This window comes from Oncorhynchus mykiss, chromosome 11 (assembly GCF_057628025.1).
Source record: "Oncorhynchus mykiss isolate SJ-2025 chromosome 11, ASM5762802v1, whole genome shotgun sequence".
Classification (NCBI taxonomy): domain Eukaryota; kingdom Metazoa; phylum Chordata; class Actinopteri; order Salmoniformes; family Salmonidae; genus Oncorhynchus; species Oncorhynchus mykiss.
The window spans coordinates 36,521,066-36,654,861 of NC_143032.1; the positions used below are offsets into that span (position 1 = coordinate 36,521,066).

The 133,796-nt window shown below is 42.3% G+C and overlaps 1 protein-coding gene across 1 annotated transcript; it reads left to right on the plus strand.

The window, feature by feature from the left end:
• Window positions 1-8,087: 8,087 nt before the first annotated feature.
• On the plus strand, window positions 8,088-121,047 carry LOC110535637 (POU domain, class 6, transcription factor 2-like). The gene is given in 11 exon segments (XM_036935370.2): window positions 8,088-8,341; window positions 9,154-9,341; window positions 30,434-30,448; window positions 30,451-30,530; window positions 34,343-34,553; window positions 61,182-61,525; window positions 78,758-78,904; window positions 87,342-87,551; window positions 90,989-91,142; window positions 114,202-114,370; window positions 119,774-121,047. Coding segments are annotated over 10 exon segments (2,025 nt in total). The 5' UTR covers window positions 8,088-8,341; window positions 9,154-9,169; the 3' UTR covers window positions 120,297-121,047.
• The last annotated feature ends 12,749 nt before the right edge of the window (window positions 121,048-133,796 follow it).

A 133,796-nucleotide genomic window follows, 5' to 3' on the forward strand; every position in this document is an offset into this window, starting at 1 on the left:
CCATGTTCTGTTATAATCTCCACCCCGCACAGCCAGAAGAGGACTGGCCACCCCACATTGCCTGGTTCCTCTCTAGGTTTCTTCCTAGGTTTTGGCCTTTCTAAGGAGTTTTTCCTAGCCACCGTGCTTCTACACCTGCATTGCTTGCTGTTTGGGGTTTTAGGCTGGGTTTCTGTACAGCACTGAGATATCAGCTGATGTACGAAGGGCTATATACTGTAAATACATTTGATTTGATTTGATGTACTTTGGTGCGAAAAGTGCAAATCAATCCCAGAACAACAACAAAGGACCTTGTGACGATGCTGGAGGAAACCGGTACAAAAGTATCTATATCCACAGTACAACTAGTCCTATATCGACATAACCTGAAAGGCCGCTCAGCAAGGAAGAAGTCACTGCTCCAAAACTGCCATACAAAAGGCAGACTACGGTTTGCAACTGCACATGGGGACAAAGATCATACTTTTTGGAGAAATGTCCTCTGGTCTAATGAAACAAAAATATAACTGTTTGGCCATAATGACCATCGTTATGTTTGGAGGAAAAAGGGGGAGGCTTGCAAGCAGAAAAACACCATCCCAACCTTGAAGCACGGGGGTGGCAGCATCCTGTTGTGGGGGTGCTTTGCTGCAGGAGGGACTGGTGCACTTCCCAAAATATATGGCATTATGAGGAAAGGAAAATTATGTTGATGTACTGAAGCAACATCTCAAGATATCAGTCAAGAAGTTAAAGCTTGGTCACAAATGGGTCTTTCAAATGGACAATGACCCCAAGCATACTTCCAAATTTGTGGCAAAATGGCTTAAGGATAACAAAGTCAAGGTATTGGAGTGGCCATCAAAAAGCCCTGACCTCAATCCTATAGAATATTTGTGGGCAGAACTGAAAAAGTGTGTGTGAGCAAGGAGGCCTACAAACCTGACTCAGTTACACCAGCTCTGTCAGGAGGAATGGGCCAAAATTCACCCATTTTATTGTGGGAAGCTTGTGGAAGGGTACCCAAAACTTTTGACACAAGTTAAACAAGTTAAAGGCAATGCTACCAAATACTAATTGAGTGTATGTACACTTCTGACCCACTGGGAATGTGATGAAAGAAATAAAAGCTGAAATAAATCATTCTCTCTACTATCATTCTGACATTTCACATTCTTAAAATAAAGTGGTGATCCTAACTGACCTAAGACATGGAATTTTTACTAGGATTAAATGTCAGGAATAGTGAAAAACTGAGTTTAAATGTATTTGGCCAAGGTGTATGTAAACTTCCGACTTCAACTGTACTACAGCGAATGAAATCCCTGCAACACTTAATAAATATCTGCAGTTAGTTTCAGAATGGGTGGCAAGGAAGAAGTTAGTTTTAAAATATTTCGAAAACTAAAAGCGACAAATCATTCACTAAGCCCTGGGGCGGCAGGGTAGCCGAGTGGTTAGAGCGTTGGCCTAGCAACCAAATGGTTGTTCAAATCCCTGAGCTGACAAGGTACAGATCTGTCGTTCTGCCCCTGAACAAGGCAGCTAACTCACTGTTCCTTGGCCGTCATTGAAAATAAGAATTTGGTCTTAACTGACTTGCCTAGTTAAATAAAGGTTTAAAAAACAACTAAATTGTGTAATAAATCATGTGGAAATTGAGCAAGTTGAGGTCACTAAGCTGTTTGAAGTAACCCTGAATTGTAAAGTGTCACTGTCAAAACATGTTGATACAACAGTAGCTAAAATGGGGAGAAATCTGTCCATAATAAAGCGTAGATCTGCCTTTTTAACAAAACTATCAACAATGCAGGTCCTACAGGCCCTAGTTTTGTTGCACCTGGAATACTGTTCAGGCATGTGGTCAGGTGCCACAAAGAGGGACCTTGGAAAATTACAATGGGCTCAGAACAGGGCAGCATGGCTCGCCCTTACATGTACGCTGAAAGCTAATGTTAATAATATGCATGTAAATCTCTCATGGTTCAAAGTGGATGAGCAATTGACTTCATCCACTACTTGTTTTTGTAAGAAATATTGACATGCTGAATGCACCAAGGCGTCTGTATAAACTCCTAGCACACAGTTCGGACACCCATGCAAACCCCACAAGACAAGTCAAGAACAGATTATGGGAGGTGCACAGTACTACATATAGCCATGGCTACATGGAACTTTATTCCACATCAGGTAAGTGATGCAAGCAGTAGAATCAGATAGAAATACACCTTATGGAACAGCGGGGACTGTGAAGACACGCGCACACACACACAAACACATGCATACACACATGATAAGACACACACACTACACACACGTACACACATTACATTGTAGACATATAATAGTAGAGTAGTGGCCTGAGGGACCACACTTAATGTGTTGTGAAAAGTGTTATAAAATGTAATGTCACGTAATATTTAAAATGGTATATAACTGCCTTAATGTTGCTGGACCCCAGGAAGAGAAGCTGCTGCCTTGGCAGGAACTTATGGAGATCCTTAATAAAAACAAATACGCACACACATGCACAAACACACACACACACCCACACCCACACCCACACCCACACACACACACACACACACACACACACACACACACACACACAGGCACACATATATCAGAACCATGGACAGCCATATCATATTTAGTATACGTTGATGGACTAAATTATTTTGGTGTCTTTTAATTGTCACTGTATTAGACTAAGCAGAGGTGATTTGTTGATGTTGGAATGGTGCTGGAATAGTGGAGGCAGCTCCTGTTTTCTTTGTGACTTGCTGTAACTCTCTGTGGCTCTAAAACAATAGTTGTTTAGTGGTCCGAAAAGGTTGGAAACATTAACTTGCTTGACCATGCTGCAGGTCATGTAACTGTCTGTTATTGTACGTGCAATATGCTTTGTGAACTGCAATAGATAGAGGTTCAGTAGCGGTGTGTGGGTAAAATCTGTGTGTGCGTGTGTGTGTGTGTGTGTGTGTGTGTGTGTGTGTGTGTGTGTGTGTGTGTGCGCGCATGTGTGTGTGTGTGTGTGTGTGTGTGCGTGCACGTTCATGCAAGTAGAAAAACATATTGACATATAGGACCTGCCTTGTTGATAGTGTTGCACCCTACTTGTAGAGAAACGCCGATGCCATCCTTCTCTATTTCATGTTGACGATAAGGTCTATCAATCTGTCATACAGCACATGCTTTTATTTTTTGTTGTCCTAGGCTACCTGGCTAAAATGCTTGCTCGCTAGCCTAACTTCCATTAACGGGCAACGTTAGCTAGTTAACATTAGCCTTCTACATCTAGCTACATAGTGAATGTCCATCTTTTCAGGCCAGCGGCACAACAATGTATGAATTAATGGTTGGATCAGAATAGCCGTCATAATCATTGGCCAGTACAGTATGGAGAATTAAGTAAAACCACAAGTCCAAATCCCTATCTCCATCCATGGCTTTATCAAGGCAGGCCAAATGCTTGCTGGCTTCCCTTGCTTTCAATACTACGGACGGCAACAATATCATACTCTTTTGGACCGGACAGCATCAGACAGATGTGCTCCACGTAGAGAGACAGAGGGGCGCTCTTTCACTTGCTTGGATGCTTTTTCCTGTGAGAAATATTCAGGCTCTGAAGGAACATTATGAAACACAGAGAGGCTAAATATCTATTTGTATTGGTACATTTTTGGGGGAAGCCTGGCTTCCCTTGGCATCAATGAATACACGCCACTGCAGAGCTTGCTGTCCGGTTTTGTCATAACACAAAAGTGTGGTTGAATTTATTCTGCCACTGTGTCTTGTTATTGTCTCGGCCTTTAGGCCTAAATATCACGGTCTCGAGGCATATGAACTAGCAGGTTATAGAGCAAACAACACAGTTATCACAACACATAGGTTGTAATATGGCTTTTTGCGGGTGGGGGGGATTGGCTTCCCCAGTGATTTCACTCAACCACTGCTACTGCTGGAGACTAGTCTCTTTCTAGGTGCCTTTGGCAAAAATGTAATCATGTGCATCAGACAAAACACAAGCGTGGTAACCAGCGGAGAGAAACGTATGTTCTCATTCTCCTGCCCATCAAACTAGCATGATATTTATAAGGCTCTACTCCGCTGTGATCGTGGTGTGGCTTGGGTCCAGATGGGTGCTAAAGGCATGATTTGTCTCTGCTTTATTGAGATTGAGTTCTACACCCACCTCCTCCTCTTCTCCATCCTCAGTAGAATCCTAATGCAGTGACACCAGCGGGGATACTTTTTTCTTTACAATCTACTTAGCAATGATTTATCGATCACTGCCTCTTCCCTCATAGAGAATTAGCAATCCTTTTTGGGAAATCAGATTTTCACACCTTTCATGAGAATGTGGATATGGTGCGGGGGGGGGGGGGGGGGGGGGGGGGGGGGGCCTTGGGGAAGTTGACTTTGAGGAGAAGTCCCATGGTGCTGTGTGGTTCTGTGGGCGTGTCAGTCGTGATATTGGCGAAAGCACAGGTTGCTGAGGGGAGGACGGCTCCTAATAATGTCTGGAACGGCGCAAACGGAATGGCATTAAACACATGGAAGCCATTGACGTATTAGATACCATTCCACTGATTCTGCTCCAGCCATTACCACGAGCCCGTCCTCCCCAGTTAATGTGCCACCAACCTCCTGTGGCTGAATTATGCACTGCACAACTTAAAAAATAAAAAATAATTATAACTGCAGAGTAGATTTAGTTAAATGCTGACTACAGGCAGTTAGAGCGTTGGACTAGTAACCGGAAGGTTGCGAGTTCAAACCCCCGAGCTGACAAGGTACAAATCTGTCGTTCTGCCCCTGAACAGGCAGTTAACCCACTGTTCCCAGGCCGTCATTGAAAATAAGAATTTGTTCTTAACTGACTTGCCTGGTTAAATAAAGGTAAAATACATTTTTTTTTTTAATTAACATGAAGATGAAAGCCCCTTCTTAGAGTTAAATTGCTGTTCCAACCAAGCTAATTTTGAGCAGATCTATGAATGGATCTACAGTGGATCTATATGGATCTACAGTCGTTCAGTAGAATGCTGTGTTAGATGCATCACAAAACGACCTTTGTCATATGTCGCACCGTCTCCCTAAGGTAAAAGCTTGTTACATATTCCACAGGGAAAGCTTCCCGAGGCCGTTGTAGAGTCAGATTAGCACAGCGAAGGCTTTGATGCTCCAGAATGAGAGCCCTGTGGATTGATGTACAGAAAACACACTCCTGACCAATCAGGGCCTTTTATTTGTTGTGGACCTGCTGATTTACAAGCTTCAAAGAGTCTTTCCCGTTGGACGGTTTAAACTGTTATTCTGGGAAAAGTTGGTTTAGTCCATCCAGAGAATCTATGCCTTACATTGTATTCCAAATTAGCCATCAGTTTACTATATGATACTGGTGTCTTGAAGAAGACATTTGAATGAATCGCACTGGGGTCTAGTGTATATAAAGGATAAGAAAGTATCAGAGCATGTTTATTCAACGGCCTACATTAGGCTGCTGACAGAAAGAAAAAGCCATATTTACACTACATCTGTAAGTATTGTAGACGTTTCATATTTGATTTGAGTACATTTTAGATTTCACTTGACCTTTTTTCTTATATATATATATAAAGTGCGAAAAATAAATATATATATATATATATATATATATATATATATTTATATATATTTATATATATTTATTTTTCGCACTTTTGTCTTAACAGGAGAATAGCTGGACTCTAATGTACAGGCTTCCCAGTCCACAACAGACATGCCATACTGAGGGAACAGTATGTTTCCCTACCTTAAGGGGGAGACAAATCATCATCTCTCGTAGCGCACACATACAGCATACCATAGAGGTCCTGGAACATTATAGCAGCTAATTCTAGGGGTGTTGGATGCATTATTTTTTTCACCTCTTACTTAACCTTTTATAGACATTTGGTTCTCCGAAAGTCAGATAACTTCTCCTTGTCTTACTTCTGGGACCCTGTGCTTTTTTGTGTGATTTTAAGACAATGCTTCTTTAGGTGAAAAGAAGGACTTATTTACCCTCCATCTGGCACCCAAACACACTATAAACCATCAAAAATTCTAATAACTCTGCTTTCTCCTCAGGGGCATCAACTGTGATCTAAATTTAAGCAACACACATTCTGCCACAAAGAATGAACTGTTCTTAATTTATGACAAGTAACTGTGTTTATGTCAATGATGCCTTAATAAAATAAGACAGTAGTTGTCATACTCAATCAGCTTATGGATTTGCTGTCAAATACCTTAGAAAACAAATGACCACTAAAATTGAACCATTTACCATTCTAACCATCCTTTTACATTTAGAAAATTACGATGATTTATTTCAACTGTGGAATGTTTTATACATTTTGATGATTACGTTATATAATTCAATTATATTATACTTTTAAAATAATGATTGCCATAGTATTATATATTATAAGATATATGCTGTAGGTTTGACACAGAATAAGCTACAATTACAATAATTATTACCACTGTTTTTATTATTGTTATTACCCTTATTATTATTATTGAAATTACTTAATTATAATTATCTTTCAGTGCCCTGAATGTCAGTTGAGTGGAGCATGTTTGTCCAAGGCAGAAGCCCCTTGCCCAGGGGACTCATAGGACAACGCCATTAAGGCCATTAGCTATTAGCATGGATATCTGATGAGCGCTGAGGGCTTTGTGCTGACCACCTCCTCCATGGAAACTGGGGGTATTAAGAGAGGAGTGGGAGGGAGGGAGTGAGGGGTGAGAGCCGAGTGCTTTTCCCTGTTCCTGCACTGCGGCCAGGGGGAGTAGAGCAACCCCACTTCCCCTCTCTACTCACCCCACTCCACCCCCGAGCCCTCACACCGCACACACCCACTCTCACTGTTGAAATAAACATTTACACTTTGGCTGAAGAGCTGCACCGAGAGCTCCTTTTTAATAATGTAATTAACAGCCTTGGATGAAGGCGGAGGAGACAGGCGGAGGAGACCTGTCCGCCATTGGAGATGAAGATTAGAGCTGTGATCTCATTCCCACCACTTGTTTAGAGTCTGTCAGGAAGAGGAATGTCAACATTAGGTATGATGAAATAAGGAGAAAATACCAAAAAAAAAAAGGAAAGAGATGGAAGGATGAGAGAGAGAGGACCCTGCCCTACTCTAAAGTGTCAGTTGCTTCATGTTCAAATTGTTTTGTTTTTTTATCATAGTTGGTGGGGAAAAGATTCCCCATTTGCCTTTATTTTCCCCACATTCTAACCAAAGGCTTTGCCTTCATTGTTCTCTGTTTTACTATATGTCTTGCAAACAACTATATTTTAAAACGACGAGAGAAATTTGAGCACTGCCCGGGCTTTCCGCTGCTGTTCCTCTGAGCTTTCAAACAGCCGACAGACTGTGAAGAATAAATAATAAAAAACTATTGATTATTTTGATGACTGCAAGATTCAATTAGGTATTAATTTTGCCCTCCAGTGGACCTATCAAGTGACTCAAAAGAGAAGAGGTGGGAGGTGGCGGTGGGCCCAAATGGATGCAAAGAGCGAGTAAGGCCAGGCTCAGACAGAGGGGAAAATGTGTTTACCTCACCGGGCAGAGAGGTGCATTGATGCGCAGAGTCCCATATTTAAGTGCTCCACAAATGAAGCCCTGATGACAAGAGACATTGTTACCAGGGATATGAGTATTGACCAGCCGACTCGCCTTTCGATGACATCTTAAACTATTTCTATTGATTAACATTTTCATAGATTATCATGTGTCATATCAAAGCCCCTCGATTCCCCTGATGAGCGCATTAAAAAGGACCCTCTGGACAGGAACACATCGACCACCATGGCAGGAGTGAAGGTAGTGGGGTACTGGCGCATGGGCAAGGTTGGCCCCCCCCTCTCCCTCTTTCCCTCACGCCATACATGCTGGTCACCTGTCCCCATCGCCAACCCATTTAGACTGAATGTTCTCAACCATAATTAAGGCAGAGTGAGAGGGACAGAGAGTTGTACCCCTCTCTGTTCCTGCTGTTCATTGTGGAGGGAGGGTGGTGTAACAGTCTGAGGAGACACGAGGGAGAGGAGACACAGGAGAGGCAGAGAGGGAGGAGAGAGAGTGGAGGTGACATCTGCTTGTCTTGGGAGGCAACCTTAGGCTTGATCCTGCAGTGGTTATTCAGATGCACCAAGATCAAGGAAAATGGTTTCTGGTTTGGTAGCAAGCATCGTGCACTAGCTGGTCTCTGCTCTGTGGCCGCGAGCATGGTTTAATTGGTTTCTGTCAGGTTTTTTGGGCATTCAGAAGACAATTTTTACAATATTTTCTTGGGCATTCACTGGAGCTTCATTTAGGTATGTATGCTTTTTGTTGGTTTATTTATGATATTTTTCATTTGGTGCACTTTTACATAGTTGCACATCAGTAACTAGCAACATTACTTCATGACATTGCATTATACATTACTTTGTTAGTAATGAACTGACAGTCATTTTAATTCCCTCCAGCTTACGGTGGTTTTTGTTTTTGTGAGACATTAGAATTACATTTTTGGGAGGACCAATGATATGCCTTGATCTATTCCTGCTCTTGATTGGAAGAGGACTTCATCGTTTGCTGGTGTTGCCTCTGAATTATGATGCCAACGTGGACTTCTTGCTCTTAATTCAAATATCATGCAGGCTTTACTTTTGAGAAATGAACGAACTGTCTACGTAGATTTGTAACAGTAGATAGAGTGTGTCAGTATTTCTTTAGCAATTGGATTTGTAGGTACAGTATGCGTGTACAGGATGTGTGTCACGCTGAAGTTGTGACACGTATGTTCTGTGGGTGTTAATGAGCCGTTAGAGGTGTGAAGAACCTTGAAGGCTGCAGGGTATAATGGCAAAGCCAAACGATCCGTAACCGCTCTTCACCAGGCAGGTTGCAGCCACCAATATCAGCGGGAGCAGCACCAGTCTCAGATAAAAGAGAGACCGCTGGAGAGAGAGGTAGGGGGAGGGAGGGAGAGAGTGGTTAGTGAGTGATAGAGGGGAGACACAGGGGTAGAGAGAAGGGGAGTGAAGGGGAGTAGACAGAGAACAAGCCGGTGTAGAGTAGTGTGTGAGAGGCGGCGAGGCAAATCTAACCACGTTCTGTTGTATTCCCCACCTGGGCTCTCCAGCTCCCTCCAGGATCCGATGATTACAGGGCAGTTGAGCAAGCCGCTGCTCTCCCTGCGCAGCGAGATGAGCGCGGCAGAACTCCGGGCAGAGGACAAGGCGGCCACCCCAGACAGCAAGCTCAATGACGAGCCCCTGCTCCTGTCCTCCGAGGCCACGGGCAGAGAGGACACTCCCAACAAGCTCTATGGTGAGTCCACTGACAGGACAGTTCTCCTTCTCTGCTCTCCTTTCTGAGACTGGTCGTGGTATGATTGACCAGGGAAATGCTCTGTCTCTGTGTGTTTTGGAAAGGGTGTCTGAGACCAGGTGCTACTGGAGCAGGTTCTAGAAGAGTGTAATAGACCAAACTAAGTTGAAGTGCAAGGATTCAGGGGTGGATGAGGTGGATGCAATAAGGCTGGTTACCTGATTTAGAGTATGCAGATGTTGAAGATAAGTTCTTTAGGTGAGCTTTCAGGTGACATGGTGTTTTACACGTTCATTATGTCGTGACTTTTTTCACTGGAAATATCAATGAAGTCATATCCTACAAACGGTTTGAGGTCTTGTTATGAGTCTTCTGTTAATTGATTCATTTATTTCCTTATAGGCTACATCTTGAGAAGTTTAGTTGTGGTAATTTTCAAATAGATTGCCGCGAGAGTCGCAGTTGAATACTCAAAATGTCACACTAGAATTGTTCATGTAATTACGTTTCATAGTGTGCCTTTAGGCCTACACATTTAGCAATTAGAGTTAGTATAGTTCACATTGATTAGATTGGTAGGAAAGTGACCCTTTCTTTCAGAAACATCTTGGAATATCTTGGAATGTGGCATTTTATCATTTGTAGCAGGTGTGAAAGTGAAATGTGTGAATGTTATGACAAAATATGCCAGATAAGAGAGAATTTGAGGAAACATTGTATCAGAAATGTGTGTGCGTTCTCACTTAAATATACCTATATATTGAACAGTGGTGAGGGTCTTTGGTTTTGGCTTTGGTTTGTGACATTTCCTTACGCTTTATATTATCTGCAATGGTGGGTCATCACAGTTTATAATTTTTTAAGCAACTAAACACATTTTTTTGTAGGTTAATTGCATATACCGGTATGAAGATGAATTGATATTTATAAAAATGATACATGGTAAACACATTTAAATTACTCATGACATTAGCAATTTATGAATATAAAGGAAAAATGGCCTATTGCTCTGATAGGGAATTACATATCCTTACCACAAGTAGACCAACATAAGAGATACTAATTTATTTTTATTTCTGTCATTAATTCCATGTCCAGGTTCAATTACAGTTGTGATCAAGTTAATCAATATGCTTTTGATGAACCTAATTTACTTATACAGACAGTCTAATTTAATCCTAGGTCATAAGGATGAAATGCTAGGTCTAATGAGATTAAAACAATTGTTTTGTAGAATGAAACTATAAAAGTCATTGCACCATGTCTAATATAGACTGCTGTAACATGTAGATTCAGTCTCAATGTAAATGTTAAACACTGCCTCATTTCAATTTGTTTGGATTTTGGACTGATCCTTTAGGATGGACGTATAAGCGTTACGTTTATAGTCAATGCTGTCGCAAAATAATCGGAACAAATTCAGTCACTCACTAATCCTTATTTACACCAAAGTACATTTTTTTTGTACCGTCAAAATAAGATTAATAAAAAAAACAATGTAGCGATTGGAACATTGTGATATGTAATATGCATCTAAGATATGAATTTATGAATCTATTAGTGCAAAATTTAGTTTCGGGCATTTCAATTAGATTTTTGTGTAATGAAATGCATTAATATAACAATTACTGTATGTCATGGATGGTCTAAAGTGTACTTTTTGTGTTATCCTGACTATAGTGCTTTGGATGTATAACTATCGCTGAGGACACCATATGTAATGCAGTTACAGCGTGTGCCCTTGGTGTGAGTAGATACTGGATGGGATATGATGTGGTCGATTTAAGACATTTTACACAGAGAACAGCTATTTCAGGGTACAGTCATTTTACACTTAGTACACATCTAAACATGCTTGTAAGGTTATGAGTCAGTACTCGGCATTGAGGATGTAATACGTCTATTTCTGAAGAGGCCCATGGACATCATTGTAAAAGATTATTTCGCACTCACTAAAATTCCATGAACCCCCTTCAAATTACAGTAAAGGTATGCTTGTCCGGAGAGGCTTTTCGAAAAGTAAGTGAATTGTGTCTTCTAGATATCATTGATACAAACTACTACAGTAAATCAAATCAAATTTGATTTGTCACGTACACATGGTTAGCAGATGTTAATGCAAGTGTAGCGAAATGCTTGTGCTTCTAGTTCCGACAATGCAATAATAACCAACGAGTAATCGAACCTAACAATTCCACAACTACTACCTTATACACACAAGTGTAAAGGGATAAAGAATATGTACATAAAGATATATGAATGAGAGATGGTACAGAATGGCATAGGCAAGTTGCAGTAGATGGTATCGAGGACAGTATATACAAATACATATGAGATGAGTAATGTAGGGTATATAAACATAAAGTGGCATAGTTTAAAGTTTCTAGTGATACATGTATTACATAAAGATGGCAAGATGCAGTAGATGATATAGAGTACAGTATATACATATACATATGAGATGAGTAATGTAGGGTATGTAAACAGTACTACTAATACTTGATTAAATTGGTAGTAAATATATATTTTCATATTAACATAATACATTATAAACAAAATAATGATAGTAATATAATACAATTAAAAACATATTTGTTCTGTAACTTAAACATCCCATGAAAAAGCAGTACCAAAAGAAACAATACCAAAACAGTACACAGTGACTCTGACGTGAAGAGTGCAGGATTGTGAGTGACAGCAGTCACCATATATATATGTAGGGCTCTATAAAATCTGTTGCATTTTTTTTCCTGATTCCGTTTTTTCCCAAATTCTGTTTCCTCAGTTTAGTTTTGCCAGGTTTCTGCTTTCCACTGTTTTTCTTTTTTTTCTCTCTCTAAAAAAACACAGATGTTCTAAATCCAGAACAATGCTTAAACCACATCAGGATCCAACTTTTGAGGTCTTGAAATTATTTTTGGGGGTGCAGTTACCCTTTAATTCCAGTGTGCACCTAGGAAGAGGCTAGCAACAGGATGTTGCTTAGCAGTGTTTTTGTAGCGCACACGTGATAGTAGAGTTTACATAACAAATACCCACTGGATTGATGCAAATAATCATTCTAGAATTCTGCCAGTTAAGCAAAGGCTACTTTGTAGGTATCATTTTTGGGAAAGCCTTTCCATCTACCAGAAGACTTTTCGTTAGCATCATCGCTACACAAAGTGGTAGATGCGCGCACCGCACATACACAGACGGGGAATTCTCATTGCCTCTTCAGAAAGCTGCAGGAAATACGAATCACTGATGCATTCTGTTCATGTCTTATAATAAACTTGAGCTAATTAATACATTTTCAATACATTTAGTAGATTCCCTATTAAGTTCAATAAATTGTTTTATATTGTTGAATTCTGTTGTAATGGCTGGATTCCACGATTCCTTCCACGTTCTCCACATCGCAGATTTTATAGGGCCCAACATATGGTATAGTTGTATTCACACCCATTTACTTTTTCCACGTTTTGTTGTTACAGGCTGAATTTAAAATGGATTAAATTGAGATTTGTGTCACTAGCCTACACACAATACCCCATAATGTCAAGACGCAATTATGTTTTCAGACATTTTTAGTAATTCATAAAAAAAATTTAATCTGAAATGTCTTGAGTCAATAAGTATTCAACCCCTTTGCCATGGCAAGCCTAAAAATATACTGATCAAAAATATAAACGCAACATGCAACATTTCAAAGATTAATAATTCATATAAGGAAAACAGTCAATTTAAATCAATTCATTGGGTCTTAATCTATGGATTTCACATGAGTGTGGATCAGAAAACCAGTCAGTATCTTGTGTGACCACTATTTGCCTCATGCAGCCCGACACATCTCATTCGCATAGAGATGATCAGGCTGTTGATTGTGGCCTGTGGAATGTTTTCCCACTTCTCTTCAATGGTTGTGCAAAGTTGCTGGATATTAGTGGGAACTGGAACACGTTGTCGTACACATCGATTCAGAGCATCCCAAACATGCTCAATTGGTGACATGTCTGGTGAGTATGTAGGCCATGGAAGAACTAGGACATTTCAGCTTTCAGGAATTGTATACAGAGCGACATGGGCTATGCATTATCATGCTGACACATGATGTGATGGCGGCGGATGAAGGACAATAACCTAAAAGATAAGGCCAAATATACACTGGAGTTGCTTACCAAGATGACAGTGAATGTTCCTGACTGGCCTAATTACAGTTTTGACTTACAGTGGGGCAAAAAAAGTATTTAGTCAGCCACCAATTGTGCAAGTTCTCCCACTTAAAAAGATGAGAGAGGCCTGTAATTTTCATCATAGGTACACTTCTACTATGACAGACAAAATTAGAAAAAAAATCCAGAAAATCACATTGTATGATTTTTAATGAATTTATTTGCAAATTATGGTGGAAAATAAGTATTTGGTCAATAACAAAAGTTTATCTCAATACTTTGTTATATACCCTTTGTTGGCAATGACAGAGGTCAAACATCTTCTGTAAGTCTTCCTCCAAGTCCATTCCTCCATGCAGATCTCCTCTAGAGCAGTGATATTTTGGGGTTGTTGCTGGGCAACACAGACTTTCAACTCCCTCCAAAGATTTTCTATGGGGTTGAGATCTGGAGACTGGCTAGGCCACTCCAGGACCTTGAAATGCTTCTTACGGAGCCACTCTTTCGTTGCCCGGGCGGTGTGTTTGGGATCATTGTCATGCTGAAAGACCCAGCCACGTTTCATCTTCAATGCCCTTGCTGATGGAAGGAGGTTTTCACTCAAAATCTCACGATACATGGCCCCATTCATTCTTTCCTTTACACGGATCAGTCGTCCTCGTCCTTTTGCAGAAAAACAGCCCCAAAGCATGATGTTTCCACCCCATGCCTCACAGTAGGTATGGTGTTCTTTGGATGCAACTCAGCATTCTTTGTCCTCCAAACACGACGAGTTTAGTTTTTACCAAAAAGGTCTATTTTGGTTTCATCTGACCATATGACATTCTCCCAATCTTCTTCTGGATCATCCAAATGCTCTCTAGCAAACTTCAGACGAGCCTGGACATGTACTGGCTTAAGCAGGGGGACACGTCTGGCACTGCAGGATTTGAGTCCCTGGCGGCGTAGTGTGTGGTACTGATGGTAGGCTTTGTTACTTTGGTCCCAGCTCTCTGCAGGTCATTCACTAGGTCCCCCCGTGTGGTTCTGGGATTTTTGCTCACCGTTCTTGTGATCATTTTGACTCCACGGGGTGAGATCTTGCGTGGAGCCCCAGATCGAGGGAGATTATCAGTGGTCTTGTATGTCTTCCATTTCCTAATAATTGCTCCCACAGTTGATTTCTTCAAACCAAGCTGCTTACCTATTGCAGATTCAGTCTTTCCAGTCTGGTGCAGGTCTACAATTTTGTTTCTGGTGTCCTTTGACAGATCTTTGGTCTTGGCCATAGTGGAGTTTTGAGTGTGACTGTTTGAGGTTGTGGACAGGTGTCTTTTATACTGATAACAAGTTCAAACGGGTGCCATTAATACAGGTAACGAGTGGAGGACAGAGGAGCCTCTTAAAGAAGAAGTTACAGGTCTGTGAGAGCCAGAAATCTTGCTTGTTTGTAGGTGACCAAATACTTATTTTACACCATAATTTGCAAAGAAATTCATAAAAAATCCTACAATGTGATTTTCTGGATTTTTTGTATCTATCTATGATGAAAATTACAGGCCTCTCTCATCTTTTTAAGTGGGAGAACTTGCACAATTGGTGGCTGACTAAATACTTTTTTGCCCCACTGTAAATCAGCTTGAAAATCTAGGGCAGGACTTGAAAATGGCTGTTTAGCAATGATCAGAGCTTGAATCATTTTAAAAAGAAAAATGTGCAAATATTGTACAATCCAGGCCTGCAAAGCTCTGACAGACTTGCACATAAACACAGCTGTAATTGCTGCCAAAGGCTATTCTAACATGAGTATTCAAGGGTGTGAAAACTTATGTAAATGAGATATTTCTGTATTTCACTTTCAATACATTTGCTAAAATTTCTACCAATGTTTTCACTTTGTCATTATCGGGTATTGTGTGTAGATGGGGGAGATTATTTTTTTTAAATACTCTTTTATTTCAGGCGGTAACACAATTCTGGGGGGAATAAGTTTATGTTACTTTCTGAAGGCACTGTATGTGTGTGGTTTTACTGTAGGTTTATAGGTGGCAACAGAGCATGCCTTGAGCTCAGATTGTACCAACAAAACTGAAAAATATATATTTCTTACAAATAGTATTATACTCACCACATATACACACAAAATAGGTTACAATACCATTTGGAATCTGTATTTGGCCTGCAAAAAACCATAACTCCTTTTCTAATTGAATGCTGTCAGCACAGCAATCCGGAATGTTTTTATGTCTCATTTCTTTCTTCTGTATGTCAAGTTCTAGTTAAAGCAATAAGACCCGGAGGGGTGTGGTATATGGCTAATATATTATGGTTAAGGGCTGTTCTCATGCACGATGCAACGCAGTGTGCCTGGATACAGCCATGGTATATTGCCAATATACCACAAACACCCATATTGAAACACCCATAACCCTTATTGCTTTCATAAACTGGTTACCAACATAATTAGAGCAGTAAAAATACATGTATTGTCATACCCATGGTATACGGCTTTAAGCCAATCAGCATTCAGGGCTTGAACCGTTTATAATAATTGCCATTATTGTTACTTAATTTATGTGTGCTAGGCCTACCTCGTGCCAAAAACACAAATATATCGTGTTGGCTTTCTATACTCACTATATAATCAGGGCTAATCTAATTTTGGATTCATTCTAATGATCAAGCACATTAAACCACTTACACGCACGCATCAATCAGTACAGATCCATTGCTGCTGGCATCCTTCAACACCATTGGTGCCCTCTTAGTCTACCTGTTATCACACAATAAGAGTTTAAAAAAACATGGTAGTGTTACATTGGTCATGGAAAGACGAGAGAAAGCATTGCTATTTGTTTTGTCATGAATAATACATCAAAAACAGCTATCCCATTATGATGAAGCATACAATAACAAGGTACTTTAGGGTGTGTGTGAGTGTACGTGTATTTGTCTGTCTGTGTATTTGTCTGTGCGTGTATTGGTCTGTGCGTGTATTTGTCTGTGAGTGTATTTGTCTGTGAGTGTATTTGTCTGTCAGTGTATTTGTCCGTGCGTGTATTTGTCTGTGAGTGTATTTGTCTGTGAGTGTATTTGTCTGTGAGTGTATTTGTCCGTGCGTGTTTTTGCCCGTGATTGTATTTGTCTGTCCGTGTATTTGACTGTCCGTGTATTTGTCTGTGAGTGTATTTGACTGTCCGTGTATTTGTCTGTGAGTGTATTTGACTGTCCGTGTATTTGTCTGTCCGTGTATTTGTCTGTCCGTGTATTTGTCTGTCCATGTATTTGACTGTCCGTGTATTTGTCTGTCCGTGTATTTGTCTGTCCGTGTATTTGACTGTGAGTGTATTTGACTGTCCGTGTATTTGTCTGTGAGTGTATTTGACTGTCCGTGTATTTGTCTGTGAGTGTATTTGACTGTCCGTGTATTTGTCTGTGAGTGTATTTGACTGTCCGTGTATTTGTCTGTGAGTGTATTTGTCTGTCCGTGTATTTGTCTGTGAGTGTATTTGACTGTCCGTGTATTTGTCTGTCCGTGTATTTGTCTGTCCGTGTATTTGTCTGTCCGTGTATTTGACTGTCCGTGTATTTGTCTGTCCGTGTATTTGTCTGTCCGTGTATTTGACTGTCCGCGTATTTGTCTGTCCGTGTATTTGACTGTCCGTGTATTTGTCTGTCCGTGTATTTGACTGTCCGTGTATTTGACTGTCCGTGTATTTGTCTGTCCGTGTATTTGTCTGTCCGTGTATTTGACTGTCCGTGTATTTGTCTGTCCGTGTATTTGACTGTCTGTGTATTTGTATGTCCGTGTATTTGACTGTCCGTGTATTTGTCTGTCCGTGTATTTGACTGTCCGTGTATTTGTCTGTCCGTGTATTTGACTGTCCGTGTATTTGTCTGTGAGTGTATTTGTCTGTCCGTGTATTTGTCTGTCCGTGTATTTGACTGTGAGTGTATTTGTCTGTCCGTGTATTTGTCTCTCCGTGTATTTGTCTGTCCGTGTATTTGACTGTCCGTGTATTTGTCTGTCCGTGTATTTGTCTGTGGGTGTATTTGTCTGTCCGTGTATTTGACTGTCCGTGTATTTGTCTGTCCGTGTATTTGACTGTCCGTGTATTTGTCTGTCCGTGTATTTGACTGTCCGTGTATTTGTCTGTCCGTGTATTTGACTGTCCGTGTATTTGTCTGTCCGTGTATTTGACTGTCCGTGTATTTGTCTGTCCGTGTATTTGACTGTCCGTGTATTTGTCTGTCCGTGTATTTGTCTGTCCGTGTATTTGACTGTCCGTGTATTTGTCTGTGAGTGTATTTGACTGTCCGTGTATTTGACTGTCCGTGTATTTGTCTGTCCGTGTATTTGTCTGTGAGTGTATTTGTCTGTCCGTGTATTTGACTGTGCGAGTATTTGTTTCTCTGTGTGGGTATTTGTTTCTCTGTGTGGGTATTTGTTTCTCTGTGTGGGTATTTGTTTCTCTGTGTGGGTATTTGTTTCTCTGTGTGGGTATTTGTTTCTCTGTGTGGGTATTTGTTTCTCTGTGTGGGTATTTGTTTCTCTGTGTGGGTATTTGTTTCTCTGCTTCGTGTATTTGTCTGTGTGCATGTTTTGGGATCAGACAAGGGGACGATAGTGTGCAGTCTGGCAGTGGTGTGTGTGCGTGTATCTGTCTGTTTTTGTGTGTCTGTACAGTTCGCATGCGTTTTGAGACTAGACAAGGAAGTGGCGTAAGGTGAAGATAGTGTGCTCTTTGACAGCGTTGTGCTCCATTGTTACTTACTGCTGAGAAATATGACGGCTCCAGCTGTCAGTCAAATTAATTTTTTAGGATATCCCAGGGCTAGGCTCTCTAAAACAAAGACTAGTGTACCAGGTAATTAATTCATCTCAACAGTGTTACAATTCTCTGCAATAAGCATCAAGCGGTCTTTCAGTTCACTTCCAGACTCATGGTTACATGTGAAGCCCGCTGGTCCATGTTTGCCTGTACCTCTCGCTCTGTCTCTCCCCCCCCATTTCTTTTGAACAGAATGCCGATTGGCGAACTGGCAGCCCGGCCCGAGGAACAATCCCCCCTCCTCCCAAATTACTCAATTAGCCCATGCCAGCTAACATTTTTTAGATCGCTAAGTTAGTTTAGCGGCCATTAAAACATGTAGTAATCATGGTCAAATTACCAACCTGGGGGCCCCCATTGATTTAGTTCGTCACTCTCACTCAGATATCATATTAAAAACTTCAAACATTTGATTCAAACAAAATTAGTAGAATTGCATGAAGTTAGTTAAACGATTACAAATTATCCTCTACTCTCCATAGAAAAATGTGTAGAATTGCAGGAAATGAACTGTAAATCTTTAAAATGTTTTCTCCGCTGTCAAGTGGGTGCCCCATAACAACATTTCGCTTAGGGCCCCCAAAAGGCTAGGGCCGGCTCTGACTGCATGTGAGGGTATGGAGGTGGGTACACAGACCCTGCAATAGCTCATGATGAGTTCTGATGTTCTGTGTCCCCCCCACCCCCATCAAAGTTACCCATCCCTGCAATACGCCTTTCTAAAACGGCAGTCTTTATTTTTACAATACCGTATTCCACATAACTCTGTTGTCATTTTATATTTCATATCAATTCACCAGCTGTCACCTTTATTGTGAATTCAGCGGTGTGCTTTGGTAGAGGTTGTCTTAAGATGTGGTTGACCCAAGCTGCCCTGGTGTTTCTTGTGAGGCCGATGGAGCGATGGCATGGCTCGGCCCGTAGGCTGTGCCGGGGGGGGGGGGAGCGGCTCTGGGCAGGCTGGCACGACCCACTTGCCCTGAGACTAGGCACAGCTTTGAGACAGTCAGGATATGTGGTGCAGTCAGGAGATGGAGAAGAGAAAAGAGAGAGAGAGAGAGAGAGAGCGAGAGAGAGAGAGAGAGAGAGAGAGAGAGAGAGAGAGAGAGAGAGAGAGAGAGAGAGAGAGAGAGAGAGAGAGAGAGAGATCAACTCCTCTGACAAAGCAGCACAGCTCCCCTACATGCAGGTCACAGGGCATAGTGGATGACAGGAGGATGGTTTCTCACAGGAAGGTAAAAGTCTAATGTTATGCCAAGGTTGTACATGCATCTATGTACACACACACACGTTTGTTTATGCATGTGTAGCCTATGTTACAGTATTATTCTTAGCCTTAGATGTGGGTGTAGGGCAATGTTCTCTTATCAGCCTCCTTGAGTCTCCGTTGCCGTAGACAACAGATGCATGTACAGTAGGCCTATTCTAGGGACGGTATGGATATGCGTCTCTTTCGGGTGGCTTACTTTTATAAAGATGCAGATTTGTCAATGAGATTGTATTTCTTAATCAGAAATACAATGAATAGTCTTCAAGTCACGGTACCCGTTGTTTAAAGTGGTCGATAATGTGTGTGAATCTCCAACGCTCCAGCGTTTCCCTCTCGAATGTGTTGAGAGTGTCATTTTTTTGTGTCCAAGTAGAGAACATTTTGGGATGTTTAGAGAAATCCTGACTCTTGATATTCTCAGTTACAATTTGACCCCAACTCACTATCCAAGAAAATGATGGTAATTTATTTCAAGCGATGATTGCCCATGTATCTCCACACCACCCTCGGGATGGAGTACGTATGTATTAAGTTCAGCACTTTTGAACAAACCCCTTTTCTGCATAACGGTAATTGAGCTAGTCATATGAGCCAGTTCAGATACTCTAGATTTGATTTGGTTTAAGAAGTCCCCTGGTATTAGACAAAAATACACCGTGTTATTTGCTGTTGACGGACTCAAGAACTCCCCACCCATTTCTCGAGGCGACTCTTCACAGTGTTCGCTGGCTTGCCCGTTTCAATTAATAGAACAGCAAAGGAAAGTTGATTCTTTACGTGTGTCATTTTCATCAGTATGTTGCTGGATGGTGACAATGTACTCAATGTACACATAACAGTGGTGTTTGTCAGAAAATGCACAATACAGGTTCACACCATCAATCTGAAAATATCCACGCGGTGGTCAACGAACACATGTCCTTGGCTGTATGGTTGAAAGTGTCTATATTCAGCTGGGATGCGAGGAGCTATAAAGAGTGAATGTTCAGAATTCACCAAGTATAATTTGTTAGGTGCTAACTTTGTTGAGGCAGCGGAGGAAAATAACCAAAAGAGTGTGAGAATGATATTCAGTGATTCTTTATTCAGTGACTATTCCTGTGTCAACAAAGTGAGAGAGTTAAGGTTCAGTTAGGTTATTTGTGAGGAACTGCTTTGTATAGAGTACAGTGATGCTTTTGGATTTAGTAGGATTTTTTTTACAGTTAAGTGGATACTTACTGAAGTTTGATTTCTGCAGGAAAAAAAGTGTTGATTGAAGTGAAGGTGTCAACTTTCTTAGGGTTCTCGAATTTGGTTGATTGCTGTGAGTAGGTTTGCGAAGGGAGTGTACGCTACTGGAAACTTTACCAGTAAACTACCAGAATTTTGGTATCTTTCAAGGATTTTATATAATCTATCACGAGTCATCTAGTGGCCCGTTTGGGTACTTCAGATTATCACAGGTGTCTATAATTATCTCTGGCCCTCTCTCTGGCCTTATCACATGTAACATGCCAATGTAAAACATTATTCTAAATATAAACCATCAACTTAGTCGATTCCATTGGTGTTCAATATGAGGGGTAAAGCATTTAATATACTTCATCTTTTTTTAGACTTTTTTACTATGTCAGTATGTATTTGTTGTCAATGTTTTGGGTCAAACTGTTGGGAATTGTGAAAAAAGTCAGTAGTTGGACGAGTTGCAGAGGTAATTGAAAATAATGCCAGTGTAGATATTTTTTCTCTCTTCATTAATTAGGCTATTTTCTCTTGTACCTTATGGTCAATCTATTAGAAACTCATGGACAATATGGACACAGATATAAAACATTTATACTATATATGAATAAAAAAATGTATATTCAAATATGAATTGCTAAAGTTACAATAGATTGCCATAGATTTTCTGTTAATTACCAAATTACTGAAGATTCCGGTAACTTTGGTAAATGACCAGTCGCTTTGCAAACCTAGTTGTGAGGGCCCAGGCGGTTGTATAAAAGGAAACACTGGTAGACAATGTCATTAGTAATGTTTGTTTGTAAAGAGTAATGAGTAATGTTTGTCTACCACACCCAGCCATGCTCGTTTCACTGGTGAAATGGTTTCTCTCCTTTTTAAAAGCTAATTCCTCATGGCTGTGCAAATAGTCTTCCACTCCAGCTATCAAAAGCCATGAGGCACCACAAACATCCTGAAAAGTGGATGTTAGGTGGGAAAGCTCGTCCCCGGCATGAGGACGAGATGGCTGGGCTGTGTACAGATTCTGTCTTCCGCTCTCAAGCAAATCTCCCCTTTCAAACATCAACAGACAAGATAATAAGACACTCAGAGCACAATTCGGTATTATATTCCGCAACCACAGGCTCCTCTTGTCAGTTTGCATTTACTCTCCCTAGGATGTGACGCTTCCATCATCATGCCGTCAAAAACAGCCTGGCTAGAACGACAAGGCCACTCATTTCATACACTTACTGTCTACATGAAATGGCCTGCACTTATACCGATTCTGCCAAAATGGAGGAACATTTTCAGAAAGGTCACCTACAGACTAAAAAGAGGAGAGAAAAAAATAATCTTCTATCGATTTATGCGATTGGGGGTCATTCCGAAGAAAAAGCCTAGAAAGACTCACATGTCTTTATTTGTTGTGTTTTGTAAGATCAGTTAGTCATTCATTTCGATAAGTTAAGATATTTATGACTAAATGTGGGCTTTTTTTTTTTTTACAATCCGGTAGCTACTGTACAGTACCTCGCTAAAATCACTTAAGTGAATTGGATTACTGTGATAGTTGTCCTTAATACCAGTATAAAAATATGGTTATCACTCGGAAGAAACTGTTCGGCATGTATTTCATTTCATACCAACATTCTCTACAACTATCTCCTACTTCTTCCCTTCTTCCTTATCCCCTTGTTCCCTTCAACCCCCCCCCCCCCCCCCCCCCTCTGCATACACAGACACACACGGCTGGAGGCATCCCTCCCTACTCACCGTTTTCTTTCTGTAAATCAGCTTAGTGAGCAGGGTGAGTGAGTGGAGCTGTTTGGCTGCTTGCTAATGCAAAGAGGCCTGTAATGTTCTGATGCGCAGGGGTTAAGTAATAAAGTGGTAGAGGCAAGTGTGCAAATGGGACCGGCTCTGTAACAGTAAATAAGACTTAAGGATAAAGAAGGCCGAGAGCGGGGGAGGACTAGGAGTCTTTCTCCCCAGGAGGTGGATCTCATTATGAGGATTTCAGGTGTCCGTGCCGCAAACTTGAAAAGCGGCTTAATGCGTGCCCTATAGAGCAGGTGTAATACATTCGCTAATGCGCCCAGAGCGACCGTGTGCTATCCTTGCCATCGTCACCATCACAGCTCAGATAGCATTGAGGAACAAGGAGGTGCTGTTTCTGAGATGGACAGGCAGAGGTCATCTGTTATACAAATAGACACCCCAGTCATGTAGATTACATTCCTGGTGACACTGAGCACGTCAAAGTGACTGACATTATAATCCGTCCAATATATTGTGCATATACTGTAGAAATGAATTGTTAACCTTATTGTGGAGTAAATTACATTGAGGGCACATTTGCCAGTGGTAGAGGACATTTAATGAATATTAAAATGCACTTTATTCTGCTCTCTGTATGCTCAGTCTTTTTGAGATGAAAATAACAATTTTCAAAGAAAAATGTATTTCATAGTCTCCATAAACAAGATCAACCAGCTCTTCATGTTGGACTAACAAAGAAACGTCGCAACTCCTTGGCGTTGACACGGTCGGTGTTGTAGGGATGTAATTGAAGCTGGGAGAGGGGTCACGTTTTCAGGAATGGAAATTACAATGTTGTCTTTCACTTGTGAGGCGTGAACCGGAGATGTATCCATCCTACAGTCCGCGTGTCCTTCACAACCCTTTATTATTTATAGCTCTCCCTCTTTGAGCAATGACCAGTACTAATGCATAACCTTCTGTCCTTCTGGCAGATTCGTTTCCTTTGAAACCAAAGATTGAAGGAAGAGAAAAGGGTGTGTGGAGATCCAGGCTAGCGAGAAGTTATTAGTTTTTTCTCTCTCCCCCGCTTCACATCTGAGGATGTGGAATAACATTGTGACGCTTCTTTTCTTGGGGAATGGAGTTACGGGCTTCAAAGCAATAGTCTATCCTGTACACTCCCCTCCCTCCGCAGCGTGACGGCACTATGAGGATGTTGTGTGCTGCTGGGGAAATTCTGTTAGAATCCCCCCCCCCCCCCCCCCCCCCCCCCCTCCCCCGGAAGTAGGACAGAGAGGCAGCAGTAGTGTTAGTGTTGGATCGCCTTAGGGCGGGTGAGGGGAGTGATGTGTCAAGTGTGACATGTGGGTGTCTAGTAACCCCCCGCACCGGCCCCTGTCCCCGTCCCCGTCTCCACCCACAGACGCCACTGGCTGCCGCTCTTTGGACGTATTGCATTCTCCGTACATACTATGTGCTATCTATGTTCTGCCTACAGTAATTCTAGGATTGGGAATATTTCACATAGCTATAACGGTTTCTTTCCTTGATACTTTTGGAATGAATAGCGTATAATTGTTAGCCACTTATTTGCCATTTTGAACATGAAGCCGTGCTACTCCACACGTTTCCTTTGTTTGAGACAGAGGTAAAGGAAGATACATTAAAACCAGTGCTGTGAAGAAAACGCGTTGGACGGAGATGCAGACAGAGGGCCATGGCTGAAAAGAGACCCTCGTGCAGGACAGGGATGAAGGGGGCACCAGATCAGGCGGAATCCTATTTACCACAAATATAACTTAAGTCATTTAAAAAGAGTTGCCCATCAATAGAGAGGGAGGCACCTCAGTATTCTCCTCATCTCCTAACAGGCTTAGAGCCCTCTCAGGCAGGCCCTGATTTCACCCTCCACGCTGCGCTGATGGACATAAAAGGATGAGGAATAATGTAGGATTGTTATTTGTCTCTTTCAACCCTGAGGTAATCAGGTTGACATTGCTAGGGGAATGAGGAGAAGAGGCCGCAACAGATGTGCTCATGTGCAAAGTGTTCTACTCCCCAGAGAGCTTGCCTGCGCAAATTCTCTCTCCCTTTCTCTCTAACTCTCCCCCTCTTCCTCCTTTCCACCCCCCACCCGTCTCTCTCTCTCTTCATCACACCCTCTCTATCGCGACCTTTGAGATGAACATTCCCCCTCCTCTCCAATTCACCTCATCCTGTCCCTCTTGTGCTCTCCAGCCTCCTCAGCTCCTGGTCCCCTTCACTGCAGAGGGAGAGGCAGGTACGAGCAGGCCTAGAGCACTTCCCTGTCTCAGAGAGCCTGTTGGAGGGAAACCCATGGCCATGGGAGAGAGGATAACTACGGGAGGATGCTACTTCCTTGTTATCAGATACATTGACATACTGACAATGACCAGTAACTATCCATTGAGCAGCAACAGTGGAGTCGACACTTCAAAAACTTAGTTCACCCTGTAAAAACTGGGAAGACAGAGACATTAGTCCGTCTCTGTACCTCCATCTCTCTCTCTTACTCTCTCTCTCTCTCTCTGCCACTCTCTCCCTGTCTCTTACTCTCTCTCTCTCTTACTCTCTCTCTCTCTCTCTGCCACTCTCTCCCTGTCTCTTTCTCTCTCTCTCCCCCCCATGTTTTCCAATGTGGTATTGTAATTACTCCAGTAGTGGCTGAGGAATTGCTGTGGTAAAAAAAACTATCCACGCTTCCCTGTGCTTTGCTTTGAGAACCGACCCCTTGACTACATAAGTCCACTTATTGGTGGAATAATTCATGAATAAGATATTTTTGCCTGTAAACTCTGGAGCCCCTTGCATCTCTCCTTGCAACTCCAGCAAATCAAACTTCAATGTAAAGAGCCCAGAGAGACTGGCACGGCCCCTGACCACCAAGCCCCTACGCCGGGTCCTTAATTAAGGAAATGGCAGCTCTCCAGGCTCCAGCGGGCTATAATGTAGCTAATGGTATTACAGGCAGCCAACCACTCAACAGTCAGTCTCTGGTGTGTTCCGACTCCAAAAACCCTATTGACCTGTAACCAGCCAGCCTCTCCTCTCACTCGGGGTCTCTAAACAGCGTATTACTTTCCTGCTCATCCTCAGGGAGCCTAACAAAGAGGACCCGGGGTTATTGGCAGCACATTATACTCAGGGTTATTGTCGAGGGCTTTAGTGTGCTCAATGAAAGACAGAAGAATGACATGAAAAACACTTTGTAAGTCTGGAGTCTAACACAAGTTGCTACCACATAGGGATACAGGTGGAACATTCTTGAGCACGTAATGTTCTGCCACTCAGATTTAACTATAGCCTCCTGTAGTGCACTATCCAGTACTGTATATGCTCTGGCCCTTCTCTTGCATGGCATTTTTGAAGTATTATACAGTATGAGTAGGAACTAGGGAATCGGACATTTTCTCTCTCTCCCTCGTTCTCCTCTCTCTCTCTCGCTCTCTTTCTCTCTCTCTCTCTCTCTCTCTCTCTCTCTCTCTCTCTCTCCCTCGTTCTTTTCTCTCTCTCTCTCTCTCTCTCTCTCTCTCTCTCCCTCGTTCTTTTCTCTCTCTCTCTCTCTCTCTCTCTCTCTCTCTCTCTCTCTCGTGTGTGAATACTTGTCCGTGTGCCAATCCCATAAAAGCTATGCCGTGTCAGCCATTTCAGCAGCATTAGTGAAATCAATGGCCAAACAATCCAGCACAATTGGTCTGGTATTGACAGAATTAAACCTTGTGTATGATGTGACTTGTCATTTTTCCGGGCCTCAGTATGATGCCCTGATCCTCATCATCAGTGAATCTCCATTGATTGGTGCAACCTGAGCGTTCACCCTCATTTGTTTAGCACTAAACAATGACAAGGAACAACAACACATATTTTTGTCATGAATATACTACATGTCATGTGAGACCAGCTCCATAAAGAAATAACATGCACTCAGCCCAGCTTTTTAAAAAGAGCCTTTACTAAAAAGGGGGGGTTGGGGCGTTGATGGCCTGGTTGATTTTGAAAAGCGTGAACCGTTGCCGCAGCTCTCTCTCCCACATTTGACAACTTATATAATGAATCGCCACTAAAACAGCTTAAATGTGAACGTTTCTTTTATGGACACAAACTAGATTCAGAAATGCACTGGGGCAAAAGCTAACTCAGGACACAAAGCCTTCAATAACACCCATTTCATCGAGATGGTCAATGGGTAAAACAGTTGTTGCAGTAGAGTAGGTGGCAAACTGATTGCTTTATGAAATGCCGGACGTATTGTTTTGTGCTGTGTTGTCCTCGGGGCAGCCCTCTGTATTGAGGAGAGCGACGGAGGATGGCAAATAAATGCAGCTCTTTTGCGCCCCATATGAAGCCTTCTGCCATTTGAAAGTGTCTCTCCAGTCGCCACTTAGGTGATCAATGCAAGATCATTTGTGTGGTGCCCAATATTGGGGAATATTTCCGCACCATAAGCCACCTCAGAGCCCCCACCAACACTAAAATAGGAATCATTCTTGTTGTAAAGTGTAGAACAGATGACAGTGGTTAGACTAAAGTGGGAGATAGTTTTGGGTTAAGTTAAAAAAAAAAACGGCACAAATAGGTTACAAAATGGGATTTTATATTATCACGCAATAAGCTCCTATGTCTATGTGACAGAGAGAGGTAGCTATTCAAAATAATATAGTGAACACATTCATCAATTTCAGTGCTAGATTTTTGTGCACACAAAAGTTAAGGAATGACTTTAGTCTATGTATAAAATCGTCAGTCTAAACTTAGTCTATGTATAAAATCGTCAGTCTAAACTTAGTCTATGTATAAAATCGTCAGTCTAAACTTAGTCTATGTATAACATTTTCATCAAGCATTCCTATCAGCAAACATTTTATCATTCCATGTGCCAGTATTGCTATTGTCAGTCCAGTGTTACTGTCCAAAAAGGAATCCACTTAAGAAACCTTCACATTATATAAACAGGTTAAAATAACTTCAAAGAACCTCGTAATAAAAGGGAATTGAAGATGGCCTCCCTGGATATTTCTCCTGTCAGCTATTTAATTTGGTTAAAGAAATCACACCCAACACCTTAGGGAAAAGTGCATGTGCATTTATTTATTATCGATTCCTTTCCCAGAGCTAAACGTGTTAACGTCACAGATATTTGCAAGGGGGGGGATCAAGCTTTCTCTTAACATCCCGCTAAGTTATTGTGAGATGACGCAATGAAAGGCATACAGCAGTTATTGAATAAGCCATAGGCCCCCCCTGCACTGCTTATCAAACGGAATACATTATTCACTGCACCCACTGCATTTATGAGCCATACGTTCATTACTTATTGATGGTTTTGTCATGCATTCTGTAAACTCTGATTCGCTCATCAATAATTAGAGCAGAGTGATCCCTCTGATTAGCGGTGGATGCCAGAGTCAAGCCGTTGTTATTTCATCTCTGATATTGAGATGGAATTGGATATCTGCTAATTAGAGGAACTGCTGCTGCCTTTGTTCAACTCCACTGTCAAGGTTGTCGTTCTCTGATGTGACACTTGACGATACGCAGGCTTGTAGGCCCTGTTGTCTAAATGAATTAGCAGCTAGTTATGTCATTGGATAATGTCTAATATGTTCATGAATATGAATGAGATCCCCAGTTCACTCGTGAATTCCGCTTTCATTCCATGAAGAAACTTGTCTTCAAAGACATAACATTTAGTCAGTACTAAGGGGTGAATTGATGCCATATAGAATAGCTGTGAGAAATAGAGACACCCTTAACCAGGCTCATCATCATGCACTTATTTGAACCTCTTTTGAATGTTTGCCCCGGAGTTAGGATGAGACGAGGGTTCCACTGTTCAAAGCCAAAGACATAGTGTCTTCCAATCGTTTTTATTTCTTCTCTACAAAGATTAAAGGCATTGGGTCGGGTTATGTTTGACTCTTTATGGGTGAAATTGGTAAGAGACTGTACCGTCTAATGTTAAGTGACTGCAGGGTTGACAAGCTTGGGTTTATGTGAACCAATACCTAGATGCAGGCCCAGTGAGCCAGAGGTAGAAACCAGCTCGAAATGCGGACTTGTCCCCAGGGCAATTAAATCAAGCCTCAAATGCTTAAGGTTTATTTGATGGGTCATGCCATTCACCAATTATTTGGATTTTATGTATAGATAAGATGATGTTGTGTGGCGGAGTGGAGTTTTGGATGTAATGTGCACATTTGTTCAGTCCCAGACCCACACATCCAACCGGCAATGAGATCTTGGAACTCTCAAACGCAGTGTGCACGTTTTCACGTGTATGTCCAGTTAAGTTTAGAATTCATGAACAAAATGCTTTTTTAAACCGTTATTTTTGACAGTGTGTCTGTCAAATGTTCTTGGTCTTTCTAATTTTAGTCTTTTGAAGTTTGTTATTCAATTTCGAAGGTCAAACTATGATTTTTCTTCAATAGTCCTCTTGTAAATTGCCCAAATTGAAAAGAGATACGCAAGTGTATTCATTTTCTTTGGCTTTCTCTGGAACTCTCCCACTCACATTCCTACTTTCCTTGATTTGTGTACTACTTTTACAAACTTGAATTGAAGTTTTTGAGGGAAGTGAGTTAGAATGTGTTGTGGTACAATGCATTGAATTTGTTGTGTGGTAGCCTACCATTGATGTATGACTGCATTTAGAGAAAGATCAATTTGACGAGATCTTTGTATTGATTACTTCTATTGACTTGTGATATTTGAGGCTCACGTTCTTTGGTCAATGAACTGGAATTTTGTAAAGCATGGACGTTAGGAAAGTTGTCCAAGCCCATGTGGTACGAAAGCAAATAGTTCAATGATAAACTATCTGATTGAAGATACTTTTTCAAAGTTGAATGTCTAATATGCAGTGTACAAGATACAATAGCTAAACAGAAGGGATCTATAAAGAATGTACTATGGTGTCAATGCACTTTTCTAGTAACATGTTATCACACAAAACCCTTGGGATTAGTCACCCACAAACTGAGCATGAGCTATTGAGAGATGCTGAGAGAGTCAAACCCACAGGGCAAAAACTGGTTGACTCAACATGTCATTTCAAACAAAATAATTTCATGTTTTTTCACCCAACTTGTGAACCTAAATCCAATGACATGGTGAAATGTTTTGTTGATTTCATGTTGAATTCACATTCGTTGAGAACTCAACCAAATGTAAATCAAAACCAGATGTTGAACTGACGTCTATCCCCAGTGGGAATGGTCAGTATCTGTGGCTCAAATAGTACCCTACGGGCCCTCGTCAAAAGTAGCGCACTACATAGGGAATAGGGTGCCATTTGAGACACAGACAGTGTCTCACCACCCCACCACCCTGAGTGGCTTTGTTTTCCCTCCAGCCATCACATCACACAGCAGGCCAGGCTTATTATCATGTCTATGTCTGATGTGCGCCTCCGTACTCCGCTGTGGCTTCGTAGCATACAGGTCTAATGGTGTCTCATAGCCGCAAGGCTGCTTGTGGTACAAGGGGGGGGGGGGGGGGGGGGGGGGGGTTAGATGGGTGATGATACTCAGCGATGCAAATGGATGAATAATGCGGAGCCGGGCCCCACAGTTTATGCAGCGCCGTGGCCATCCATCCCTCATCCCTCCGCTATAATCGGAGCGCCGTCTCCCCGTCAATGAGCCTCTCAGCTGACGGGTCATTTATTCAGGCTGATTGTGAACGGCGCAGTACGTTTATTGATAAAACACTTAAACACAAAATCCTCTCCCCTTCGTACTTGAGGCTGTGTCATCACAGCTGGCTCTGTCTGTGTGTGCATGTTTTACGATTGTTTGGATGTTACAGGGGATTCAAATCTCTCTCTCCCTCCCCCTCTCTCCCATCTCTCTTTCGCTCCCCCAGGAGCCCGTGACTGCTCTGTCAGTCGGATGCCAGCAACAGCCCGTCAGAACAGTGTCATCTGGGTCAGTCTCACCCAGCCTACCCGGTAGGACCACAGGTGAGTGGTTCTCCATGTCACCTCCTCCTGACCTGCGCCTAAACACACACGCCCAGCACCACACACACAATCACACCAGGTACACAACAAAACATGAAAATGATCTGAGAGGGATTTCAAATCCTCTGCAAAGGTAATCAGTCGACATGTGACCTTAATGAACATATACCTTTTTTGAATAAATGGTGAGTTGTTTACATTTCCTCTGCCCCCTTCAATGCCACACAAGCACAGTCTGCCCCCAGGCATCCCAATAAATAGCTCAATACGACAGTCAGCCTATGTGATTGGATTTATTGGCCTGGTGGCTCAGCCCTGTTTAATGAATATCTATCTCATTAGTCCTGTCTCACTGTCACCTCCCTGAACCCAGTAGTGTGAACAGCTAGCCAGCCAGGCAGACATAGGGCTTCCCTCCCTCCCTTCCCCTAACGAGGCCACTCTCCCAGCACTCAGTGGCTGCGTGCTAAATTACACCCTATTCCCTGTATAGCGCAGTACTTTTGTCCTGAGCCCTATGGGCCCTGGTCAAAGGTAGTGCTCGATAAAGGAAATAGGCTGCTATTTGGGACACATCACTCAGTGTTACTCAATAAGGGCTCCGCTACTGAATCAATCCTCATCAGGGTAAACAAAAGAGGATACGTGAGAGACTAATTCACTGAGTTCCCTGCTGAATTACCTCACTCAGCTCAACAGAATGAAATACAGAGAACCAGACTGATTAAAGCCACTCTGATAATGAGAGACATGATAGCTGTTTCATCCATGAATGGTAAACAAGGTTATCAGACAAAATAGAAATGCTTTAGTGCAGCTAGTTGTGCCAGTCCCTATAAGCTTCAGAAGGTTGTTTGTCTAATATATTAATGCTGTCAGTACAGTCTCGGTGAAGCTAACAGTTTTCAGAAAGAAGGTGCTCCCCATGCCATAACCAATTCTCCTATTTTGGGATCAATATGTTTTGATAGATTCTCACTTCGGAGCCGGATATTGTGCGAACAGGCATTATCCGAAGGTAGTTTACCCAACATGAATCCACTTCTCCCCCTGTTCCCCACTCACAGTTAGGATAACAAACTCTGTGATTATGGGCAATTTCTCTGGGCTTCCGGTCAGATGGAAGAGCCTGTTGGCCCCTATTGGGCAGAGAGGCAGCGTATCTCATCCAGGTCTAAAGCTCTTCCCAGACCCATCCAGACCCCATCCAACTCCACCCAGAACACATGCAGAGAGGTAGGGTACCTTATTTAGGTTTGGACCAGAACATGTGCCTGTTCCCTGGGCGACCCCACTCCTCAACACTCAGCTGTCAGCCATGCCTAAGGCAGTACCACACCATCCCAAACTAGACCTGCGTTGGAGAGACAGGCAAGACAAACACGGAGAAAGGAAAATAATGCAGAACTATTCACACTGACACCCAAAGGGAGCAGACAAGGCTGTTTACAGTAATGGTCTGGTATTTTAAAAGGACAGTTTTGTTTTTATGTTCTGGAAATTGAACCTCACTTTGTGGTGGCGGTCAGGGGGTAGCTTTTCCGATTCAATTAGTACGCACACTTTGCACGTTTTACAGAAGCTAGTTAGTGAAACATGGGATATATTTCGGAACTATCCTTCTCTTCCCATCACAAAAGCCATGAGTCGCACAGCAACAAACACAGCCTAAAGACAAATAGCAAGGGGTCTTATTTACTTGAGGTGCTCTGAAGCTGGCAGACACGTGGCTGTAATAATAAATCAGAAATACATTTGATGTATTTAGAATTGTTTAAAAAAATAATAATAATTCCCTTCCATGTATCGCTCTTCATTGTCAGGGGAAGGGATCTCATTTCATTTAAAGATCAAAATGTTCAAGATCAAAATGTTCAAGATCAAAATGTTCAAGATCAAAATGTTCAAAGACTTGTCTTTGATTATATGCCACCACAATTCGACGTGAAATGTACGTTAAAAAGCGAGATTAAACATATGTGACTTGCCTTGACGAAAGGGCCCCCTTTGTTAATGTCCTGATGGTTCTTCTTTAATCACTCAAATGACTAATTCCTTATTTAAAGCGAACGACAAAATGTCATTTTGAACGCGTTCAAAGCAGGCAACCCGTGTCTCTCGTTTCTGTTATGATTTGTTATAGTGTTTCAAAGCAAACTATAATTGTTGTGAATTTTGAAAATGTTCAGCATTTTAAACCTACGGTAATGAGTATTATATAAAACATACTCTGTTTTGTTCACATGACACAGTTGCTGGAACGAAAGGTCTCTCCATGCCAGTGACTATTCATTTCAAGCTTCGTCCCTGGTCTCCTTTGATCAAACAAATCCACGATCCAATTCGATTTGTAACTTTTTTTTAATGCTAGTGTTTTACCTTCCAATCTCACCCAGCCTCTTGGCTTTAAACTCATGCAACATCACATTCCTAAAACTGGGATTATGTCGAAACTGGTGCTCGCTCTCCGCACGGCGCCGGGTTATCTTAGTGACACCGCTGTCACCCAGCAGCACCAAGCCTGGGAGGATGGTGCCATGTTCACACCAGTCGACCCCTCCACGCCGCCTTCCGCTCCTACACCACAGGCGCCCCATGCAAAACAGAAGCAGATAGCTGACAAGTGCCGTTAAAGGTTCGTGGGCTCAGGTTAGTGTGGAGGTGTCAAGCGGAGAGGGATCAGCACCGAGGCCACAGGGCAGCCAGGCATACTACAGGCATACTACAGGCATACTACAGGCATACTACAGGCATACTACAGGCATACAGGGGCTGAGACGTTCAAGAGCAGTTAGGCTGGGCTCTGACACAAAGGAGCCACGCATTCCTCCATGTCCATGCCCTGTATGTAGAGGCACTAGCAGCAATTTTGGGAATGTCGTTTTACGTGATGCAAAACGCTTGTTTCCCCCCTGATGACACTATGAGAATCAAGTCTGTATCTGACAAACGGGTGAACTAATAGATGATATATCAAATGTAATACATATCTGGGTGTCCTAACTCTGGACTAACTCTACTCTGTATTCCGGTGCTACAGCCATTTCCACATCTGGTGTCAAGACCATTCATTAAACCCGGGATCAGAGCACTGTGCTACAAAATGTGTTTGTGGCTGTATATTTGCAGAGCTGCTCGCTGTGAAAATACATTTGAACGGCTCCTCGACTGTGCCAAATGTCTTCTAGCGATACTTCAGATAACATATCGTAGCGTCTGTGTCTATGACTGCACCGATTCTACTCTGACTAATATTAGTGAATGCTGACATGAAGTCAGTGATGTACTGTATCTCCCACCAAACGAGGAAAGTGCTGATATTTATGAAAGCTTGGGGGAACAATTCAACGGCTGATTCTAGGGTACCAGAAGTGTGTTCATTGTGATGAAATATAAACCACTCTGCATCCGTCTGAAAGGAAAATGCACGGCTCTTTTTCAAAGGTTGGAGTTGGATTCCTTTTCCCCACACGCCAGCAAGCAGCACTGCGTTCCGACTGTCACTCTGGCTGTGGCATGTTTCAAAGCACAGATGTCAGCAGAAAACACGTTGATTTAGAGCACCTCTGTCACTTGAGTGAAATGTGGGTTGCATGTGTGATGGCCGTTGATTCCTCTTGGATGAATCTGATGGGAATATCTTCGTGTATTTTTATGAATGGTTCATTCCATTATCCTGAGGCACTCATAAACATATGGGTGAAATGTGATGCGAACGTAACCTCTCTCTAATATGCATGCTAATACATGAATCACCGTTTACTATGCGTTTTTACTATGCATACTAATGTCAACATATTTTTGTAACCCAGTGTCTTTCTCTTCAGTCTCTGCTGGTGGCCCAGCAGCTGGCCGGGGGGTCGCCAGGCCTGAACCAGCCCATCCTCATCCCCTTCAACACGGGCGGCCACCTGGGAGGCCAGCAGGGTCTTGTGCTTTCCCTGCCCACCGCCAATATCCAGGGCCTGGTGGCTGCAGCAGCCGCACAGGGCATCATGACGCTTCCCCTACAGAACCTGCAAGGTAAGAGGGCTGCCTCAGCAGATAACCTATAGAGGACAGAGTGGGAGACTACATTTACAGTCATTTTGACAATGCATGTATTTGATGTAATAACAGAAGTTATCTTTTATTTCCGTAAGAGTGCATTGTACTCTCTCTTCTTTTCTTTCCATAAGAGTGCATTGTACTCTCCCCTCTCTTCTTTTCTCTCCATAAGAGTGCATTGTACTCACCCCTCTCTTATTTTCTCTCCATAAGAGTGCACTGTACTCTCTCCTCTCTTCTTTTCTCTCCATAAGAGTGCACTGTACTCTCTCCTCTCTTCTTTTCTCTCCATAAGAGTGCACTGTACTCTCCCCTCTCCTTTTTTCTCTCCATAAGAGTGCACTATACTCTCCCCTCTCCTCTTTTCTCTCCATAAGAGTGCACTGTACTCTCCCTCTCCTCTTTTCTCTCTATAACAGTGCACTGTACTCTCCCTCTCCTCTTTTCTCTCCACAACAGTGCACTGTACTCTCTCCTCTCTTCTTTTCTCTCCATAAGAGTGCACTGTGCTCTCCTTTTTTCTCTCCATAAGAGTGCACTGTACTCTCTCCTCTCCTTTTTTCTCCTTTTTTCACTGTACTCTCTCCTCTCCTCTTTTCTCTCTATAACAGTGCACTGTACTCTCCCCTCTCCTCTTTTCTCTCTATAACAGTGCACTGTACTCTCCCCTCTCCTCTTTTCTCTCCATAAGAGTGCACTGTACTCTCCCTCTCCTCTTTTCTCTCTATAACAGTGCACTGTACTCTCCCTCTCCTCTTTTCTCTCCATAACAGTGCACTGTACTCTCCCCTCTCCTCTTTTCTCTCCATAAGAGTGCACTGTACTCTCCCTCTCCTCTTTTCTCTCCATAAGAGTGCACTGTACTCTCCCTCTCCTCTTTTCTCTCCATAAGAGTGCACTGTACTCTCCCTCTCCTCTTTTCTCTCCATAAGAGTGCACTGTACTCTCCCTCTCCTCTTTTCTCTCCATAAGAGTGCACTGTACTCTCCCATCTTCTATTTCCTATCTTTTTCACCTCATCCATGGCTGTTCTTATCCTCGCCTTTTAAACTTTAGTGCGCAAGTGTTTTCTTTTGATCATAGTTGTAAATGGTTTCCATTTTCATGTTTAAAACATTGTCTCTTTTATACCATTAGATTGAGGGATGGATGGGGAAACCATCAGTCATGAATGTTGCATGAGAGGGGCCTCACTAATGTAAAAAGATGCCAGGCTGCATGTAAAGCAGTGTGTTTTTTGGTGGAGATTACAATAATGCCCAGGCAGCACAAAGTGCAGAGAAAGGAGTCCTCCCTTTCCCCTCATGTGAGGAAATGGATGGACGGATGGATTGAGTGAGGAAATGTGAAGGAAGATAGAAGCCCTAATGGACACAAGCATGCATAAATAACAACGTGCATCATCGCTACGGGGCGAGCTTTTAATAAATCCCACATCTATCTAGCCACTGAGGCCCCTCCAATGTATCCTGGAGCAAGGGGCGATAACGGGCCCAAAAGGCTGTCTGTCTGTCTGTCTGTCTCACATTTCAACAACTTCTCATACTGTATGTGGGACAAGCCAGAGGAAGAAATAACCGACTGACAAACACCTGGTCATAATGTTGAAGGCACAAAACACCTCTCAATCATCATTTTATAACAGATGGTTTGGTCCTCAATCACTTGCTATACTTCATCATCCGTTGTTTACAAAGTTAAACAATGAAATGCCTCCATGGCAGTTTCATTTTAAGCGTACAGAAGCACTGACAGACTGGCTGTTCCCACATCCTCCGCCCATCCTATCTGAGGGGGACGCGGTGAAGGGACCTCCGTGAAGAGAAAGTGACACGAGTCAGGAGTGAAGCTAAATGTCTTGACTGTGTCCGGGGCCCTCTGGCCACGCGCCGCTCCTCCACTCTCCCCTGTCGGAGCGCATCAGGGCCCTGCTAAATGAGGCCTGCTGGCACAGCACCTCTGTAAGGCGGCCCCAGCCTGCCCCTGCCCTCACCCCTCGCCCTTTCTCCTCGCTACTCACGCCAGTCCCCATCAACACTGATTAATCACACGTTTAATGCAGTCATTGCCCCTTTTGAGCTCAGAGCCAGCAGCCAGCTAATTTCACGACCTCAGGAGCAAGTGTGTTTTACAGCCCTGCTGTACTGCACTGTGTAACACTGCTCTGCTGGTTAATTAGCATCAGATCAGACACATACAGCTGTTAGCCTACAGTAATGAGACTGCAGGAAGACCTTTGACTCTATTTAAATCTACTGACATGGCTAATGATCAGCTAATAGCTGTTTGTCTTTGGGTGGGTGAGGGATTTTTCACTGTACGTGTTTAGTATAGTTACTATAGCTAGTAAACCCAGGATGGATTCCACTTTTGGAGTCCACCTTTTCATAGGCTTTAACAGAAGCCCAAATATAGTGCTAAAAAGTATGCATTTTCTATCAACACTCACTGGCTATTTAATCTGATTGTTCGCCCCTATCTGCTTTAGTTTTATGCAAGGTGCAAAACATTCTTACAAATGAGATAAGCAGGGAAATGTGAGAACCAAGAGATTCCCGCTAAGCATCTTTGATCTTACCTCGTGTTAAACACCCCTGGCTTTTACCTTGTCTAAGATCCTTCTAGAGCAGAGATGGGCAACTGTTGGCCCGTGGCCCCCCATTTTTAGGCCCACGGACCAATTTCACCCCCCCCCCAAATGTCTTGACTGTGTCCGGGGCCCTTACAAATTGACTTAGTCGGGGTGTCAACTTACTGTTGAGAGTTAGAATAATAGAATACACAAGGTGCAATTATGACATTTGGTTTCGCATCAGCAGTCACTCAATTGGCCAATTATTTAATTTATTGGTAAGTCAGTCTAGTGGCCAGCTATCTAATCTTGTAGTAAGCATGGTCGAATTACCGACCGGGGTGTGGCCCATTGATCATCAGTTATCATGTTAAAAACTGCAAACATTTGTAAAGCTGTAACTGCAAAAAATAAATATCTGCCCCATGGCAAAATGAGTAGAATTGCATTAAATTAGTTATAACATTTCTAAATCTTCTCTCTGTCTCCAGAATTGCAGGAAAATATCTTTCACACATAACTGTCCACTAAAATGTTTTGCAGGATCAGTTCCGTTATTTTGTGGCCCCCACCCCATCAAAGTTGCCCATGAGAGAGAGAGAGAGAGAGAGAGAGAGAGAGAGAGAGAGAGAGAGAGAGAGAGAGAGAGAGAGAGAGAGAGAGAGAGAGAGAGAGAGAGAGAGAGAGAGAGAGAGAGAGAGAGAGAGAGAGAGAGAGAGAGAGAGAGAGAGAGAGAGAGAGAGAGAGAGAGAGAGAGAGAGAGAGAGAGAGATGTGTACAGGCTGGAGAGTTGTGAGGCAGTGATGAATAACCATCATTGTAATGGGGTTGTGCAGTAAGGTTGGAACTGTTGCTTAAATAAAACGGAGTAGCAGCATCTTGTCACGGAAACGGTAAACACAGCAGCACCCAGTGTAACTTGTTACTTGTCAGAATGATTTATGCCAGGAAGCATTCTGTACAAACAAATTCCCATTGAAACTAAACGAGGGAGAAAGTATATTTCTTTGATAGAGTGGACACTATTTTAGCTGCAAACTAGGTGACGGTCATGCTGTTTGTACAATTATGTGATGATGCATTTATTTATTAATTGGCTCATTAACATAATTTGTTGTTACTTCATTACTATATTGCTGTTGTATACTGTAAGTCATTAGAAGTGTAAATAAAACAAAACATAGTTGCACAAAAAGTAACTAAATATAAGATTCTAGGAAAGATAGATTACTCACATTAATACCCTGACAATATTTATATTGGATTTTCAATATAGCTTTATTGCACAGAGGGCCTACAGTAATTGGCCATGCAAGATATCCTTCCTTGTATTGTAAGTTGTAAAGTATCAATGAAGCAGAAATGTAATGCTCAGTGGAGGTAAATGAATGAAACATCATTTGTCTGCGCATTTTCTCTAGGACTCACTCGACAGTAATTCCAGACTCAATTCCACTGAACAAACCCCTTTCTTATAAGTGTATCCCGTTCATATTTGCTCTCAGCCCAAACACCATGGTGCACATGACACCAGAGACCCCAGTTCTAACGGTGAGGTGATACCATTGTTCCCCTGCATTCTTCCAGAGGAAACACGAAAACATCACTCAGGGATCCAGATAGATAAACCCTGTGTGTCTCACTCACCTAGCGCTAGCCTCATGAGAAGCCGTGTCAGTAGCAATCAAAGACATGTCTCCTCCCTGGTTTGATGAAAACGCTCAAACGCAATCGGTGGCGTACTCATGTTGTGAGTGGGTGTTAACATGATACAAATTATGGAAATCACTCCTCTCATTACAGCGCCAAAGGGTGGACTCCTGGGGGGTACATTCGCTAGTCAATGTCAGACTCCGTCTTTTCCGACTCAGCTGACGGTTGGGTGTACGCCACCGTTCCTTTAACAGGTTAGCTCGCCACAGCGCCACAGCTCCCAGAAACACTGGGATTTAAAGGAAATACCTGTCTATGCCCTTCCTTACTCCATTCCACCATTGGCACAGTTGGTGCATTTCAAACATGTCGTTCAGCTTCATTTGTACAGTGTGTCATACAGTGTGTGTGCGTGCGTGCACTTTGCGGCAAGTAAAAATTATAATAATAAGAATTCTTACAATAACTACAACAGATTGGTGTTGGTAAAAAAAAAATCATAGCGATGAGTACATCAAGATGGAGTATTTTTATGTCAGAGAGACTTCTGAGGCTTTATTGCTCCCATAATTCCCCTAGATCAACACCCCTATCTATTCCGTTCTCAATACAATAGAACCTATCCCAGCCCCTCTCCCTTCTCCTGTTGATTTTGAAGTGTTTTCCACCAGTATGTAATCCACGTCGTTCCTTTAATGATTCAACTTTGCCGTTGTTGTAAGATGACTTGCAAGGGAGAGAGTGACATTAAATAAATAACCGTGATAAAATGTAGACCTCATACATTTCAAAGCTAATGCAACTAGCAATGCCATAGGAGCAGCTGTACACACTGTCCTGGAGCGATAATTTGATTGATTTGTTGTGACAGCAGCCAAATAATTGAGAGCGAGAGGTGCTGTTGGCGATAAAGAGCAGGCTGAGGCAGGTTTATCCCAGGCAATCCCAGCAGACATGGCGCCTTGGCTCTCATCTCTGCCATTGATATCAGCTACCATTGGTTTATTGTTTTGTCTTCAATAAGCAGCTTGGGTACGTAAAGGAGCGAACTGCTTATGTGACAGTTCGGGAAAAGAAAATAACTCACCAATCAGAATGTACCACAGCAGCGTACAAAAGGTTCGAATCAAACCCCCTCGTATTCACTTCAGCAGGCACACACCTATCCCTTGACACGTGCTACTTAAACCTAGGTGTTCTTTTTTGGAAGCAAAGGTGTAATTCGATTTCACCCCCGAATTTGCCGTCATCTCAAAGCGTTTGTTATCAATTTGCGGTGGAATTGTAACACAGCGAGTGAGATCAAATAAGAACGGAAAATCATAAGCCTGAACAAAACTCACTTTTTGAGATATGTCACGTCGTACACCCTTTATCCCTCGTTCTGTATTCACGTGGCCTGTTGTGTGTTATGAAATTGCCATGACTTGGCATGTTCTCCTATGTTTACTGGTCATAAACATTGTCCTGCTAAATCCCAGCTCCTCCACCTGCTCTTATTTGTTTTGGAGATGGTGGCATTGTCACTCTGGTTAAACGGCTGTAGCCTTTGCTCTCAGCCCAAACTCCACGGTGCGCATGACACCAGAGACCACAGTTCTAACGGTCAGGTGATAGCATTGTTCCCCTGCATTCGTCCAGGAGGAAACACGGAAACATCCCTCAGGGATCCAGATAGATAAACCCTGTGTGTCTCACTCACCTAGCGCGAGCCTCATGAAAAACCGTGTCAGTAGCAATCAAAGACATGTCTCTGTTGGGAAATTATCCCAATAGAGAAAAAACATGTCCTCGTTTGCTACCTATATCCCCCCAATAGAATCCCCAAACTTTAACGATGACAGCTTATCCATCCTAGAGGGGGAGATCAACAGGCCCGGGGACATGTACTCGTCTGTGGTGACCTAAATGCCAGAACTGGACAAGAACCTGACACCCTCAGCACACATGCGAACAAACGCCTACCTGGAGGTGACATTCCCTCCCCCATATGCCTCCCTAGAAACAACTACGACAACATAACCAACAAAAACGGGTCACAACTCCTGCTGCTCTGTCGAACGCTGGGTATGTACATAGTCAATGGTAGGCTTCAAGGGGACTCCTACGATAGGTACACCTATAGCTCATCTCTTGGCAGTAGTACTGTAGACTACTTTATCACTGACCTCAACCCAGAGTCTCTTAGAGCGTTCAGTCAGTCCACTGACACCCCAATCAGATCACAGAAAAATCACACTCTACTTGGAATCATGAGGCAACAAAGCCAAAATAACTTAATAATATTAAGAAATGCTATAGATAGAAGAAAAATAGTGTGGAAATCTACCAAAAAACAATTAGGCAACAACAAATTCAATCCCTTCTAGACAATTTCCCAGACAAAATGTTTCACTGTAATAGTGAAGGTGTAAACTTGGCAGTAGAAAACCTAAGCAGTATATTTGACCTCTCAGCTTCCGTATCATATCTAAACATGTCTAGCAGACAACCTAAGAAAATGAACAATGACAAATGGTTTGATGAAGAATACAAAAACCTAAGAAAGAAATTCAGAAACCTGTCCAACCAAAAACATAGAGACCCAGAAAACCTGAGCCTACACCTTCACTATGGTGAATCACTAAAACAATCCAGAAATACACCACAGAAAAAGAAGGAACAGCACTTCAGAAATCAGCTCAATGTAATTGAAGAATCTATAGACTCTAACCACTTCTGGGAAAATTGGAAAACGCTAAACAAACAACAACACGAAGAGTTATCTATCCAAAACTGAGATGTGTGGATAATCCACTTCTCCAATCTTTTTGGCCCTTTAACAAAGAACAAACAGCAAAAACATATATATGATCAAATACAAATCTTAGAATCAACTATTAAAGACCACCAGAACCCACTGGATTCTCCAATTATATTGAATGAACTACAATACAAAATACAAACCCTCCAACCCCAAAAGGCCTGTGGGGTTGATGATATCCTAAATTAAATGATAACATAAACAGACCACAAACTCCAATTGGCTATACGTAAACTCTTTAACATCATCTCTGGTATCTTCCCCAATATTTGGAACCAAGGACTGATCACCCCAAACCACAAAAGTGGAGTAAAATTTGACCCCAATAACTACCGGAGGATATGCATCAACAACAATTTTTGGGAAATCCTCTGCACTATCATTAACAGCAGACTTGTGCATTTACACAGCGAAAACAATGTACTGGGCAAATGTCAAATTGTCCTTTTACCACATATTCACCCTGCACACCCTAACTGACAAACAAACAAACCAAAACAAAGGTAAAGTCTTCTTACGCTTTGTTGATTTAAATAAAAACTTTCGACTCAATATGGCATGAGGGTCTGCTATGCAAATTGATGTAAAGTGTTGTTGGGGGAGCACCCAGCATCACCCTACTAGAATCTGAAGTCAAATGTCTACTGTTTGTTGATGATCTGGTGCTTCTGTCCCCAACCAAGGAGGGCCTGCAGCAGCACCTACAGTTGAAGTCAGAAGTTTCCATACACCTTAGCCAAATACATTTAAACTCAGTTTTTTCACAATTCCTGACATTTAATCCGAGTAAAAATGCCCTGTCATAGGTCAGTTAGGATCACCACTTTATTTTAAGAATGTGAAATGTCAGAATAATAGTAGAGAGAATGATTTATTTCAGCTTTTATTTCTTTCATCACATTCCCAGTGGGACAGAAGTGTACATACACTCAATTAGTATTTGGTAGCATTGCCTTTAAATTGTTTAACTTGGGTCAAGCTTTCCAGGTAGCCATCCACAAGCTTCCCACAATAAGTTGGGTGAATTTTGGCCCATTCCTCCTGACAGAGCTGGTGTAACTGAGTCAGGATTGTAGGCCTCCTTGCTCGCACACATTTTTTCGGTTCTGCCTACAAATGTTCTATAGGATTGAGGTCAGGGCTTTGTGATGGCCACTCCAATACCTTGACTTTGTTGTCCTTAAGCCATTTTGCCACAAGATGTCTTGAGATGTTGCTTCAATATATTCACTATTTTCCTTTCCTCATCATGCCATCTATTTTGTGAAGTGCACCAGTCTCTCCTGCAGCAAAGCACCCCCACAACCTGATGCTGCCACCCCCGTGCTTCACGGTTGTGATGGTGTTCTTCGTCTTGCAAGCATCCCCCTTTCTCCTCCAAACATTACGATGGTCATTATGGCCAAACAGCTCTATTTTTGTTTCATCAGACCAGAGGACATTTCTCCAAAAAGTACGATATTTGTCCCCATGTGCAGTTACAAACCACAGTCTGGCTTTTTTTATGGTGGTTTTGGAGCAGTGGCTTCTGCCTTGCTGAGCTGCCTTTCAGGTTATGTCGATATAGGACTCGTTTTACTGTGGATATAGATACTTTTGTTTCCTCCAGCATCTTCACAAGGTCTATTGATGTTGTTCTGGGATTGAATTGTACTTTTCACACCAAAGTACGTTCATCTCTAGGAGACAGAACGCGTCTCCTTCCTGAGTGGTGTGACGGCTGCGTGGTCCCATGGTGTTTATACTTGCATACTATTGTTTGTACAGATGAACGTGGTTCTTTCAGGTGTTTTGAAATTGCTCCCAAGGATGAACCAGACTTGTGGAGGTCTACAATTTTCTTTCTGAGGTCTAGGCTGATTTCTTTTGATTTTCCCATGATATCAAGCGAACTGAGTTTGAAGTTAGGCCTTGAAATACATCCACAGGTACACTTCCATTTGACTCAAATGAATTAGCCTATCAGAAGCTTCTAAAGCCATGACATAATTTTATGGAATTTTCCAAGCTGTTTAAAGTCACAGTCAGCATAGTGTATGTAAACTTCTGACCCACTGGAATTGTGATACAGTGAATTATAAGTGAAATAATCTGTCTGTAAACAATTGTTGGACAAATTACTTGTGTCATGCACAAGTAGATGTCCTAACCAACTTGCCAAAACTGTAGTTTGTTAACAAGAAATTTGTGGAGGGGTTGAAAAATACATTTTAATGACTCCAACCTAAGTGTACTTAAACTTTCTGCACAGATTCTGTCAGACCTGGGCCCTGACAGTAAACCTCTGTAAGACAAAAATAGTGGTGTTCCAAAAAAGGTCCAGTTGCCAGGACCACAAATACAAATTCCATCTAGACACCTTTGCCCGAGAGCACACACAAACTGAACATACCTCGGCACTACAGGTAACTTCCACAAAGCTGTGAACAATCTGAGAGACAAGTCAAGAAGGGCCTTCTATGCCATCAAAAAGAACATAAAATTCGACATACCAACTAGGATGTGGCAAAAAATACTTGAATCAGTTATAGATCCCATTGCCCTTTATGGTTGTGAGGTCTGGGGTCCGCTCACCAACCAAGAATTCACAAAATGGGACAAATACCAAACTGAGACTCTGCATGGAGAACTCTACAACAATATCCTTTGTGTACAACGTAAAACACCAAATAAAGCATGTAGAGCAGAATTAGGTCGATACCAATACTAATGATCAAAATCCAGAAATTAGCCGTTAAATTCTACAACCACCTTAAAGGAAGCAATTCCCAAACCTTCTATAACAAAGCCATCACATACAGAGATGTGCACCTGGAGAAGAGCCCCCTAAGCAAGCTGGTTCTGGGCTCTGTTCACAAACACCAACAGACCCCACAGAGCCCCACCACAATTAGACCCAACCAAATCATGAGAAAACAAATATATATTTACTTGACACATTGGGAAGAATTTACAAAAAAAACTGAGCAAACTAGAATTCTATTTGGCCCTAAACAGAGAGTACACAGTGGCAGAATATATGACCACTGTGACTGACACAAAATTAAGGAAATCTTTGACTATGTACAGACTCAGTGAGCATAGCCTTGCTATTGAGAAAGGCTGCCAAAGGCAGACCTGGCTGTCAAGAGAAGGCATGCTAGTGTATGTGCACACTGCCCACAAAATGAGGTGGCAACTGAGCTGCACTTCCTAACCTCCTGCCAGATGTATGACCATATTAGAGACACATATTTCCCTCAGATTACACAGATTCACAAAGAATTAGAAAACAAATCCTATTTTTGTGGTGAAATACCACAGCAGCATGATTTGTGACTTGTTGCCACAAGAAAAGGGAAACCAGTGAAGAACAAACACCATTGTAAATACCTTATTTATACATATTTATATTTATGTTTATTTTTTTTTCCTTTTGTACTTTAACTATTTGCACATCATTACAACACTGTATATAGACATAATATTACATTTGAATTGTCTTTGTTCTTCAGGGCTCCTGAGTGGTGCAGTGGTCTAAAGTGCTTTAGCACTGCATCTCAGTGAAAGAGGTGACACTACAGTCCCTGGTTCAAGTCCAGGCTGAATCACATCTGGCTGTGATTGGGAGTCCCAACTGGCCCAGCATCGTCTGGGTTTGGCTGGGGTAGGCCATCATTGTAAATAAAAATTTGTTCTTAACTTCCTTGCTTAATTAAATACACTACTGTTCAAAAGTTTAGGGTCACTTAGAAATCTCCTTGTTTTTGAATGAAAAGCAACGTTTTTGTCCAACATCAAATTGATCAGAAATACAGACAGAGTTCCTCTGTCCGGTGTCTGTGTTCTTTAGCCCATCTTGATCTTTTATTTGTATTTGCCAGTCTGAGATATGGCTTTTTTTTTGCAACTCTGCCTAGAAGGCCAGCATCCCTGTCACCTCTTCACTCTTGACGTTGAGACTGGTGTTTTGTGGGTACTATTTAATGAAGCTGCCATTTGAGAACTTGTGAGGCGTCTGTTTCTCAAACTAGACACTCTAATGTACTTGCCCTCTTGCTCAGTTGTGCACCGGGGCCTCCCACTCCTCTTTCTATTCTGGTTAGGGCCTGTTTTTGCTGTCCTGTGAAGGGAGTAGTAAATAGCGTGGTACGCGATCTTCCCTGGCAATTTCTTACATGGTATAGCCATCTTTTCTCAGAACAAGAATAGACTGATTAGTTTCAGAAGAAAGTTATTTGTTTCTAGCCATTTTGAGCCCACAAATGCTGATGCTCCAGATACTCAACCAGTCTAAAGAAGGCCCGTTTTATTGCTTATTTAATCAGAACAACAGTTTTCAGCTGTGCTAACATAATTGCAAAAGGGTTTTCTAATGATCAATAAGCCTTTTAAAATGATAAACTTGGATTAGCTTGCACAATGTGCTATTGGAACACAGGAGTGATGGTTGCTGATAATGGGCCTATGTACACCTATGTAGATATTACATTAAAAATCTACCGTTTCCAGCTACAATAGACATTTACAACATTAACAATGTCTACGCTGTATTCTGATCAATTTTATGTTATTTTAATGGACAAAAAACTTGCTTTTCTTTCAAAAACAAGAACATTTCTAAGTGACCCCAAACTTTTGAACGGTAGTGTATATATTTAGGAACTAATGTTTACTGTTCATTTTTTATTTCACCTTTTGTTTATTATCTATTTCACTTGCTTTGGCAACGTAAAAATGTTTCCCATGCAGAGAGAGAAAGAGGAAAGAGAGAGAGAGAGAGAGACTCTTTGATGCCAGTGTAGTAAAGGACAATGCTACTCAGACATGGTTGTGGGTGCTTCACTACAGCAGGCTCTGGATCTGCCTTAACTGTGGCAGAGAGAGCACTGCGGGAGACAGTCTGCTAACATCATGTCATAAATGTAGACTCAAGACATACACTTGAGGTGCTTGTACTGTGTAGGGCGTGATGTTTCTTTCTGCACATGCTTTGTACGATATAGTAACCGTGTTTGTCGCCCAGTAATTTGGGCTGACAATAAAGGCATGTGTGGGGAGAATACAGTGCTCTCTTCTGACAGAGAAGTGGTGCACGGAGGCCTGAAATGACTTGAGCTTTGCCAACCGGCATTAAAAATGAAATGACAAAGTTGGAACACATTCCCTTTACCCCAGCCAGCTGTCATTCGATCAACTACTGGACTATAACAATACATTACATTATCAGCCTGACTCACTGTCGTCCCATGCTCAGTCAAATATGGAATGAAAAATGGGATGGTGTTAAAGGACATTTTTTTGTACTTGTTCGATACTGAATTTGTATTTTAAACCTTAAGGTATTATCATTATTATTATAGTCAAAATAATAGATACAAATTCAAACATTTGACATTTCCATACTTCCAATGTTTCCAGCAAATGACTTCAGTGCCTAGGCAGTCGAGAAGACGGTTGGAAGCATAATGCAGAATTAGCCCTTACTTATTTTACCTCCAGAAGTTTTCCAAAAGATTTGCTGCCCTCACTAATTAAAGGTCTGCCAGAGATTGCCAAGGCACGATTCCTAAGCTTTCAGGAACAATCTGTAGTCAAGCATTTTAAATGAAAATTGATTTGTGATTTAAATGGTCAGTGAGGGGAAAATGAACTTACGAAATGTTGAAAACTAAATATTAGGCAAGGTGCAGTGGGAGAGAGCAGACCGAGATGGTAATTTTGTGGAACTGGAAATCCCGCCTTGGCAGAATTGGGTGACATTTTACATTTATCTGTGTTCTGCATGGCTTGTAATGTTAATGGTAATTTTATGGGACTGAACTTGGAATGAAAATGGCGTTATCTCAGATTGCCTCCAATGTAGAAGTGTGTAAGGGAGCGCGGTTGTATCCTTTATTTCCCATTTTCCAGTAATGTGACTTATTGCATGATCTGTCCTCTGTTTTTGAATGTATGAATTCAGACCATTTTTTTTTATCAGGCAGTTCTACTCAGAACACCAATTGCAAACACACACCTTTACAGAGACACTGTAGTATTTTACCAGTGGGTTGTTTGAACATTCATCTTCGTTGGTTAGAGATTTAGAAATGTGGAGTAAAAAGTACTTGCTGAATGGCTTCTGACACTTTTATTTCTACCAAGCTATTCAAACGGAATTTTCTTCAAGGGATACTTAAAAATCGAGTTACTGACATTGTTAACATACGGCTGAAGTATGTAGTCTTCAGAAACAGCGCTGAATACTTTCCAAAGGAATATATATTTATTTCATAATGGACGAGTATTTGTTCAATACAAAAACATAATTATCAATACACCTTTTCAGTAAAAATCTACTTAAAGAGACTTTCCGGGACATTTGTGTACTTTTTAGCCATTAGTTCTGAAAGTAGCGCTCAAGGGCCAAAACGGGTCCCTGAAAATTCCGTACTATGTCATTATGTGCAGATGTAGTATGTCATTGCTCACTCTCTCTCTCTCTCTCTCTCTGCTATGCCACTGAGCCATTGGGCCCGCCCGGCAACCTCATTGTAAAATACTGGGCAGGCCTGGGCCAGCCTTCTTCTTTCACTGTGAAACTTGTCAATGTGCATCTTGCTAGCTGTCACTGAAATGGCGAGGGGCTAAAACTCATTGTCTGGAGCTCTAATTCCTAGGGGGCTGGCCCACATGGGCCAAGCTGGCAGTGCTCAAATTGGTGCTGTAGGAACAACACATCCAGCCCAAAAGAGGGAGGTTTAGAAAAGACATTACAGTCTCCTTAATAATAACACAAAATCAATAAAGACTTATCTCCTAATCAATAATGCTTACACTCAACCCACATGTACACCTTTTTATCAATAGTCTGTGCACTTAACATGTCCTTTCCCTACAAAGGTCAGACAGGCACACACTAAACACAGGCATTTCAAAAGTAACAGAAACACCTCAACAGAACAAAGTGCTACTCCAATAAGGGCTCAGGGGGTCACAACACCAGCGAGCCCAGCCATATCACACTAAGGTCACTATTAAACATGGCTCTCCAATTCCATGTCTGTGAAACCAGAGAGCTTGTGGTGATATTTGTCAGCATATGGTGTTGAAACAAACCCCACGGCCATTAGGAGAAGCCTGGACCACTAGGCTGCTAAAAGCTATCTGTGGTTACTAATTGCTGGCCGGGGCCTAATTGCCTTAATTAATAGCCTTGGTGTCTCAGGCCTGAGACAGGGACAGGGGGGCTTATATCAGTGTCAGATGATTTCTGGGGAGTGGTGTTGGGGTCCCCGGGGGGCCATCTCTGGGCTCACCGCAGACACATCACAGATGGAGATCCATTACTCACTGATAATAAGAGAGCATCACTAACTAGATCTGAGCGTAGAGAGAAAAGCAACGGTTTCTGACTTTGTTCAAACACATCGCCCACCCCTCTCCTCTTGTACTCTCCTCCTCTCCACCCTCTTTCTCTCTTCCTAGCCTTATGGTTCCTGAATTACATAACTGTAATTCACAGTGACAAAGTAGGCTAGCACCCTTTGCCCTGACCATGGAGTTTTGTTCAATGAGCTCTCACTGTGAAATTAGCCCTGGTACTCTCATTTTCCAGTTGCAGGGAAATGGTTAAAAGACACAGATCATATGAAATTAGAAATGATTCAACCAATCTGCTGCTTTCCCCTCTGCCTGCTCCTCCTCCCACCCCCCTCTTCCCCTCTGCCTGCTCCTCCTCCCACCCCCCTCTTCCCCTCTGCCTGCTCCTCCTCCCAACCCCCTCTTCCCCTCTGCCTGCTCCTCCTCCAAACCCCATCTTCCCCTCTGCCTGCTCCTCCTCCCAACCCCATCTTCCCCTCTGCCTAATCCTCCTCCCAACCCCCTCTTCCCCTCTGCCTGCTCCTCCTCCAAACCCCATCTTCCCCTCTGCCTGCTCCTCCTCCAAACCCCATCTTCCCCTCTGCCTAATCCTCCTCCAAACCCCATCTTCTCCTCTGCCTGCTCCTCCTCCCAACCCCATCTTCTCCTCTGCCTGCTCCTCCTCCCAACCCCCTCTTCCCCTCCTCCTCCCAACCCCCTCTTCCCCTCCTCATCCCAACCCCCTCTTCTCCTCTGCCCTCTCCACTACCCCTTTGCCCTCTCCACTACCCGTTCCTCTTCCCACCTTCAAGCACCATGTCCGCATTCAGGGAAGACTTCTACGTTTCAGGTGCATTTCTTCTGATGATATATTGTCCCGGTAGGGAATTTCACTTACTGCTGCTGCCTTTTGCTGAACCTGTTGCTAGTCAGTGAGCACGATAGGTGTATAAGTGGCGAGGGTCTTCATTCATCATACATCGTTCTTGGACCGCAAATATCTCATATGCGATTCAGGAGGAAACTACTAAAACGGCACAAAGAATCCCTGTAGGAAGCAGCTGAGGCTATATCAAATGCTGTGCAATAAATAATGTATGGATTGTTTGCATGTGTAATGGAATATACATTTTTGATGTTTGCATTTTGCCATCATTTCGGTTTATGTGGTATGAAACTCACAATTAGTGGTGCTCGTGACTGACATTATACATCTCTCGTACATTTCTGACACTATCTTTGCCTATGAGTTTTGAAATCAGTTTTTCCCCCCAATCATATTCGCTGCTGTGTTGTGTTGTATTAAAGAGCATTACTAATCACAAGAGGCTCTGTGTCACTCAGAAGTCTCCACATCACTGGGGCTGACAATGTTGTGCTGGTGGGCATGTTGTGCTGTGCAAAAGTGCTTACGCGCTCCCACAGACAACCAAAGGGAATAATTAAAGGCGGAAGATGTCGGCAGAAGAATGGAGAGCAAATCCCATTGTTTGGGGTTATTTCATCCCGCCGAATTCTTTCTCTCCTTCTATTCTCGCATTTCTCTCTCCAAATTCACTATGGGTCTATGGCACACTTTCAAACACATATGTAAGTGAAGGCAGTGTACAACAAAGGGGGCTATGATGTCCTACTCATCCCTACATTGTCTTTTCATTCTCTCAGAATCATTTGATATCTGGGGGAGTGGGTGAGTGAAGTGGCGAGTGAGGCAACGCTTAATAACCCCATAATGTAGCTGCCTGGAAGCTGAGAATGAAATATGTTTTTTAAAGGACAAGCTGTGCGCTCTCATTTCTCCCTCCCTCCTCTTTTGTTTTCTAATGGCATCATTTTTAAACCCCCCCCCCCCCCACAATCCAAACTGTTATCAAAATAATCCCCAATGAAATTCTAATTTAAGTTGAGCAGACTATTAGAGGAGCTCGACTACACTCCATTTTGGGAGCAGTAAATGTAGCCCCTCAATCTCTCCCAGCTTTTACTGTCAGTCAGGGAGCACTCAGTCATCTCTGTGCATCAGGTCCACAATATTGATTTTACCACCCACCGAAACAGCCGCATGAACATACATTTTGCATGAGGCTTTTACGCGCGGCCTCCTCCTCGGTCTGACAACACGTGACGGGACCATGGACAGGCTGTGATAACCCTGGCCTGCCAAGGCTAACAGGCTTGACCTGGGCTCCAGACTCCACTGTAGTACATACCACTGAAGAACAAAAGGCAGAGCTAGAGGGCCAATCATGTCTGTTGTGTTCAGTGACACACATTCTGTATCACCTCCACATCTGTCTGAACCTCCCTTCTGGACGGACTTTGAAGAGCGAGAGAAGCCTGCTATGTTCATAGGGAGTTTTCCTACTTGAGTGGGCTAAGCAGCCAGGCCTGGCATTACATCTTTATTGACCATAGTACTGTAGTGATTGATGTATGATGTTGACATTTCGCATGGACAGATACAGAGTTAAATAGAGTAGGGAAAAATGAGAAATAATGATGAAAATCAACTATAGCAATTAAATATCTACAGTGAGTCAAAACTAAAGTTGTCCCCTCTCCTAATATTACAGTCTCAACTTTTTGTATTCTAATATCTCCATGGAGAGGACTCAATACTTTAAAATCCTTCCCCTGGGGTGAGAATTCCACCACACAGCTTGAGATTGCATTGCATCACAAAGAGATCTGTGGATCCCGACAAGCAGTGCGTTTTACTTTGTAAAACCCCATGGCCCACTCAACTCAGTCTCAACTGCTTCCATTTTTGTGTTGTCTAAACACCTCCAAAGCGGTATTGAAACACTGACTGCGGGTAATATTTTTACACAGTTGGATCTTTGATCCTGGTTTTATTTCCTTGTGATTATTACAACCATGGCCAAGGAGCAGGAATCTATTTTGATGCTGAAATTTTAAACCCTTCTCTACACAAGACTGTGATGATGAAATATTTTCAATTTCAGTTCATCTATAAAAAAAAGGTGAAGGGAAGTATATCATTGTGCTGAATTATTATGCTTGAGCCGCCATATTGCAAATACCAATAACATGAACTATTTCTTGGGAGACAGCAATCCTCCTAAAATGATTTACCACTGTGATAAAAGTGGCAACAAATGTTTTCATCCAGTTTATCAGTCCAAGTGAGTTTACTCTTAATCCTAGGGGTAAAAATGTCCTTCCTCCATCATAATTACCAAGAGCCTCGCCGACCGGCCCATCTCTCTCTCCAGTGTAGTAATTACCTGTGTGGCTCATTGAGCAACCAATTGAGACGGTGCTTGATGTGCTCCCACTGAGAACAGTGAGGCAGAGAAATAATAGGGATGTTGTTCCTCTCCTCTCTCTTGACTTGTTCAAAAACCACAGCACAGTTTAGAAGACCCCTAAAATACAGGATGAGTCAGAAGAGAAATGTTTATTTACGTCATGAAGGCACCTCTTCAGACCCCTGACGAGGTGTTCAGGCGGTAGTGCGTACAGCCCAGAACATCCCTGGGGCCAAGTTTCCTGCCATCCAGGACCTCTATACCAGGCAGTGTCAGAGGAAGGCCCTAAAAATTGTCAGATTCCAGCCACCCTAATCATAGACTGTTCTCTCTGCTACCGAACGGCAAGCTGTGCCGGAGCACCAAGTCTAGGTCCAGGAGGCTTCTAAACAGCTTCTACCCCCAAGCCATGAGACTCCTGAACATCTAATCAAATGGCTACCCAGACTATTTGCACTGCCCCCCCCCCTTTCTTTACCCTGCTGCTACTCTCTGTTTATTATCTATGCATAGTCACTTTAATAACTCTGCCTACATGTACATATTACCTCAATTACCTCGACTAACCAGCACATTGACTCTGTGTACATTGACTCCAGTACCCCCTGTATGTAGCCTCGCTATTGTTATTTTACTACCGCTCTTTAATTATTTGTTACTTTTATTACTTATTTTATTTAATAATAAAAAAAGTTTTAAAAAGTATTTTTCTTAAAACTCCATTGTTGGTTAAGGGCTTGTAAGTAAGCATTTCACTGTTGTATTCGGCACATGTGACAAATACAATTTGATTTGATTTACTACAACATGCTAATGATGCTGGGCAGAGAGAGAGGCGAAGATAGATAGCAGTCAGAAAGAAGTTTCTCATCTCACTGTGGACTGGGAGGTTTACAGGATAGATAGAGCATTGTTTGTTTTAGGTAGATTCGTTTTTTTGACCTTTGGATGTTTCACGCCTCCGAACGTTTGAACACATATTGTACAGTCGTGGCCAAAAGTTTTGAGAATGACACAAATATTAATTTCCACAAAGTTCGCTGCGTCAGTGTCTTTAGATATTTTTGTCAGGTGTTACTATGGAATACTGAAGTATAATTACAAGCATTTCATAAGTGTCAAAGGCTTTTATTGACAATTACATGAAGTTGATGCAAAGAAGTCAATATTTGCAGTGTTGACCATTCTTTTTCAAGACCTCTGCAATCCGCCCTTGCATGCTGTCAATGAACTTCTGGGCCACATGGCAGCACATTCTTGCATAATCAATGCTTGGAGTTTGTCAGAATTTGTGGAGTTTTGTTTGTCCACCCGCCTCTTGAGGATTGACCACAAGTTCTCAATGGGATTAAGGTCTGGGGAGTTTCCTGGCCATGTTCCCCGAGCCACTTAGTTATCACTTTTGCATTATGGCAAAGTGCTCCATCATGCTGGAAAAGGCATAGTTCATCGCCAAACTGTTCCTGGATGGTTGGGAAAGTTGCTCTCGGAGGATGTGTTGGTACCATTCTTTATTCATGGCTGTGTTCTTAGGCAAAATTGTGAGTGAGCCCACTCCCTTGGCTGAGAAGCAACCCCACACATGAATGGTCTCAGGATGCTTTACTGTTGGCATGACACAGGACTGATGTTAGCGCTCACCTTGTCTTCTCCGGACAAGCTTTTTTCCGGATGCCCCAAACAATCAGAGAAAATGACTTTACCCCAGTCCTCAATAGTCCAATCCCTGTACCTTTTGCAGAATATCAGTCTGTCCCTGATGTTTTTCCTGGAGAGAAGTAGCTTCTTTGCTGCCCTGCCTGACACCAGACCATCCTCCAAAAGTCTTTGCCTCACTGTGCGTACAGATGCACTCACACCTGCCTGGTGCCATTCCTGAGCAAGCTCTGTACTGGTGGTGTCCCGATCCTGCAGCTGAATCAACTTTAGGAGATGGTCCTGGCGCTGGCTGGACTTTCTTGGGCGCCTTGAAGCCTTCTTCACAACAATGATGCAGATTGCCATCATATAAACTGAGGCTGCAGACATTGTGAAAAATAATATTTGTGTCATTCTCAAAACTTTTGGCCACGACTGTACAGTTTGCACTGTCTGTTGTGACCTAGACTATTTTTCGTACTTGAAGAACTCTTTACAGTTCCTTGGATGGACTGGACTCCTCATCTTTATATTGTATTCAAACGGTTTGTGTGATATACACTATACCACGAAAGAAAGAGGAGTCCAGTCCATTTCAGTGAAGTGTAAAGAGCAAGTCTATCTATGGGGTAAACTTTGTGGGTTGAAGCCAGGCCAGTCAATGTTCCTTTATCTGGACATGATGGCTACTTCGTTACTACTTCGGCCTTTTCTGTGAACTGAGTGTGATGAGCATGGATGTAGACACAATCCCATTGAAGGCTTCTCCTTTCAATTACAACATCACCTTTTGCCATTGATGACCTTCTTTCAATACTGTATATAACTGGACAAATACTTGGCCTTCCTTTATGTTCCGCCTTTTTCATAGCACCTTGTGTGAATGTGTCCTAACTCTAAAGAAAAGAGTTACCACACATGCATTGTGCAGAGCAGACAGATATGACTAATGCTCATTGCGCGCGCACACACACACAAACACAGGGCTGAGCTGTTGTTAACACAGAGGAGAAAACAACAGAGTCCAAATCAAGCCCAGAGAGAGAACTGCATTAACGGAGGGTTGGCAGGGACCAGAGAGGGGCCTGTGGTAATGAGAGAGGTGGCTGCTTCTCTCTCCTCCTCCCCTGAGCGACACAGGAAACAAAAATAGCATTGTGTCTGACGAACAAGCAGGTTTTGACCTAGCCTTTTCGACCTCTGACAATCAGCCTCGCTTCGTACTTCACAAAGAGTCAGGGCTGCGGCAGTCAAAGACGACAGTCAATTTTTTTTTTTTTTAACGGTGGCACCATCCCCGGTGAAACAAAGTAGACAAGAGCCTACAGTATCCTGGGTCCTAGAACCACGCAGGTCACGTGACTCTTACCCCTCTGTGGTGCAGAGAATCGTTGTATGCTGTTTGAGGGATTTCATCTCCCACCTACTGGGACCTCTTATGGTCCAGAAGTGTTACTGAAATGCACATCTAATGTTTTTAGTTGATTCATGTCTTTTGAGTCCTTCTTCTGTGATGTGGCTTATTCCTTATTATGCTCATTAACAGTGGATTGCTGGTTCAACAGTCAGATTGGGAGCCTCGCTCTTTTACCACTAAGCATGGTGCCTATATAAGTGAGAGGACCACTCGAACATAGTACTAGGATTGGTGAGCACGCAGACAGGGAAGTGTAGAGCATATAATGAGCTCCATAGGATCCCAGCAGCCTTTTGGCCTGTCTCCAACTTCACCGAGCCTCCCTTTCTCATCCTCCATCCATCCACTGTCTGCTTGAGGAGAGAGGGAGAGCACAAACAATTAGTGGAGACAGGGCTGCTGGATCATGTGCTCAGCCAAAGCCATCAGACAGCCGCGGTTAGAAGAATGCGCTTCCTAAAGCCGGGTGCCCAGTTACAAGGGGGAGAAGGGTCAGTGGGCTTGAAAGTCTTCACAAGATGACAGAATTTATAAACCACAGCTGTTAAAGAATATAGTTACCTGTGGTGCAGCCCTTATAATAAGGCCACATGGGGCTTCTTCCATATTCCCTCAGTATTTGTTTTCCTTCTTCTTCATATTCTTTTGTCGTGCCACTCGTTCCTCCTCTGCCTCAGGTCAGCGCTTGGAGGAAATTCTCGGAATTCTCTTTGATCGTCCCTAGGTTTCAATGTTTTTTTTTTTTACAGACATTTTCTATTTCTCTCTCTTGCGCGCTCTCCTTTTCGTTTGTTCGTTCTGTCTTTCTTTCATTCGTCCCATTTTCCATCTTTTAACTGGCGCACTCCACATTTTCTTGTGGTTCACTTGTAAGGGAAGACAGAGAGAGGCGCCCGGTCCTGTCATACATTGCGAGACAACTTGCCCCAACATTTCAAGCTAGAATTGGCTTTCGCGAGCCCAAGATGATATATAATTCATGGTGGGGTTTGGGAGAGGTGTCAATGTGTCAGGAGGTAGAAGAAATGTAAAAGTGTTGCTGCTGTTTACTGGCCCAGAGACACTGGCCACGTCCTAAATGGTAACCTATTCCTTTTAAAGTGCAACACTTTTGAGCAGGGTCCGATAGGGCTCTGGTAAAAAAAAAAAAAATAGTGCATTATATAAGGAATAGGGTGCCATTTGAGACGTACTCAAGAGCTTCCTTCGCTGGCATTCTTCTTCTGCTACTTAGAACTCAGGAAAATGGGGAGGTCTTGATCAAATGTTCGTATGCGCCTGTCCAGAACCAACAGCGACCAGACTAATCAAAGAAATGCCTGCCCTGATGTTTTATTTATTAATCTCACTATGAAACATAATTAGTGAAGTGCAATGATTCAGTACCTATACAAGTTTGCCTACCCCTCTATTCACGAATGCTCTGTTGCATTATCAATACGCCAATCAACACAATTTGTTTTGTGCCATTGATCTGTTGTTATTCTCTCAAATTTCTCGAGACCTCTCGTTGTTTTTCAAGGCTGAAAAACAACTATTGCGGTAACCTTGTCAGTAAAGGTTATATTGATGTTATAAGGCTTAAAAATAGCATTCATAACATATAGAAAGTAGAGAATAGTACTTTGGCAATATACTGCAGTACTCTCACACGTAGTCCCAGACCTGGCAAAAACAATGTCTTAGGCTGCAGATAGGCCTACAGTGAGTGGCAAGAGCCCTCTGAACATCAATCAGGATCTTTGTCTGGTGCCGGACTTGCACCACACCGCCAGTACCACTTCCCAAGGGACAAAGTCAAGTAGATTCACAGTCAAATGAATGGCTAAATGTTCTACCTCTCAGAGCGTAGTCTTCCCCTTCCTTTCACTGGAGAACGAGTGGGTCAGTTAGAAATGTGATGTATTGGTCAAATCAACTGGTATGCATGTCTTTATATTTGGTTTTGTTGTTAGAAATCGTCTGGTTTTTGCACTCTCTTCATTCTAATTACTGAGTGATAACGGATAAAATGTTGTATGCCTTAGGTCAATACAGTCACTTATACAGTCACTTATACAGTCACTTATATAGTCATTTATACCATCACTTAGGGCGTTGTTAAACAATAAGAACCAAGGAATTTCAGAGTCAATGGTTACAAATTTGTGCCATCACATACTGTACTATAGAAGGGCTGAATACGGAGCACTAGGAAAGTATTCAGACCCCTTGACTTTTTCCACATTTTGTTACATTACAGCCTTATTCTTAAATTGCTTAAATAGTTTTTTTCCCCCACTAATCTACACACAATACCCCATAATGACATGACAATACCCCATGACGACATCACAATACCCCATAATGACAAAGCAAAAACAGGTTTTCAAAAAACTGAAATATCACATTTACATTATAATTCAAACCCTTTACTCAGTGCTTTGTTGAAGAACCTTTGGCAGCAAATACAGCCTTTTGACTCTTCTTGGGTGTGATGCTACAAGCTTGGCACACCTGTATTTGGGGAGATTCTCCCAGTCTTCTCTGCAGATCCTCTCAAGCTCTGTCAGGTTGGATGGGTAGCGTCGCTGCACAGCTATTTTCAGGTCTCTCCAGAGATGTTTGATCGAATTCAAGTCCGAGCTCTGGCTGGGCCACTCAAGGACATTCAGAGACTTGTCCTAAAGCCACTCCTGTGTTGTCTGGGCTGTGTGCTTAGGGTCGTTGTCCTGTTGGAAGGTGAACCTTTGCCCCAGTCTGAGGTCCTGAGCACTCTGGAGCATGTTTTCATCAAGGATCTCTCTGTACTTTGCTCCATTCATTGTTCCTCGATCCTCAATGGTCTCCCAGTCCCTGCCACTGATAATCATTCACACAGCTTGATGCTGCCACCACCATGCTTCACCGAAGGGATGGTATTGGCCAGGTATTGCCTGGTTTCCTCCAGACGTGACGCTTGGCATTCAGGCCAAAGAATTCAATCTTGGTTTCATCAGACCAGAGAATCTTGTTTCTCATGGTCTGAGAGTCCTTCAGGTGTATTTTGGCAAACACCAAGCAAACACCTTTTACTGAGGAGTGGCTTCCATCTGGCCACTCTAACATACTGTAAAGGCCTGATTGGCGGAGTGCTGCAGAGATGGTTGTCCTTCTGGAAGGTTCTCCCATCTCCACAGAGGAACTCACTATCAGAGTGACCATCTGGTTCTTGGTCACCTCCCTGACCAAGGCTCTTCTCCCCGATTGCTCAGTTTGGCCGGGCAGCCAGCTCTAGGAAGAGTCTTGGTGGTTCCTAACTTCTTCCATTTAAGAATGATGGAGGCCACTGTGTTCTTGCGGACCTTCAATGCTGCATAGTTTTTTTTGGTACCCTTCCTCAGATCTGTACATCAACAAAATCCTCTCTCGTAGCTCTATGGACAATTCATTCGACCTCATGGCTTAGTTTTTGCTCTGACATGCACTGCCAACTGTGGGACCTTCTATAGATAGGTGTGTGCCTTTCCAAATCATGTCCTGTTGAATTTATTGTAGAAATAGCTCAAAGATGATCAATGGAAACAGGATGCACTTGAGCTCAATTTCATAGCAAAGGATCTGAATACTTATGTAAATAAGGTATTTCTGTTTTTTATTTTTTATACATTTGCAAAAAAATCTAAAAACCTGTTTTCGGGTTATTAAAAACCTGTCATTACAGGATATTTTGTAGATTGATGAGGATTATTTTTTATTTAATACATTTTAGAATAAGGCTGTAACGCAACAGAATGTGGAATAAGTGAAGGGGTCTGAATACTTTCTGAATACACTGTACATGTACAGTAAGTATAGCATATTATGGGAGTGAAAATGTATTCCTTTTCCAGTCTTGTCCTGTTAATTTTTTTCCTGTACTGTCCTGATTCCGCAACACTTCTACAACCCCGGAACTTTTCTGTCCCTTCCCGATAAAAATCACTCCTGTCCCGTCCCATGCGAGTTCTTGCACTCAGAAATATGTTGGCTATTGTGCTTGTTTAGGAAGTATTGAAAAATAATTTCAGTAATGTAATATGCGACTGTGATATGTGGTTGTCTTTACTATTTTAGTTAAATGCAATGACTGTAGGCCTAAATCGCTCTGGATAAGAGCATATTCTAAATTACCTAAATGTAGATCGATTAAGGCTGGAGGATGAGGACAGAGACAGCCGACACCAGCCAAACCCAGATGACGCTGGGCCAATTACGCGCTGCTGTCACAGACTTCAAAATGAGCGGACCAAGGCGCAGCGTGCATTGAGTTCCACATTCTTTTAATACAAAGTGAAACTAGAACCAAAACTTACAAAGAACATGACGACGTAGTGCCCCAAAACACTAACACAAACAATATCCCACAAAGCAGGTGGGAGATAGGGCTTCCTAAATATGATCCCCAATTAGAGGCAACGATTACCAGCTGCCTCTAATTGGGAACCATACAAAACACCAACATAGAAATACACATTCTAGAACACCACCCTAGTCACACCCTGACCTAAACCACTATAGAGAATCCAAGGGCTCTCTATGGTCAGGGTGTGACAGCTGCCCTATGGGACTCCCAATCACAGCTGGTTGTGATACAGCCTGGATTCAAACCAGGTTGTCTGTAGTGACACCTCTAGCACTGAGATGCAGTGCCTTAGACCACTGCGCCACCTGGGAGCCCCATATGAACATTTACAACATGGACATACAAAATAAAAACCGAGTGGCAGTACTGCATAAGTCAATATATTTCTATTTTGCTCTTCACCTCAGATGATACGGGTTTAGTTAAATACATAAACAATTGGGCTTGACAGTAAAGTTGCTAGGAGTACAGCTCCCGCTCTCCGGTTGGTAGCCTATTTGATTAAACCACAGCATTTTTTTACAAGCCTTCCTTGTCAACGGACAACTCCATAAAATGTTGCTAAAACATCGCTCTTTCCTTGGCTCTAATGTTAATGTTAGTGATGGGTCCTTGGCTGCAACAAGTCATTGCAATTCCTTGAACGCCTCATCATTTAGCCTACTGATGTCGGTTGGCATCTGAAACCTAGTGACTGGCAACAACTGGAGTGAGCCGACAGAAGGGGCAGAGGGGAAATGACCTTTAAAACAAATGTTTATTAAGTAAACAGTATAAAGCCAAGCCTACACACTTGCTCCACACATGACATATTTACGCAGAAAAAAAACAATATTTTATAACTATTCCTGTACTACCCGTCCCTGTAGACTGTTGATCCCGTCCCATCCTGTCTCGAACTTGGACTCTAGAACTTTACTCCCATTCCTGCCAGAATCCCGCGAGACCCGTGAGATTCGGGAGTCCTGTTCCCCTGTCAAACTCGAGTATGCCTGTCTGTCTCTCTGAAACAGCTCTGCCTCGGTGTTTCACGGAAACTGTGCATGAAATGTATGAACATTTAAATCTAGAAATGAGGATAATGGCATGCCATTATTGAATCCAATTAGTTAATGGATTGATTTCTTAAGATGTCCAGTCAAGATGAATGGCTCTTCATAGGAGATTTTCCGCAATTAAACCCAAGATCGTGGCATCCATTGCGTGAAATTGAACAGATTCTCTCTAGAGAGAGCAATTATGTCAATCAATGTATATAGCTTTGTCCTCTAACTTGAAGTTAAGTGGTTCTGTAAGTCCGCTGTAGAAGTTAAAAAAACTACAGGACCTTGTTGTGGCGCTGCCCAATTTACATCATCGTTCCACACCTCCACCCAGTATGTATCGTCGTGTGTCTGAGGCGTGAGCATTCTTTTTCAGTATGAAAACCTGACTGCTGGTTTTCATGATTGCACATGAATGTCTTACAATAGCTTTTGAATGTCTCTGACTAGTTTTAGACGGTGATGATGGAGATGATATCAGGAGGTTGACACTTTTCTTCTGTTTCTCTTCCTTCTTCAGCTACCTCATCCCTGAACTCACAGCTTCAGCACCTGCAGCAGCTCCAACAGATACAACAGCACCACCATCAGCAACAACAGCACCACCATCAGCAACAACAACACCACCATCAGCAGCATCAACACTCCCACAGCCACGCCCACAACCAGCTGTCATCGCGGGGTCGCATGACCCCGCCCGGCCTTCAGCAGTCCTCTGTCTCGGTCCCCTCCCCTGGCTCCGCCTCCTCCTCCACCACCTCCATGACTGGCTCTGGCCAACCGCCACAGTCTTCGCCCCTCCGGCAAAACCTATCGCCGGCCCGCAGCCTACCCTCGCCCGTCACCCCGCCCATGCCACTGCAGGTGAGCTCACTCTTACCCCCTCCTGTTAGCGTATGCCAATGGTTTAGTCACAAAATGATCTATAACTTTGTAATCCAAGTTGGAAGAGTAGTCGTTTACGTAGACCTTACTGCTTTTTGCTGCTGTACCTTTGACACCCTCATACAAAACTTCAGCAAATGGGTGTGTTTTTCAATTGTCTTACTAGTGGTGATATGCTATTGTTGGGTGCGTTGTATAGAGACGGAGGCCAACCTCAAGATAACACCATGCTGATGCCTACTTAATAGACCTGGTTTGTCCAGGTACTCTATTCTATACTTGATATGAAACAAAACCCAGTGTTTGACTCCTGGCAGGCAGCTCTGCTGTCAGTGTGGGGAACATCAAATGTGCATCTCATCGACAAGGTCATCCTACAGTGAGAGGTTTCTTCAAAGCACACTAAACCCGAGTCTCGAGCCATCATGCATAACTTTTTCAACTGATCCATCTCGGATAGATCATGTTATCCATCCCAGCTCTCATCAACATTTATCAGTCTTTTTTAGCTTAGCTGCCCTTCCCTTCCCTCATCCGACCTACTTTTCAGTCAGTTTATCTGTCCATCAATCTCGGCCCCCTTCTGTCCATCTGACGATAATAACCTATTTTATATCCCTGTGGTTTCATTTCTGGTGGAGCCTGGCCAGAGTCGCCTCCCTCTCCTCAGCCACATTCATCAGCGTCAGGCCCTTATTGTGTTGTGGCGCTGCACCCTTCTTTAAAGCCGGGATGAGTACAGCCATTTGTTTCCCCCCTTGCACCCCTCTCCGGCCCTGTCATGGCCTAGTGAGACTCAGCAGGAAAAACAGACGCCTGCATTTAATGACCTCCAAAGGCTTGCTAGCTGCTGCCTGCCTCCCAGACCTAGATGCCAACCATATACTGTAGCCACAGTCCAGCCATGGCAATGAACCCTGAGCGCTGACGGTAGATTGGGCTAGTGAAAGGCTGTGTATCCCAAATGGCACCCTATTCCCTTCATAGTGCACTACTTCTGACCAGGGCCCATAGGGCTCTGGTCAAAAGTAGTGCACTATATAGTAAGCTTGGGCTGTATACGGTGTACCAGGGTATTTGGAAATAGCCACAGGATGGTTTTTCAATACCGTCAAAACCATTGAAACTATTTCTTTGAAGTTTGTTTATACATGTTAATATTTATAACTACTTTTTAAGTAAATACCTGCAGTCAACTTGTGCAATATGTTAGAAGATAAAGCAGATTGCGTTCTTCATTTCACTTGTCACATTATTTTTCATTATGAAGCAAACCGTAGTTCCCCAGAACAGTTGAGCCAGTCACAGGTTTGTTTGTAAATATATATTGAAACTCAAGTGTGTTTTGTTGCTTCAATAGAGAGAACAGGGACGTGCAACTATAGTTTTCCTTCACAGAAAAGACATTAGTGCAACACCTTCGGCAGAAAATAGCTTCATTTTCATCAGATGACAACAGAAGTGCAACGCTATTTGGCGTAGCAGCCACACTTGTAGGCTAAATGACCTTACAATAAAAAAGCACGGTATTTTTTGAAAAAACACTGCATGGCCATCATATTTCTGTTTATCATAGAAAGAATGTAGCCAGCTACATTTCCTCATGTTTTTCATAAAGTTAATCTATCATTTTACTTGAGAACAGTAGGCTGGCTACACCTAGAAAAGTACCGGAGAATAGTAGCTCCACATCAGTCAGAGAGCTGCCTGATGATAGAATGCCCATTAGTGAAGTGGAGAAATACAACTGAAGCACAAAATGAGTCTGAAGCCGAGCAGAAATGACAATAAGAAGCATTTTAGATCTGCATTTACAAAACGCAGCAAGATATTTCTTATGCGTTTTAGAATTCTGTGTTAACGCGACCCCCCGTGTTTGAGAAGTCAAAGCCCTTTGGATGAGTTATCTGTACAGCTGCCACCGCTATCTTTTGATTTCCTTACGTTTTCTTCTCTTCTTCTTTCTCGGCCCATCTGCTCCTCAGAGTAGAGCAGGCAGGCCCGTTGCCCTAGAGTGGGGACACATGCTGCTCTAAAGCCAGTACTGTTCATTTGGACAATATCTCTCGTTCACATTCGTTTGTAAATGTTAAAACTTAACAAAAATGACATATGTAGCTACCTACAGTATATGTGTAGAACTTTGAGCTGGACTGCGTGTTTTTGTAATTATTTATTCTTTATTTTGCGCTCGTTAGCATATTTAGTTAGCAGCCTCCATGGAAATTACACATTTCTTAGTAATTCTGGTAATAGACGCTCAGTTGGCTTTTTTATTTATTTTATTAAATGTTGCCGCCCCCTTGTGTAATAAGCCGGTAATACCGTAAATCCCGGGATGAGAGAAGGACGGTATGACGATATGAAAATCTGTAAACCGCCCAACCCTACTATATAGGGAATAAGGTGCTATTTGGGATGAACACACAGTACTGGTCCAATCAGACACGCCCAGCATAAGGGCCAAAGCCTAACAATAATGCTATTTTCTGGAATAAATAAGTGTTCTAATGTTAGTACATTACAGTCAAGCAAAGCCCCCCATTTTCTTCTCTGAATATTTTTGTGTGTTTGAGGAATGTCTTAGAAAGCATGGCTTTTATAGAACTTCTTTGAAAGCATAGCTACAGAGAGCAATCGCTGCCTGTGCCTGGCATAGTCACAATGCATTCTAATGCTTTATTAAAATGAGAAATCATAATTTATTAGTGCTGTTATGACATCTTTCACCAGTTTCCCCACAATCACACCCTGTTCTTAGCATGGATTGTATTAGATAAAGAAGCTGAGATCCTGATTATAATGACTGGGGATAGACAGATATATAGATAAATTGACCACCCTGGAGGGGAGCCGAAGAGGCCATCATTAAGATATTGCCTCGTCCAATGGTATTAAGGCTGATGTGAAAGGGAGGTAGGCAGGCTGGGTGTGAAATGTTTCATCTCTCTCTGGCTCAGTGTTGGGGTTGTCACTGGGGGCGTTGCTATGTCACCCGGTGAGGGTCCCTCCATGGACAGTTCTTGTGTGCGTCCCAAATGGCACCCTATTCCCTGCGTAGTGCACTACTTTTGCACTACGCAGGGAATAGGGTGCCAATTGGGAGACAACCCTTCTCTGCTGACAGCAGTCCTGCCCAGGTCTCGACACACTCAAGTCTGCAATATGATTTGGGCCCCTCCATCCATCTGCACCCTCCACCCTCAACACCCAGGTCAATGATTACATTTTCAGTTAAGAGTCACTGAGCATCAATTTGGTTAATCCATAGAGGCCTCCATCCGGGGAGAGTCCCCATCTGTAACCCCCTGAGTGTGTGTGGGTGTGTGTGGTGGTGCGTGTGTGGGTGGGTGGGTGTGTGTGTGTGTGTGTGTGTGTGTGTGTGTGTGTGTGTGTGTGTGTGTGTGTGTGTGTGTGTGCATGCATGCTACATTAAACCTTTCCTCTGAGAATTCTAAACCATAATTGGCCTTAGAGTACATTTTCATTACGTATTTTGCATTATTGCTTTGGCCATGTGGGACTAAAATACAAAAGTGTTGTATTGGGAATCAATACAGCCAAGGCATGCCATAATTAGTCCACACATTAGGTTATAGGGCTCTTGTCGAAAGGAGTGCACTAAATAGGGAATAGGGTGCCATTTGGGATGCAAGGGGAGTACAGATCACAGCCCTTTTATTGTTCCCCTATTATTCACACACACACAAGACCACTCAGCCATTCAACCCTTTGTTTTAAGAACCAGAGGGAGTGTCAGACAGACAAACAGTCATTAGGATGCTATTACTCTCCTAATTGTCCCCCACTGGGAGATGATGCTCACGATGAACCTTTTAGAATAGAATCAGCGGTTCGAGCTCGTCTTTGCATGTCGAGAAACTAACATCCACTGGCTTCTAAAATCAACATCGGAGTGGATGAAGAGAGACGATGCTGCTGTTTCACTGCTGCTCCCTCCATGTTTCAGTAGAGTAGCCTGACAGCCTAGGTTTACTGGCGGACTCTCCACAGTTGAACTTTGAGCACAATGAGAGGTTCACTCTCCCGTTCCTCGGTGCGTCTCCACTACACTACGACCTCCTGTCTCACACCCCACTCCAGCATGCTGAGTTCCAGGCGCTCGCAGAGGGGGCCTCCCTCCACAGTGATGGCAAATAGACGGGGAGGGAGATTATGAAATTTGCTTAAGTGTGTTAATGGCCTGATTGCTGGATCCGGGCTGGATTTGCTGGAAGTTGATTGAATAGAGGTGCAGGTTTTCTCCACGCCCAGCAGAGCTCAGGGATTTGACGGCGCTCGCCAAGTCTGTTACACCAGAATTGATCTTAATTAGATCTGAAAGACCTGCCACAGCAGAATGGTCGCGGCGATTAAAATGAAAAACAGGAGAAATTACTGATCAAATTAATCATAATGTCGGGCTACAGCTGTAGGTCTGGTGTAATTTGCCAGTCCACTGAGTTACATCGGCCCCCGGCAGGGAGAGGCAGAGGAGGGAGAGAGAGGCTGCTACATACTGATCCGTGGCAGTGGGAGGCTTAGGCCAGCCCATCAACTCTCTCTAATTCCATTCGCTGAGCCCGGGCCCTCGTGACCCCTGTGCTCCATTCAGTGGAGCTAACACACTCACAGGCACACACACACAGACACAGGTTTGCATGCACACACACAAACACACACACACACACACACACACACACACACATTCTACCATATGTTATCACTCTCTTCCACTCTTTCTTTTCACATTCTATTCCTTTAATTTCTGTTTGATTTGTTTCTTTTTCAGAGTTCTCACATGTCCTTTCTCCACTTTCCTGTTCTTCTATAGAAAGAAGAATGTAGAATGTCTCTTAAAGCAAACTGTCTGGTTGGTTAGGTGTAATACTCAGTCTGCCTGAACCTTATCTGCTGTTTTTTGTGCGAGCGACATCTTCCAGAGGCTCATGAACAGTATCATTCGCCAGCCCTACAGTACCTCTTGTATTGGTCTGTGCTGTCCTGTCACATGCTGTGTGTGTGTGTGCGTGCGAGCGTGTGTGTGTGTGTGTGTGTGTGTGTGTGCATGCAAACATGTGTCTGTGTGTGTGTGCGTGCGTGCGTGCGTGTGTGTATGTGTTCACTTATAGCCCTTAACCTTGGCACAGTGTCTAGCGGTGTCTAGTTCTGTGGTTTCAGGGCTTACAGTATGTCCTGTCTCCATCCCTCTGTCAGCTTCCTGCCGTCTGCCTGGCCTCCCCCCTGCAGTCCTCAGCTTTCCTCTTTTCCGTCCCTGTCAGAGCTCCACACTGGGCCTGTCCACTCCATTCCATCCCTCCATCCCACAGACTCGCTGGGGTAATTACTGCCCAGAGCCCTGCTCTCTCTCTCTATCTCCCTCCCCTCCCTCCTGTTCCAGCGCTCCACAATTTACCACCAAAACGTCTGCGGACATCTCTTTCTCTCCCTCTCTCTCCTTCCTTCTCTTCCCCAGTGCACCCCGACATCACAGGACCGCGGGGCATCAGACCCACAAGTGCTGCAATTACCTGGGCCCTTTCTCTCTCCCCTATCCTTTTCTCGCTCTTTCTTCTTCCTCCTCTCTTCTCTCCCCTCCTCGCCCGACTCCCCTTCGGCTCCCTCAGTAGTCCCTGACAATCAAGCTTCATTAAGAGCCCTCTCGTGAAAACCCATCGTCACCAAGGTCAGGCCCTGCCCACCACAACAGGCTTTCAGGGGCCTGGGCTGTCTGCACTCTCTCCATCTCTTGCACTCCCTCCCTCCTTCCCCTCGGTCGGTCTCCAGCCCATCTCAACTGCTTTTGTCTCCAGCTGACGCCCCTTCAAAACACCCGTGTCACTGTCTTCCGCTGCAGCGCACTTTTTCCTATTTCAAACCACTGTTAGAATCAGCACCCTTCAATTTGTTTCATTCCTCTATTTGGGTGTTTTAAATGGCTCTTGCATATCGATTTAATTGATTTTCCAGATCAGGTACCCGCCTGCTTAATTTACTCATGCAGCCCCGGATAATTCCACAGTGTATTAAATGTAAATTAAGATGACATGCCCCTAGCATGCTAAATGTACAACATGATTTCCATGCCCAATAGTTCTTAGTGTGATAGTATCATATCTAACAGGACTCATGTAAGTCTATGAAATTGTCCTTTACCACTCAGAAATGATTTTGTTTTTTTTAATACAGTGTTAGAGGTGAATTAAAAGACGTCATAGGTCTAATACAAACAGCACAGATATATGGTCATATCGCAGTAATTACTACTGAATTAAAATGTAGCATATTTTTCCATAAAGCACTGGATTCAACTCATTTGTTACTAGCGTGTTCTTTAAATTTAAAAAAAGTGTGTAAATGAGCAGCTGGGGATAGATGTCTTAAGTGTTGTGCCGTCACTGCTGTCTAGTGCTATCAGCAGGGCCTTGTCGGTAGTCAGGCTCCTCAGCAGCTCAAGTTGGGAGGAGGTGGAGGGAGGGAGTCTCATTAATGCACAGGAGAGCTGGCTCTTAAGAAGGCAGAAAATGGCCTTTACATAGCGACCTCAGCGCCACCACCACCATTTAGAAATACAAATGGGCACTGTGGACTGAAGCAGAAAATAAGACTGTTGTCCATCAATAGACAGCAGCACATTTCTCATATGAATATTTATACAGCAGCATAGGTGGAGGGAGATGAGGGAAACAGCATGACAGCCTTACTGCTTTTATTTACTTCAAATTAGAGGGATTAGGCCCGAAGGAAATCTTTAGACTCAGGGCCATACATTTGAAGAAGTCAAAAAAAAGAAAAAAAAAAGTCATATTTACTATATTTTCTGAAAGAATAATACGTTTTTCACTCCAGCCCATGGACAATTCCTGCACATTTTTTTTATTAGGGATGTAACAAGCAGGTATCCTTTATCAACTGCACTCTGTTGCTGTGTGGCTCTGCAGAGGCATACTCCCCTATTTGCTACTTCCCGTCTGTGTTTTGGCGCTTCTTCCTCTTCCCCAGCCTTTCTCTCCCACTGGGCAGGCAGAGAGCTGGGGAGAAGAGAGGAGGTAACCAACTCAGCCTAGTAGTGAGACTTGGTTCCCCGATCCACCTGCACTCACACTGGGGGCGACACGCATTAGATGCCCACAGGGGAGCCTTGGGGTTGGGAAGCCAAGCCAAGGCTCACTTAACAGTGGATACGGAATAGGGTTTCTTAAATTATGAGGCTAGGCCGTGACATTGAGTTCCCCCCTCCTCTTCCTCCTCCTCCTCCTCCTCCTCCTCCAGTGGGCTCCCAGACACAAGCTGCTGTCTAAGTGCTCCACTCCACCGAGGAGGCCAGTCCCCCTGCGGGGCACGATTCTCCTGCCTGTAATTTCTGATGCCCATTAGTGACCACAAGGCAAACAGCCATTCTGCACAGCAGCACTGACCTGCACCGCAAAAAGCATCCTCTTTTAATGCAATGTTATTGCATTACTCTTATAGGCCAAGTCAAAAGTCCCCATTTCTGGTCAATGCAAAATATGACCAGAAAGTGTGTTATTTGCATGTTATGTTAGGGTCACTCGATAGCTACACTCTAAATGCTGATACACCATTGGAATTAAGGAAATGGAAGTATAGGCTCCATCTTATATTCATCCATGTGGGGGGTTATCTTTGGCCTCATTTGATTAGCGGAGTGAAACTGATGTTGATGCTTCTGCGAATGGACCACAATACAAAACCAATAGATTTAGTTCACTTTAGCAGCTTCTCAAAAAGCACGGCCTCGGGACTTAAACAAGCAGATTATCAATACACAAAGTCTGTAAATGTCATCAATTCATCTCACCACTTAATGCTGATATAGCGTTGTGTGTGCGTGCGTGTGTGTGTGTGTGTGCATGTGTGTGTGTTTGCTTGCACATGTGTGTGTTGTGTGAGCAGTGGGGTTTATCGATCATGGGTGACTACGTCTCGGCCACAGTGCCCCTCTCGTGTGATTAATCTCTGGAGTCAATGACACATGACAGGCCTCCCCCTCGACCTCCCTCGTTTCTCTTCATTATAAGCCATATTTTGGGACACCACAGTAAAGAGTAATCATTTACCTTTATTGTGTTTATAAGGCCGGAGCACGGATGACCCTTTCTATATTGAATTGAGGACATGGAAAGATCACCGGTCATTGATTAGGAGGATATTAAAGTAATTCAAATGCTATATTTATATGTCAAATAACAGCAATTTGAAAAGAGACGGCATTTCCCCTCAGGTCATGAAAAATGGTCAATATATTTTGTTTAGGTGATTGTTGTTCCTTAACCTTTTTAACATAAATTGTTAAACACACACCCAAAATAATTGAATCAATCTCTTGGGGTAGTTTCCTGGACACAGGTTAAACCTGGTCCTAGACTGAAAAGCACTTCCTATGAATAATCTCTATTGAGCCTGCTTTCTAGTCTAGGACTATGCTTAATCTGTGTCTGAGAAACCAGCCCCTGACTCTATACCATGTGATACTCTAACGTTGTCATTCTGTGCATTTCTTCACCCAATGTTTCATTTTCCACTTACTACTGTAGTAAAACTGAGAAGTAGCACAGACCAGGAATACAATGCATCCACTTCACACTCTCAGCCAGAGTAATACTCTCTCTGCTATTTTAGGAAACGTAGCTTGAGAAAAAGGGGCATGTTTCTCAACTTTACAACTGTATACAAACTGGACCAAATGTGTCACTTCGTAAAATCGCAATGGTCAGCTCTTTTCCACAAATGGTACTTCATCATATAGACAGTTGCCGTAAATTCAACACATCCGGGAAAAAAAAACCGAAATATTATGGATTATTAAGCAGAGAGAAATGAGAATAAAAGGGATTTTATAAAAGGTACCTTTTTTAGCCACACAGTCGGTGGCCCCTCTGACCAGAGGAAATGTACTGTTCTGCTGATGGATGGCTATAGAACCCAGCGTGAACTCTCAAGCCCCCACAATTATCAACGAATGGGCGAGAACCGATTTCATGTAATGATTCAAGCCGCTGTTAATTTCACATGAGGCTAATGAGCGAGAGGATTGACGGCCACTATCCTGCACTCAATCATCCCTTTATAGTTAGCCCGTACGTTTTCAGGACTCTGCTCTTCCTTCATTAGCATTTAGCCTCATTAAATTCATTAAATATAGCCATTCTCCCACCGCTAAGGATGTCTATTTCCTGGAGTTAATGCATTTTATTTGATCAGCCCCCCACCCCTCCTCTGTTAACTAACTGTCAGACTGCTAGGCTATGATGACATCACTCCATTAGCACGCACCACTCCCACCCATCTCAGGCCCACTGCCATTAGAATGGTTACGGATGTTCTGGTGTTCTACTGTCATGACATTTTCTGTCCCTGATGTTCTTTTTGCCTTTCTGGCTTTCTCGTCCCTCATCGTCAATGTTCAATGTCCTTTCGAATGTTAATTTGGGACAATGGCCAATAAGTAGAGTGGCAACAGAGGTCCATCAGTGACCCAGACTGCGCTCTGAGGACCCAGAGTGGAGGAGCTGTGTGTGAGGCTGCCCCCAAGCCATTTCAGCCAACCCTGGGACTAGAGGTGTTTGGGAGGGCCTAATGGCCTTTTGATGTACAGTAGCGGATGTGAGGGCAAGGAGGAGCCAGGGAGGGAGCTGTTTGGGGAAGCTAGGACGAGCAGAGGACTGGCAAGGCACTGACAGGCAGAGAGCGTGTTTTCTCATGTCACAGCTGATTACATTCACTCAGGAGTGGGAAAATAAGAGAGGGATGGAGGGATGTGAGAGGTGGGCCCGAGAAAACAGGAGCAAGTTTTTCCCTCTTGAGATAGACTCTCGTTGCTCTCATCCAGAAGCAAAAACTCTATTGATTGTACATTTTCCCTGTTTGGTTAACTTTTGCCACACTTTTGGCTGAGTGATAACGAGCATGACAGGAAGAATTAAGATGGATGGGCCGCTTTATCAGATGGGCTTCTTGCATCTGGCTACATTCAAGAGCATTACTTTGCCAGGCTTCCTTTCACTGCGATCATCCTCATTTTCACGTGAGGACCCTCTCAGGCAAGCTGAAGTACATTCTATTCCATACTGGTCAGATATACTGTGCCCTTATGTACAGAATCATTTGTCCATTACACATGCTGTGTATGTAGGTCTACTAGAGAAAGTATTTTCATCTTGCAGTAATTGTCTACTCTGAGCTAAATTCTCTCTGATAAGCGCCTTCTAAGGAGCTGAGAGAATTATTATGTTGTTCAAAGCTCATTGATAATGATAGAACACTATGTTTTCCTTTCCCAGTACACATGGCTGTAAAACAAACAAAATGGTGGTTTGTTAAATTATTGTGACTTTTGGGGCGCGCTAGATATCAAAACGTTTGAGCGCTGCATGCATCAAGCCTATCGAAACTCCCCTGAGATGCTTCCCTTTTTGTTGTCTGACCTGGGTTGATACCCATTACCTCTGCTCTTCTCTGTTCCATTGTGTCTGCCGGGAAAAGCGGTTCACTTTCAAACAGGCACATAAGAAGCGCCAGCCCAGAATAAACTCCGGTTAGTTTGAGTCACACACATTTACGTTTCCAGGGGTCTGTTCACGCTCACAGAGACCATTTTTATCCTATTCCAGAGATTGCACGGGTTACTGCACCAGGTAACCCTCATGGACAATGGGTTACTGCACCAGGTGACCCTCATGGTCAATGGGTTACTGCACCAGGTGACCCTCATGGTCAATGGGTTACTGCACCAGGTGACCCTCATGGTCAACGGGTTACTACACCAGGTGACCCACATGGACAACGGGTTACTGCACCAGGTGACCCTCGTGGTCAACGGGTTACTGCATCAGGTGACCCTCATGGTCAATGGGTTACTGCACCAGGTGACCCTCGTGGTCAACGGGTTACTGCACCAGGTGACCCTCATGGTCAACGGGTTACTGCACCAGGTGACCCTCATGGTCAACGGGTTACTGCACCAGGTGACCCTCGTGGTCAACGGGTTACTGCACCAGGCGACCCTCGTGGTCAACGGGTTACTACACCAGGTGACCCTCGTGGTCAACGGGTTACTGCACCAGGTGACCCTCATGGTCAACGGGTTACTGCACCAGGTGACCCTCATGGTCAACGGGTTACTGCACCAGGTGACTCTCGTGGTCAACAGTGACTGTAACAGAGTTGACATGTACCGTCCTCATTTTACCCATAGTGCAAAATATGTATTTGTAACAATTTGGCTGCTTTATCAAATAATGATATCTACATTGAAGCAAGGACCTTCTTTTTGTACCAACTGACTCCATGGGCTGTACAGTATGTTTTCAGTTAGGGTGATGAATAAGGCTTATGGGGAGTGATGGCAAGTAGATGTGACGAGAAACATCTGTGGCTTGTGGTCCTGTGATGATGACATACTGATGTTTCAATATAATAATATAATATTTGTCCCACAGTGTACCTGACTGGTGACTCCACAATATATATTCATCCAATTATTTGATGTCATTATCAGATTCCTGCGGCTCTTCGTTGTGGGTTATTGGCACGATTCGGCCCTAGCGAACGGCTAGTGAGATCCATACCACTAAGACTCCATAACCACCCTATTGATGGGAGAATGAAAAAGCTGGAACACAATGGTTTATATGGCCTTGTAAATAGGAAGATCACTGTTTATCTCCTGCAACACATGCAATCAACACAAATGCTGGGCCACGTCTGTCATTTTCTGCCTCCTATAGCGCTGTTGAGAGGAGGGACTGTGGCGGAAAATCACCTGTTTAGATGTCCAACACTGCTATCCCCCCTTCTTATGCCTAGTTCTCCCTCACGCCGCTACCCATATTACCCAATTCAAGACCCGAGGCTAGAGCCCAGTCGATTATCTCTTTTTTACCTGGATTTACCAGAATAATAGCCTCCGCATAGCAGAGGAATAGCAAACACAATGATACTACCACCAACATATTCAGTTGGGCACGTATAGCTACACAAGGAAATAGCACTGAAGTATCAACACACGCACACACCGATACCATTATCTGTGTACTGATCCAGACCTCTCCAACTCCACATGAGGCCTGGCTCTGCTCCGCTCTGCTAGCTGTAGTGCAGACGCCTCTCTCTACATCCTCCTTCTCTCCACTGTGCCTCTATCAGGCTAGCACATCACCCCGTTGTATTACCAAATACACATCATTAACCCAGTTAAATAAGGAAACCCCCTTTGTCAGACCAGCGCATCGCTTGACATAACCAAATCACCTAAGAGCATGATGTTTAAACGACCATGACCAAATCCCTCTCTGCCTCACCTGGACTCCACCATTGTATCACCTCTCACTCACACAAATCCTCTCCCCCTCAGCAGAGAGCAGAGAGAGAGGGGAGAGAGAGAGAGAGCGTGGCTCTGCTCAGAAATGAAGGGAGGATTATCTGTTAATGCAATCCCTCACTGACTGATATCACCAGCCGACCCTTCCTGCCACTTTCGCACCGATACATGTATTTATTTGAAGATTTGGCCTGGATAAGACCCTCTGAAATCCAGCACCGTGGTCATAAAGCAGAATGAGGGTGTCTGGCTGGCTCTCTCCATCCCCCCTCCCACCAGGACAGATATAGAGGCAGACCTGGCACCTCATCACACTCATCCTTTATTTCTGTCTAAAATGTCACTATGTGAACATATTGCATCAAGGGAGAGAAATGTATATCTCAATGTCACTATTACAATAATAGCAGGCTAAACCCGTATTATCATAGTGACACTACAAGCTTTGTCATAGAGAAGAGTTTAAACAGTCTGTCCACACACTACCATTTTGTCTAGATACCAATCCCACTCCAAATACTTTTTGGCATGAAGGAATCTTGCCATTCCATGGGCTAGCCAGGTTTTTATTTTGTTATTGTTTTTCTTTCTCCTGATTCCATGAGATGTCAAAGTAAACAAACTATTGCTATCTCTACTGACATCAACTTCAATATGATCTAAAATGAACAAGATACGTTTAGAAGGTTAGAAGTCCGTATATCATCGCAAAAAAAAAGTATATTTAAAATGACACGAGTCCTTTAAGGGCATCCATTTCACGGCAGAGTGACGTGTTTTCAAAAACAATTACTGTATGACAAGTAATGAAATACATGCTTCCTCTTCTGTTCTGTTTCGCTGGCCTTTACAATAATACTACCCCGACTAGAGCAAATTGATTGTAAAGTTACAAGCCTACCCTTACGGAAAAAACACATGATTTCACATGCAGAAACTCACATGATTTAACATGTAAAATGTCCACATTTTGCACATGTAAAATGTCATTTCACGTGAAATTTGACATGTAAAATCATGTGAAACCATGTGGTTTTGGAACACCACATATGATGATACTTCACATAAAGCTTCACATGTGGATATTTTTCACATGAAATTTCACAGGTGATGCCCTGCAAACAGAAACTCTGTGTTTTCAACGTACATATTTAAAATACATGGTTACAGTGTGTATGTTTATTTATACAGTAATTATTACTCAATCCCTCACCTGGGATTTGAACACGGCATTCCAATCTTTGCTACGCAACCATGTCTGTGTCAATAACTGATTTCACCTGTATTCCTGCACTTTGGAAAAACAATTTGATTTATCATCGGGATTCAGTAGTATCATTAAATCGGAATAATATGACCCACCAACATTGGACATTAAATAAGTCAATGAAATCAATGACAGAATAATCCGCTGAATTGATAACTAAAAGAGCAATGCAGATGGCACTCTTTTACTAAGTGCAGTGATGTAAACCAAATCAAATTTTATTTATCACATACACATGATTAGCAGATGTGAATGCGAGTGTAGCGAAATGCTTGTGCTTCTAGTTCCGACAATGCAGTAATAACCAACGAGTAATCTAACCGAATAATTCCAAAACTACTACCTTATACACACAAGCGTAAAGGGTTAAAGAATATGTACATAAAGATATATGAATGAGTGATGGTACAGAACGGCATAGGCAAGATGCAGTAGATGGTGTCGAGTACAGTATGTACATATGAGATGAGTAATGTAGGGTATGTAAACAAAGTGGCAAAGTTTAAAGTGGCTAGTGGTACATGTATTACATAAAGATGTGGCGCAGCAGATGTATCAGCAGACCCCGAATACAGAGGTTGCGAGTTCAAATCCCAGTTGCGGTCATCAGATGTTTACACTATTTTAGCTGAACAGCGTACCACCTACCTTAAAACCCCATAGAATTTCTTTACTTCCCTTTTCACATGTTGAGCTGTCAAAAGAGACACGAGGTCAGTTGTTCACATGTATTCAATTTAGAGTTCACATGTTAGCACCATCTTTTCTCATGTGAGGAGTATAACATGTGTTCATGTTCACGAAATGTGCAGATTCACGTGTGAAAAACGTTTACATGTGAAAATAGAATTAGCATTTCAGTTTCATGGTATCACTTGTTGAAATTTCACATCCCCATGTTGTCACATTTATTTCACGAGGTGATGCTTCCACACGTATTTCACATATGTAGTTTCATGTTATCGCATGTTGCTTTTAAATGTTGCCACATGTTAACACATTAACGTCAGTGCTACAATGTGATCACGTGAAGTGTGTGATTTTTTTCACAAGGGTCTCTTGGAACAAGAGCATGGAAAAACAAATACAATTGTCAAATGTTAGTGCATATGTTTAATCATTTTGAGACAATGATATATGTCAATTAGCCAATGACGAGTAAAAGCTTGAATGAGATTCTCAAATGCACTTCACCCCTGTGAAGGGTGAATTTCTTCTTAACGTTTAAGACTGAAGTTGGTCAGAAAGACGAACGCGGGTTGGGCATTTAAAGAAACTCCTGCGATTTTTGAAAAAAAAAAAAACTGGATGACTTTCAGACTAGGGGACCCAATATCAATCATGGCCAGTTTGAGGCCACCAACATGAAATATGATTTCATAAGAAAAATGCAGTGTCATTCTTTAATGTGCTTAACCTTTACTGTCAATGAAAAAGTATTGATCGTTCCGTGGCATTTTTTCATCATTTGATTTCAGAAGGCGTAATAATATAGTGGTTGGGGTACCATAAAAGATGAATGGCAACTGAATGGTCTCAGCTTAACAAAGCTCAGGTCCCCACAGAATGATTTAGCCGGTGGGCCGAAGCACCATATCTGCTTTAGTTTTCAAGATAATCGATCCTTGGTGAGGTGGAGCATTTTTTTTTCTTCTTCATATAAGCTACATTTATTTTTTCTAAACACATTTCCGTTTGTTGGCCATCTCTATTCTCGATTTTTTTATTTTTTTTATAATTATTTTTAAGTTCGCTAGCTGGTCAAACAAATGCTGCCAAGTACTATAACAGTAAACCAATCAAAACCTGGGTACCATCTCTGCTAATTGCGTCTGCCAATCATGTTCTCTGTTACAAAATAAGTAAACACAGCTGATGCCAGCTCAAGGTGGAAGGAGAGAGGGGAAGCCCGGGAGTCGGAAATGGCGGCGAATAGTGTGGAAATGGAGGAAATTGAGGAAAAGTTGGTAAAGCAACAGCTGTGCTGGAATGCGAACAATATGGGTGTCAGTTCTGGGTGGGAGGATGAGGGTCAAGGACTGGAATGGTCGGTAGTGGAAAGTCATAGGAAGAAGAGAGATCATGATACAGAAAGCAGTGGAGCGTTTAATAAAGAAAACATAAAGAGGGCCGAGGTAGGAAGCAAGAGTAATGATGTGTTTGAGTGGAAAGTGGTGATGGTGTTTGATGAGACCACAGGGCCTCACTTACACCCTATCCAACTAACTAATGCCATAGAGAAAGAGGTAGGTGAAGTGAAATTAGCTTTGGAAAAAGGTAGATTGTTAATATTTTGTGGTAGACAGGCTCAGCATGAGAAGATTCTGAAAATAAAAAACGCTTAATGGGAAGAAGATTAAAAGCCATGTCCCTGGTGCTTATGCTATTTTCCCCAGTGTATTGATCCCTATGTTTCCTGTCTCTCTGTGCCAGTTCATCTTGTATGTTTCCAAGTCAACCAGCCTTTTTGCCGTTCTCCGGCTTTTTGCTATTCTCCTTTTTCTAGTCCTCCCGGTTTTGACCCATGCCTGTTTCTGGACATTGTACCCGCCTTGTACCCGTAAGACTCCAACCATCTACCTCCTGTGTTTGCATCTGGGTCTCGCCTCGTGCCTTGATACAGAAGTATATGAAAGATATTGCGCATCCATTATACATTGAAGTTATCTACCCATATTGGTTTTTACATGGTTATCCTTTTGTCTATGCATTCTCTATGTGCTGTTAGGATGTTCAATTGTTTCACCAGGCCTCAATTGTTTAAACATTAGCCCCCTCATAACATTATTGCCCGCCAGCACAAGCCAGTCGCAGCTTAAGAAGTGTTTCTATTATTTCTCTATTCTGTTGAGTAATTGGACAGTCTCCTCTGTCGGCCTGCTCTTCGATCTACTTACTCAACCTAATAAGGCTCTGCTCTGCTGCACTACAACCAAATCAGCAGTGCATTTTCAGGCCGTAATAAGTGGTTAGCTTGATTTATATGGGTAATCTCATGCTCCTTCTTGGCTGGAGCTCCACAGGCTCTGCCCACACGGAGACCTCCTCTACAACCGCTTGGCCAGTCCACCGGTTCCAGATGAGTCCATTATAGCCGGGGTAAAGACGGTCATTTTTTAACCCTCGAGATGAGCGGTGTGGTGGAGCGGTGTGGTGGCGGGGTAGTTCAGAGTGGGAGGTGTTGAAGTGGTGGTGCATGGCCACCGTGGCTCCTTCTATTGTTAGAGCTAGATGGTCTGGGGCTGCCTGGCCCCTGTAGAGATGGTGCTGGACCCTGGGGGCCACAGGAAGCACTTAGACTGGTAAAATTGCCACTTATTCACCAGCCCACACCAAGCTTTCATCTGTGCCCTGGAGCACACACCTCTAGGGCCTGGATGATGGACTACTGTACATATAGACTTCACAGTACGACTGTCGTTAGGAAAACAAAGCATTGGCACTCTGTTTTCTCAAGCTACTTCACTTTCTTCATCCTGTACTCGCTCTCCCATGTTTGTGTATGCTAACATTTCAAGAATACCAATAAACCTTATTTTCTACTGATCAAACAGCATAACTTATTATATTTGACCTCTAACGGTGGATTGTGTACCTTCAGTTGAACCCTCTGGCCAGCCAGGCAGCGGTGGCGGCGGCGGCTGCTGCAGCTATGAGCTCCATCGCCGGCTCCCAGGTCTTTGGCAACGCCCTCTCCAACCTGCAAGCTGGAGTCACGGGTCAGCTGGTCACCAATGCACAAGGACAGGTGAGTGTCCACTCATAACACCACTTATAACACAAAAAGTGATGTATATCAGGTTTCAACTTTTCATAAGACATGTCTGGAATGAAAACCTAGTGGAAGATCACGTCCCACAATGGTGGTTACTGTTACAGTACATTTCCATGCTGTTCAGTGCTACAATAAACACTTTTCACTAACTAAATACATGCAAACAGAACTCCAAAGACTGGATGGCCTCAATATTCCGTTTTCTTATGTAGCAATGTTGTTTGGGGGGGTTATTTATTTATTTATCAGCCCCGTGGCAGACATACTGTCATATGTTAAGCTTTTTGGCAATAAACAAAGCCCTTCTTCCTCTTATCCGCATGTGCCGGTCACCGTAAAATGCTGACCACGTCATATTTACAGGGTGGCTGCAGAATTGTTCCATCAGTAGCCAGTGGCTTGAACGATGACGCTTGTCAGAGTGGGGCCCTATCTAATGAATCATCTTATTGCAGGTGCACACAGCACATATTCAAGAAAGATCATATGGGCAATGTGCCCTTTCACGCCAGCCAGTTATTTACCTTAACCCCCGCTATCCTGTTGATCGCTAACTTAAAACCACTGCCTGACGAATGCATTAGACGCTGGCTCTCATAGTTTTATGACAAGACAGACCGTATTCCATGTTTGTTGTGTAGGAAGTCTGTAAGGCGTAAGAGTTGCCGTACAGGGGAGTTTTTCTCGATATGCTCATGACTAAGCGATGCACATATTGCAGGCTACTTAGAATTGTGTCCAAAATGTGTTTCTCAAGAGTGTATATGTTCTTCTTCTGATAAGCTGTAGACCACACTATCTACCTAGCTGTCTACATACCACCACAGTCCAATGCTGGCACTAAGACCGCACTCAATGAGCTGTATTCCGCCATAAACAAACAGGAAAACGCTCATCCTGAGGCGGCGCTCCTAGTGGCGAGGGACTTTAATGCAGGGAAACTTAAATCAGTTTTACATAATCTCTATCATCATGTTAAATGTGCAACCAAAGGGGGAAAAAACTCTAGACCACCTTTACTCCACACACAGAGACCCGTACAAAACTCTCCCTCACCCTCCATTTGGCAAATCTAACCATAATTCTATGCTCCTGATTCCTGCTTACAAGCAAATATTAAAGCAGGAAGCACCAGTGACTCGGTCTATAAAAAGGTGGTGATGAAGCAGATGCTATGCTACAGGACTGTTTTGCTAGCACAGTCTGGAATATGTTCCCGGGATTCTTTAGATGGCATTATGGAGTACACCACATCAGTCAATGGCTTCATCAATAAGTGCATTGATGACGTCCTCCCCACAGTGACTGTAAGTACATACCACAACCAGAAGCCATGGATTACAGGCAACATCCGCACTGAGCTAAAGGGTAGAGATGCCGCTTTCAAGGAGCGGGACTCTAACCCGGAAGCTTATAAGAAATCCCGCTATGCCCTCCAACGAACCATCAAACAGGCAAAGCTTCAATACAGAACTAAGATCGAATCGTACTACACCGGCTCCGACGCTCGTCGGATGTGGCAGGGCTTGCAAACTATTACAGACTACAAAGGGAAGCAGTCAAGTACTGCCCAGTGACACGAGCCTACCAGACGAGCTAAATGACTTCTACTGTTTGCTCGCTTCGAGGCAAGTAACACCGAAAAATGCACGAGAGCATCAGCTGTTCCGGACGACTGTGTGATCACGCTCTCCGTAGCAGATGTGAGTAAGACCTTTAAACAGGTCAACATTCACAAGGCCGCAGGGCCAGACGGATTACCAGGACGTGTACACCGAGCATGCGCTGACCAACTGGCAAGTGTCTTCACTCACATTTTCAACCTCTAGCCATGAAGTGCTTTGAAAAGCTGGTCATGGCTCACATCAACACCATTATCCCAGAAACCCTAGACCCACTCCCTTTGAATATCGCCCCAACTGATCCACAGATGATGCCATCACTATTGCATTCCACATTTCCCTTTCCCACCTGGACAAGAGGAACACCCATGTGAGAATGCTATTCATAGACTACAGCTGAGTGTTCAACACCATCGTGCCCTCAAAGCTTATCACTAAGCTAAGGACCCTGGGACTAAACACCTCCCTCTGCAACTGGATCCTGGACTTCCTGACGGGCCGCCCCCAGGTGGTAAAGGTAGGTAACAACATATCCCCCACTCTGATCCTCAACACGGGGGCCCCTCAGGGGTGCGTGCTCAGTCCCCTCCTGTACTCCCTATTCACTCATGACTGCATGGCCAGAAACGGTTCCATCAAGAGGCGACTCTGGGATGCTGGCCTTCTAGGCAGAGTTCCTCTGTCCAGTGTCTGTGTTCTTTTGCCCCTCTTAATCTTTTATTTTTATTGTCCAGTCTGAGATGTGGCTTTTTCTTTGCAACTCTGCCTAGAATGCCAGCATCCAGGAGTCGCCTCTTCACTGTTGACGTTGAGACTGGTGTTTTGCGGGTGCTATTTAATAATGAAGCTGCCAGTTGAGGACTTGTGATGCATCTGTTTCTCAAACTAGACACTCTAATGTACTTGTCCTCTTGCTCAGTTGTGCACCGGGGCCTCCCACTCCTCTTTTTATTCTGGTCAGAGCCAGTTTGCACTGTTCTGTGAAAGGGAGTATGTAACGATGTGCGGTGAGAGTCGAGAAGCAAGCACAGGGAGTGAGTGTTTGAATAAAATAAACGGAACATAATACAAAACAAGAAACACTAACAGAACACAGACATGAAACAGAAACAAGGAAGGAACAAAAGGGAGTGACATATATAGGGAAGGTAATCTGGGAAGTGATGGAGTCCAGGTGAGTCTGATGACACGCAGGTGCGCATAACGATGTTGACAGGTGTGCGCCATAATGAGCAGCCTGGTGACCTAGAGGCCGAAGAGGGAGCATACGTGTCAGAGTAGTACACAGCGTTGTACGAGATCTTAATTTTTTGGGGTAATTTCTCGCATGGAATAGCCTTCATTTCTCAGAACAAGAATAGACTGACTGAGTTTTCAAAAGAAAGTTCTTTGTTTCTGGCCATTTTGAGCCTGTAATTGAACCCACAAATGCTGATGCTCCAGATACTCAACTAGTCTAAAGAAGGACAGTTTTATTGCTTCTTTAAATCATAACAACAGTTTTCAGCTGTGCCAACATAATTGCAAAAGGGTTTCTAATGATAAATTAGCCTTTTAAAATGAGTGATGGTTGCTGACCAATGAGTGATGGTTGCTGATAATGGGCCTCTGTACACCTATGTAGATATTCAATGAAAAAAAATCAGCCGTTTCCAGCTACCGTAGTCATTTGCAACATTAACAATGTCTACACTGTATTTCTGACCAATTTGATGTTATTTCAATGGACACAAAATTTGTTTTTCTTTCAAAAACAAGGACATTTCTAAGTGACCCCAAAGTTTTGAACGATAGTGTACACATTACCTAAATTACCTCGACTAACCGGTGCCCCCGCACATTGACTCTGTACCGGTAGCCCCTGTATTTAGCCTTGCTGTTGTTATTTTACTGCTGCTCTTTAATTATTTATTGCTTTTATTTGTATTTTTCTTAAAACTGCACTGTTAATTGTAATTGTAAGTAAGCATTTCACTGTAAGGTTTACTACACCTGTTGTATTCGGCGCATGTGACAAATAAAATTTGATTTGATTTCTATGCGTTTGCCCACGTGTAGTGTATACTCTAAACAGCATGTGTGAGTGATGCTAAACACGGCTAATGAGAAAGTATAGGTTTCCCTGGTCTGGAAATGCCCAGAGCGCCGGGGACAGATCGCCATGGAGATGGATTTGATGGGATGCTCTGTGCTTTTGTAATGTCACGGCGACTGACACTGGCTGACATAATAAGGTCACGGAGACGGTCAAAGCCCTGGGCGACAGTCCTTTGCTCCTACACCTTATTATTCAGAGCATTATTCAGTCTGAGCACTCTGAAACATGCACTTCACTACTACTATTAACCCAGGATCCCCCCCACCACACACACACACAAATGCGCGTGCACATGCACACATACCCCTCTGATACTGGAAACATTAGAGGTTAATGCATGCCTGCAACTTGACTGGAGGACCAACAAAACAGCGCCTCAGAAGCTGAATGCCCACCATAAAAGCAGCACTTGTGTCAGTCTGTAGAATCCCAAACAGACTTTGGCGTTTGTTTTGCTGGAAGAACGACAGAAGAACTAGAATCCCTCCAAAATGTGTGTGCTTGTTGAATATTGTGTTGTGGTTTAGCTAGGTTAGGCAGCAGTCGTTTAGCTAGGTTATGCAGCATTGTTACTGTGCTAAAAGCACAAGGATTTTGAACGAGGTATCCGAATGAAAATACCTGCCCTGCCTTCATTTGGAGTCCTTTCTTCTCCTATAGGTCTTTTAATCTGAATGAAGTATTTGACTTTTGAAGAGAGGATAACACAGTAAGTGACCCTGTCATTAATGCCCAGTCGATTTCTTCCTCTTAGCTTATTGGAGTAGGTTTGGATTTGATCATGTGGCTTTAACATGTGTCCACCTGATTACATTTGTCAATCTTTTTTCACTTTCCAAGGCTAGTCGACGAAGCCACTCTTCAGTCCCATCTGTTTGAATACGGCTGTGAGAAAATAGTAGGAATTTATTTGATATCAATACACAGATTGCCTTGGGAAAGCATTACACCATTTTACTTTAGTTTCCTCAGTATCTAATACAACGATTAAGGTCAAATATATTTTTTAAAATATCTTGAAATAAGATACATTTATTGTATTAAGCCATGTTTAGGTTTAAATAAGCAAAATTATCTGCCAATGATGTTAGATAATTTAGCTTGGTACATAAAAACAGTGAATTAACTCAATATAAGATATTTAGGCTTGCTTAGATTTCACTTTTTGCAGTGCACAGTGAATATTGCATTTACTGAATTGTTGTGGACATACACTGTATTTCCAGTTTACTATAGCATACATACTGTAGTAAAAAAACTGCAGTATGCAGTATACTATAATTATCACTGCAGTGTTTTTGCAGACATTACTGTAGTATTTACTACAGTGTTTTTATTTTTCTATCTTGGATATAGCAGTGGAAGCCTTCTCCTTGAGGAAACCTACTGGACATAATACTAAAAAAGCACATTTTCCATAACCTGTAGGTAGGTAGGACTGAGGTCTGAGCGAATAACCTGTGGAGAACAAAATATATGGTCTACACCTGGTATGCAGGTTTCTCCCTTCTGGGTGGCACAAAATGGGATATAGGGGAGGGGGATTGGCAGGGTATTTGCAAATGAAATACTGTAGTATAATATAATATACTAATTACTATAGAGTTTTTGGAGACTGTAGTGTTTTTGCGGAAATTACTGTAGTATTTACTGTAGTGTTTTTGCGGTCTGAGGTATACTGTAGCATTTACTATAGTTTTCTACAGTATTCTACAAAATTCTATAGTAAGTACGACACATGATCGAGGGATACTACAGTGTGTAGAATATGACTAAATAATGATGTAGTAAGTACTGTAGTATTCTATTGTAAACTGTAGTATTTTTTTCATGTGGGATGGGTGCCTGGTCTTTGTGTTTCCTGGTGAAACCCCCATGAGCCTGGGCTGTTGGACCCATCCATCCTCTTCACTGAGCTTTGATAAAGGCCAGAGCCCACAGGGCTGACTGCTGTTACTAATGCACACAATGCCAGGCAGGAACACACATGCTCTGTTAACCTGCACGGGCACAACCACAGAGGGACTCCGCTGAAATACAAATACAAATCCGTCCTCAGTGGTAGAGGAAACATATTCTGACATTAACTTTTGAACCCCTGTTTTCACCTAACAGCGGGGCAAATAAAAGGCAGGTGAATAATACTTCAGGTGTCTGTATATTTTGTAATATGGTAGAATATTCACACTGTGTTAGGACCACAATCAAAATGGCTTTACATCTGACTGTGTGACCTTATAAAGCAATTCACATGCCTTATCAAAGTGTCATGCTTGATGTCTTTGAGCTGTAATGAGGTAAGTCAGGACTTCCAAACGTTTCCCATCCCGGGGCTCTATTCCAACATGGTTCTCTATTCCCAGCACGGAGATAGCAGGAGGGGAAAATGGCCAGAGATCTTGTCTGGCCACCATGGCTAACACCACAGCTTGCCCTGGCCTGGCTGGATAGATGAGACAGCATTTCTGTGGAAACAAGAGAAGAGCAGGATAATCTTAATGAGTTCTGCTAAGAGAAGGGAGAGAGAGGAGGATGCGGGTCCTGACCGTTCCTGACACACCACACTATCATGAGTGGAAAACAAATACATGAGGAGGAAAAAGACAAAGAGAGGAAAGGTAAACATGAAGGATGCTGGTTGGACAAAGCTGACAATACTATTGTTTGTTAGAAGGTGCCACAACCTATGTGACTCTGTGTGTATAAAATGCCATAACTGGCTGTAGTCTGCCACCGAAGCATGTATTCTCCATTGACCTCTCCATGAATCTACAGACCTCTCCATGAATCTACAGACCTCTCCATGAATCTACAGACCTCTCCATGAATCTACAGACCTCTCCATGAATCTACAGACCTCTCCATGAATCCATCAGAACTTACATGTTTTACATAATCAGTGTCACAATCAACTGCCTTGAGAAACGCCATCTGAGCACTGCCATAGATCATCCACGAGGTCTGAGGGAGAGAAGGAGATGTGGCGGTAGCGGTGCATCCGGGGCAAGAGCTAAACTGTCAGTTCCCTGCCCGTGCTATTACGCTAATCTCTTGTAGAATAACCACTTAATCCAACGAGGATGAATAATTGAGTGGAACAAGTCCTCCGCCACGGAGGCACGCGAAGCCAGATGTCGAGAGACATGAGCGTCAGGCGGTGCAATAAAATATGCTAAGTGGCAAGAGAGGAGAGCATTACAGGGGGAATCGGCGGCGGCGACACAGAGCCCGGAGAGAGAGAGAAATTATCTGTCGCTTAACACGAAGCAACGTAAGCAAATGAGCCGTGGAGGGGATGAATTACAGATTGCCGGCCTACCTTTCTACCACTGATCCTTCCCCATTATGTCAAACAGGGAGGAGGGAGGGAGGGGGGGCAATAAAGCAGAGAGAGGCATGGCAGGGAGAATCAGATTAGCACTGGAAGCAGTAGTGAGATGCTGGACTACAGTATGGGGGGGACCTGTTTACATTTCGCTGTGAAATTATATATAGTGGCAGGTGCACGTGTAATAATTTTTATGTCTGACCTATATACTATACTATATGATTATTTTGGTGATTTGTACACAATGCTTGAAGTAGGCAGCATGAGCTACCAAAACATTAATTGTGCTTGTGTCCATTTATTTTGGTAAAAATGTTTTGCCTTTGTTTTTTTACTATAACAAAATACAACAATGCTAGCCCAAATCTTCCAGCCAGGTCCAAATGACAAGTTTTGTAAAATAATTGCAAGCCCGACCATGTTCACTCTCCTCTGGCATAATTAGGCTGCGTGCTGTGGTCCTGTCAGTGGAGAGAACAGGCAGAGAGACTGAAACTCTGAAGCTGTCTGTCCAGGACCAGTCCACAGATTACATTAACCTTCATCATTGTGAAGAGGCGCTAAGTCCCCCCCTAAAGCGCTACTCTTGGCCACACTCTGGCAGCTCTGAGAGCTAAAATGTTGCGGTGACACTCTGCCGCCCCCTTTGATCTGCACTTCCTGATTACAGCCATGGAGGAGAGAAGAGGAGAGCTGGGGATGAGAGGGGGAGAGGAGGAGAGGAGGGGATGAAGTACCCCAGGGACCCTGGGAGCTGAATTGGACATTTGGGGTGTGTGTGTTGGTGTGCATGCAAGCGCACTTGTGTGTGTGTGTGTTGAAGGGGGGGGGGGGGGGTCTCTCAGTATTAGCAACCCCCCATAACAGAAACCGACAAATACACATATACACACATGAATCTTACACACACGCCCCTCTCCTGGCCTGGTGATGGATAATACAGGCGGTGGTCTGCACCAGCACACACACAGGTACTCAGAGCTGACCTTTGCAGTGTGCTCCCAGCAGTGGGCTCTGCCTTCACTTGGTTTGGCCTATAAAACCTCCTCTATGACAGATGATCAGATAATCTGCCTGTGAGTTCCCTCACACACATGAACTCAACCATCAAGTGCTTGGGCTTTGATACTGCCATTCCAAACGTTTGTGCGTCCACTGACATACATGTATTGTCATACGCAATGCACAAGTATTTAATGGGGGAGTTCATATAGAATCTGAAAGGCGCTCTATACTTCTGTGCAGTAGATCAACAGTTGTAGAACAGTTGTAACGATAATTGCCTTCCTAACCTTATCTATGTACTGTAGATCAATGGAATGACCCATCTGATTTCTTCTCCTCTCACCCCTCCTTTTTCAGATAATTGGAACGATCCCACTGATGCCCAACTCTGGGGGGCCCTCGAGCCAATCAGGGGGCGGAAACCCTGCGCTGCAGGTCCAGCCAATTACACCTCAGCTTCTGACCAACACCCAGGGCCAGATCATCGCCACGGTGATCGGCAATCAGATCCTGCCTGTCATCAACACCCAGGGAATCACACTGTCACCAATCAAGCCTGGACAGCAGGTAACCACACATATGTACTGTATAGTACACACACACATGCACAGACACAAACACACACACACACAAGTCACATCACATACAAGACACATGAAGATATATTCCTACTCACAGAAAATGCCAATTGAGTACATTCGAAGACCAAAAATCTGTGTGTTTTTCTGTTTACTCGTGAGAAACAATACTAGTCAAGTCTGATGTTTTTTCAGCTATCACGTCTTCTCATCTTCTGTCTAAACGCAACATGAGAAGATTTCCTTCTCATAAACATAACCCCCAACTGTAGCATTTCATTGCTCCCAGTGTTTGGAAGTGGTTGCTTTCGATTAAACCAGTCTCTTGACTAGGGCAGTAAAGATTACAGAAGTGTGACAGAAAGAAAGAGTGATATATCAAAATTTGTCAGGCCTTTGAAAATATACTATTTTCTTAGGAGCTAATAAGCAGCACGATGGTGCATCCTCACAAAGGTGCGTGTTTGTGTGTGTGTAAAGCACCTGTCAGGGAACCTCTCAAACTCCCTCTCTGGCAGTCTGCAGAGCCCCTGCAGAGCCAAACGAAAAACAACACTTTTCATCACCCCACTTAAAACTCAAACACTACCTCACTCTGTTTTCTGTTCTCTCACTACCCGCTATATTTCTCTCCCTCATCCTCCCCCGCTTATTCGTGACCTTACCTGTGACCTGAGCATGTGATGATTCTCCTTAATCACACATTTAAAAGGAGAATCGTGTGTCTCTAGCTATCGTAACAGTACAACACCAGACTGATCCTCTAAAATAGGCTCTCCTAGAACATGCAAAGAAGAACATGAGTTCTATGGTGCTAAATGTTTGACAGTGAACTCAAACCCCACCTAGTGCTGAATTGTTGTGTACAACGTAAATGTTCTTCCTTCTTTTGGACTTGTAAATGCCTGGTAGGCGTCAGAGGCACACATACCAAAGAAAACAAAGAAATGTCCAAGCTTTAAGTCTACCTACTATGGACCAGGCCCTCAGCCATACACAAGGAAGATAAAAACAAATGAAACATGCTATGTAAACGGGCTAGGGCAGTAGGCGTGACTTCACGGAACACCAGATCACACTCGTGAACGAATGAATGCATTTGTAATAATGTTTATGTGTTTTGGTCCTCTCTTCAAAGCCACGCGCGTAGACAGCGACTGTTCCACGGGTATAATTTACGGTTGTCAGCTCCGGCAGTGCCGAATATTTCAAGTGAAGCTAGATAATTCTCACTGCCTGTCAGCCGTCTTGACAGTATGTGCATCGCTGTTGACATCCACTACCATTCCAAACAAACACATGCCGATGGGGAAGGAATTAATAGCGAGAGAGAGTATTGAGAAAGCCAACCTAGTTTACGGAGGAGACAGCTTTCACTTTAGAGTGAAGACGTATCAGCTTGATCTTGTAAGAGCAATTCATTTGCGCACCAAACATGAGAATACATCGTTTTCTTACAGCCGGAGTGCATTACCTGTAAATCATACATTATCTTTGATACCTGAGCCACGGTGTCCATGGTTCTTTTCCTGCGCGGACTTGCCTTTATTAGCAATTCCCTTGTGTGATGACTGGAGAAAACACCCTATAATTGTCATAACGTTTTTTTCTACACTCCTGTATGGCAGGCAGGGGATGGTAAGAGCTATTCACTTTTTGGACCCGTTCTGAAATGGACCTAGGCTTTCCAACCCGAACCCGATATGGATACATTGTTATTTATTTATTTATATATAGACACTCGTTCCGAACGAACCCGAGGACAACTAGACCCGATCCATATAGACCTGGTCGGATCCGAGTGCGGGAAGCAGAAGAAAATATGTATTTTTAAGCTACTTTATTGACCGGAGTTGATCAAGCGAGAGGAGGGAGACAGAGGTGCTGCTTTAGCAGGCGGGGAGGGACCCTACTGTGAGCGAGTGACACTGAGAGCGTTGAGGGAGAGACAAGAGACAGCAACCAAGCCGACTGGCGGCTATAGTAGACTAAATTATGCCATAACTAGGTTATTTAGAATCAAATATGACTGCATCAAACTGGGAGAAGCTAGTTAATGTTAGCTACCGTAGCTAGGCTAATTTAAGTTGCAGTGCATGTGCTTTCTCATCCTACAGTTACAAATGACAACGCCGTTCAAAATATTAAGTAGCAGCCTAGCGTTACCTGTTGACTCTTGGTCGTTGCAGCCTATCCGTCTCCTTTAACTTTTAATTTGTAATTTTAATTTAATATTCTATTGATTAGATATCTACTAACAATTGCCGTTTCGATGATTTATGATTGGCCAAAAACAACAACAATCTATACGCTACACACTCCACTTTCGTGAAAAGCATGAGCAGCAGCATAAAGGGTACAATTTGTCTCTCTCTACTGCAGCTGTCGCGTTCGGATATGTACGGGCCCTCCCGGACAAGTCAATTAAAATTACACATATCCGGGCCGAGACCATTGACAGTCATATCAGATTCAACCCAAACCCATGACATTATTCAGAATTCTAGATTCGGATCTGCTCGAGTCCCGGATCGGGTCTCGGGTATTCGGGTACAGGTGGATCCATGAAGACCTCTAGAGGACGTTTATGCTCATGGAGAGCGGAAGAGAGAGAGAGAAATACAAAACAGCTGAGCCACCATTCATCTCCTATAAAAACCCAGTGTCTCTTTTTTACTAATCTAACACTGTCTGTTTCAATTGTAATCTAGCTCTGAATAGTTTTCTCCAGAGATGGGTCACTTTAATGGTGGCGGGGGCCACAAAAAAATGTAACTCATCATGAAGGGCCGCAGTGGCTTGTGGGTCTGGATACCCACATCCACAATCCCCCCACCTTGCAAGCAAAACATTTTAGCGGCACCCCTCATGACAGTGAAGAGAAGGGCGTAAAGAAAATGTTGTCGTTTTAAAGCAAGTTTGCTGCAATTCTACACATTTTGCGATGGGGCGGAGAGAAGATTTTGCAATTGTCTAGCTTGTTTCATGAAATTCAACACATTTTGACATGGGGCAGAGAGAAGGTTTTGCAATTTTATATCTAATTTCATGCAATTCTACACATTTTGCCCTTAGGGTAGAGGCAAATGTTTTCAGTTTTTAATATGATTACTGATGATCGATGGGCTCCACCCAGGTCTGTAATTTGACTATGCTCACTACAAGTTTAGATAGCTGGCCGCTAGACTAATTTACCAATCCCCCCCCCCCCCAAAAAATAATCAGACATGAGCTAATTAAGTGACTGCAGATGCACAACCAAATATTGAAATTGCACCGTATATTCTATTATTCTAAGACTGAGTTCCTAAAAATTATTGTGAAGATAACTTGTTGTGCTATTAAGGTGTAATATTATAGTGGTTGTATTGTTGTTTTAAGTGAATATATTCAGTCAATATTTAATTTCTGTGTGTGTGTCTTCAGCTGCCTCAGGCTCAGCAGGTTCAGACAGGCCCAGTGTCGTCTCAGCCCAACCTGCTCCACATGCCCCACAGCCAGAGTCCTCTCCGCCAGGTCTCTTCCTCCTCATCATCGTCCTCTTCCTCCTCCGCTCTCAGTGTGGGTCAGTTGGTCAGCAGTGAGTACCCGGCGACACCCCCACGCGCAAACACACACACAAACACACATGCACACATAGTAAAATAACATACAAGCATACAGATAAACCTACATTGTCAGAGAATTACATTTTGTAATTGACCACAGTCTTTGGTATGGTGAACCTTCTATTTCAAGAGCGCTGGCTTTCTGTTTGTCCAAAAACATTAGATTTTTCGGTAACCCTTCATTTTATAGCCTCTTAATTACTATGTATTTACATAGTAACAAAAACAATATACATAGGAACAATTTAGTCTTAAACAACCAAATAAGTATTACATACGTACTTATTAAGTAATAATATAAGTAAGTACCGGTAAGTAAGAAGTTTAAGTAAGAACCAGTGTATTGCTATGTAAATATGTGGTCACGCCAGTCTCTTTCAAAGTAATACCAACATACGTGGTCATTTATCATTTAAATACCTTCATTTAAATACCAAATAAATACCTTCAAGTGATCCTCTTTTGATGATATTCTCTTAGTTGCTTCCGTGTACTTTACCTTTAGTTACCATGTATGTTCATAGTAACAGGGCTGTAAAATGAAGTCATGTCTGTTTCCATGTAGATACAATGTAGTGACTTGTGAGTTACCACCGCATTGGTTGATTCCATCACACGAAGACAAATCTGTCTGTGATCCTACCCTACATGGCACCACCTTTACACTCACATGGTAGGTAGGAGGTAAGAGGGCTGTAAAATCAAATCATTGCTAATACCATATACGATGCTTATAGAAAAGTCTATACCCCCTTTAAAAATATCACCTTTTGTTGCCTTACAGCCTGGAAGTAAAATGCATTAAAATAGTAGTTCTCCCATTGATCTACACATCATACCACATTATTTGTCTTTTTTTTTATCAATAAAAAATAAAACCCTTGTAATAGCGATCCTAAATTAGCTCAGGTGTAACCAATTCACCTTCAAAATCACACACATAAGTTAATTGGCCTCAATTGTAGTGATTGACATGATTTCAGGATGAATTCAGCAGTTCCTGAAACTGGGTAGTGAAGACGATTATTAAGAAGTGGAAGGTGTATGGCACCACCAAGACCCTGTCTAGATCAGGACGTCCTTCCAAACTGGATGACCGACCAAGTAGGAGACTGATCTGAGGCTACCATGAGTCCAATGGCAACTTTGAAATACCTATGGGCTTTTATGGCTAAGACTGGTCAAAGTGTGCATGTGACAACAATATCCCAACCACTCCACAAATCTGGCATGTATGATAGGGTGGCAAAAAGGAAGCCATTACTCAAGAAAGCCTACATTGAATCCCGTTTGAAATGCAAGAAAACACTTGGGAGATTCTGTAGCCATGTGGCATAACGTTTTGTGGTTTGACAAAACTAAAATTGAACTTTTTGGCCTAAATGCAAAGCATTACATTTGGTGCAAATCCAACACAACACATCATCCAAAGAACACCATTCTTAGTGTGATGGCAGGTAGCCTAAGTGGTTAGAGCATTGGGCCAGCAACCGAAAAGTTGCTGGATCAGATCCCTGAGCTGACAAGGTCAAATTCTGTCATTCTGCCCCAGAACAAGGCAGTTAACCCACTGTTACTAGGCTGTCATTGTAAGTAAGAATTTGGTCTTAACTAACTTGCCTAGTTAAATACATTTTTTTTTAAATAGTGTGAAGTGTGGTGGCAGCATCATGTTATGGGGATGTTTCTCATCGTCAGGATAGAAGGGAAAATGAATGGAGCAATATACAGAAAACTCCTTGAAGAAAACCTGCTGCCATCTGCAAGAAAGCTGAAACTGGGATGAAAGTTCACCTTTCAGCATGACAATGACCCGGAGGCCAAAGCTACAGTGGAGTTGCTAAGAAATAAAAAGGTTAAATGTCCTTGAGTGGCCCAGTCAGAGCCTTGACCTAATCCCAATAGAAAACTTGTGGCATGACTAGAATATTGCTATCCATCAATGTATGATATGTTACAAATGATACTTTGTATGATATGTTACGAATTGCAATTGGTATTATAGGTTACAAATTCCAATTTGTTGTGGCTAACAATAGCCAGGTGGCTAACATTAGCTAGGTGGCTAACATTAGCTAGGCTAAGGGTTAGGAGTCAATGTTATGAATTAGGTTAAAGGGTCAAGATTAGGGTTGGGAAGGGTTAGCTAACATGCTAAGTAGTTGCAAAGTAACTAGAAAGTAGTAAGTAGTTGCAAAGTACAGTACCAGTCAAGTTTGGACACACCTACTCATTCAAGGGTTTTTCTTTATTTTTACTATTTTCTACATTGCAGAATAATAATGAAGACATCAAAACTATGAAATAACAAAAATTGAATAATGTAGTAACCAAAAAACTATTTTTTTTAGATTCTTCAAAGTAGCCTCCCTTTGCCTTGATGACAGCTTTGCACACTCTTTACATTCTCTCAATCAGCTTCACCTGGAATGCTTTTCCAGCCACCCATCCACCTCTACAAACGATTCTCCTTTCATTTTTTTGCCTTAATTAACCTTCTGTCTTATGTAGCCATACCACACACAACATATCATACTAATTTCAGTGTCCCAGATTTAGATTTTCTATGTTACGTCTAAACCAGGCTGAGGTGTATAAAGTTGGTAGACACTTATCCCAACAGACTCACAGCTGTAATTGCTGCCAAATTTCCACCGGTCTAATGTTCATTGCTCGTGTTTCTTGGCCCAAGCAAGTCTTCTCTTTTTATTGGTGTCCTTTAGTAGTGTTTTTTTTTAAGTAATTCAACCATGAAGGCATGATTCATGCTGTCTCCTCTGAACAGTTGATGTTGAGATGTGTATGTTACTTGAACTCTGTGAAGCATTTATTTGGGCTGCAATCTGAGGTGGTGTCAACTCTACTGAAATGGTCCTCTTCAGCAGAGGTAACTCTGGGTCTTCCTTTCCTGTGGCGGTCCTCATGAGAGCCAGTTTCATCATAGCGCTTGATGGTTTTTGTGACTGCACTTTCATAGTTCTTAAAATGTTCTGTATTGACTTACCTTCATGTTTTAAAGTAATGATGGACTGTCGTTTATCTTTGCTTATTTGAGCTGTCTTGCCATAATATGGACTTGGTATTTTACCAAATAGGGCTATCTTCTGTATACCACACCTACCTTGTCACAACACTACTGACTGGCTCAAACACATTAAGAAGGAAAGAAATTCCACAAATTAACTTTTAACAATGCACACCTGTTAATTGAAATACATTCCAGGTGACTACCTCATGAAGCTTGTTGAGAGTATGCCTAGAGTGTCCAAAGCTGTCATCAAGGCAAAGGGTGGCTACTTTGAAGAATCTCAAATATAAAACAGATTTTTGGTTACTACATGATTCAATATGTGTTATTTCATAGTTTTGATGTCTTCACTACTATTCTACAATGTAGACAATGGTACAAATAAAAAAAAAACCTTGAATGAGTAGGTGTGTGACAGGTACAGTACAGTATCTAATTAGCAAAAATGCAAAAGTTCGTGATGAGACTCAAACACGCAACCTTTGGGTTGCTAGACGTTCGTGTTATTCACCCACCCATCCACCTCTACAAACGATTCTCCTTTCATTTTTTTGCCTTAATTAACCTTCTGTCTTATGTAGCCATACCACACACAACATATCATACTAATTTCAGTGTCCCAGATTTAGATTTTCTATGTTACGTCTAAACCAGGCTGAGGTGTATAAAGTTGGTAGACACTTATCCCAACAGACTCACAGCTGTAATTGCTGCCAAAGGTGCTTCCACCAAGTATTAATTCAGGGGGCTGATGACTTATCCAATTATGATATTTCAGTTTTGTATTTTTAATATAGATTTACACTTCATGACCAAAAGTATGTGAACACCTGCTCGTCAAAAATCTAATTCCAAAATCATGGGCAATAAAATGGAGTTGGTCCCCCCTTCGCTGCTATTACAGCCTCCACTCTTTTGGGAAGGATTTCCATTAGATGTTGGAATATTGCTGCGGGGACTTGCTTCAATTCAGCCACAAGCATTAGTGAGGTCGGGCACTGATGTTGGATGATTAGCCCTGGCTCGCAGTCGGCGTTCCAATTCATCCCAAAGGTGTTCAATGGGGTTGAGGTCAGGGCTCTGTGCAGCCCAGTCAAGTTCTTCCACACCGATCTCGACAAACCATTTCTGTATGGACCTCGCTTTGTCCATGCTGAAACAGGAACGGGCCTTCCCTAAGCTGTTGCCACGAAGTTGGAAGAATCATCTAGAATGTCATTGTGTCATTGTACACTGTAGCAGTCACCCAAGTCATAGACTGTTCTCTCTGCTACTGCATGGTAAGCGGTACCGTAGCACCAAGTCTAGGTCCGAAAGGATCCTTGACAGCTTCTGTCCCGAAGTCTTGAGACTGCTGAATAATTAATCAAATGGACAACTCGGACAGTTTACTTTGACAGGTTTTTGACATTTTTGGAAGTGTATTTACTTAAGTATTCAGACCCTTTGCATCAAAACTCGAAATTGAGATCAGGTGCATCCTGTTTCCATTGATCATCCTTGAGATATTTCTCCTTGGAGTAGAGTGTCAAGATGGGATTGTGTCGAGGCACAGGTCTGGGGAAGAGTACCCAAAAAATGTCTGCAGCATTGAAGGTCCACAGAACACAGTGGCCTCCATCATTCTGAAATAAAAATGTGTTTTAAACCACCAAGACTCTTCCTAGAGCTGGCTGAGCAATCAGGGGAGAAGGGCCTTGGTCAGGGAGGTGACCAAGAACCTGATGGTCACACTGACAGTGCTCCAGAGTTCCTCTGTGGAGATGGGAGAACCTTCCGGAAGGACAACAATCTCTGCAGCACTCCACCAATCAGCCTAAAAGGCACATGACAGCCCGCTTGGTGTTTGCCAAAATGCAACTAAGGACTCTCAGACCATGAGAAACACGATTCTCTGGTTTGATGAAACCAAGATTGAACTCTTTGGCCTGAATGACAAGTGTTACGTCTGGTGGAAACCTGGCACGATCCCTACGGTGAAGCATGGATGTGGCAGCATCATACTGTGGGGATGTTTTTTAGTGGCAGGGGCTGAAACACTAGTCAGGATTGAGGGAAAAATGAGCAGATCAAAGTCCAGAGAGATCCTTGATGAAAACCTGCTCCAGAGCGCTCAGAACCTCATACTGGGGCGAAGGTTCACCTTCCAAAAGAACAACGACCCTAAGCACACAGCCAAGACAATGCAGGAGTGGCTTCGGGACAAGTCTCTGAATGTCCTTGAGTGGCCCAGCCAGAGCTCGGACTTGAACCCGATCAACATCTCTGGAGAGAACTGAAAATAGATGTGCAGCGACTCTCCCCATCCAACCTGACAGAGCTTGAGAGGATCTGCAGAGAAGAATGGGAGAAACTCCCCAAATACAGCTGTGCCAAGCTTGTAGCGTCATACCTAAGAAGACTTGAGGCTGTAATCGCTGCCAAAAGTGCACTGAGTACTGAGGTGCACAAAGTACTGAGTAAAATGTCTCAATACTTATGGAAATGTTATATTTCATTTTTTTATTTATTTAATAAATTTGCTAAAATTCTAAAAACCAGTTTAAAAAAAAAACATTTTTAAAAATCTATTTTAGAATAGGGCTGTAATGTAACAAAATGTGGAAAAAGTCAAGGGGTCTGAATACTTTCTGAATACATGTTATATACCAGATACTATTAGCCCTCTTTATGATTTAGTCTAATTATTGTGTAGACATAAATGTACCAAGTAATGTCCTCTGGACTTATTCCACATTTTGCTTTGTAACAGTCTGAATTCAAAATGGATGAAATATGTTTTTCTAACCCATCTATACACAATACCCTATATATACAAAGTGAAAACATGTTTTTAGAATTGTTTTGTTATTTATTGAAAATGAAATACAGATAGCTAATTTACATACAGTAAGTATTCACACCCCTCAGTCAATACTTTGTAGAAGCACCTTTGGCAGCGGTTGCAGCTGTGAGTTATTCTGGGTAAGTCTCTAAGAGCTTTACACACCTGGATTGTGCAACATTTGCCCATTATTCTTTTCAAAATTCTTCAAGCTCTGTTAAATTGGTTGTGGATCATTTCCAGACAACCATTTTCCGGTCTTTCCATAGATTTTCATGCAGATTTAAGTCAAAGCTGTAACTCGGCCACTCAGGAACATTCACTGTCTTGTTGGTAAGCAACTCCAGTCTGGATCTGGCCTTGTGTTTTAGGTTATTGTCCTGGTGAAAGGTGAATTCATCTCCCAGTGGTGAAATATTGGTGAAAATCTTGGTGAAATCCCTAAGCGGTTTCCTTCCTCTCCGGTAACTGAGCTAGGAAGGACGCCTGTTTCTTTGAAGTGGCTAGGTGCATTTATACACCATCCAAAGTGTAATTAATAACTTCGCCATCCTCAAAAGGATATTCAGTCTGCTTTTATTTCTTCTTTAGACCCCTCTACTAATAGGTGCCCTTCTTTGCGAGGCATCGGAAAAGCCCCCTGGTCTTTTTGGTTGAATCTGCACCAATCGTTGCGCCTACGTTCTAACGTGATATACTAGCTAAATGTCCAACCTCAAAACATAAATGGAAAAAAACTAAACCTGTAACACCATGTAAATACCAGACACTTTCAAGTTTACTCCAGTAGAATCTAACAACGTTATCTTACCCCTAAAAAAATCCTAACATCCCATCTCATGCAAACCTCTCACCATTAGAAATGTCTTGGGGGTAGAGTCTTTCTCACTCGTCATTATTCACATTAATAAATTCATGTTGAAGTTAATGTAAACATATTATATTCTTATTTACAAAACAAAGTGACATCCAAAAGTACTCGTTACATTTAAAATGCTTAGCAGGACAGGAAAATGGTCAGATTCACGAGAACATGTTGTCATCCCTACTGACTCTGATCTAGCGGACTCACTAAACACAAAAGAAAACGATATCTTAACATGTGCTGTATCTTTCCAAGCAGTCTCTACCTCTATCCCTCCCACGTCTTACCTCCAGCTAATCAGAACATTGAAACCTAGCTACTGATAGCAAACATTTATTTCTAGTAAAAATATCTATTTCTACTAAATAACAACACGTACGTGCTTAAATCATGACAAATAATAGTTGGACTCACAACCAATTTAAAGGATAGAAAGACAAGTATGGCTATGGTTTGGGGCGAGTTGGTGAGATTGGAAAGTAGTTAGCTTAGTGTATTGATAGAAACACTAACGAGTTACTTTTTTTTTTTACATTTCAAAATAAAACTCCCCTATGTCATAGTAGAAAAGTGTCTAAAACATATTTAGAAACCTTTCGTTTTTTTCCCAATCCAGTTATAATGTTGCATCCCAATGTAATGTTGTCCACTATGGAAAACTGTAAAAAAAATAATAAAAAATAAAAAATAAATAAAAAAGTTATTGAATTCATATCATACACATTTTCTTTTGATGGCAAAAACCGGAAGACTTGATGTGGCCAGCTGTGGCCATGGGTGAGCTCCACCATTCCTTCTCAATGAGCTTTAGAAAGATATTATCCGTTTTTTTCTGGATCTGTCACGCCTGCTCCCGCTCCCCAACCCTGACGCCTTCTCCCCAACATTACACACTCCTGCCACTGCATTATTGGACTCGATCACCTGTTTATTACCTCCACTATATTTGTCCGTTCCACATCTCTGTTCCCCGCTGCTATATGGATTGTCATTTGCCGTTGTTTTGCCCGTGTGCTGATGCTGTGCCTGTCCTGTTACCAGTCTGTTCCGGGAATAAATGTTGACTCCTCGTACCCGCTTCTCATCTCCGGCGTCGGTCCTTACAGGATCAAAAAGGGTCTGAGTGTGCCAGGGGACGTGGCAATGGGCGCGGTCGGCGCGGGTGAACTTGTGAGAACATTTTAAGAAGGTTTTAGAGGGCTTCACTTCATGTTTTTTTTTAAAGCCGGTTTCCTGCAGTTCTCAGAATTTCTCCATGGAGCCAGGGTGAAAAAAAATGTCCATGCTGTTCTTGATATGCCACACCTGTCAGATTTATGGATTATCTTGGCAAAGGAGAAATCCTCACTAACAGGGATATAAACAACATTTGAGAGAAATACGCTTTTTGAGTGTATGGAGCATTTCTGGGATCTTTTATTTCAGCTCATAAAACATGGGACCACGGCTTTACATGTTGCGTTGATATTTTTGTTCAGTATACATTGAATCTATGTGGAAACAGACACCCCTTCATTTTATAGCCCTGTTATTATGAACATACAGTTGAAGTCAGAAGTTTACATACACCTTAGCCAAATGCATTTAAACTCAGTTTTTCACAATTCCTGACATTTAATCCTTGTAAGAATTCCCTGTCTTAGGCCAGTTAGGATCACCACTTTATTTTAAGAACGTGAAATGTCAGAATAATAGTGGAGAATGATTTATTTCAGCTTTTATTTCTTTCATCACATTCCCAGTGGGTCAGAAATTTACATACGCTCAATTAGTATTTGGTAGCATTGCCTTTAAATTGTTTCACTTGGGGCAAATGTTTTGGGTAGCCTTCCACAAGCTTCCCACAATAATTTGGGTGACTTTTGGCCCATTCCTCCAGACGGAGCTGGTGTAACTGAGTCAGGTTTGTAGGCCTCCTTGGTCGCACACGCTTTTTCAGGCTTTGTGATGGGCACTCCAATACCTTGACTTTGTTGGCCTTAAGCCATTTTGCCACAACTTTGGAAGCATGCTTGGGGTCATTGTCCATTTGGAAGACCCATTTGCAACCAAGCTTTAACTTCCTGACTAATGTCTTGAGATGTTGCTTCAATATATCCACATAATTTTCCTTCCCTCGTGATGCCATCTATTTTGTGAAGTGCACCAGTCCCCCCTGCAGCAAAGCACCCCCCCGTGCTTCACGGTTGGGATGGTGTTCTTCGGCTTGCAAGCCTCCCCCTTTTTCCTCCAAACATAACGATGGCCCTTATAGCCAAACAGTTCTATTTTTGTTCCAAAAAGTACAATCTTTGTCCCCATGTGCAGTTGCTATCCGTAGTCTGGGTTTTTTATGGCGGTTTTGGAGCGGCCTTTAAGGTTATGTCGATATAGGACTCGTTTTACTGTGGATATACATACTTTTGTACCTGTTTCCTGCAGCATCTTCACAAGGGCCTTTGCTGATGTTCTGGGATTGATTTTCACTTTTCGCACCAAAGTACGTTCATCTTTAGAAGAACCTGTCTCCTTCCTGAGTGGTATGACGTCTGTGTGGTCCCATTGTTTGTACAGATGAACGTGGTACCCTCAGGCATTTGGAAATTGCTCCAAAGGATGAACAAGACTTGGGGAGGTCTACCTTTTTTTCTGATGTCTTGGCTGATTTCTTTTGATTTTCCCATGATGCCAGCAGCATACCACCCTGCGTACCACTGCTGGCTTGCTTCTGAAGCTAAGCAGGGTTGGTCCTGGTCAGTCCTTGGATGGGAGACCAGATGCTGCTGGAAGTGGTGTTGGAGGGCCAGTAGGAGGCACTCTTTCCACTGGTCTAAAAAAATATCCCAATGCCCCAGGGCAGTGATTGGGGACACTGACCTGTGTAGGGTGCCGTCTCTCGGATGGGACGTTAAACGGGTGTCCTGACTCTCTGAGGTCATTAAAGATCCCATGGCACTTATTGTAAGAGTAGGGGTGTTAACCCCGGTGTCCTGGCTAAATTCCCAATCTGACCCTCAAACCATCACGGTCACCTAATAATCCCCAGTTTACAATTGGCTCATTCATCCCCCTCCTCTCCCCTGTAACTATTCCCCAGGTCGTTGCTGCAAATGAGAACGTGTTCTCAGTCAACTTACCTGGTAAAATAACGGATAAATAAAAAAAAAAAAAAATGTCAAGCAAGGTAGGCCTTCAAACTCAATTAGCCTATCAGAAGCTTCGAAAGCCATGACATAATTTTCTGGAATTTTCCAAGTTGTTTAAAGGCACAGTCAACTTAGTGTATGTAGTAACCTTCTGACCCACTGGAATTGTGATACAGTGAAATAATCTGTCTGTAAACAATTGTTGGAAAAATTCCTTGTGTCATGCACAAAGTAGATGTCCTAACCGACTTGCCAAAACTATAGTTTGTTCACAAGAAATTTGTGGAGTGGTTGAAAAACGAGTTTTAATGATTTCAAACTAAGCGTATGTAAACTTCTGACTTCAACTGTATATGGTAACTAAAGGTAAAGTACTGTACATAGGAACAACTGAGAGAATATCAACACAGGAGGATCACTTGAATGTATTTATTTGGTAATTATGTGGTAATAAATGACCATGTATGTTCATTGGTGTTTCTTAGGTATTATTTTGAAAGAGACTGCTGTGACTAAGTATTTACATACTAATACTCTGTTTCGTACTTGTACTCACCTTTGGGACTAAGTAGTTACTTTATAATTACATTTTGTGAGTTTGTATGTTGCTTGGTTTTTCTTTTATATTACATTGAAATAGTGGCGTGAGTAGGGATTTACATAGTTATTAACTGGTACTTAGTTGTACCATTCTTCTTAATTGTACTTACTTATATAATTACATTTTGTGACTCAGGCTACTTAATTTGTAAATACAATGTCGCAGTTGTGAATGAGAACTTGTTCTCAACTAGCCTACCAGGTCAAATTTCAAATGAAATATATATATTTTTAAACTTAATTATTATTTATTTACTAGGTAATTAACAAACTGTAATATGCGGGGTTACAGATTTTTCTCCTTCCTCTTTAATTTGATTTATTTAATCCCCTATAAATTAAATTGGTTATTTGCAGACAGAGTTCAGTGTGTCAAATCGGAGGGCATGTTGTCCGGTCCTCTGGCAGTCTCTATGGCAGCCACAGGGTTAAATTCTCGGGCCGACGCTTTTCTCTGTATATATCAATGATGTTGCTCTTGCTGCGGGCGATTCCCTGATCCATCTCTACGCAGGCGACACCATTCTGTATACTTCTGGCCCTTCCTTGGACACTGTGCTATCTAACCTCCAAACGAGCTTCAATGCCATACAACACTCCTTCCGTGGCCTCCAACTGCTCTTAAACGCTAGTAAAACCAAATGCATGCCCGCATGCCCGACTAGCATCACCACCCTGGATGGTTCCAACCTAGAATATGTGGACATCTATAAGTACCTAGGTGTCTGGCTAGACTGTAAACTCTCCTTCCAGACTCATATCAAACATCTCCAATCTAAAATCAAATCTAGAGTCTGCTTTCTATTCCGCAACAAAGCCTTCTTCACTCACGCCGCCAAACTTACCCTAGTAAAACTGACTATCCTACCGATCCTCGACTTCGCCGATGTCATCTACAAAATAGCTTCCAATACTCTACTCAGCAAACTGGATGCAGTTTATCACAGTGCCATCCGTTTTGTTACTAAAGCACCTTATACCACCCACCACTGCGACCTGTATGCTCTAGTCAGCTGGCCCTCGCTACATATTCGTTGCCAGACCCACTGGCTCCAGGTCATCTACAAGTCCATGATAGGTAAAGCTCCGCCTTATCTCAGTTCACTGGTCATGATGGCAACACCCACCCGTAGCATGCGCTCCAGCAGGTGTATCTCACTGATCATCCCTAAAGCCAACACCTCATTTGGCCGCCTTTCCTTCCAGTTCTCTGCTGCCTGTGACTGGAACGAATTGCAAAAAATCGCTGAAGTTGGAGACTTTTATCTCCCTCACCAACTTTAAACATCTGCTATCTGAGCAGCTAACCGATCGCTGCAGCTGTACATAGTCCATCGGTAAATAGCCCACCCAATTTACCTACCTCATCCCCATACTGTTTTTATTTATTTACTTTTCTGCTACACCAGTATCTCTACCTGCACATGACCATCTGATCATTTATCACTCCAGTGTTAATCTGTAAAATTGTAATTATTCACCTACCTCCTCATGCCTTTTGCACACAATGTATATAAACTCTTTTTTTATTTTTTTCTACTGTGTTATTGACTTGTTTATTCCTTGTGTAACTCTGTGTTGTTGTCTTTTCACTCTGCTATGCCAGGTCGCAGTCAACTAGCCTACCTGGTTAAATAAAGGTTAAATTAAAAAATTTTAAATGTTAAATAAACATTTATTAGACTATCCAAAAACCCTGTAAGTATTGAACACGGGCCTCAGTTTCCAAATGCTTTGCCCTCTCGTGGACCCTATATGAATCATAGGACCCAAGGTTGTCAGCATGCAAACGTTGCCTTAAGGCTGTTTTAGTTAGATTAATTTCATCTTGCTAAACTATTTCCTTAAGCATCTGCGAATGAGTTCTGAATTCAATATAAAGAAGTTGCCATTGATCAACTTGACGGGAACATGAGCAATGGAGCATTATTTATGTGTCAAATCATCATCATTTGAGTTCTATATTCTTCCAACCAATGTACTGCTGTGGTCAAGCTCTTTATATTGGCAAGGTCCTGGACATAACTTATATTTTCTCTATTTACCTCTAGAATATGAGGAGGTTTTTATTCTGAATGAGTGGATGGAATCTTCTAAATAGTGTGCAGAATATTTGAAAACTTTTAAAACCAAGACTAGAAAAAGACTGACTTTGCTGATAGCTACTTTATTGAGGAAAAGTGTACTTACTATGCCTGCGATATTTGGTGGTCCCACCTAGCCATCTTAAGATGAAAGCACTAAATGTAAGTTGCTCTGGATAAGAGCATCTGTTAAATGACTAAAATGTCATTTAGCACTTTGTTCAACACTTTTTTTTTAGAAGCCATAAAATGCGTGTTCTCCCAGGGCTACTTCCACTCATGCTACAACCAACACTGCAGCTTCAATGAATGAGTATAGCAAAGTGTTTCGATAAGCATGTGTTGTCATTATTAGTGGCTTGTGTCTTTTTAATATCTAGGAATATTTCACTTTCTCTGATCATAGGAGTAAAAACGTGAATTGGTGTGCAGTGATAATGTGTTGGGCCTATAGCCTACTGCACAAACCTCATCGCTACACATCTGTTTTAAAAGGTTAATGATGCATAGGCTTATATTTTTTAAGTCTTTAAAAATATATCTGAGAGGTAGATCTCAGCTTGCTTTTTGACTCCGAAAGGGATCTTGACTCAGAAAAGATTGGTGACCACTGCCCTAGAGTCTAAGGGCCCGGAGCTGGCTTTCTACTAAGCTAATAAATTGAATTGTTTTAAGATGGTCATACCGAGGATCATTTAGCTATCAGATTTTACATTTCAGGAATTATTATTCAATGCATTTCTATGGGTGAATAGTAGTAAGGCCAGATTTATACAAGGAAAAACAGATAATAATTATAATTGGCCTATTTTGCATGTTATTTTGGCATTAATTCATGTTACAAATCCATTTGCAAAAAAAGTTTTTCAAAATGCAGGCATTTCAGCCTAACTCAGTGCTTTCTATGGTGGAGGGGCAGCCAGCAAAAGCAGAACATACATCAGTACTTTTTTCTAGTTGCACAGTGATTGGCTCAGTGTTCTGTCACTCATGGGGAGACTACGTTGCCGCAGAATCTTCAGGGAAAGCTAGGTAGTTCAAGCCCCCTTGGGTGCTTCCATAGATTTACATTAGAAGTGCCAATCCAAGAAGGCCACAGATAAAATTACGTCAAATCACGTTATCTTTTACCCCTTTTTTTCTCCCCAATTTCGTGGTATCCAACTGGTAGTAGTTACAGTCTTGTCTCATCGCTGCAACTCCAGTACTGACTCAGGAGAGGCGAAGGTCGAGAGCCATACATCCTCCAAAACACAACCCAACCGCACTGCTTCTTGACACAATGCACATTCAACCCGGAAGCCACCAATGTGTCGGAGAAAACACTGTACACCTGGCGACCTGGTCAGCGTGCACTGCACCCAGCCCGCCACAGGAGTCGCTAGTGCACAATGAGACAAGAATATCCCTGCCGGCCAAACCCTTCCTAACCCGGACAGTGCTTGGCAAATTGTGCATTGCACCATGGACCTCCTGGTCGCAGCTGGCTGCGACAGAGCCTGGACCCAAACCCAGAATCTCTGGTGGCACAGTGGTCTAAGGCACTGCATCACAGTGCAAACTGTGCCACCAGAGATTCTGGGTTTGGGCCCAGGCAGCTGCGACCAGGAGGTCCATGGTGCAATGCACAATTTGCCTAGTGTTGTCCGGGTTAGGGAGGGTTTGGCTGGCACATTATGTCATTATATATACACATTATATCTACCATAGCTTTGATTGGACTGATGTCAACATCATACTTTCACAATCTTAGCTTGACAAGCAGTTATCATCGTGAATCATGTTGACAATCTACTGGCAAATCTTTTTCAATCCCTGTCATATGAAGAGAAATTATAGATAAAAACATGTCAGTGCTCATCAGCCATTGGACATAAACATTACACAACATGTCGGAAATTGCAAATACTTGGAAGGAATCAGTGGCTAACTGAGATGCAAAGCAATCACATGCAAAGCAATCAACATTCACCAATCTGGGTTTAAAGATTTCAAACACATGTCTGAAAGGGTCTCCTTTTCAAGCTAAAATGATTAACATCCACACACAACACAATGGGTCAGAAAAGGTTGAATACATTGGCCATGCTGTCAATCCAGCATGACTTCTGCCGGATTCAAAACAGCTGGGACCTCAGAACTTGGAACTGGGAAATCTCAGACTTCGATACGTTCAAGACAACTGGGAACTGGGAAAATACATTTTGAACGATCATCCAACTCTGAATTTCAAGTTGGGAACTCGGATCTCTTTCTAGAGCTCTGAATTTCCGACCGGAAGATCACTGATGTCATGATTCATCCTCGTTTTTTGGGGGAGTTCCCCAAAAAGAGACTTGTTCCGAAGCCACTCCTGCATTGTCTTGGCTGTGTGCTTAAGGTCGTTGTCCTGTTGGAAGATGAAACTTCACCCCAGTCTGAGGTCCTGAGCGCTCTGGAGCAGGTTTCCATCAAGGATCTCTCTGTAGTTTGCTCCGTTCATCTTTGCCTCGATCCTGACTAGTCTCCCAGTACATGCCACATAAAATAATCCCCACAGAATGAAGCTGCCACCACCATGCTTCACCGTAGGGATGGTGCCAGGTTTCCTCCAGACGTGACGCTTGGCATTCAGGCCAACAAGTTCAACCCTGGTTTCATCACACCAGAGAATCTTGTTACAATTTGGAATCTGGTGCATTTTGGCAAATTCCAAGCAGGCTGTCATACTTTCCGAGGCCCCTGTATGTATATTATAGCTAGAAAAGTAATACTAAGTGTATGTTGTGTTGTAAGCTGTTAGTAGAACATGTCTCATCCTAAGAAATTGTTCCCTCTCCCCCTCAGAACTTAACGTATACTGTTCTGACTGTGTGGTGCTCATGTAGCCTATAGTCAGTTCTAGAGAAATGTCATTATCGAATATTGTAGAAGCTTTCATTGTCTGCTTATATGCCTGTTATTAATCCTACATGTCTGACTTGGTGTACAGGGAGAATACTGTAAGAACGGCCCATGTTCTGAATTATGTTGCTGACCATTTAAAAAGTGCTGAACAAATAGGCACATCGTCCGTCTGAGCTCACTCATTAATATCTTAATTCTAAATTGCCTCTTATCTGCTCATCATTCCCTTATGCCATACTTTCTACACCTCAATTGTTATATTGCTTATATAGGTCTATCTCATTAGTATCTTATTCATAATTGTAGTCTCTCTCTCTCTGTGGTGCCTTAAAGAAGTGTAAAGTTAACGCCCTAACATCTTGCTGAATTTATCTGAACTAACACCATTCTAAATTTCTGTCCATGTCCATTTTGAAAGTGCTGAGCGAAGGCCTACCTCGTCGCAGCCTGTTTGCTTGCAATTGCTTATACTTAGAGCTAAGTGTTAATGATATATGAATAAACATTATGAATCTACGGAACATAAATGTAATAATGTTTGTGTATGGTTCAGAAGTCAAACTCATGTCGGCATTCGTTATTATTGAATGAGAATGCATTTTTTATCTAGTTACGCAACTCCACAAGTCAGTAGAAACCATATTTATTTAAGCAACTCAGCCGTATCAGCTATGGTTTCTAAAAAGGCAGTAAATGGCTGAATGAACTGTTTCGCTGCCAGATGAGGCTCTGCTGATAGCCAGGTGTAGCGTTGGTAAGGATTCACTCCATGGTGCTGAAAAGAAAGCTCCGCTGTTGGGACAGCTTTATGTAGGCCCTAACTGTTTGTGGGCACCGTTTGGCACCGTTGTAGTGTAATTAATGCATAGTTTAGTGTTCTGTTGTGTAGTGGCTTTGCTGGCATGCATCAAGGGGAAAAAATGGTTTCCCCCACCAAAATGTACATGCTAAAATTGCCACTGGCGATGAGGCATTACCAGCTGTGAACTCTATAGCATGCTCGACAACCACAATGAATATGACTGTATATCAAATGTAGCAATGGTAAAACTTTGATTATAATTTTCGCCTGACACAATCACTTTACCTACTTTTAATTCTTGCCTAATAAGTTGGCATGTGTAACCTTTTTTTTCAATTCTAATAGTTGTTAAAAAGCGGTGTCTTAACATACACAATACTCTATTTCAGAGAAGCATGCCCCATATAAGAGATTAAGGGTAAAGGACAGATCTAACCCATGGTTCACGCATGAATTGTCTGAAAGATTTTATGAAAGAAAACTTAGCTTGGGCTATGGTTCGATTGACTGATTCTACCTCTGACTGGCAGTCCTTCAGACATTTGAGAAATGTATTTACTCTGGTTAGAAAAGCAAAGTCAACATACTTATTGCATTGTGTATCAGAGAGTGTTAGAAATCCAGCTACAATTTTGAAAGTGTCGAATCTTTGAGAATCTCTGCCCCTCATTGCCTGAGCAGGTTATGACAGCCTCTGGTCCCATAACAGACAAAAAAAAATACATTTGTGGTGCTTTTAATAACCATTTTGTCTCAGCTGGCCATCTATTTGAAATAATGGTTTCTGAAAGACCTCAACTTCCAGTAGAGGGAGTCCTTTATTCACCTCTAAACAGATAGCAGAGAATTATGCACTTCCAGGCACACACTTCTTTTTTCTTAATTTGAACCATTTTAAGTCAATGAATTATTAAGTGCCTTGCAAAAAAATTGATGTAACCAAATCCTGGTTTTAGGCCTGGACATAGCACTGTTTCAGCAGCTACGCTTATCTTAAATTATAAATTGAATTGCTTAGATCATAGGAATCACTGTGCTGCAGTATTTATAGACCTATTCTAGGCCTTTGATTCTGTCCACCATCCCCTACTCATTCAAAGGTTGTCTGAAATTGCGCTCGACCAGGTGTCATACAAGTGGTTTGGGAACTGTCCGACAGAACACGGTGTGCTTTCTGATGGTGTCAAGTTACCTCGATATTACTAAAGGTTGATTTTGGGACCTGTCCTTTTTACTATTTATATAAATAATATATATGCACTACCGATCAAAAGTTTGGGGTCCCTTAGAAATGTCCTTGTTTTTGAAAGAAAATCAACAAAAAGATTGGTCCATTGAAATAACATCAAATTGATCCGAAATACAGTGTAGACATTGTTAATGTTGTAAATGACCATTGTAGCTGGAAAAGGCAGATTTTTTATGGAGGGGCCAATTATCAGCAACCATCACTCCTGTGTTCCAATGGCACGTTGTGTTAGCTAATCCAAGTTTATCATTTTAAAAGGCCAATTGATCATTAGCAAACACTTTTGCAATTAAATTAGCATAGCTGAAAACTGTTGTTCTGATTAAAGAAGCAATAAAACTGGCCTTCTTCAGGCAAATCTGGAGCATCAGCATTTGTGGGTTCGATTACAGGCTCTAAATGGCCAGAAACAAATAACTTTCTTCTGAAATGTGTCAGTCTATTCTTGTTCTGAGAAATGACGGCTATTCCATGCGTGAAATTGTCAAGAAACTGAAGATCTCGTACAACATTGTGTACTACTCCCTTCACAGGACAGCGAAAACTGTCTCTAACCAGAATAGAAAGGGGAGTGGGAGGCCCCGGTGCACAACTGAGCAAGAGGACAAGTACATTAGAGTGTCTAGTTTGAGAAACAGACGCATCACAAGTCCTCAACTAGCAGCTTCATTATTAAATAGTACCCGCAAAACACCAGTCTCAACGTCAACAGTGAAGAGGCGACTCCAGGATGCTGGCCTTCTAGGCAGAGTTCCTCTGTCCAGTGTCTGTTCTTTTTCCCATCTTAATATTTTCTTTTTATTGGCCAGTCTGAGATATGCCGTTTTCTTTGCAACTCTGCCTACGAGGCCAGCATCCCGGAATCGCCTCTTCACTGTTGATGTTGAGATGTTGTATTCGGCACGTGACAAAATATGATTTAATTTGTATCAAAAGATTGGCTGGTCCTCATTACTCCCTTTTTGTTTACATAGCTTTACTACACAAGCTTCCGACCTACCTCACTTCACTGTTAAAATGTGAATATATTAAAACCAAACCCATTCACAGAGATGGTTACCTCTCGAGGTTCCACTAGTACACACCGATCTAGGTAAATCCTCCTTCAGTTTTAGTGATCCCTATTTTTGGTATAGCCTACCAAACTCCCTACATCTTGACTCTCTGGTGCCTCTAGTGCATTTTAGGTCTTTATGTTGAATGAATTTAATGAGAATTGGTCAATAATTGTATTTGTGGTGTTTGAAGCTATATTGTTGATTATGTCATTTGTATTTATTTCATCTGTATTGATCATTTTGAATTTGTATTGTTGTCCTCATGGCACCATTGTAAATGAGACCCTGGTCTCAATGGGTTACCCCAAAATAAAAGTTGAATAAAATTAGCGTTGTCCTAAACCGTACTCCTAGCTAGTAGTTTTTTTCGTCTTGAAACAGGTTTTAACAGGATTCCTAAGACCTTTTCTGAGATGCTTTGTCGATATGGGCCCTGGTCTGACAAACACCGCTCTTGCTCTGTTGTTTTATGACAGAAAGTGCCTGCGTCCCAAATGGCACCCTATTCCCTATATAGTGCACTACTTTTGACCAGATGAACCCCCCCCATTAAGTAAAAAAATATATATACTATGGGCCCTGGTCAAAAGTATTGCACTACGTAGGTCTCCAAATGTTCACACGTCTGGAGCTCGGCCGCTGTAGAAGCACGGAAGCCCCACTCTTATGAGGCCTCACGGCAAGATGACAGCTCAATAGATTTTTCTTTAAACACGCTTGGAGGATTCCTTTAATAATTAATTGATAATGACCAAGATTAATAATTCACCGGCACAAACCTTGCTTTAGTAAGCAGTATGCCAGGGCACAATGTGTACAATGTGAAATCACTTTTTATTAGCTATGAAATTCTTCAAATGCTCTGGGGGGAAAAAAGTTTCCTAAAGTCACTTACACTGAGTGTGCAAAACATTATTAACACCTGCTCTTTCCATGACAGACTGACCAGGTGAATCCAGATGTAAGCTACGATCCCTTATTGATGTCACCTTGGATGTTAAATCCACTTCAATCAGTGTAGATGGAGAAGGGTTTTTAAGCTTTGAGACAATTGAGACATGGATTGTGTATGTGTGCCATTCAGAGGGTGAATGGGTAAGACAAAAATATGTAAATACCTTTTGAATGGGGTATGGTAGTAGGTGCCAGCGTGGGGGCTGTTAAGGAGACCGTATTTCACCCACACTGACAGTCAGGAGACATGACCGCAGTCAAACACCATGTGACCATTGAGTCACTGTAACTAGGCTTGTGTGTGTGTGTGTGTGTGTGTGTGTGTGTGTGTGTGTGTGTGTGTGTGTGTGTGTGTAGACACATATTGTAGGCTACCATATGAGGAGGAAATTATAGTCCTAAAAATGCTTTCCAGTTTCACTGACTCACCCAATGATGCGCAGGTCATTGTTAGGTAATGGCCGACGTGTTCGTGCCAAAAGCCTATCTCGCTCTTGTTTTAGTTTGTAAAACAATATTTGGAAGTTGATCAAATATTTCCGTAGCCTATAGTATACGGACGGATTAGTTGCTTTTCTTTTCAGCAGGAGCCATTTGCTTAGCAACCTGTGTTTTCCGGCGATTGTATTTGAAATATTGCAAAAGGTGTGTTTTGTCTGCATGCTGTTCACCGACAGATTTGCAGCACGTTCCTGACTGTAGGCTATACCTTCATATTGGGCTACACAATCCACAGCTAAGCTATTTCTAATGGCGCTATTGAGCCCATACGGCTAAATTACAGGCCTACTCATGTTGTAGTAGGCTATTCTGAATTATGTAATTTCTTTCTGAACAGACCGCAGTAATTCTATAACTTTGGCAAATGTATTTCAATTCATAAGCCCAGACATTGCGCAATCGCGTTTGGAAACCGAGTTTTGACTGGCCACTATATAATAAAAGCAGATCCCAGCTTTCTCGTGCTGCTATATTTATTGCTCACAAACGGTGTAGCCTTCCTGGCATATAAAAACATAACTGCAGGTAACCTCCATTCGCTATTCCAGTGCAGACTTTTTAAAATTCTACACATACATTAGTAGGCTATAAGTAAAGACCAGATTAAATTGAGAGCACTGCATGAGCATATTATCAAGTGCTTGTCAAATTATGAATGGAAAAACTGATGAAGTGTGTGCAGCCTGCACAAGAAACAGAAAGGAGTGCTTCCATTTCATGCAGAGCCACGGGCAGTAGGAGTTCTGATAAATCTGAATAAAATGTAAATATACATTCTTTTTTTAAAGAGAAAAAAAAATCACAAAAGTAGAGCACATTTCTGTAGCTACGTCTGTAGCGCGGGCAACATTTTGTTTCAGCATCTCCGCTTTGGCAAAACATTTTGTATAATTAACAAGAGTATGTTGCTATCCCGACTCAGATGCAGACACAAGATGCAGACGCAAGAGGCAGATCGTTCGAATCTCAGGTATTTGTTGTTACACGGGGGGCAGGCAAAGGGCAGGCAGGGGTTTGTAAACCAGGTCAGTCGGGCAGGTACAGAATGGCAGGCAGAATCAGGGTCAGGACAGGTAGAAAGGTCAGAACCGAGAAGACTAGAAAACAAAACTTGAAAACAGGTAAAAACGGGAAATACGCTAGTATGACCTGAACAAGACAAGACGAACTAGCAACAAACAAACAGAAAACACAGCTATAAATACACAGGGGATAATGGGGGGAAAATGTGAGACACCTGGTGGTCGCCCTGAATGACGAGTCGCCACTGTCAGGGTGTGACAGTTGCAGGATTCAATCATTGGAATTATAAGAGTTGTTTCCCTGTCCCTTTCTCTGTGATTGTCATTCTAATGGAATCTAGAAAGAACAAAACCCTGTCCTCAAACAATTAATTAGTTATGGGCAAAGACACAAAACATCCACATCAAATTCAATATTTTTCTTGATCAAATAGCATGGACAACAAACCACTTTTTGTGCAGTTACTGTATTGTACATTAGCTGGTCATCTAGGTTTGTACCTGTAGACTTTCATTCACCATGAAGAAAAACAATGCACTGTACAGTAATCGAATACATTGAGACATCAAGGTGTTTGTGATGAGGTGATGTGATGATGTGGCTCAGTTGGTAGAGCATGGTGCGTATAGGGTTGTGGGTTCGATTCTCACGAGGGACCAGTATAAATATATATACACTCACTACTGCAAGTTGCTCTGGATAAGAGTGTCTACTGAAAAGGAATTAGTAGACCATTTCAGTTTTCAAAACATATATCAAACTAGTATTTTTTATATTCCAAAAGTATTATTACAGATTAACTGTTTTGTACAGATAATTATCAGACTCATGTTACAAATGCTGGTAAATTCTCAAAATTTCATGACCGCCACAGCCCTAGCCAGGCGCATTGGTTTATGTCAAGAACTTCCACGTTCCTACGTTTTTCACACTCAACAGTTTCCCATCAAGAATGGTGCACCATCCATAGGACAGTCAGCCAACTTGACACAACTGTGGGAAGCATTGGAGTCAACATGGGCCAGCATCCCTGTGGAACACTTGTAGAGTCCCTGCCCCCGACGAACTAAGGCTGTTCTGAGGGCAAAAGGGGGTGCAACTCAATATTAGGAAGGTGTTATTAATGTTTTGTACACTCAGTGTATATGGGGGTCTGCAAAGCAGCAATTTACAAAAACATTCCTATAAAGTGAATTCTACACAGAGGAGTTTTTTGTCATCTGTCAACACTTGAGTTGTGCAGTGCACAGCAGCACAATCTTTCTGTGGAGACCTCAATTGACTAACCCAAAGGAGGGACACATGAATAGGAATGGTTCTCTAATAAACATTCCACAGACCTTATCTTTTATTATAAAAGCAGGGAGAGTGGGTTATAAAGCTGTTTGCATGAAACAGAATGAATGCCGAGAATGGCAATTGGACACCGTAGACTAACTTATTAAATGGCTTTATGCCACAGAGTATGTTGTATGAGCTTTTATATGGAAGATTGAAGAAGGAACATTTTCAATTTAGTGTTAAATGCAAAGCCAGCCTTTCACTCTCACTACCATTGATACAGCACATACTGTACAGAGACTGCTATTATCAACGAGAGAGGCAGAGAAGCACCAAAATGAGAATCACTGCTAATTGAAGATACATTGCATAATGTATTTTCTAAAGCTACTCGTTGCTCGTCAACAGAGAGCAGCATGGTCCCATTATATTGGAATGTATGTACTGTATATGAGCTACATTCCTTATATCCAGTGTGTTTAACAGTACTATTCAGGTAACGGAAACCTGCCTCACTCTGCAATCCCTGACAAAGAGCTTTTGAGATGTTGTTCTATTGAACAGGCCATCACAATAAAGGCATTTTAACTCTATGAAGAGAAACCCTGATGAAGACAGCTTGCTGTTGAAACGTTGGTGAATAAATAATTGCATCGGAGCTACTAGTGTGCAGCTTTTCCTTTAAACTATATGAAGAGTGCCTTGGTCCTCCTCGTTTTTTTGAGCCACTCCTTCTGTGTTGTATTTGTAGACCCCCAGATGACTCCCAGTGAGGTGGATGGGGTCAACCTGGAGGAGATTCGGGAGTTTGCCAAAGCATTCAAGATCCGTCGCTTGTCCCTTGGCCTGACCCAGACTCAGGTGGGACAGGCGCTCAGCGCGGCCGAGGGCCCAGCCTATAGTCAGTCTGCCATCTGCAGGTAAGGAAGACTTGGGGTGCCATGTGATTTACATCAAAGCATGCTATATTTGACCATAAATCTGTTGATTGTGGTGTCTTCTGGAATATTCCTATCCTTCCCATCAAGTGATAAATGTTTTTTTCTTTACTGCAGTGCAGAATTTAAGTTGACTAACTCATTGTGGTGTTAAAATGACAAATAAATACAATATATTACCAGTGTTATGGACATATATATGTCATTCATGTACAACATCTTATACCATTTCATATCTGAATGGTGGACAATCATTTCTCTGTAGTTCAACTGACCCTCTTGCTCCACTCCGGTCAGTATGCAGTAGTAGCTACAGTAGACGAAGGCACTCAGCACTGCTGTACATGAGAATGCACATAATCGTCCGGTGTCCATGATGACTCACATCCATATTTCATCTCATATTTAGGAAGACATCATTAAGATATTAAAATGAATACATAATTGAAGACCATCCAGTCAAATTAAGCTCTCACGTCAATTCTTCTTTCTCTCCTCTCACACAAGAGCACGCTGTAACTTATGCAAAATACATTACCTAGAGTATTACACGAAGCACTTAAAGCATTTAATAATTACTAAGGCCTTTTGCTGTTCCCTCTACATTGGGCTTCAGAGAACCTGTCAAGAACCGGTCTGTTAATAAGATTGTCATGTTCTACAGTCCCGCAGGCACATGCGTTTAGTCATAAACAGCTGCATTACCTATTCATTAGATAATCAGACATATACTGTAGTGTTACGAGTCAATCTCTTCCTTTTTAATGCCTTTCCTTCCACCTGGTTGACTTTAGTGCAAATGAAACAGACCCCTTTGAAAATACACCTACAGTATCTCTAATCAGACAAAGGCACATAGGGTGGGTAACATTATATTACCCCAAAGAGTTTCACATGATCAAAAAGTATGATACTTTATGTTTTTTTCTCTCACCAAACACGTAATGTATTCTTTTTAGCAGAGACTTTTACCCAAAGCGACTTACAGTCATTCGTGCATACATTTTATGTATGGGTAGTCCCGGGAATAGAACCCACTATCCTGGCATGGCAAACACCATGCTTTACCAACTGAGCAACAGAGGACTACACACAAAGGCAATCGTTTTAACAATATCATAATCATGTTGTTTTCTTTAATTCTGGCATTTGTCCGTGACCTTACTGTGGCTAATTTCGTGTTCCCTTTTCTTTGTACTCTACCCATAGTATTTTGCCTTACCATAGTTGCATGCTTCACTGTCAACAGTTATCAGCACTGTACCCCGTCTTATTCCTGTATTCATTTGTAATGTGTTTCTGAAATACATGTGCTTTGCTGATGACCTGCCCTGCTTCTGTGACATATTGGTGCAATGGGCTTTTAAAAGTTTCATCACATCAACATCAAACGGCCGATATAATCTGAAACTGGGGGGGAGCAGGGTTCTTATGATGGACAGCCCTTTCAAACTAATGTTTAAAGTCTTTTTAAAAAATCACACATGAAATATTTACAAGCATCCATAATTCAGATATTTATAACATACATTAAAAGCCATTAGCTTAAAATAAATAAACAGGTAATATGTCCTTGAGGGTTCATTTATGTCGGAAAGATAGTATTTTTTTGTTGCTTGTATGACATTGGACATGACAAGCATCTTCTATGTTTTAAGTAGAGAGGCAGTCTTCACATGCTTTAGTTTAGTTAACATCAACAGAGACATGGAAGTTGGGGGAGAAGAGGGGACCGCATGCTAGCTCAGGGGCATGTTGTTGTCCGATATCACTGGAACAGGCAGTGACAGATGGTTCCATCTTGTCTGATTCCATTGCTCCCTTTGTTAAAAAGCCTTATTAGCTTATCACAGGGGGAACAAACATCCCATAAGTACATCATCAGACCAATGGGTTTGGATGGGTTTGGTTATGATAGAGTGCTTGGTACATGCAATATATCATATTGCTGCATGTCATATTTATGGGTTAAACACAAAACTATTATTCTATTGTATCAGGTATGTATAGATCATGTTGCAGATTATGATTGATGGCATCGATTCTTTCATCAAATGGAGGACACATCTTATTGCAGAAAAAAATGCATGAAGTTTGAATCCACCTCAATAAAATTACAGTACATGTCCAAAGATTCACTGTGCTCTCGATGTGAATGCTGCTCAGAATGCATAGGTGCACAGTGTTGTCTTAACTACTCATTGCTGGTGTAATTCTTGAAGGGGAATCATGGCGCTGCATGCATGTTTAAGCTGCATGCGTTTACGGCCTTCCTTCACGCTAGAACACAGCCCGTCCACATCAACGATTCACATCTCGTGACAAGAAACGGTTGTCTCTAATTTGCGCATCAATGTAGCAGATACGTGCCTTCACGCACGTCCTCGATATGTCTATTTCATCACATCCACTTCTGTCTCGACCTGCTCCTGGGTTAATATCTGAAAGATGGGATACTGATCTGCCCCTTGTATTCTGTAAGTCATAGAGCCTCCACTCAGTCAAAGACCCACTCTTAGCCATAATCATATGCACACCTTCATTTTGGGCTACACTTAGCCGATGCTTGTGCATGGCCTGAAAAAAGGTACTTTTAAGACCGTTAAGAGAGAGAGACAATGGGGGTAAAAAAGGTAGAGGTATGTTTTTATTTTCCCCTGGTGGTTCTGAACCAGTGGGGAGCCAGCCGAGCAGCTCCCAACTCATTTTAGTGCATTTGGTTCCTGTTGATCCATGAAATGTCCTGTCTCTACCGACTCCTCATATTTACTAAAGTATTCCCTGCAGTATATAACCGTCCTCTTTCCGCTGTTGAAAAGGTAGTTATAAACAATAATGGCCGTCGACAAGCAGAGCTGCACCAACAATCAGAGAGGGGAAACAGGAAACAACAGGCAGGGTCCTTCTTCAGTAAGCTAGGGCAGCATCACTTCCCTACTGTTCTGTATAACAAGCCGACTTGCCACTAAGAAATGTCTTTCATTTTGTTTGTGTGAGAGGGGTCCTTTCCCCCAGCTCTAAGGCTCTCCTCACCTGCCTGCCAGGAAGATTCTATCAAAGACATCCATGTTCGGTCAAGGTCTTAGAAGAGGCCTGGACAGGAACGGCTGTTGTTTTAAAGGGGGATCACCTTTTTCTCTCAGCTGCTCGCTCCCGAACACCTGGACAGATGTCTGGACTCTCGTTAGAGGGCAGGCAGCTCAAACCACACTCTGACACTGACCCCATTATTATACAGCATGAGAGAAACCCAGCAACTTTAGCCCAGGTCCATCTTCTTTCATCATGTGAAAGCCAAAAGTCATCTCTGTGCTTGTCTCACAGAACTCTGCAACTGACAGGTTCAGAGTACACAGAGCTACAGTACAGATACTCCTGAAAATGTTCTAATAGGACAGTAGTATCAACTATTTGTTGAGATTAAACTGATTCAGCAAGCCATAATTCAGCTACTGTTCGTGACTCAGGAACTCTGTCAAAATGTTGTAACTATAGTCTTGAGCTATTGAAGGTACTTTTCAAGCGCACTAAAGTGCACAATACATTCAATTCAAATAATGACTTATGCTTCATGCATCCATAAACTCTGAAGGGAAATGTATTCATATTAAATATACAAGAGAACTTGAGGCAGGAGAAAAGTTAGAAAAATGTGAATGTGGATTAATAATTCATACTGCTTTTGTAAAGAAATTACAGTTATGTATTTAGACTTGCTCAAATCGCTTACATAGCATTTTTTGGATTAATGACTATTTTCAAAACAGAATCCACAAGACACAAAACTCTGTGGCCTTTTGCAAAAGAGTAGATGTGTTTTCAAAATGTAGTTGCCTTCTGAAAACATAAACACATTCATTAAAACTCTACTATACTGTCCACATTGCAAATAGATCCATCAAAAGAGCACGACTGCCTGCAAAAAGATGAACACAGCCACACTCATCCTCTCGAGTCCAAGCAGACAAAACAGAAAGTTAGTCTGTCTTTTAAAAATCCCACTTAGATCAATACATTTTCTTTACAGTCACCAAATCATGATGGTCAAAAATTGCAGAATTATGAGCAATTACATATTTCACCAAACAATTTCATACATATCAAATCAAATATTATTCCTGATAAAAATGGAAAAAAGTCAATAATAAGCCCGTTGTGCAGGATTCATTCATCGATATCATCACAATCCAATTCCATGTATTCATACATACAGTAGGCTGGTTTGCTCACATTTTGTAGACTTCCCAATTGGTTCCAGAAACACAATCCACAATAGAAATGGGAAAGATGAATACAATGGAGAAACACAACTGATACAGTCTGAATGTATACTGTATAGGCCTCAATCTACACCAAAGCAAAGCTCTATCATCGAAGGTCACAACATTGGAGATGATGACTTAGGAGTAACCCACAGTGACTTATAAGTAACCCAACTTCATTCTCTGCATCTCTGCATGTCTGCAATATTGTAAAAAAAAAAAATCATAAAAAGTGGACAGTCCCCATTGCATAGATCATTCTCTATATTGTACATGGTTTGACACTGATGGGGGGGATTTTAACATGTTGTGCAATAGTATTTATTTACGCCAGAAAGTGAACACAGTTGCACACATTTCTCTTCTGATGAAAACAATGAGTTAACATTTCTGAGAACAAAACACTCAACAGTGAGTTTTGTGTTCATTGTTGACATTTGTATGGTCTACGATATACAAGTCAGGTACAAAGGCAAGAAAGGGATCAGTTCTGTAACTGCATATGAGCGTTTGATCATTGCTGTTGTGCTATAGATACGTTTCAACACAGATACAGAAATTGAGTGTAAGCGACTGAGAACATGCACTGCTGCCTGTTTGGCCATATGAATTAAAAACAGATTTTATTTTATCACTTCAAGGGAAGGTATGGGAATAATGTTCAATTCATTGTTTTGGTTAACCCCTTTTTACCTTTTTGTGATTGGTGATATAATACGTGGATTATATTTCACATCAGTGTGTGTAATCTACATTGCTAAAGCTCAGTGTTTGATCATGATAGTCAGATGCTCTGTCTGTTTTTTTGGGGGGGTTCTATCTGAAGTCTTTTTTTTTAGCCAATGGCAGGGTATCCTCACTCCAACACTGCCTATCTGGGACAGCGAATCACGACCAAATACAAGACAAGCGAAAAACAATATAGCACCACATGTAACACTCTCTTCCAATTGCTACAACTTTGGCTACAAACTGTCATGACTGTATCCAAGGCTGGTGGGCGTCTCTGTCCCAGTGGCAGTTGTCTGGGAGAGGAGGCCCTTCCAGTTCACTGAGGCAGGCAGGTTATCCCTTGGCCCAGCAGGGCACCTAAGTAAGATTCTTCTCTCTCAATTCTCCCCAGACACACCATCCTGAGAAGCCACTTTTTCCTACCACAGGAAGCCCAAGAGAACACTATAGGTAGCAGTCTGACAGGCAAACTGAACCCTGGCCTTTTATATCCTGCCAGGTTTGAGAAGTTGGACATCACCCCAAAAAGCGCCCAGAAGATTAAGCCCGTTCTGGAGCGCTGGATGGCCGAGGCCGAGGCCCGCCACCGGTCCGGCATGCAGAACCTGACCGAGTTTATTGGCAGCGAGCCCTCCAAAAAACGCAAGCGGAGGACCTCGTTCACCCCGCAAGCGCTGGAGATCCTAAACAGCCACTTCGAGAAGAACACGCACCCCTCTGGACAGGAAATGACCGAGATAGCCGAGAAACTGAACTATGACCGCGAGGTGGTCCGCGTCTGGTTCTGCAACAAGAGGCAAGCGTTGAAAAACACAATAAAGCGGTTGAAACAGCCCGGTGACCTGGACCTGGACCTCGGCCCGACCGCGCCCATGGACCCTCTCTGTGATTCTCTGGATGAGATCCCAAAATGAACGACCAAAACTAGCGATAAAGAGAAAAGTCCAAACAACATGGTGGATCATGACCCAAAGTGGGAAGAAGAATGAAAGAACATTCCAGCCCTTTTATAGAGTCAACTGAAAAGGACAGTTAGGAAAGTTTGCAAACGAGAATACGTGTTATCAGTGTGATTACCACAGTTATTGACCTTTGCCGAAATCCCCAAATAAAAATAAATATGTTAGTATTTGATAGAAAAAGATTACAAACCTAGAGTGTGCTGTTTCAAAGAGTTCTAGTTCTGGCCTCATAGACCAGAATATTGTCCAAATTTGGGTTCCCATTAGGGAGATTTTAGTAAAGCAATCATGCCAAAATCAAAGACAAAAACACTAACTACTTACCAAAGTCTGTTGCATCGGAATACTAAGAATAATTTTTTAAGTGTAAAAGTGTTCTAAATTTTTACATTTGTACTGGCAAGAACATCTAAGATATGTGTGTGAGTTTGGCTGTACATTTAATCTTTGTCTCACTTAATTTCATTATCTCCCGTGTTTATATGTAAATATCTACTAAATTGAAACCACAATGTCAAATTTGTCATGCAATTGCGTTTCTTTGCTGTTCAACAATGGCATATTGTTTGTCTCAGACACTTTCTCATCTGCAACTATTTTCAGTCACAGTGTAACTTTGTACAACTTTTACAAGTATTTATCAATGATTTTATGAGATTGTCTATGTTTTGGAGGAAGGGTAATAAACTGAAGGCTGTCTAAACAATGAGGGGATACTCTGTACCTAACCATATAGGTTCTGTCTCTGTGCACCGACTCTATTGTGGATATGTCTGAAGCTACTGTATCTCATTCTGTTGCCAAAGCCTGATAGCCAAAGAACACATTACTTCAGCTCAAGAACATGGGGTTATTTTACCTTGGCCAATAACATGTTTTAGTTATTGTTATGTGCCTAAGTTCCCTTTCTCTGGTTCTTTTTACTGTACAGTTTCTTTCATACACTGGGCTCAACTAAGTTACACAAAGGCCAAGAGAATGCCAAATAGCATTTTGATTCCAAAAAATGACTCTTTGTTAGTTCACAACCCTTTGATATTGCAATATAGAACATGTGTTTTACTGTGAGGACTTTTCTGCCCATCCCTTTCTGAAGTGTGTGTCTAGTTTTTTTCTATTTGAAGAATTGCTCCTGCATGTTTGAGATGAACCACTTATAACAAAGTTGGACTTACAGAAATCTGGAAACAAGACAACATAAAACACAAAAGGCAGCCCCAAGTTCCAAATCCCTAAATACATGTATATTTTTCAGAGTACATTGTCACTGAGAACAAATGACACGTTAGTGGTTTTAAGCAAATATTTTGACCTTTAAGAGCAAAATGTGCATTACTTCCCTTTAGCATTCAGTAACTCATTATAATCTTATCAATCTGAACGTTTTCTAATCGCTCAATCCTTTGTCTTCAGGGGTCAAATATGTTTTTGTGAAAATGTCCTGCTGCGGTTTTGTTTCTTTTTATTTTAGTGATTCTATAGTGAAGCCTTGACAGACAGTATAGCCTAATTCAAAAAGTATTTTGGGGAAAAGTCGTGTGAAATGCAAGACAACCAAGTAGCCACTTCGCAAGACATAATCCATATTCATTTCAACCAACAAATCAGAGGGTGTTGTTGCTGTGTAGATGTTGGATATGAACAGAGTGTCGTCGCAACATGTAGCTCACCTCCTATAGGTGTACTTCAATATTACCAGGGCCCACATGGAGGATTTAAGGAATCCATATTGTTACACCACGGATGTGTTACTGACCTATAGGCCTACAGCCACTGTGTTGAACTATAAAGAGTATTGCAAACTGATACACACATGTAAAACCACTTTTCAGAACTCTTAAGATTACACATTGATACGAAACGTTCTAATTTGATTCAAGTAAAACACTTAGTCCCACTTTACACTGTTGCTTGCCTAGCAGCATAAAGTGCACTTGATAATACTTACAAACACATACAGAAATAGACATTAGTTGAGGAGAGTATACAGAAGGCTGAGGTTTGAGAGGCACTACATAGGAGCCCCCCCTTACGTGTTCATTTACCCTTTATTATTTACTGTAGGCCTACCTTGAGCAAAGATTGAATACTTTTAGCAGGAAGTTGTTTTTAACAGTGTAATATTGTAAGTCAGTATTACTAAATGGTGTTCAATCATAATATACTGTAAGTCATATGTGATTTGACTCAATTTAAAGACTTTTGTGTGTTCCCCCTCTGTCTCTCACCCCACCTCATCCCAACATGTAAGAGAAGTGATTATGCGGCTTCTGTATTGTATGGGCAGGTAGTACTGAGGCTAAACAATGAAGCTGTAACCAAAAACAAAAAGACAACGGACGGAGTTAAACCTTCACGTAACCTTTTGATGCTGGACCAAAGCTCTATAGTTATATGCACATTGTACAGAGAAATGGGTTCATGTCGCCGACAATCTTGAAATACAAAGAGAATCGATGAGTAGATAAGTAGCAGTTCTTTTAAATTTGACGTCACCACTGCCCACCGTACATTGTGAGCATTGCCATGCAAAAACCGTCATAGAAAAAAACACAGAAAAATGACTCCTGTATGTTTGAAAGTAGTGTTGACTTCTCATGGGGGGGGGGGGGGGGGGGGGGGGGGTCTGAACTGAGATTCTGAACTGATGACACCCGATTTACTTTTGCCAAGTGGTTTCCAGGGTCACGTGTATAGGACTTACTAGCGTTTGTTGTTACTTGTTTAGCTTTTTTCTCTCTGTGGCTATGTTACATACACTTCTCAGTTTCAGTCTCCAAGATGTGCCCTATTTTATAGGGGGCAAAGAAGGCTTTATGATTGTACCCGATTCTGTAAAAAAAAATAAAGATAATCATAATTAAGATAAATGTTTTTAAATTATATCCACACAGACTCATACACCAACGGGTTTGAAATATTGTTATAACTCAAGAAAGACCTCGAAACCAAAGCTGATGAACCTGCAAAGGTTGCTTTTCATTTTATAGACTGAAACCTGTGCTTAATCTATAGAGCAATATCTGTTTGGTCATTTAAGCGGCGCTTTGTGTATTTCTAAAAAGCTTCCCATCTGTCACATTTATTTGTACCATAATTAATAATAAACACGTGTTAGACATTAATGGATCGTCTTGTTTATTCTGAAATGTAGAATGAATTCTGAATCTAAAGATATTTCTCGGTGACTTATAAGCACCAAAAGGACATTTCCAAATAATTATCTGGTAAGAACTGCATTTTATCTTGTACAATATACTCTTAGAATAAAAGGTTATATTGCTTGCTTCATATATCTCACCCCCTAAAAGTTCTATTAAGTAGAACCCCTTTTTCTTCAAGGAAAAAAGGTTCATTGGGGTTCCATATAGAATTTAGGGTGCCATATAACAAGCGAGCGATATAACCTTTTAATGACCTTTTTTCCTGTGTATGGTAAAGAAAGCACAATTGCACCACATACTAACAATATACCAACAGGCACTGTAAACACTGCAGTAGGAGTAATAAGGCCGGGGTTGCAGAAAATGACTCACTGTCTTCTAGTCTCACAAGACCTGTACATATCCCCCTATCAAATTCCACCAATGCATACTTTGCTGTCCTTGCATTAAAACACGCACATATATATATAGTTGGAGCATAAAGTTAACTCAAACGTCTGTGTCTTGCCCATCATTTTCCCCTGTGTAGTTTTCAGAACGTCTTAGCTGTCAGCTTTCTTGCACTTCCACCGTGCCGTGATTTGAGAGAATTGAACAATGAACCACGTTTCAATACAGAGAATTTGCACCTAAAAGCAAACGGACAGGCTTGACAGCCTGTGGGGTCAGTAGCAATTCATTTATATTTCCATAGGGTCAATAGAAATGAATACATGTCAGGGTTATTTCACATCAATGCCTTACCAGATAACAATAACGAGACAAGCGTACAAAAAAAAAAAAAAATCAACATTCTTCAGTGAAAGCCTTTTGAAACTAAACTCCAAAGTTTGAAATAGCTTTCTTGTTTATGAAGCCTTTGAAAACTGTCTGGGTGGTGAATAGAAAGTAGTAAATAAATAAATAATAAAAAAGCACAGACAAACATAAATTATTAACATTAGGCTGAAAACAGATTTTTTTCCCCCTCTTCGTTTCAAAAAACTAGATGTATTTTTACGTAGTGATGGGTGAGGTATAGCTTGGGCTATTTGATATTCTTCTGTTTTGTATTTGTTCCATTTTCTTTATTTTTCACTTTACAGCATAATTGTGCAGACAGCCATTTTTTTCTCTCAATGTCTTTTATAGTTTGTTGATGGAAAAGTAAAACTTCATCTTAACAAAAGTTAACAAAATGGCAATAAGTAAATGACTGGTGCACAAAAATGACATATCTCACTCTCAACATACCAACAACACATCTTTCTGGTACAGAGAGGAGTAACCCAATAAAGTGAGGTGGAATCATGGAAATAGTATATAGACAAAACAAACATGGATAAAATCCAAGTTTTTTCAAGTCACCTATTTGCTTCTGGACTTTGTCATTTCTACTATGTGTACAACATTGTGAGAAGCACAAGGACAGAATTACACTCAAACATTCAAAATGGTACAGCCGATATGCTGATATTCTAGTCCACAATTAATAGAATATTCTGTTATATTAATTGTGTTTCTACGGGTGGGATAATGTTGCTACTAAAGTATCATCAATCAACACTGTCAGTACTGAAGCTGTTTGATCCTGAATCTTAACCATATCCATGACCCTTAACAATGATCTGAAACAGTGTTGTTTGCGGTCCCTATTTCATTGAAATCAGAGGAGGACATATTTTCACTAGCATTGCCATATTTCTTTGCAAATGAGAAAATACCCTTTGGATTTTGTCTACATTACGTACATATAGTATAGTCTTTCAAAAAAGCGAGAAATATGTTTGTGTTGATCTATGAGTCTAAAATAGGAAAAAATAATCTCTCCCGAACAGCTCTTTGCGACAGTCAACCGACGGACTTCGAACACATTCCTGTTCAACTAGCAACCAACTGAAATTGTCCTGGAAGAGAAAGAGGGTGAGAAGAAAATATTATGACATGTTGGCAGTCCAAATGGATTATGTTTCAATATCAGTCAGGACACAGAAAGAGAAAGGTGGAGGATGAGGCTGCATGTGTTGGATGCAGATGGTTTTAAATTGCCCCCTTTGTTTTCCATCAGGCATGAGGCATTCACTTCCCTTATCTTTCAGACAATGTGCACTGGGCTGATGTTCTCAGTAAATGAACTGTCGGTGTATCCCTCTCTACCAGCAGCCCTCCCTCCGCCTCCTTGTTTTCACTTCCGCCTCAAGGTTGAGACGTTGCTGCTCTCACTGCTCAGCCTCCAAAGCCGCTGAGGCGTCTCCCACTCTGCTGCTCTGCTCCGCACACCAGGTTGCCTCTGGGGGTACAATTAACAATCCTCACATGCAATCCAGGTTGTCCATGCATATGATGCCTGGTTGCTTTTTGTATTCTGTTTTTTTCCCTCCACCATTCTTAGCCATGACACAATGTGAGGCATTTGAAGGTAGAGGAGTTAAGAGGCTAGTTTTTTCTTTACAGAGATGGCCGGCACCCTGACTGGAATAGCAGATTGCATTGCCCACAGCCCAATAAACTTTCTACACTGTCTAATCTACACTGACTGTGCGAATGCTCCTTCTCACTTTGTGATGCCTTCCGTTTTCCTTCAGGACTCAAGACTAGGCCCAGTGCTCCCACCACCATCGGTCCCACCTCTTCTCTTTTGCATGAACCAATCCAAGGGTGTTGGTTTGACATGTTCTTCTTCACTGCCATTCTTGGTTTTAACGAAATTCTAAATTAAATCATGTTGAATGAAGTCAACAGAAATATTTACAGTACTGTAATGTTCTGAACATGAACCTAAAAAAAAAAATGTGCAAAGACCATCTGCATTACCTAATTATTGTTGTCAGGGGTAGGACCTATAAATCTGCTTAACTCTTCCAGGGTCAGGGTCAATTCCACCCTCAGTTAACTCAATAAGGAATATAATTAAAGTGCCATTTATAAATAGGATTGCCCATGATTTCACTTTCAATTAATTAGTTGAAATGAGTGGACCCAACCCAGATCTCTATCCACTGACACTGCTTTACTATATTATTACACACACCCGCAGCTATTCTGATCTGTAACCAGGTTTCCATCCAACCTTTCATGCAAGTGAAGTACGTAACATTTCCAAATGTCCACAAAACAAAATATGCTAGACGAGGTGGGATCTTTTTGTGTCGGTAAAATTAATGATGAGAGAAATGGCGGTGGACATGCCTTTATGCACAAATATTGATATAAGAACCATCACATCAAAGTAAACATGGAGTCAAGTGATGATATTGTGTGGTCCTCCCACTACGACTCGGGAAAGAAAACAGTTTATGACAGATGAAATAAATTATGATGAACTTCACAGGGTGGTGAAGGTGCACAGTGATGTGCTTGATGCTTCTTTCCAATAGATATATTGGGTCTTATTCTGGTGATGATGCTTGGCTGCCGTTTGACAAATAAAAATAATCTCGCTCTCATAATGTATGTAGCCTACCCGCACTGTACCTGCGAGCTGTGCCTACCCGCACTGTATCTGCGAGCTGTTGGCTAGAGCGCAGACGTCGCTATATAAAGCAACATTTAAAAAATGATTCGATACCTGGGAATTGAAGCGTAAAAGTTATTTTTACGTGCAAATCTGTTTGATGGAAACATCTCTGGTCTGAAAATGCACATATTGTTTTTATGCATATTTTAGAATATTTATGCATATTTTAGAATATTTTCGCCAATTGGATGGAAACCTAGCTCTTGTGGAAAATATTGTTGTACTGTCCATTTCTCTCAGATTTCTATGGTAAACACAAGACAGGAGTTGTATTCTAAGTGGAGTGATATCATCTGAGAGTGATATATATATATATATATATATATATATATATATATATATATATATATAACATGTATCACAGAGATCCCATTCTAAGATGTTTGGAAGTCTGGCAGATAACTGTTCCTCTGATGAGGTGTTTGTATGGACAATGTCCACCTCTTCATCTGCCTCTTACTCTCTCTCCCAATCACCTATAGTATACACTGAGGCAGAGAGATAGAGAGTACATAGCACAAGGCAGCGAGCGAGAGAGGAGATATGGATTGAGGAGTAGGTTGTGAGTGGTATGGTTGGCCGCATCTTTGCCGTCTTATTAGTGGGGGCCCAGTGCGGACACTTTGGCCTTCTTCATGGGGCCATGATGAGACCCTCTTCGCACATCTCAGCGAAATGGCTGGGGGAAATCACAGATGAGAATCACTCAAAAACAGGGAGATGTCAACAGGACCATAATGATACCTGATGGCCCCAGAAGACTCTCTCCCCTTTTCCCTCTCAGCCTCATACCTGCCCAAGTTGCACTATACTTGAAAACATAATTAGAGGTAAAACAGACAGAAGCTTTACCCCCCCCCCCCCCCCCCCCCTCCACCATTTTCTGTAGCCAAAGCTCTTTGTTTTACACACACACACACACACACACACACCTCTCTTTCACTTCTTCAGAGAGGGGGATGAAAGAAGGAAAGAGAAAGAAAAATGGAGGGGGAGAGAGAGAAAAGGAGAAAGAGAAAAGGGGAGCGAGGAGGAGGCGGAGAGTTCCCTCTGTGAGATGCCAAGGTGCTCCCAGTCCATTGTGCTGCCGGCTGTCAGGTTAAATTAGGGAGTACAGGCTCCGTGAGTGTAAAAAAAATCAATACTTGATGGAAGACTGCTCCCCGGAAAATCTGTTTTGATTCCAGGATTAATTCTTGACCAAAGGCTCTAGCAAAATGACATGCCATTAGGCTGAAAATGAACACATTCTGCAGTGGAAATTGGATGGAAATGTGTCAGGTGATTGCCATGGCTGGTTGTTCTGCACTTTGAGCAGCGGGACTGAAGGTGTGGCTGCTGCTGCGAATGAGGCCCGGACTGACTCCATTTCCAGAGCAAAAGACAACTCCACTGTGGCCTGGGAGTATTCTCAAGACCATTGTTATCCAGCTCCTGCACATGCATGCTTACCTAGTTGAAATGCATTTGTCCACCACGTTCTCTCTCTGTCTCTCTCTTGTGTTTTCCATGAAGCATGGCATGGAAGAATGGGGGAACCTTAAAATAACGCAATGGTGAGAAGAAAGGGGGGAAATGCAAAATTGATGAGCAAGTAATGTGTTTGTCATCGCAAATAACATGTCCCTGTTTGAAACTTCAACGGGAGACAGAAAAGAGCGTCTGAGCATTGACATTAACAACAGATGCAGTCAAGCTGGACAAAAGCTGTTGGCAAATGTCTTGTGTAAATAGAGCATAAGGTCCCGAGCCTCATGCCACAACAAGATGGTTTACATTTGATATTGAATATCTGCCCATCCGCCCTGTGGTATAAACAACATTTACTTGACCAAAATGTGAAGAGTTGAGGAAAATAAACGTTCATTTGTCCACTGCTCAATTACAAAAAGAAAGCAATCAATCATTATTTCCTCAAACATTTTACTAGAATGAAAAAGGATACCAGGTATCATATGCAAAAGTTTAAAGAATGGAATAAATGAACGAACAGCGGTGAGAGAGGATAGCCTACTTTCAGAATATGTTTACTCTGTGCAGACCATCTTCCACAGGATATTTTGCATCTCTCGTAATGGCTATGTATCTGAGCACCAAAACTCTGTAAATAGACAGGAAAAATGTCTTGCACACAAAGTAGTCAGAAAGTGGAAGGTATTGCCATTTTTTCCATTCCAGCACTCTTCCATTGTGCCAGAAATTTGTTTGACTGATCGTTTTCCACATGTGAAAATAGTGAATTATATGGGACTGGTATTGGGTGGAAAGATCATTGAGAATGTCAAAAATATGAATATGCATAAAATGCAATATATGAAGCAATTAATTTGAATGTAGGCTGCAATAGTCCTGTCTGCATAGGCGACCTAGTACCTACATCTTGCCTTTGAAATAGACCTACTCTTTGGATGTGTGTGAACTACATATTCATTCATGTTTTCATATAGTTTGTTTTTCTTGTGTACAAAAATGTTTAGACATAGTTAGATACATTAGACTCGCAGGGGTATTCAACTCTTACCCTACGAGGTCCGGAGACTGCTGTTATACCTGATAATTAATTGCACCCACCTGGTGTGCCAGGTCTAAATCAGTCCCTGATTAGAGCTGAACAATGAAAACAAACAGTGGAACTAGCTTCGAGGTCCAGAGTTGAATTTGAGGGCGACAAGAGTAACCGAATGTGACAAATGGTAGAAGACCTACATTTTTTAGCAGCTCTGTAGAATTGTATGGGTTTAGCGCCATCTACAGGCTAAATGAAACTCAATCTGGAGACAAGTGTGTCATTTTACTTCCACGCTGTAGATGGCAGAATGTATCACTTCGCTTTGGGTATACATTGCCATCCAAAGAAGAAAATAAATAATGCGCATTGTGATGGAATCGTAACTTTTCTGGCCCGTTGATGAACCCATTTCTGCTTTTATACTCTGCCAGCCCAACGAATTACAGTGTTCTTTCGTGTATTGGGTTAGGCTGAAAGGTTGTGAGGTTGACCATCTCACTGATACTGTTCTACATGACTGTTGGGAATATACTAGTAGACAAGGCAGTGGTTTTGGTTGGAAAGTTGGAAAGCTTGCTGATGAGAGTGGTTTGAGGGAGTTGGAGGTTGGCCCTCCTGTGGTGATAGGAGATGTTCCTCCCAGTGGCGGTTCTGGGGGGGGGGGGGGGGGGCAGTGCCGCTGTGACAACAATTTTGGACCCCCTTGTGGCCCCCCTAAATGTGGAGTATTATCATCATTTTACATAACTAATTTTCGCTATCGTTCTTTTTTACATCCGTTATTAGACAGTGGCAACGATATTGATTATTAACATGGGCTTTTTACCTGCTAATGCCTGCAATGCAGTGAAGAAAACGATGACAACAATAATATCTAATGTAACTGGCCCCTCTAACAGTACAACTAGCCCCAGCTTGGCCCTCCCAGTTGAAATCGTCTAGAACCGCCACTGGTTCCTCCGTGGCTACTCTCACCCTTATGAAAAAGATATTGCAGTCAAAGTGCAGTATAACTGCAGTACACTGTGATATAACTGTAGTTAGAGTGCAGTGTAACTGCAGTATGCTGCAAATACTGGGTCCAAAATACTGCAGTAATTTTGCAGTATAACTGCAGTTACAGTGCAGTATAACTGCAGTTCAACTGCAGTACACTGCATAAATTCTGCAATTACTGTGTCCAAAGGGGTAAAAGTAATCAAATCAAATAAAGTGACATAGGAAAAATGGTTGACAATTACATTGGTATAAGTTGTTATGCATTTCTACCACTTTTCACAGAGGGATGCAAGGACCCAGATAGTGGGCGCAAAGGAGCAGGCGTTTACCTTGTTGAATTTGATGTAGAAGACTAACAGGTGAACTGTCAGTATACTCAGTTGAACTGTTGGCGATAGTAGTTGCCCTCCAGTGGGTGGAGGACGTACAACATGTCAGAATTATAGTATGCTCATATTCTCTGTCTGTATTGAATAGTTTATCATCTGGTAAATCTAATAGGAGTGAACTACTGTACTATTGAAGGTATTAATGTTATTATGGAGAATTGAGAGACTGGGTGTAGTAGTGAGATTCTGCTGGGTCCCAGCACATTCGGGTGTGGAGGGGAATGAAATTGTAGACCAGTTAGCTAAAAGAGCTTTGAAACAAGATATAATTGATATTAATGTTCCACTGGGTAGAGGTGAGGCCAGATGTAAGATCAGAGCCATTTCCTTACTGTTCTGGTTGTTCTAAACAAGTTTCTGGGGATTCAGAAGTCTCTAAAAAATAATGGTTAGATAGTGTAGTCAAAATAGTACAGTTAAACAGTCATATTGTAAATAATGAACTTAAGGTGTGAATTTAGCATAGGCTCTCCAGAAACTACACTGAACAAAAATATGAACGCGGCATGCAACGATTTCAAAAGTTTTACTGAATTACAGTTAATTTAACAAAATCAGTCGGTTGAAATATATTAATTAGGTCCTAATCTATGGATTTCACATGACTGGGAATACAGATATGCATCTGTTGGTCACAGATACCTTTAAAAAAAAGGTTGGGGCGTGGATCAAAAAACAAAGCATCTAATAGAGCTGTGGCAGTCATGAAATTTTGTCAGCCGGTGATTGTCAAGCAAATAATTGCCGTTCTTACGGTAATTGACCGTTAATTAACATAAACACATTTAGCATCTCCTGGCTTCCAAGCATAGTCCACAAGCCACTGATGCAGACCTTTGGAACATCTACATTTTAAAAAGTCTAATAAATCCATTTAGTATAGCCTACACCATGGCAATAAGTCCATTCTTTATTTGAGACAGGTCTAAAGAAACATGACATGAAGAAAATGTAGTCTATTTCAGAAGAACAGAATAACATACCCTAACTTCACACGAGGCTGCTGAGGGGAGAACGGCTCATAATAATGGCCGGAACAGAGCAAATGGAATGGCATCAAACACCTGAAAACCAAGTGTTTGATGTATTTGATACCGTTCCAATGATTCTGCGCCAGTCATTACTACGAGCCTGTCCTCCTCAATTAAGGTGCCACCAACCTCCTGTGTCTGAGTTGTCCTTATTTTAGGCCCTGATGTGGCTATGTCATATAGCTGTTCTAGCTAATTTAGCTGATAAGATTTGCTTCGAATTCTGTAGCATTATTTTCTATTATTTTATAGTATGAAGAATACAATTGAACATAGCTTAATAAAATAGAAAGAATAACGCGCACATGTGGCTGTCCTGTGTTGATTGGTTAACAAATAAACGGGTCCTCTTATATGCATAATTTAGTTATCTGTGCAACTTTAGTTGTGATACAAACGTTGGGCTATATGTTTTGATGTTTAATTACATTCTAAGGCTGCATGATAGGACTTGAATTATGATTTGAAAAAAGGCGCAATCTGCACACTCTTCAACAGTCTCTCATTCACAATTTGACAAGCACTTTATAATATTCGCATCCCCCCTTGTGTGGCCGTAATGTCCCCTAAAAAAATGCATGCCTTTTGCGGCCAAAGTGGCCGTTGTCCCCTTAAGCTGAATTTAATACGCTAAGTATAATTCCCTTCTCCCTGCTGCCGTGCTCCAAAGCAACTCTCGCTCACATGGCTCTCTTAGATGTCGCCAATGCCCGTCACTTGATCGGGTTCTTCTCACGCGCATTTCAGCTAAGAAGTAGGCTTCAAGTGAGTGAAGACAGACACATCACAGACGCAACTGCACGAATTCCGAGGCGCATATTGAAGATAGAACTGTGCACATGTAGCCTACTTTTCGTCAGCCAACAAGATGAGTAGGCCTAACAAACAGCAAAAGCACTGGCATATGTCAATATACTGTCCCTCATAGTACAAAAGTTGACTCATTATATTGGCCAACTTGTCCTTCTATGCAAGAAATAAATATTCCAAGCATACTTTGGGACAGTTGTTCTTCACCACGCTGTCTGTGTGGGTGGACCAAAATGTCCCGTCGATGTGGATAGGGGGCTGCTCCCTCTGTTTCCTGAAGTCCCTGATCATCTCCTTTGTTGACATTGAGTGTGAGGTTATTTTCCTCACACCACACTCCGAGGGCCCTCACCTCCATGTAGGCCGTCTCGTCGTTGTTGGTAATCAAGCCTACCGCGGTAGTGTCGTCTGCAAACTTGATGATTGAGTTGGAGGCGTGCATGGCCACGCAGTCATGGGTAAACAGGAAGTACGGAGAGGGCTGAGAACGCACCCTTGTGAGGTCCCAGTGTTGAGGATCAGCAGGGTGGAGATGTTGTTTCCTACCCTCACCCCCTGGGGGCGGCCCGTCATAAAGTCCAGGACCCAGTTGCACAGGGCGGGGACGAGACCCAGAGTCTCGAGTTTAACAACGATTTTGGAGGGTACTATGGTGTTAAATGCTGAGCTGTAATCGATGAACAGCATTCATACATAGGTATTCCTCTTGTCCCGATGGGTTAGGGCAGTGTGCAGTGTGATTGCGTCATCTGTGGACCTATTTGGGCGGTAAGCAAATTGGAGTGGGTCTAGGGTGTCAGGTAGGGTGGAGGTGATATGATCCTTGACTAGTCTCTCAAAGCACTTCATGATGACGGAAGTGAGTTCTACGGGGCGATAGTCATTTAGCTCAGTTACCTTAGCTTTCTTGGGAACAGGCATAATGGTGGCTCTCTTGAAGCATGTGGGAACAGCAGTCTGGATTAGGGATTGATTGAAAATGTCCGTAAACACACCAGCCAGCTGGTCTGCGCATGCTCTGAGGACGCGGCTAGGGATGCCGTCTGGGCCGGCA